This window comes from Papilio machaon, chromosome 5 (genome assembly GCF_912999745.1).
Source record: "Papilio machaon chromosome 5, ilPapMach1.1, whole genome shotgun sequence".
NCBI lineage: Eukaryota > Metazoa > Arthropoda > Insecta > Lepidoptera > Papilionidae > Papilio > Papilio machaon.
Window position 1 is genome coordinate 3,649,374 of NC_059990.1, and position 134,854 is coordinate 3,784,227.

The 134,854-nt window shown below is 33.2% G+C and overlaps 16 protein-coding genes across 21 annotated transcripts; 10 read left to right on the forward strand and 6 right to left on the reverse strand.

The window, feature by feature from the left end:
- Nucleotides 1-24,973: 24,973 nt before the first annotated feature.
- On the forward strand, nt 24,974-30,841 carry LOC106708708 (delta-sarcoglycan). 2 transcript variants are annotated; one of them, XM_014500252.2, is made up of 6 exons: nt 24,974-25,147; nt 28,245-28,536; nt 28,721-28,910; nt 29,226-29,418; nt 30,109-30,232; nt 30,398-30,841. In XM_014500252.2, exons 2-6 carry the CDS (start codon nt 28,291-28,293, stop codon nt 30,584-30,586), a joined length of 942 nt encoding a protein of 313 aa, XP_014355738.2. In that variant the 5' UTR covers nt 24,974-25,147; nt 28,245-28,290; the 3' UTR covers nt 30,587-30,841. The 2 variants fall into 2 exon arrangements, with proteins under 2 accessions (XP_014355738.2, XP_014355737.2); XM_014500251.2 differs by having other exon boundaries at nt 24,974-25,143.
- Nucleotides 30,842-54,641: 23,800 nt separating this feature from the next.
- Nucleotides 54,642-57,313, reverse strand: LOC106708726 (uncharacterized oxidoreductase YrbE-like). Its single transcript, XM_045677976.1, has 7 exons — nt 57,226-57,313; nt 56,699-56,792; nt 56,346-56,597; nt 55,929-56,236; nt 55,457-55,696; nt 55,137-55,292; nt 54,642-54,881 (listed from the first exon to the last, which is right to left on the reverse strand). The coding sequence occupies exons 2-7, from the start codon at nt 56,776-56,778 to the stop codon at nt 54,742-54,744; spliced, it is 1,176 nt and encodes a 391-aa protein (XP_045533932.1). The 5' UTR covers nt 56,779-56,792; nt 57,226-57,313; the 3' UTR covers nt 54,642-54,741.
- A 2,013-nt stretch (nt 57,314-59,326) lies between these two features.
- LOC106708678 (DEAD-box helicase Dbp80) lies at nt 59,327-61,155 on the forward strand. 2 transcript variants are annotated; one of them, XM_014500214.2, is made up of 2 exons: nt 59,327-59,422; nt 59,558-61,155. In XM_014500214.2, the coding sequence occupies exon 2, from the start codon at nt 59,562-59,564 to the stop codon at nt 60,960-60,962; it is 1,401 nt and encodes a 466-aa protein (XP_014355700.1). In that variant the 5' UTR covers nt 59,327-59,422; nt 59,558-59,561; the 3' UTR covers nt 60,963-61,155. The 2 variants fall into 2 exon arrangements, with proteins under 2 accessions (XP_014355700.1, XP_014355701.1); XM_014500215.2 differs by having other exon boundaries at nt 59,341-59,363.
- Nucleotides 61,156-61,501: 346 nt separating this feature from the next.
- On the reverse strand, nt 61,502-63,147 carry LOC106708784 (ER membrane protein complex subunit 10). The gene is made up of 5 exons (XM_014500340.2): nt 63,055-63,147; nt 62,741-62,908; nt 62,395-62,669; nt 62,206-62,302; nt 61,502-61,626 (listed from the first exon to the last, which is right to left on the reverse strand). Exons 1-5 carry the CDS (start codon nt 63,100-63,102, stop codon nt 61,543-61,545), a joined length of 672 nt encoding a protein of 223 aa, XP_014355826.2. The 5' UTR covers nt 63,103-63,147; the 3' UTR covers nt 61,502-61,542.
- A 3,572-nt stretch (nt 63,148-66,719) lies between these two features.
- LOC106708919 (coiled-coil domain-containing protein 22 homolog) lies at nt 66,720-69,806 on the forward strand. The gene is made up of 8 exons (XM_014500521.2): nt 66,720-66,864; nt 67,401-67,572; nt 67,687-67,945; nt 68,160-68,401; nt 68,607-68,831; nt 68,914-69,053; nt 69,286-69,451; nt 69,527-69,806. Exons 1-8 carry the CDS (start codon nt 66,815-66,817, stop codon nt 69,746-69,748), a joined length of 1,476 nt encoding a protein of 491 aa, XP_014356007.2. The 5' UTR covers nt 66,720-66,814; the 3' UTR covers nt 69,749-69,806.
- A 9-nt stretch (nt 69,807-69,815) lies between these two features.
- Nucleotides 69,816-71,830, reverse strand: LOC106708920 (28S ribosomal protein S27, mitochondrial). The gene is made up of 2 exons (XM_014500522.2): nt 70,524-71,830; nt 69,816-70,132 (listed from the first exon to the last, which is right to left on the reverse strand). The coding sequence occupies exons 1-2, from the start codon at nt 71,562-71,564 to the stop codon at nt 69,866-69,868; spliced, it is 1,308 nt and encodes a 435-aa protein (XP_014356008.2). The 5' UTR covers nt 71,565-71,830; the 3' UTR covers nt 69,816-69,865.
- Nucleotides 71,831-73,065: 1,235 nt separating this feature from the next.
- LOC106708741 (RNA polymerase II subunit A C-terminal domain phosphatase SSU72) lies at nt 73,066-73,971 on the forward strand. Its single transcript, XM_014500290.2, has one exon. It carries the CDS (start codon nt 73,278-73,280, stop codon nt 73,860-73,862), a length of 585 nt encoding a protein of 194 aa, XP_014355776.1. The 5' UTR covers nt 73,066-73,277; the 3' UTR covers nt 73,863-73,971.
- A 765-nt stretch (nt 73,972-74,736) lies between these two features.
- Nucleotides 74,737-75,854, forward strand: LOC106708749 (39S ribosomal protein L22, mitochondrial). Its single transcript, XM_014500297.2, has 3 exons — nt 74,737-75,020; nt 75,230-75,443; nt 75,539-75,854. The coding sequence occupies exons 1-3, from the start codon at nt 74,844-74,846 to the stop codon at nt 75,757-75,759; spliced, it is 612 nt and encodes a 203-aa protein (XP_014355783.2). The 5' UTR covers nt 74,737-74,843; the 3' UTR covers nt 75,760-75,854.
- A 7,010-nt stretch (nt 75,855-82,864) lies between these two features.
- On the forward strand, nt 82,865-86,414 carry LOC106708722 (UDP-N-acetylglucosamine transporter). Its single transcript, XM_045677966.1, has 5 exons — nt 82,865-83,095; nt 83,275-83,388; nt 83,653-83,867; nt 84,397-84,669; nt 85,935-86,414. Exons 1-5 carry the CDS (start codon nt 82,933-82,935, stop codon nt 86,292-86,294), a joined length of 1,125 nt encoding a protein of 374 aa, XP_045533922.1. The 5' UTR covers nt 82,865-82,932; the 3' UTR covers nt 86,295-86,414.
- A 1,718-nt stretch (nt 86,415-88,132) lies between these two features.
- Nucleotides 88,133-89,403, reverse strand: LOC106708780 (cytochrome b-c1 complex subunit 8). Its single transcript, XM_014500335.2, has 2 exons — nt 89,199-89,403; nt 88,133-88,242 (listed from the first exon to the last, which is right to left on the reverse strand). The coding sequence occupies exons 1-2, from the start codon at nt 89,350-89,352 to the stop codon at nt 88,148-88,150; spliced, it is 249 nt and encodes an 82-aa protein (XP_014355821.1). The 5' UTR covers nt 89,353-89,403; the 3' UTR covers nt 88,133-88,147.
- A 313-nt stretch (nt 89,404-89,716) lies between these two features.
- On the forward strand, nt 89,717-93,952 carry LOC106708734 (ethanolamine kinase). The gene is made up of 7 exons (XM_014500283.2): nt 89,717-90,001; nt 90,093-90,229; nt 90,336-90,519; nt 90,900-90,988; nt 91,169-91,395; nt 93,442-93,667; nt 93,880-93,952. Exons 1-7 carry the CDS (start codon nt 89,867-89,869, stop codon nt 93,944-93,946), a joined length of 1,065 nt encoding a protein of 354 aa, XP_014355769.2. The 5' UTR covers nt 89,717-89,866; the 3' UTR covers nt 93,947-93,952.
- Nucleotides 93,953-94,474: 522 nt separating this feature from the next.
- Nucleotides 94,475-95,124, reverse strand: LOC106708582 (cytochrome b-c1 complex subunit 8). The gene is made up of 2 exons (XM_014500120.2): nt 94,938-95,124; nt 94,475-94,617 (listed from the first exon to the last, which is right to left on the reverse strand). The coding sequence occupies exons 1-2, from the start codon at nt 95,089-95,091 to the stop codon at nt 94,475-94,477; spliced, it is 297 nt and encodes a 98-aa protein (XP_014355606.1). The 5' UTR covers nt 95,092-95,124.
- Nucleotides 95,125-97,178: 2,054 nt separating this feature from the next.
- On the reverse strand, nt 97,179-106,230 carry LOC106708903 (97 kDa heat shock protein). Of its 3 annotated transcripts, none has more exons than XM_045678154.1 (15): nt 105,912-106,230; nt 105,279-105,519; nt 104,892-105,033; nt 104,478-104,614; nt 104,237-104,391; nt 103,737-103,939; nt 103,227-103,345; nt 102,927-103,073; nt 102,033-102,150; nt 101,534-101,868; nt 100,629-100,742; nt 99,513-99,722; nt 99,261-99,403; nt 98,255-98,423; nt 97,179-97,500 (listed from the first exon to the last, which is right to left on the reverse strand). In XM_045678154.1, exons 1-15 carry the CDS (start codon nt 106,025-106,027, stop codon nt 97,339-97,341), a joined length of 2,511 nt encoding a protein of 836 aa, XP_045534110.1. In that variant the 5' UTR covers nt 106,028-106,230; the 3' UTR covers nt 97,179-97,338. The 3 variants fall into 3 exon arrangements, with proteins under 3 accessions (XP_045534110.1, XP_014355991.2, XP_045534111.1); XM_014500505.2 differs by having other exon boundaries at nt 100,629-100,763; XM_045678155.1 differs by having other exon boundaries at nt 100,629-100,763; nt 101,612-101,868; nt 105,912-106,229.
- A 1,538-nt stretch (nt 106,231-107,768) lies between these two features.
- Nucleotides 107,769-111,343, forward strand: LOC106708702 (probable transaldolase). 2 transcript variants are annotated; one of them, XM_014500239.2, is made up of 8 exons: nt 107,769-107,990; nt 108,155-108,271; nt 108,512-108,635; nt 108,752-108,859; nt 109,946-110,077; nt 110,169-110,294; nt 110,413-110,638; nt 111,070-111,343. In XM_014500239.2, exons 2-8 carry the CDS (start codon nt 108,175-108,177, stop codon nt 111,253-111,255), a joined length of 999 nt encoding a protein of 332 aa, XP_014355725.2. In that variant the 5' UTR covers nt 107,769-107,990; nt 108,155-108,174; the 3' UTR covers nt 111,256-111,343. The 2 variants fall into 2 exon arrangements, with proteins under 2 accessions (XP_014355725.2, XP_014355726.2); XM_014500240.2 differs by lacking the exon at nt 107,769-107,990 and adding an exon at nt 108,004-108,065.
- Nucleotides 111,344-117,348: 6,005 nt separating this feature from the next.
- Nucleotides 117,349-127,885, forward strand: LOC106708699 (sodium- and chloride-dependent glycine transporter 1). Its single transcript, XM_014500237.2, has 12 exons — nt 117,349-117,586; nt 119,761-119,920; nt 122,736-123,023; nt 123,891-124,044; nt 125,046-125,178; nt 125,528-125,662; nt 125,908-126,011; nt 126,281-126,518; nt 126,630-126,758; nt 126,972-127,181; nt 127,354-127,527; nt 127,724-127,885. Exons 1-12 carry the CDS (start codon nt 117,518-117,520, stop codon nt 127,883-127,885), a joined length of 1,956 nt encoding a protein of 651 aa, XP_014355723.2. The 5' UTR covers nt 117,349-117,517.
- On the forward strand, nt 127,852-131,059 carry LOC106708698 (putative GPI-anchored protein pfl2). Its single transcript, XM_014500236.2, has 2 exons — nt 127,852-127,930; nt 128,351-131,059. Exons 1-2 carry the CDS (start codon nt 127,910-127,912, stop codon nt 130,958-130,960), a joined length of 2,631 nt encoding a protein of 876 aa, XP_014355722.2. The 5' UTR covers nt 127,852-127,909; the 3' UTR covers nt 130,961-131,059.
- The last annotated feature ends 3,795 nt before the right edge of the window (nt 131,060-134,854 follow it).

Here is a 134,854-nt window from a genome sequence, read left to right on the forward strand (position 1 = left end):
GGTTGTGATTCGCGGTGTCCCAACTTCGAGCAATAAATTTTAATAGAACGTCGAAGAAATCTCGATGTAAATTATCAAACTTAGCTCACTACTGTATAATTGCTTTTCACTTAAATAAATCTAAGGGGCTTTTAACTATAACATGTCACCTTTCCTGTCCAAACGTAAATAAAACGTACATATTTGTTTAGTATATATTTACAGCACACCACGTGTACGCAGTCTTTTTAAATTTTACAGCGGCGAGCACCGGTGGTGATGGCGTTACGTGTCGATGAATGTGAATAAAGCCTTTGACGCCTTTTGCCGCTTGCATTTCGAGTCAGACACTTCAATTTCAGTTTACACGCAATCACGACCAAGGACTGCATATTTTAAATGAATATTTTATGCTTTCAGTGTTTTTTCTTCCTTTTACAAATATTGTGCTTTTAAAATTCTCGATAGAGTGAAAACTACATAGTCTAGGATAGGACTGTCGATAAAAATATATCTATCTACTTTTCTATTTATCATCTATTTGAAAATGGCTTATATAAACAAGTACTGTATCTTAATTTTTTTACGTAAGCTTACACTACAAGCAACCCTGGTATTTGTGTTAATACTTGATATGATAAAAAGATTTTTTTTTTGATGATATGAACTTTCCCGCGTACATGTAAAATTGGATATTTGAAGGCTTGTAAACATTTTATCTCAATTTTATACTGTTTTATAAGTGGTCTATATAAGATAGATGGATACTACCAAGCAAAACTTAGCACCAGGTAGTCCAAAGTATGGTATACATTTCATTTTACTATTCAAGTCTTAAAAGGAGATGCTTTTATCATGTGACTATAAAGGAGAGTGGCGGCGACGGGCGGCGGGCGGCGGGCGGTGAGCAAGTTCGGCGTTAATTCTTGTTTACTGCGGACCGCTTTTAGTGGCTCGCTTCGGAACGTTCAATGCACGTGACGTGCACCAGATTCAATTCCCACAATATCTAGTATGTCATAAAAACATTACCTCCATTATTTACATGTAGTTGTCATAACCGTAGAATTTCACTGTTCTGTCACTTGTATTAGAACATAATATTAGTCTCTATTTTGTTAAAGATGACGAAAGGGTTGATGTTATGTATTAATACAACTTTTATGGCAATGGAGCTCTATGGGAAGTTTGTCAAAAATATTCACTTTTTTATTCAGACCTTCATTAAATTAAGGCGAACAAAAGCTTTTACAAATTTTACGGATTTGAAACTAACATGTTCTGTATTGTATAGCCGATAGCTTACAAAAGTGAATCTTATTATTGTGAAGTGAAGTATATTAACTTAAAAATACAATAAATCATAGTTTATAATTTCATCAACAGTCCTTTGTAATATTTTTCTCTGGCAACATTTAATTTTACCATGTACATTGAGTTATTTGAAAATTACTTTCCTTTAATCCATTGCTGCGTATCACATTTAATTTGAAAATATTCTTTTGCGATCACCGAGCTGGAAAATAACGGATGTTCTTAGAAGAATAAGTCGGTGTTTTGAAGAGGGTTGAAAAATAATTAATCATTTGTTTTTTATGGATCCAAAGGTTATCAGTTCAATTTGCTATCTAGAAACGAACTTCGCTACTGTAATTAGAATATTTTAAAACTCAAATACAGACTTCATTCTATTGATTTTATTCACGCAACAACATAAATCAGAATTTAAACACAGAAAAGCAAGCCTATTTATTTAGTTGGGTAAGATTTAGATTTATTTACAACTAGACATTCTATAGTAAGAATTTGCAAACGCTTCACTCAACTGACTTTGAATATAACATTAATAGCTACCGCCTAAAACAAGATAATACCTCTAAATAATAGACGCCATGATGCGCATTTATATTGAAGTAAATCTTATTAGGTACGTCTAAATGCCACGATAATATCATATTGTTTCGAAACTCATCATCCACGATTCATCTCTTATGCTCGGAAGGGCTCCATCCTCAGGGACGACCGAGGTTTGTGAATATTCATAGCATTATCACAAACCATCTTGAAAGACTTAAATGTCTACATTATTTCGTAATAATGTACCAAAATTACCATATATTTTACCCTATTCAAAGCAATTTTTTTACTTAATAAGTGATTACTTCTCGATATAAAGATTTCTAAAAACCACCAACATTATTAAAAGTTATGATGTGTTATTATAAATAGCCGAATGAATGAATTGAATTGACATGAATGCTGTTTTATAGCAGACTGACTACCGTGATCTCTAATTATATTTAAATCGTTTTGACTGATGTACAAGATTTCGCATGTTCCTACCACTTACAAATCCACTCACTTCATTATCATGTCTACTACTGAAATGTATAAAGATCTGTATAAAAAAATAGTATTTTTTGTGAGCTCCACTCAAAATATAACCATTGTAGTTCTTAAAAGTCCGTCAGAGTTATTCGTTATAGTATTTTGCGATGTAATTGTGGTGTTGATTTCCCCCGAGACTCGCAATTTTTCCCGATCAGACGGTCTAACATGAAATACACAATGGACGGGTAAACAATAATTATGATTCAATTCGCTTTCGTGTCCTTGTTTAAAATAATATTTCTATTACAATAGTAAATTAATTTTCTTTATCAATAAATATAGACCTTTTATACCAATTGGTTTCATTTGTTTGACTTCTATCGAGATTTGTATATTTGGTATTGATATTTTTTTAATACGTCACTACTTACATTTAAACCACACAATGACTTATGGGTATTATTAATATGATTATCAACATCTGAACGAATTGCAAAGTTCAAACTCATGCCGCCCTAATCAGGGCTTCTGCGGCTTTGACCAGGTCACCAGTTCATCGATATGCTTGCATTAAGTATAAAAATCTATGAAATGTACGACTAAAACATTATTAATCATATAAATTCACTTAATGAAATTGATTCCAATGATGAATAATAAATTATTAGGTAGTAAGTATTTCTTAGAGTCAATGATTGTCCTTGCATACGAGATGTGCGGATGAAGCGAGAGGGGCTGCGGATGTCGTCAGCTGCTCTTATGTTCTCGCCCCGCTAATTACTCTCCATGCAGCTCCTCGCAACTACTCTGCATTTACATACTTACCCACCTACTTAACGATACTGCAATTTGTTCACACTAGTTCATATTATACTGCTAAACAAATTCAACACAGTTTTCAAATTTCCCATAGTCCTACATAATAGTAGATTAATTGGGTATTCTAATCTGAAAAAAATGTATAAAATGTTGTCACAGTTTATTGAATCTTTTTGAATCATGGTGTCTAGATTATGGTGTAAACGACTCTCTTTAGAAGTAAAGCACACAAAAAAACAAAGTAATTACTTCTTTGATTGTCAGTTCCAGAAACTTGACAATTTACCAGAAATTGACGTACCCTTTTAAAACACTAGACTTTCTGGGACTGAAATGGCCTAAAGTGTAGAGTTTTTTATAATACGTCTTTATTTTTTGTGTCATTATTTCACTTTTAGAAAGTCTCCTCCAAACGTGTACATTAGAAATTGATATCACTCCAAACAAGAGCCGTCAATTATGTTCTAAATGTTTACATTAATAATTTTTTCATGTCAAAAGTTTGAAAGTGCTGTTAATTTTACCTAATATCCATAACAACGTTTACGAGCCTGTCACACGATAAAAAGATGATGGATATCCCCCTAACAAAATAAATTATGTACTGTTTGTATTCTAATGCCGACTGGATAGCTCTATTTAGGTCATTTTAAATGTAAACTTTGCCTTTTCAAATGTTTCTGTAATCTAATATATCAATTGGTTCATGCTTGTTTTACTTGTAATATTTAATGTCGACATAAAATAACCTTCTTTTTCTTCTTTTCAATCGCGTTACGTCCACTGCTAGGTATAGGCCTCCCCCAAAAATCGCTACGATAATCGGTCCTGTGCTACTTGCAACCTATTACACCATTTTTTGGCAGAAAGTATGTCCATTTTTTTCTTAGGATTTAAATAGGATGAACTCAATTTTTGTTCAAATTCTGGATAATAATCCTAAGATCACGCCTGGGATAAAAAATTATACATATTATTTTACATAGAAAGAAATTTGCAATGACAATAAAATGATAATAGTCTACCAAAAAAATTATAGATTTTAAAGAATTTTTTGTTGGTTTTCTATCAACACGATCAATCACGCGTACAATGGCCGCGTCCCCTAACACACGTTCTTAAATAATTTGTCAAGAGCCGCCCAAATAGTATTTTACCAGAATAGTGTACTTATCCTATTTTTCACGATACCGGTTGGAGACTATTTTTCAAATACAAGCTATTTATTATAAACTGTAACTGTTAATTTTAAAATTACTTAAAGATAGTAGATAATTTTTTTTATTAAAGAATACTTAGCCAAATCAACTAATTAGGAAATTATAATATGTAATAAATATATATATAATGTGATAGATTGTAATGAAACGATGCACCAAATCTATTATATTACATAATTAATATATATAGAGAGATCAGTAGATAATAAAATTTGCTTTAACGCCCTCTACACAAATATCTATGTCAAGCTTTAACCCAAAATAAAAATTACCTCACAAACCAATGCTCAAAAGGTATGTATTTTTTTTTAAATTGAAATCGGTCTCGATCGGAACGCATAGATCAAACGCGAGCTAGCACGAAACCATTACACTTTGTTGACATCAACGAATGCCCTTTTATATATTCACCCCGAGCACACAAAGATTGAGCCGTGAAATTGAAAATGGTTTCTATGACCAAAAATTTATTCCGTCCACGTTTTCGTTGTATCGTCACTACATGAAGCTATCCTTGTTTCGTGTGCCATCAAAAAATTTTTATAACATTACTGGTACCGCTTCGAGAAAAAAAAATTACGTTCAGATGAAAATGAGGATCATGCATCACATTTGTTCACGCGTGGCGCAACAATATCCCTCCAGCAATAATAAACAGTACGCTTCCCCCTTTTATTATATGCGTCAACCAGATTTTCCTGATTAATTTTACAAAATTAAATAACACTTCTTTTATACGCTTGACATATCTTATTCGATAGCACGTCTTCTTGCTAGATTTTTATTTTTTAAGTAAATGATTTCAAAAATTCAAATATTAATAAAAACCCCAGTAATACTTTCGTTAAAGAAGTTGTTATTAAATGTTTAATTGAATTAAAGTGCAGATCAATAATTATCCTGGCTCAAAACTTCATTGTAAAATTTTTAATAACATTCGTATTTCAATTTAAATCACATTAAAAAGTCTAATCGCAACATAATATCGTTGTTTATAATACATTGAATAAGTTATGAAATGGCCGAAAGCGGCGCGAGGCATTCCTTTAACTATGTGTATGTTTGTGACGGCTTGTTATCTCCGTCAGTAGTTACTCCGGCGGGCTTCAGGTGTCGGGCGTCGAGCTGTTTACCTTGTAAGTATTGGGAAAAGATCGAAGCTAATCCCTACGGGTGAGAGCGGCGCAGCGCTGGATGTGATAGATACTGAAAATTGCATAAAATCCATCAACACAACCTCTTTGTGCACCGACGCTCACATAAACGCATTTTTCCTTTCTTAGCTAATTCAATATCATCGTTTATTTACAGTTTTATTTTATTTATGTTTAACAATTGTAATGCAAAATATTTCAGTAGTGATTGAAGAGTCTTTAGTATGTTGTGGTTACAAAATAATAGCTTCATTATCAGTGAAATACAGTTACGTAATCGTCAGCTTTGCGTATTGTACAATTAACCACATCGAAAAACAGATTATAACTGACAATCATTAACACCTTAGCTGCGGCAAGTAAAATCTTAAACCTTCGTCTGGTGCGGCGGCGGGCCAAAGTGTGCCCCCAATGATTTTTCCGCCAGTGCGTGGCAGGCGTTTCTCGACCCACCAGCATAAGGTTAGATTAAATCGCTATAACTTTGCGAAAACATAATATAGGTGTGTACTTTTTGGACTGTTAGAAAAACCTTGAACCCACCTTCTTTAGAGTTGATTCGCCCCGGGATCTGCCAAACAGGAAATGAGAAATGAACCAGGGAAAGTGGCGGGTCGATATCGACCAGCACCGCACTAGAAAGTATTTTTAGTAGTGATGGAAAGACAAAAATAAGGAGATATCGAAAATAAAATAGAATTGTAGAAAAGAAATGAAAAATAGTTTATTTAATTATTTATTTATGCTTGTCTTTAAAACATTTCGCACAAAGATTTTGTGTGCACATCCTATTTTTTTTTTCTTGAAGGAAAATATCTATTTTTTTCTTGAAGGAAAATATCTATTTTTTTTTCTTGAAGGAAAATATTTCCTCACTGCTGTCACTATCACTTTTATCTGCCTCGCGAATTAGTTTATTTTCCAAAATTTGTATTTTTCTTTTGTTTCCTGCCATCGTGCGTCGTTAATTTTACGAAAAGAAAAAACGCGACGTACTGTTCAGTGAGATGGCTCAACACTAACTAGCGAAGCGGGGCGCTCCGTGCGGTATCGGGTCGCCAACCGCCTGTTGGGACGGCGGGCCGCGATAGACCCCTGCCGCACCGAGTTGATATTTTTCACCGTCAGTGCGTGGTAGGCCGATAAAGGCCTGCCGTGATTTTTTATGAGAAAATCGTTCCGCACCAGTGAGAGGGACATAGTTTTCTTCGTCCGCACCAGCTGAAATTCCGCGGCAGGTCGATCTAGGCCTGATCCGCAGTGAACGTGTTAATCGATTCTTTTGATCTTTTGAATGAAATTTCGTGTCACTTTTAATACTACATTTTATTTCATCAATAATTTAAACTTCATGAGAGAAAAAGTGGAATTCCATTTTTTTTCTATTTTTGAATCTTCAGTTTTAATATAAACTTCTTTATTTCAATAATTTACGAGAGCTTTCGTGAAAAAGAAACTTCGTAGATATTTTATCTGTACGAAAACCGAAGCGTACACATCTAGTAAAAGTCAAAAACGTATTCAGACAAATTGGATAAATACGTGTTTTCGGGCCGCGCTCGTCCGCCGTCGTTGTGTGATGGATGGCCGTTATAATGCAGCATTTCTCTCGCAGCGACCCGTCGCGTCCCTGCGCGAAGCATTCATTTCGCACGATCCTTTATATCTGAATTCTTAATGAAACAAAAATTGCAAATGTCGTACGGTGTTCTCAACCGTTCTCATGAATACTAAAGACGGTATTTTGTGGATCGTTCCGTTTGCGAGATCGAGTCGTACGTCGCATCAGTAACGCTCACGAGTCTGATTTGTCATGCGACTAAAGGAACTCATTACCGCGTACACGATTTACTCCATACGACGCCAGTAAATCATAAGGGCTGATTTAAAAGAATGATACGTGTCGTCAGAAAACAATTGGAGAAACGTGACTGGAGCCCCGATACGCGGCGGGCGATCGCTACGCCGCTACGACGCTACGTAGCTATGCCGCGGACCGCCCAATGCATACTAAGTAATAACACCGGTTTCAATTTTGCTTTACTTCACCCCGTCATACACAACATGTTTTATGAAAAATGCTTTATGCTTTGATTTTGTAATACGATTTATATCTTATAAAAATGAGGATAACTTAAATGAGCTAAAAAGAAAGCATAATAATTATAATTTTATGAGTATGTGTAGAAGCAATAATGTCTAAAATCATGTAGGCTTTTGCTTATTCCATTTGTTCCTTCAAACAGTCACAAAAATGATTAGACTAAAATTAAAACAAAAAGGTAATTTTGTTCTACTTTGTTTAAATTAATTAAAATTAAAATTTGTAGACATTTTATAGCCCTCAAATAAAGTTATGAGATACGTCGTGATTGATATCCATATAAAGCAAGCGAGCAAAATATTAATAATAAACACGACTTCAGTACATTTGGTGGGCGCAGCACCTTTGAAAGTAATTCCATTTAAATAACGTATTACCAAGCAGCGCTAGACTCCGCGTGACGCCTGTTAGCCCGTCTCTCCTCCGGCTGCTTTAATGCTCAATATAAACGTAAGAAAAACCCTTTTATATATTTCATGATGAAATTTAAAAGGCATGAATTTCATTTTTAATTACGTTCTCCGTCCTTACCGAACAACCAAATTCAATTTGTCGTTTCAACGAACAGCGAAATATAAAGTTGAAGTAATATGCTTAAAGCGAACTATTCAATTAAAGTGGCTTCAAACCGTGACGTCCCCGATACTTAGTATTCAAACGTATGCAAATTACAGACGTGCTATGCAATAAATGCCGACACACGGATCACAATTCGACAATTGCCATTTCCGAAGCAATGCCATTATCTGTAGGTGTGTGGCTTGTTGTGCGTATGCAAATTAAGCTGTAGGCTATTTTTGCTTTTAACAAATATAAATTAACTATACATATTCTTAGATATTACTAACTGCACATTGTCTAATGGACGATGTTTTATTTTTGAAAATGTAAAGTGTTAAAACGGAGTATGCAACAAATTCCAAGAAATGTTATATTTAAAATCTATCAAATTTCAAAATGAACTTTTCAAGAATTGAATAATATTTAACATACACCAAGACTTCTCAAACAATAAAATTCCTTTGAATATATTCAATAGTCGGATCTTGTTAAACGACATATTTGGATAAAACAGTGTGAATTGTCTAGGCGTGTTCGGTTGCGATAGAGCGGATCTTGCAAATCGGAAGACCACCCGTACTCGGGCGGGCCTTAAGCCGCCTGTTATGTGGGCCGCTGTGCTGCATCCCTGCACTAGACACACACTTAAAGATCAAGGAATTAATTCACTTACATAAGTGTTTATTCATTAATTACCTATCGGCTATGGTTTAATCAAAAACCACATGAAGTAGTGATAAAGTATATAAATAAGTATTCAAGTAAATCTATTAGGAACATATTGGATGATACGTTAATAATTCCAGCACTAGCAACCTTTTTCTCAATATGAAATGAAGGCTATAGATTTGAATCTGAAAGTTTTGTATTCCCAAAAGATTTGTTCTAAGAAATGAGCTTTCAGTGTCTCCGGTTTCGATCGCAAAGAAAAATGTGTGATTTATAGGCCAGTAGGTCTGTTATTACTTTAAAGCAGGGATCCCCAAATTATTTTGGACAAGTAACCCCTTTTCGAAAACGAACTGTTACCTCAGACCCCCCATGGCCAAATTACCTACTTTTATTATTATTATCAATTATTATTATTATTTTTCATTCTGACTTAGGTCAATAGAAGAAGACAGAGTGAGAATTAGCAATACATTAAGTTCGATATCGACCACTTTGGGAATCCCTGTTTTAAAGGAACACGAACCCAGTAGCTTAAAAGTGATCTAAACACGTAAAGTTAAGGTTGAAAATGTATATGTAGAAAAAAAATCTTAAAATAATAATCTTTATTATATTGTCATAGTAATTTGTAGAATTTAATGTAACACTCAATTTTAAAATGGGTAGTTACGAACTGGAAATGAAAAGAAAAACCAGGTAAACTAAAACAGACACTTTTTTACTTTATTTTCCACTTCCCGTCCGTTTCCACTTCCAAGCAAATATGGGACCCACTCTATCTCCGAGCATGTATATGATTCTCTGTGGATTTACCAACACGTTTCGTGCCAAAAAAAGTCTATCAAAAACGCTGGCTTGGTTGTTTAGTTTACTCCGCAACACCTATGGCTGCTTTAAGATTCATTTAAAAAAGTTTTCATGTTAAGTATCATTTCATGTAAACACCTTTGAATGGGGAAAAGTAAATGAAAAACTGCATACTTCTCGTATAGGAAACTCATAGCACGCTCTGTTGGTATTTATTTACCTTCATAATTTCACTCTCATTAATACAATGAACTCGATGATAAAAAAAAACAATAAAACATACATTTCTAAAATAAACAACAAACCACTTAAAACCCTTAATGCAGACATTAACAACATGATTATTAATTCTGTATTCGAAAACCAAAAAACAAATGTCTGAAAGGAGAAAAAACAATTTAATATTTCCGAAGAACAAACTGAGCCAGAATCAGACGGCCAAATCTTATTACAATGAATGGCATTAAATTGAAATAAGAACTAAGAACTGAAATTGAAACTCTTATAAGAGAGTCTTAGAAACAACTGTATAATCAGCTTTGCCTCGATTAATATCATCGTACCCGACGGCCGTCGTCGCTCGCTCCTCGCCGCTACCTTTTTGGATATTGCGAACACAAAGAACTAAATTGTTTCCTTCATTTGTTCAAGGTCTCTTTTGTTTTGGATGCAGATCTCGCCGCATTATTTCACGTTGTTTTCATTAATATTGCATTTTACGTAATGAAATGAACTTTTGTGCACGATTACCAGTAAATAGAATATTTGTATTTTTATATACTTTACTTTCATAGATGAAAAATTCATGTTTTTTATTTTCTATGTGTCAAATTATAAATACACTAGCTGACGGCCGTGACTCCGGCCGTGCTGAATTAAAAAAACCTTATTTCATAGCCTATGTGTTTTCCAGACTATGTTCTACATCTAGGCTAGATCCGTTGAGTCGTTCAGCAGATACCTTCTAACAAACATCTATCCAAATATTAGTAAGATTTATTTTTATAAATCAGTAATATATTCAAAGATTCTAGAGAAGGCACAATTAATTAAGTCTCTACCTTTAAAATCTATTAATAACGAAATTGTTAATTCAATTCCCCAAAAAGTAAGTACTGTAGCAACGGTCTATACAATTATTACTCAATACTGTAGCGGCGAACATTCGACCCACAAAATTAAATTATACATGATTGATACTTTTTAACTTTATTTAGTGCTGGTGAGCGGCCATTTTATTGACATTTGAGTTGATGGATAGCCGACACGTGTAATACTATTACTAGTACAGAAATGGCAATCATGTCGACATTTGTTCATTATTTAGTACATAAACGAAAAATTCTACTATAAGTATTGTTTTATATGAAAGAAAGGATAATCATCATCTCCTTGGCCTTTTCCCACTCACGTGGGGTCGGCACACAAGGTTTTATAAACCTTAAAGTTTTGGCTTAAGTTTTTACGGCCGGCCGCCTGCCTGTCGTCAACCCTACTTGGGAGGCATTTCTTAAAATTAAATGTAATATAAACTAAATAATTTAAAATTACTTCTAAAAATACACCAAAAAAAATGAATAAATAAACATTAAAAATACAAAATCTTTAAGCTCTTGTCGCTGTAGTTACTGATCCCCGTATACTTCAGTAGTACTGTTATTCTTTACCACCTCTATATTCTTGATAATCGTCTTGCATTGAAAATTAAAGAAAGGATAAAAAAAAATATTAAGGCATTTTAACCGTGATATTAAAACTTTTCGAGGATATCTAAATTCCAATGTTGCAGCAAAAGTATTAGACCGATAGAATACTGTCTAAGGCGAGCCATAAACTTAAATAGGAATAACAGTTGAAAATAGTCGGGCGTGTTCAACGAGTGGTATTCAGCGTTGGTCTTGTGCCAAACTATGCATGCAGGGTAATGTAATTGTTTGCTGCTACGTCTAATGCACTTGTAACGACAGACCTATCGCTTTGGAAAATGCCACACAATATTTAGATAAATTTACACTAACGTACTTTGTATCGTACGCCGACGGGAATTCATTGATCGGGCTTGATTTTCAGAAATAACTTCGAACACAAGCAAATGTTTATCGTTCACGTGGAATTTAGCTATTTCCAAACATATGTATCTATATCTAACCTAGATAACATGCAAAATCTGATTTTAAATTGGGAAAACTAAGTTAATTCTTTTTACTAGTTCCCGTGCTATCAAAACGACTATTTGGTCTAAAATATTGTTTATATAACTTATTAAATCTCAATTTCTTCTAATAAATTAAGTGTAATAAGTAGAAATATGCAATTTACTAATAATACTAATACCATTCACGTTAATAAGCATTTTAAGGTACATTTTTATTTTAAAACTATTTATATGAATAAACTCGAATATGACAATCCATCCAAAAAATGTTAATTAAAACAAAAGAATTGGACAATTACAATAATTCGATCTCTCAGAAGCATAGTTATGCTTCAACAAAAACAAGCAATCGAATAGAAACGACAAACATAACAGAGGGTCCACCTTATCCATAACTCATAAAAATGAACGAGCGATCCAAACAACGACTACAAAGACAAACACGCGCCGACAAACAAGTCTAGCGCCTACATACAAATAAATAGTACTTCGACGTCATATTGAATTTAGTCGGTCCCCTTCTGTGTACTCTGGTAATGCTTTTATACACAGCCTGCCTTTGAAATTTGATTGAAGGCGAACGAATGTGCATTCAGCTATTGCAAGAATTTCACCTCTTTTGTTCATCCGTGTTGTTTATTATTACACGGGCGCATCAAACCCAGCACGTCAAAACGGCGCGCTCGGCAAAGGCAGCGACTGACAAGGCATTTTCATTAGATTCATTACCGTAGTAAAAACTTAATAAACTTCCGACAAAGAATTTCTAATTAGAAAATGTAGCTCTTCACGACATAGCAATATTTCAGGGCCGTGAAGGTATTTCCAATAAAGGAGTGAAGCCAAGTCATAATTCTTCAAAGTTACGTGTAATGAGACGTGGATATTACAACATTCTTATAAGATTGCACGGCATGAATTCATTCAAGACCTGCCACTATTCATTGTTAGTATGAGAACGCTTTATAAAGTTTTAACAACTTGAGAAATACTTACAATTAAAGTACCCATTGAAAGCTTGTACTTTGCAATAAGAGATATTTACTAGACTAATAATTGATTGAATAACATTTAAAAACTTATGTTTCTTTTAAACAAACTGGTCCATAAATTCTGCATGCGGTTAAAAACCACTCTTTATATTGGATTTCTTACCTACGTAGAAATAAAAAAACAGCATATAGACTTTTAATTTAATTCATATTTGAATTATTTTATAGTCATATATAGGTATATTACAATAGTAGAAACAGTTTCGTATTCCATCGATTCAGAAAAATATTCAAAGGGGTTCTGTTTTCGTACTATCTTTTCTCAGTTAAATGAAAGGTGATTTCTTATAAGCGATATATGAAGCAAAGGTATTAAATGGAGAGTTCAAAGTTAGTACGTTATTCAAACGGAAAAAGGAACGGTGTGGCAAATGGTGCATAAATTTATACTTTGAGAATAAATCATAAAAATGTAAGTGTCACGTAGCAAATGTTAAAACGTCCGATAACTTTTATAGAACCTTTAATGAACCGGATAGTTTGAAACTTTAAGATGTACACACATACAAAGCCTTGTTCACTGTTTTACATATAAAACGTACCTAACAAAGAAATAAATTTACTAAATACTTATAGGAACATTTGTTAACAAACTCTTACTATTATTATTTACATCCAAGAATATAATATCTATTTTTGTATAGGTATTTTTCAAACATCGTTATTGTAATAGAGTTTATAAGAAAGAGATCGTTTTCCAGTTATGTTCTAACAAAACAATTTAACAGCGAGGCCATTAAGGTAAGAGGATCAAATTGGTTCTAATAGTCTCTATTTTCAATCTATTGACTGCAATATTGTTCCACTTACCTTGTGAACGTTCAAATTCTAATATAGCATTTTAATTTCGTTGTAACATTTATGCGAAGAAGAGTTGTTATCATTTAAAAATTCAAACCCGTTCAGACTTAAAGCTTTGGTGTTAAGAAATCATGGCTATCTAAAAGAGAATATGAAGCTAATAATTTCAAGTGCATAGCTTAACATTTACATAATACGACGCGTGTAGACAGATCAGCGACCTCAAGCGGCGCCCGACTGCACTATCGCGATCAGAGTCTTTCCGGAAGTGGTCACGTAAAATTTTACGTTTGAGCTCTCGGCATCATAGCACCGACAGCTCAACCAACCTAATCCAATCAAAGGCAATGGCGGAAACGACTGACGATTTCACACTTCGGCCAATACCATACAATCAATACATTTATTATTGCAGTATTCAAAAATCTATTCCAAACTTTGTAACAGATTATATGAGGACAGTTATAAAATTTTTACTACTATAGAAAACTGTTACTAGGATTATAATATAAAGTAAAAGAGCTCTATTTCGCAAAATTTTATTTCGATTTGCTTAATAAAACGTTTATTATACCTAAGAACTAAGTGATACCGGTGTAAATGGTTTCTGCTGCAAAAAGTTATAGCTATAAATTTGCCAGTACGTAATTACATTTTACCTTATAAATCTTCATTTTATTTTTATAATTACACATCTAAATAAGTGGTATTTACATAACACTATAAAAAATTAATATTCCCAAGCTAATGTCACGAACTACTTCGTCTTTTTGTAAAAAAACCTGAGCTGAGGCTGATATAATATTGTGAAACAATAATTATTATGTCTAATAAAAAACAAATCAGATGCTCTAATATATACGTAAGGGTGCAATTTATGCAAAGGTATTGGTAAAATATTTAAATATTCCAGACGAGTTTATCGCAGGCGGCAGTGCGACGCGCCGTCGAGGGCTGGAGCGTTCAGCTCTCGACCTGCGGCCTACACTCTGCTGGCCAGTTATTAGGGACCGTAAATAACAGTAAGTAAGCCTTCTCCTACCTTACTTTATTCAACATCGCCAACGTTTTACTACGACCTCATAAATTTACTAAGAAATGACTAGCTCTATTAGACCTATTTTTGTTTTCAATATTTTTTTTAAATAAATTTAAATCGATCAACGCTTCTGGCACACCTTACTATCGACAGTCAAAATCTATTAAAAACTAAACTTGACTGAACATTTTAACATATTTAGGTTTAAAACTCTACGGTCAGAATTATATTCATATAAGTAATGGTCTCATAAATATTTCAATTTGAAATTTATATAATAATAAATACAACGATAAATATATTTCTTTTTTTTTCTAAGTTAGGTAGATAATACAATAACGAGTGCATGAAAGCAGGCAATAAAACGATTTGTGGCGTATTAATAAAACGATTAAACTAAGCTCTCCATGGTAATCTGGGAGCGTCGCGGCACGCGGCAGATGGCCACAATTCTCAAACTTTGATGACGAACGCCGCCGTCTCCAGAACAGTAACAACCGAAGATTAATACTTTCGTTTCCTACTTACATTTTAAAGCTGACAAGCTCTTACTTCTTCAAAAAAAATTTTGACTAATTAAATAATTTCCAGTTTGTTGTTTGAATTTATGAGCTTTTTTGCCTTTTAACGATTCCAGCTAGTACAAGTTGCAATTATTAAATAGTAACTTGACCGTAAATCCTAACTGGTGTTAAGAATTAGTTGGGTTACTCATTAGTAACGGCCTAATTATTCTGTTCAATGTTAGAATACAGTAGTCGTGAGTTATTGCTTTATACTTACTTTGTTTTTAAAATGTAAAAAGGGGAAACTAAAAGGGGTAACAAAGAAATAGCAGTAATTTGTATGATGACATTTTTAACTTTGTACGCGAAGTTCAAGCTGCCATTAAAGTTTCATTCGAGCGTAGCGTAATGATAGGCACATGTCTAACGAGGGAGACGTCAATCGGTGTCCGTCGTTTGATGAGTCGTCAAAATTACTTCCTATGTTGTTAAGTGCAGGAAATTGTGACTCCTCCATCGACACACCTACCGAACGCCATTTCACCTCTCAATATAACTACCCTTATACTTCTTTTCACTTTCGAAATCATTCGATGAACCGACCAATTTTTTTTCTTCTTATATTCCAATTAAAGCTATGTGTTGGTACTTGCAGCATATTTAATGCAATACATTCAACATTTGATTTTATATTTGTAGCTTGAAAAATACGTACATTATCGGAATTGCAAAATACTTGAAGTAATGTTATTATTTATGTGGAATCTTTTCTATTTATTTTTTTAACTTTTAAAGAATATTAAGCAAAGTAAGCTTTAAAATGTCGTGAAAAGTTAATGTTAAATACATTATATAAATCGAATTTAATATCCCTTAAGCTTAATATGGTTACGAGAATTTACTATTTTAAAACCAAGTCTCATATCGCACAACGGTTACAACATTGTTAAAATCAAAATTTATTGTCCATTTTTAAAAGCACGTGTAAAATTGTCCCGTGAACGGATAAATCCACGCCGAAACGGTAAATGTTGCCCGAGGCAATATCTCGGCAACACCAGCTGTGGAGTAATGGCGCCGACACTTTACGCGATGCGATTACGACCACCTAAACATTCATTACAAGTAATGTCCGTCATTTATCTGTCCTAATCACTGTGCGGGCGTTCGCCTTCTTTTACTTAAAATCCATTATTAAACTATTTAAATTGCACAAACATCAAACAATAAAATATTGACCTAAACCCATTTTCTTTGAATAAACAACTATACCGGTATATAGTTTCATTAGAAGACTAGCAGGTGAACATCGCTAACTGTTTCACGGTTTAATCAAGCCCCAGCGATCAGGTAAGACAAATAGTTAGTTCATCTGCATCTATACGAGTCGGAGCCACCGCAGCCGACAAACGCACCGATATTTTACCTTCCACCCGTGCTCGGCATCGTATAAAATAAATAAGTACCGCCTTTACAACAACGATCTCTGAATTTCGAATTGAATTTAAAGTGTTTGTGGTACAAATTTTGAGAAGGTAATAGAATTTACGCTGAAATCGAATGGGTTATAAAAGGCCGATGCTACAAATGGCCGAGTGCTCAATCGTGTTAATGGGAAGAACCGCAAGTGCAGTCTCCGGGGAGACACTCACTAAATATTTAATGGTTATTCGGATCTGACCCCGATACACTTACAGACAGATTCACGTAAACCGCCTTAAATTATGAGCATAGGTTATTTTGTTTGTTTCGGTTTTTATCTGTATTAGATGATAGCGTGAACTTAATATCAAAGTACATAGAACTAGAGGCAGTTAAATACACTATCATTAAATTTATTAAAAGGCAAATCCCTTAAGTTCCATTAACCGTAATTTAACCTGTACATCGTTCAAAATCACCGAACCTAAGCCGACCGACGACTCTATACCAAAAGAATTTCAGGAAAGTGCGAGTGCAGTAAAACAACTTTTTGAGCCTTATTTTCTCGTTCCGAAATTGCAGTGGTTTAAGCGAGATTTCATTTGTATGGAAGCCGGTATAATCTGGAATAATACCGCAGTAGCGGCACGGGCCTTCAAAGACGCCACTCGTCCGCGCCGCAGTCGCCTCACTCGCACTACTCGCAGCCTGTAATGAGTTTTTTATAAATGCGCTACACATTCACACGCCGCGACTATTTCCACGGGAGTTGACGTAGTGTAAGTATTATTCAAATACTAGTTTCATTCGTAAACATGCCTTTTGCATCCAATGTCTCATTCAGTTTGAGTTCTCAATGGGAATGATAAAAGTTTAAACGTAATTCTCTTTTATCTTCGACAAATACACTCGCACTGCCTGCTAGTGTAGGGACCCAAATCCAACTGAGCCGTCTTGATTACTGCGACCCGTGCGCCATTCCACGATTCAGAATTGGACGGATTATGAGGACTTTAAGGGCGATGACGATTTGAATATGAACACTGAGAGTATTTTTGAATTAAACGAACACTTTTCTCTCGAAAATCTTTTTCTTCAATGTGAAAAAGGTTGATTACGATTTCTTTGTTATGTTGATTTGTTTAATACAGAATAAATTACATGCTTATAACCGTGTACCGACAGATTATTACTTTTTCTTTGTGCAAACAAATGAGTTGTATATGAGTTTATAATTTCGTACTAAATTCTTTTCTCTAATTATTTTATTTACCCGTATCAAAATTTATTTTTGGAACAATACAAAGTCTCATATTAAAAAAATCTAAAGTAAAGTCCAACTCAACACATGTTTCCGACCTAGGCCAGCATCACACACAACACATCTCATTTTTGAATTAAAAATAAATAAAAATATTTTCACATATGCAAAAATTAAGATGCTACGAACTGCAAACGCGTGAGTCTAAGCATTGGAGCTAAGGGCGGAAGGAAAGCGTTGCTAATTACTGACGCCGCCTCGAGCAGCCAGCGCTCGCATCCTGCTCCACGAGGCAGGAGCTCTGCTTACTGCGAATCGCGTATGTTCGTTATGTATGAGTACTTACGCCTTATTCCAACGGATATAGAGATGGCGAGTATTTCAACGAACTGTTGCTGATTATGTTTGGCTTTCCACTAACTTTTTATATGGAATTTAAAGAGTTTGATTGTAATACATAAGTTAAGATGCATCATGGAGAACATAAAAGCAAATTCTAAGTTAGTTTAATTAATAGCGCGTTGCTGAAATTTCAGAAGTACCTAATCAGTTAAAAGTCTACGAAGTCAAGCTCATAGTGCAACGTTTAAAACTTAACGCATAAGCCAGTATCTTTAACTTTGTTTTAAATGAATACACCCTTCGATAATTTTCGCGTAACGAGAATTTCTCTATTTAATAGATTATTTAATAGTAAAGTAATATTTTATAACAGCTAATTGTATTTAAAACGTACATAATGGTATGTTAAATGCCCTATTGTGTATAGTTAAAAAAGCTCTACTTTGAAAATTAATTTTTACTTGATTATTTTTAATAACTTTATCTTTTTCTACTTATTATCAATCTTAGTTTTCCTCTTTCTTACAGCCTTAGTATCTATGGATTTTTTCCCTGGCCGAAGTATAACCTAATAAAGTGCAAACTGCTTTCTCATTAATCTATTCTCGGATGGAAAGTTAATGAATGAGGTAACAAAAAGTTCAATTAGAAAATATAATATTTAAAAATATAAAAGAATCAAGATTGTTAACGAATAAACTTAAGAACGGATCGAACTTTCCACTGATACTTTTGTAAAGTTAAATAAACATAATATGTAGCGATATATAGAATGTGCAACATTAATTCCCGATTTTATTTTCTACACTAATTAAAAATGAAAACTTAATTATGTAGTAAAGATGTTTTCCACGTAACACAGAAGACGAAGTAACAATTTCCAAGTCTTCTAAGTGTTGTTATTACTACGACATTAACTAAAACCAATACTGTTACCTTTTTTAGGTTAAAAGTTTAGGCTCCACTTAGAAATGAAATCATACACACTGTATTTTTTTATCGCTACAAAAGGGTACAAAAGAAGCAGTTAGTTAGAAACTACACAAAGAAAAATATCCATAGATACGGTATGATCTAAATATGTTCATAACTGGGACAATAAACCTAAGGCATTAAAATAGCTCATGTATCTAGAACAAAAGGTTCCAGTATTAAAAATCAATACAAAGGCATATAGGGCACTAAGATGAGAGCTCTAATGATCTTTGTTTATAAAAAGCGCAAAACAAACGTAGCGGAATAGTTTAATGAAAATTATTTGCAATGGATTCATTAGCAAGTAACGAAAGAAAAATATAAGGATTCAGTCATTTGTAGGTTCGGTAAGCAACACATCGTTGAGTAAGCTACAAAGCGCGGCGGCAGCGGGAACTAAGCGGGCGAGGGGTGCACCATTCATAATATTGTAATAACGGCTCCCAGCAGCAGTTATTTCGTGCTTAAACGTTTTACTGCGGTCATTATCTACCCGCTGAAAGGATATGCAAGCGATAAATTGTACAGCGTTACCTACACGTACGTATTATACTTATCTCGAAATCTAACCGCGGCCGACGTCTTTATAGCGGAAATAATTTATTAAAGTGTAATTGATCTGACGATTTATATCGTTCCTCTTCTTTTTGCCGTATTTCGTGCCTTTTCTGGGGGTTTGATAATAATCCTTTTAGGATTATTAGTACCAGCACGACGCTAAGCCGAGCGAAAGATATCTTAAAGTACACATAAAGGGGACGCGCCTTTCCTTCAGCAATAAAGAGACCATTTAATCGAAGCTTATCTGGCCGGAAGCATTCATTAGATGATTGCGCCATTACTAGCGGACTTTGTCGGGACTCCACCCCGCCGGCCAATACAATTCTTCATTCGACTTATTCTTTTCTAGTTTTGATATTTAAACAGATGTATTATTTTACGAAATTAAACCTTAATTGTGAAAAGTACAACATCACGAACGGTATAATTAAACCGAGCCAAATTCAGAGTCAACTTTGGCGTGTTTTCAATGTCTCCTATTTTATATCTAACGATGCAACAAACATCAAATTATGAATTTTTACAACAAAATACCAATCTTATATATAACATAAGGTTAAGTAACATGTACTTAAGTTTTCATGTATTAATCTTGAGATGTTATTTTATTTCACTCGATAACCGGAAACATAATTAAGCAAGGAAAAATAACAAAAGGTGTGAAAAATTCCGCTTGGATCACGTATGAAACAACAATCCTATGTCAATAAGAATTCGCTCGTATTAGGTGAAAATAAATATTATAGTTTTTGACGGATATAATAAAAATATTTACTTCTTCTACTTTACTTATAAAATTCTTACTTATAAATTACACCGGTTTCACTTTACCTCATTTATTTAAGTAAGAATTATATTATTAGAATCTATTCTTAAAAATAATGGTATTTCATACACTATATATATATACCCTTTGAATTGGATTGTTAAGTCATTTGTATGCTGATCGAAGTCATAAAATGATGTTCCATTTGAATTGAAATTGTATTTTACAATATAGTGTAGTATTATTGCAAAATAATTTAGTCTGCTTAATTTTACTTTGCGTTAAAACTGCTGAACTAATTTAAAGTTTTGCAGCGCACTCAAATTTTATGCTTTACAATGTACTATCTTTGTATTAGGTGCTCCCTTTTAACATAAATATTTACCATTATACACAAACAAAAAATTAGATTGTTTATTCAATACACTGTTCATCATACGACATACAAAACATGTACCGAATGTGTCTAGAGAAGACATGTACATGTACATGTAGTACCAAATTTGTACAGAAGGCTATTTCTACGCGAAATGCATTCTATTGTATTTGTAATAGATCTCCGTTATAATACTGTAAACGAAGAAAGAAAAGGAACAAGCAGTGCAAGTGCTGTAAAAAGATGACATATACTTACTACATTTAAAATAATGAGATTAATTTTAGATAGGTTGTCACCCTCTAAATGGAGAAAACAAGTTTGTAGAAAAAAGGAGACATGTCTTCTGAAGTAAAGAAACCGCACCTTTACCAAGGAAGTAAATACATAAACACATTATAACATCAATATTTTATTTAAAAAAGCAGCACAAGATAGGCAGGACAGGGCTATTCAAAAGCACTGCATAGCAGAGAGCGCGAATCGCGCTCGCCGCGCCACGCCGCCGGCAGGTGGTTTAAATTACCGCATTTGTTACACGTTTACACGAAACTGTATCAATATTTCATGCGGATTTACACGACCTATAGCGCCCTTTGCATTTTGCTATACGAAAAAATTCAACCACTCGTGATACAATTAAGCGAACGCTCGCTTTTATCTCTGAAAGTTGAAAATTAGATGTACTTAAGTTTAAACAGAGAATGCATTCAATCAAAATCTATGTTATATTATATTCAGGCTTGGTCCTTTAGTTTAATAAAAGTTGAAATACAATATTTTTTTGATAATGAATGCACTACTCTTATTTTTTAAACACAATGTAAAAACATTAGTAAAGAAATGCGGTAATACTTCCGTAAGTCCCAACGTTCCTCGCTCCGGCCGTCTTTCTCCGACACCGCACTAAGTTGAAGCGCTGAGCACTGTGTTTAAGACACTGAAACTAATATTTCAATGAGTCTGCGGCGCTGAAGCCCGACAATGACAATTCACTCAAACGTAAACGCGAACTATTTCCATAAGAAAGGCATTGCAAAAGTTTTTCAATTTTCAAGTGACGCAGGTATGATGGAGAACTTTGGCTTCGGACGCACCGCCGCGGCGCTCTCTTCACTTTCAAGCAAATAACAATACTGTACCACATTGAAATTCGAGATTTCGATTACCACGTCTTTTATCATTTGAATATTGTCTTTTATTTATATGACAAATATTTGTATATCAGTTCTTAAAAAAATACAAAGCCTCTCATACTTACGGTTTGCAGGGTATAGGTAACTATAGTTATAGCGAAGAATAAAATTAGCACAAGTTGGTAATGATGTTCATTTAATTTTGAACCCTAAAAATTAATTTAATCCACAAACGATTGTTTTTTATTTTACCATTAGGTGAATCCACTTGCTTTGAATTGAAACATCAAACATTTTAAAAACTTTGCAGAGATCACAGTAGATTGGTCGTAATTGATAGGCTAAATGGCAGACTGGGGACGGACGAGGACGCATTATGCAGCCTCACGCCGGGATCGCGGGGATTGTTTCCTAAAACAGAACCAAGAGCCGACGCCGTCTCTATTAAACGCGAATCACGTCTACGTACTTATATCATAATCACTACATCAATAATATACCTATTTTTATCCTTTTTTTGAAGAGTTGACAGTATTTGTATAGCTCATGACCTTTTTTCTCATTTTTTATTATATATTAAAGCCAACAGCTAAACTACCAACACTTTATGAAATGGAAATCAAGACAAAATTGCGAATAATTTGTCAGTTGATTTCTATTATATCAAAACAGTATCGAAAGTTACTTAAATTAAGTTCTAATTTGAAAAATTACAACAATAAAAAAGCTATAAAAGAAATACTTATCATTTGTACCAAATCACAGCGAGCATTTCTTTTTACTATCTCAAAAGAACCGACGTATTGTCCCCGAAGGGTCACATTTATCTACTCGATATAACTTCGATGAAAACATTTGATGTCATCAAATATGACGTCATAGCTTTTTTAGAAATCATTCGAAGCTAAATGATACGAACAATTCCTCTTTTATTGTTCACTATCTGTCGCCCGCGACTCCGTCTGCGCGGAATTGAAAAAAAAAATCTTTATTAGCCTTTGCGATCTTCCAGGCTATGATCTACACCTATGCCAAATTTCATCAAGATCCATACCTTCAAAGAAACATCCATCCATCCATCTAAACATTTACATTTATAATATTAGTAAGATTTAACCGTATATTAAAATATATCAACCCTTTTATATTTAACAGCATTAGTCTGTACTTGCAATTAAAAACAAACAAGAACATTTTAAATTAAAATTTAATTAAGTATTTCTTTATGTCAAGGTTTTTTATTGGCAAAGATAATATTGCATATTTTTATATTAAGCTTAATGTTTTGTCACTATTTAGTCATTTTTCTGTATAATAGTTTTATTGCACAAGTATTTACTATATTGTGTAAAATGAAATTTTCTTAAGGATTATAAAGCTTTTTATTTTTTATAAATAAAAGAAATGTTTTTTTTTTCTTGTCTTCATTAAATAAAACCCGCACTGATATATACTGAGTATATATTATACTTACGTATGTATGAATAACTAAAAACTCTCCTATTATTTAAAGAAACTTCTTGAATCGTGAAGGATCCCGCGTACTTATTTCCTTAAAATAAAACAACAGAAGTTCAGAAACTGAACAGAACAGCAAACTAAGTCGGTAGATTGAAACTTCTTTTGAAATGCACTCTTTAAATATTTTTAATTAAATATATTTTATATATGTATTATCAATTTATTTTTAGCAGTCGATAGCTGCTTAATATAAGGTAGCTATTTCATTTTTTACATGCACCATCTGTTCGATGGCGGCGAGGGTAAATTATGGTTGTCACTCATTTATGCACAGATGCCAAAATATTTTAAGATTATAGAGGTGATATACTTTCTAAAGGTTATATCATTGAGGAATTACTTTGCGAAAATGTCGTACGCATAAATTGTGTTTAGCATTTTTCATGCTATAACTAAACGTAACTTGAAAAAGGATTAATATATATATAGAAAATAACTAGCAATAAATATAATAATAAGATGAACAACTCAACTTTTTTACTTTTATAAGACGTGGCTGAATTAAATGAATAACTTAATTACTAGGTAGAAATTAGTAACAATCGAGATTTGTTTGTAAGTTTTATTTTATAAGGCTGCATAATTTATCGGGCGCGTGACCTAGAGGTCACAGTCGGCCGCCTGTAATATTTGTGTGACCCACACAGTTGTTTGTTTAGACTCTAGGTGCACTCTCTGTATGTCAATTCTATGTTTGTACATTTCTCATTTTAATGCGTCGTTGTTAACTTCATTCATTCATATCATAGGTGTGTTCAATTATTTATTTTATTCAGTTAAAAGTTTGTGTCAATTTTTTTCTGTAAAAATACTTACTAAAAACTATGACCAGTGCAAATTTCTTATGCATACAGTGATTTACAAACGTTTATGAAACGATTTAATTAATTAAAAATAAGCTGACTTTTTTTTTAAATCAATATTAATGCATAAAACAAAATAAGGTTATGATTATGATTGAAAAAAATAGGACATATAGGTTGTATATTTTTAGAAGATCAAACCGTGAATCAGAAAAAACAGAAACTTTTTCCTATATTGAAAAATAAATACTAACACTTCTCTCTACCATCATAGTCATGATAATTAAATGTTGAAACATAATAAAACGTACACGGGAAAGTAGCAGGTCGCAGCGAGCGAGAGAGCGCTTTAGCGAGAGCACCGCGCCGGGCGCCCTAAGCCCGCCGCCGCCCGCTGCCGCCTGCCGCGTGTTGACACGGTCGCATCCAGATTAATTATTAACAAAATTGTATGAAACCGTCAGTTAATGATAACGTTAACTAGAATTCATAATAAAGTGGGAGCAGCTGTATTCAGAGCATATCCCAGTTATGTCCCGCGCGAGACAGGCGCCTGATTAAAAATGCAACTCTTCACAACGAGATGAAATCGGCAGAGGCGTCTCTCGCGCACGCTGCGTTCAGTGTTGTTGTGGCGCTCGAGCGGGCAGGTCTCGCGGAGCGATGACGCGACGGCCGCTCGACAACTTGCGCCGGTAGTGACTTCATCAATCAAAATTAATTTATACTGAATCAGTGCTGAAGCCCCACTGCAGCGGAACAAGTGGGAAAAGTACATGAGTTAGTAAGACTACTTTCTTATATTTATAACTTTACTCATTACTATTTGTAAACAATCTGTAATAAACTATTTTTTTCTTTCTTTTAAGCATTGCGTAAAAGAATTCACTCATTTAGTTAACATCGATGTCCATAAAACAAAAACGTTTTCTCCGAATAACAGGAATGTCTGGAGCGTCAATGTTTTATTTAGGTGGAAAGCGCAGCGATATCCGCTCTGGTTCTATTTTCGCACTATATCGTTTATTATGAGGGTCGGCGCGGCGAGGCGGCGGCGGCGGCGAGGCGACGAGCAGCGAGGCGCGAGGGCGCCACGGGACTCTCGCGGCCACTCCACCGCCTGATATTATATTCTGGAGCACGCCCGCCTTGCCTCTCCTGCCTCGCTTCACGCTAGATATTTCGAGTGTTGCTTCTAGCACCTATGAATTTATCTAGTCTTAGGCTGAGAATTCGCCCGGTGCAGCCGCTTGCATTGTGGAACAGAGCCTTCAAAACACGATACGCCGCGACGCGACACTAGTTTAAAATACGTGACACAAGTAGTGAGTTCGCTTTCGTTCGAATAAAATTTTTACTTTTTCAGTAACAATATGTTTCTTTGAATATTAAACTTTGATTTAAAGTAAGTTTCTCTTAACTTTTTACAGCTTGTTGTTTATATTTTTTTCGTTTACTCTACATTATATGAATTGTAAGTGTTGTGTACTTCTGGTTATATTTTATCTATGATATTTAGCCCTTTATTATGTAGGTATAAGAAGGATATTAAATAGTGGGACAAACAAATGAAAATAATGAATTTATTTTGGGTCACTGCTTGGTAAAAAAAGCTTTATTGGATACATAGCTGTACTCGGGTCTGTCACTTCTTAATTCAAGTTATATTTATGCTCACACTTCACCAACTACATATATATCTATATATCAATATAGATTAATATTGCTCTATTACCTTAATTTTATTCATCCTAAATAAATGAAATAACAACTTTTCGACTTATAGATTTAAATTTAAATATTAAACTACTGCAAGACGATTTTAATAAGAAACATAATCTCAAAGTTTCTTAACCCGTTTAAACCTTCTATTTAGTTTTCAATTACTCTCAAGTCGAGACGAAAGTGCAGAGAGAATATTTTTACAATTCGGTGTCGTTGTAAAATCCATTTTTAAATGAAAATTTGTGCGAAAGCGTTTAAAAATATATAAAGTTAGTAAAGTTACAACAGGCTGTCTATTGTATTGACGTGGAGGGTCCTACAGACAAAAGACCTGTGACGTTGATAGGTCTAGAGGAACATTGTCTACGGAGTCATGTTAACGCCGTCCAAATGACTTTTGATAACTTATCTTACTAATATTGTAAATGCGAATATTTAGATCGATGTATGGATGGATGGATGTATGGATGTTTGTTTGAAGGTATCTACGGAACGGTTCAACGGATCTTGATGAAATTTAGCACAGATGTAGAACATAGCCTGGAACAACACATAGGCTACTAATTACTTTTTTTTAATTCCGCGCGAACGTCTTCGCGGGCGACAGCTAGTATTTAAATAAATTAAATTGTACTATGCAGTTTAAAATCATCTAATTGTCAATCACAAACTTAATATATTTTTAAACTTAACACAAGATTGACCTAAATTAACTTGTAATATAATAACTGACATGTGGTTCCTTACATTAAAGTTATTCAAAAGTTATTTTGAATTTGCATTAAAAATGTGACTATTACTCGTATCTAGGACTGGGTAGAGAAGTGCGACGCGGATTAGAAATAGCATCAAAGTGCAATACGTTGCTCCAGTCACGAGCAATTAATGAAATGGAAACTATTTTCAAAATTTACCTTTGTGTATAACTTGTTGCCTAAAAATAAAATCGATACTAAGTGAATCATCAGATGTTACAAATTACAAGCACGACGACTTAAAAATCTTTTGTATTATTGTACTTTTCTTTATATTATAAATACTGAAGGCATAAGAATATATGTACAAAATATGACACACAGTCTAATACTTAGATGTGTTAAACTTAAAAATTAGAATTCATTGTCCCAGTTTTTTTTTTTATAAAACTATGTCTTTGTTATAAAATAAAAAGAAAATATACCGACGAATTGAGAACCGCCTAATTAACGTTTAGCATGTATTAGCAAGAAAGCGTAATATTATCACAGAATATTATTAACTAGCGGATACCCGCGACTTCGTCATAGCAAAATATAAATATAGTCATTGTTCCAATAAAAGAGCCGGCAAAGTGGGTCCAGACGTTTCAGAGATTATCCGGACAGAGACAAACAGACAGATTGATTGACATACAGAGAGACAAAAGTTTAAAAATCAGTTTTTCGTTATAAGCATTGCAAACTTATATATTATTTTTTATAAATATAAAAAAAAATCCAATATTACACACAGACAATCTTTAAAGTAGTTTGTTTGTAGTCTGTCTGTAGTCTTAGTTAGTTTTTTAAACTTGTTACCATATTCATTACGTGCTAAGCACTTGCTCGCATACTGCTCATAACGAACAACACTACAATGTATTTTTACCGGTTTTCTGAAACTTATTGTAAAAGCTTGCCGCATTAAGTAATATTTCGAATAGTTATTCTGAAAGTTTATTAAATGCTACTTAGTTAATTATAAAATTTGTAAAAGGTTTACTAATGTGATCACATACACAGAAAATTTTAACAATACAGTTGTTATTAATTAATAATTTACATATTAACATATGTAACCATTTGGATTATTTTGATAAACAGCATTAACGGGACATTCTTTCTCAGTTAGACTGTACTCGTAGCTTCCAGCTGAATTCTATCTTCCAATCTTATTATTTACCAATTTCATTTAAGTGTAAATTTTCTTTCAATATTAGTAGGATATAAAGCAATTGAAACATCGCTCGCTAACCTTGTTTCAAATACAAATATCTCTACCAAAATATTCATAACTCAACTAAATTTCAGCAATACTAAGAACGTTCATCAATAAATCTACACGTTCTAATGTTTGTCTAACTTACACTAATGCTCCATTAAGCTGTGACGTCACTTGTTGATAAATCTGTGTTACAGGTTCATAGTGGATCTCAGTAAGCTACTAAGCTAGCAGTTACACGCGATGAGCGAAGAGGACGCGCAAGCGAGGACTGGCGGGATTCATGGCTGGGGCTTTACTCCAACCGGAGACCCGCCCCCCGCATCAGTAGGCACAAATGACCCCCCGAAATCAAAATGTCTCCCAGAAGCAATAACTAAGGGTTGGAAAAGAACTACATTATACGGAATTTTACTTGTATTAATGATAATTATATTTTTAAATATAGCCCTAACTTTATGGATAGTTAGTGCGTTAAGGTTAAGTGTGGTAAGTCACATATTTACGTTATGTTTGAAAAAGTATAAATCTGGACGTTAGTAAATAAAGACATAATATGAGACATAATCGATTAAGTAACATTAGTTATTCCAATTAACTCTTGCAAAATTTTAGTCATAAATTAAATAATTATCTGATTTGGGTAATAAATAGAAAACAAATTTAATTTCAGAAAGGCATTGGTCCTATAAAGATAATAAAAGATGGGATACAATTAGAGGGCCAAGCATGGATAGTAGACAAGTTGGTAACGTCGACAATAACATCGCCAATCGCTCAGCCTATCACTCTGCACTCGTTCCGGAATTTCACCGTCCTCGTCTCAGATCCTAATCATGTTGAATTAGCAAAGATGTTTATAAGTTAGTAAACCAGTTTATGTCAATATCATATTAAGTGTGCAATATGAGAAGTTGCGTTTACATGTACTCGTATCTATAGCGCTAACATTGTATGATTTATTTTACAAATAACGTTTTAAATCGCTTTTAACTACATCTTATGCAGTTTTTACATAGAATCATTAAAGGTTAAAAGAACAGCCGTAGTTTACCTGATAAAACCGTAAAATTGCTGCATGTTGGTGAATGCACAAATCCGATAAAATGTGCAACGTGCTCAAAAATTGCGGAAATCATACATTTTCCACGAATAATTATAAAATATTCAATTCACAGAGAGAGATAGTATAGAATACAGTGGAAGAAAATTTGAAGTGTACGACTCTAAAGGTGGGAAGGTATTTCATGCGTCGCGCGACGAAGTACGTGTATTTGCAGAGGCATTCGCAGTCGATAGCGAAGCAGGCCTCACCGTGAATAGTGCAATCCAAGCACCACTCGTTCGTGCGCCGCCGAGCTCCAAATTGCAGTAAGTCACTCATAAACGGAATGACCTAATCCTTTCCTACAAATATTCACTACACGGTTAAGGTTTTTAAAAAAAAAATTATGGTTAAAGGTACCTAAAGTACCCATTGTTTTTAATATATTTTCTCTTAACATCTTTATTATAGATCAATTTTAACACTGGATATACCCTAACATATTTACATAAAATTACTTTAGTTGCCAAAATAATTCAAACTATTCCTTCATCGAACGTCAGCCTGATGAGAAACGGAAACAATTTCAATTAACAGAACTGTCATTGGAAATAGAAAACAGCAACTATTCTATTCATGTCGTACAAATGTTAACAATAAACTGTAATGAAACCTCCGATACAAAACATATTAGTTTGCGGGACTGCTGACAAAAGTGACACCTCGTTTGCACGAACTTGTGCGCTGGCTGAGATAAAATAGATGTTAATACTACGTGCTCCACAACCCATCTGTTTAGTACGGCGGCGTACGTTTAATAGTTTGTTGTGCTTTATAAATTGCTCACGCTGAGACCCGTTCATATCCGTATGTTCCAACTACATTCTATTATTTAAGCGAGGATAAAGTAGCTGGTAACCATCTAATTTTGAATCATAACAGAGATGAGGGAGACATGCGCGTGCGATCTAAATCAATTTAGTCAGTAAGTATTAGTCATTCTATATTATTTCCAGATTGGAATCGCTTACTAGAAGATTAGATTTACGAGCACCGCAGTCCATATACCTGGAGAGCAGAGCAGGTGGCATTGATATTACTTCGCATAGTGATATTCATCTCGATTCTATCGTTGGTGCTGTAAGTAGCAATAATTTTAATTAAAATATTTTCAACGTTCCTTTTAACTATTTTATCAAAATAGTAAAGGTAATTCGCTATATGATTTGTAAGTAAATAATTCTCTATTGAATTTGAATTTGTACATTTAAGTTCTCCTTTAAGTTCTGATATATCACATTTCAGATACGAATCGATGCTCCAAACATCGTAATAGATAATCTCAAAATAGCAAACACTACTACCAACTCTCAGAAATATAACCGAGCTAACAAAGTGTACCAATTGTGTGCCTGCGCATCCGGGAAGTTATTCCTTGCTGCGCCAGATGCTCTTTGCGGAATACCTGAGAACGATACAGAACTATGTCGATGATAAACATTCGTACATTTAATATATGAAATATAAATATATTTCAACAAGCACCGACAGCCTTGAAGCGTCTATTTGCATGGGAGTTGAGACCTTCTACAACTTCGTCGTCATAAAATGATTATAGTACATTCCGATACAAGAAATCAGCGGAATATTCCAGATATCATTTGTTATGGCAGCACCGACCTTAATTGCTACAAATATTTTTTTTTGTACTTAGAAGTAACCGGATTGCAGTTTTTGCATTTAACATTATATCAACAATATACATGAATTTTCATGGAATAAAATAAAAAACGAGAACGCTAAAAATTTGAATGTTAGAACGAAAAACGAACAAAGCAATATAATATAAATCATATTAAAACACGATTTTACTAAACTAGTTACAATATTATAATATAGAAAATTATTTAATAATAATATTTGTTTATACAATAAAATACATATATTATCACGTTAACATCCTTCAAATTTTGCACAGACGAAATAAAAATTATGACATGTTAAATGGATTTGATTTTGATTTAACATTTTGCACCATTTCTCAATTATCACAACATCGCCCCAAAACTTATTGTATAAATAATTTCATTTTATTAGATAAAACATAAACCCCTTATACACTAGTAATTGAGGACAAACCGCAAACTGTGGAAAAGAGTGGCGCCCGATGACTTCCCGCTTTATGTAGATTATGCCGCAGGTGTCCGTTATGTGGCGCTCTTCGCACCGCATTGTGTTCAAACTCACTTCTAAATTATCCAACGTTCATTTATTCATTAGCCTTCCAAAGACATCTCTGTACCTCTTGTTAATCTTATATTAAACTGGCCATTTGATACTTTCTTTTTATCAACAAATTTACTTATAAGGATGTTGGCCACAAGAATTGTCCCATTCGATCCAATGTCGCATTAAACCAGTGCATTTGTCGGTCCGCATCTTGTGTTCTTAGGTTACGATTTGTTGCATAATTTTTTGTTACATAATAATCACCCATCTGTACGTCATGGTAGCAATATCTTCGCTTGATTGGTACTCAAGTTCGACAAATTTATAACTTTAGTTTCTTCGCATTGAAAGAATTTAAAATGTTACCTAATATGTTATTGTCCGAGTAAATGTTTCATTCAAGACATAAAAAAATGATGGCGAATATCGAAAATAGAAATAAAATTCTTATTTCAGGAACAAATCGGTCATAAGTGGAATACCTTGAACAAGTGTTCAAAAATGTGTCCCTTTTATAGGTACTCCGTAAATGTTTGATAGGACTATCTCGGGAAATCTCTGTCTCCATTCACAAAGGGTCTGTAGTCCAATAAAAAGAAAATCCCGTATATTATTCTACGTTGTTTTCTCGCTTCCTTCGATGAGAACTTTTATTTTTATGTTCGCTTTTTTATCTTAAAGGCGGCAGACATCTATGAGAAAAACCACTCCTTTAAACCTTTTCAATACTACGTTCTATTAACAGTGCATAGATTACAGTCCAGTGATAACAGTGAAATTTTTGGTGATATTTTTTGTCATAGATCCAAGTTAGAACAATTTGTATAAAAACAAAAGTTGATCAAAGTGTGCATTATATAAGCGATGTATGACAAGAAGAGAAGCGACTATTTTCATTTAAAGGTTAAGAAATAAATAATTTTAAATCGACATTAGAATTTGTGATCATATCACAGTTAGGATTCGTAAAGATTTTTCCGAATAATACTTTAGTCAACAACAATAACAAAGCTTAAATTACAAAGAATTTCGGTGAGGCGGACCACACAAAGCCCAAATGGGAGCGCGTAATCAGGAGGGCTGCGATCGCACCATCCCTTCCTTCACCCGCCGAGCACGGTGCCCTCCACAAAGCCCCTAATCAAAACGTAATACTCGCGCATGGATCAGACTTTTTTATTTGTTTCACGTAACACCATCTACTTGAATAAAATGCAACGCTTCAGCGGTAAACAGTTAATATTTTTAAAGAACAATTATTTCAATCACTAGCTGTCGCCCGCGAATTTGTCCGCATCATCGCATTTATAATATTACAGAGATTAGAGACTTCAGTACCCAAGTGATGCACCATTAGTGTTGTAATTTATGCCTACACATTCATCATTATCACCTTAATTGTTATTTTTAGTTACATTACATCATCGCTATCTCCCATGCCTTATCCCACTCACGTAGGGTCGGTGCATAAGGTTTTAACCTTAACGTTTTGGCTTAATTTTTTACGGCCGGCAGGTCGCCTGCCTGTCTCCAACTCTTTTCTTTTCTAAATAATTATACCTAAATAATTCAATATTAGTTCTAAATATACACCAACAATAAACATGAGTATTTAAACAATATAAATGGAACAAAACTTTAAGCTCTTGTAGCAAGGTAGTGATCATCATCATAACTTGAGTAGCACAGTCATTCTTTTCCACCTCCATATTCTTGATGATCGTTGTTGTTGGATTACATCATAAAAGGCTAATATCTCCATGTAGATATCAAAATAAGGTCGCAAAACCACAGTAACTCAACTGGAATACAAAACATATTTTGCAATTGCATTTTAATCGTGGCAAATCTAATGACATTGCCATTGGGTGTTATTATATTTGAATGAATAAACGACAGGGCAGACAAGGTGGCTCAGTGTATCGAGTAATATAAATTTCTAGCGGTTCAGCGATAATTTAGAATTAATTTTCAAAACATTGTGATGTTTTATTACGTTAAGAGAATGTAAAATAATTCGTAAATTTAATTATTTAATATTATCAAACTGTTCAAACGGTATTTTCATACTAATTAAATTCCGACGTCATCGCCAAACGCTTTTAAATTTCATAGAATGAGGCATCCAAAATGCAGCCTTCGGAGTGTCATGTGTCAAACAATATTTGATACTTTAAGCATAAATAAAATATTATATTTATACGACGTGTCGCCCGCGAATACCGTCCGCGCGGAATTAAAAAATACATATATTAAGTAGCCAATGTGTTCAAAATATGTTCTATATTTATGCCAAATTTCATCGACATCCGTTGAGCCGTTTAAATACCATAAAATGGGGTGAATAAACGGAGTGTATAAACACAAAACTAGTTACTAAAATCAGTCAGGTTTTTTCTAGTCTCCTTCATCATTTCTATTCAATCCGCTTTATCGGTAATCATAATAGACATACAACGGGATAAGTGATCAGTACTAACAAATTCTAGCAAATTCTATAGAAAGGATAACAACCAATCTACTACTAGCGTAGTATTTACATAACATGTTTTAATGTTAAAGTAAAAACACATCTGAAATAGTACATCAACCTATATCTTACGAAAAAGGGGAAAAAGGTTGTTGTTCACATTATGTAGATGAGTAGCCAGGTGCTCGTTATGCGACACTGCAGCGGCATTCAATGGAAATAACGCTGAACTGACTCATGTAAGAAATTATATGTAAAGTTTAAGAACATCGCAAAAAATACTTTTAAGCAAATCTCAAAAATTAATATCTCAAATTCATCAAGTCATAATCGAGCGAAAGTCAACATCATTGTCTCAATGATTGCGTTCTTAAATGAGTACATATTTCATGGCGCACAGTTCAAACACGATTGTACGGAAGGAATATCAGAGCAGTAATTAGAGGAGTCCTTTCTTTTTTAAGTGGTGCTGAGCGTAATGACGAAAGGGTCGTCGAGAGTCAGTTCCTTCTTCCGGCACAATATTAACTGCAGTGGCAGTAAGTCATGGCATATTTTTCAGCTTAATTTTTTTTTACAGTTTTGGTGCAAAATACAAGTAACTATTGCCAATAATTTTAAAACTTGGTAATTTTTCAGCTGGTTAAAAGTGAAATATATAAATAAACATTTGACCCTTTCTTTACTCGAACAAATAAATGTTCTGGATTTATATTGATGAGTTATACAAGAAACTAATCAAAGATAATACGATATATTAAGGGTTATGTGTGAAATATAATATAAAATTATTGTTGTGTTCGTTAGCGGTATTATTTACGCTCGAGAGTTAACCGCAATAAAACTTTTGCACTTTTTCACTTGTGCTTGCCAACCACACGTTTCCTATAAATTGAAACTCGCGGTCTCCATTATCTCTACAAACCTGTTTGTTTTCAAACTTTGCACGCCTGTTTTAATCCAACACTTCTGATGAAAAACATTTAAAAACTTTCTCTACCGCTTCATTACCATTTTTCTTTTAATATGTAGCGTTGTGATATGATGTGAGCTGCTTGAATATAAATTTTAGTAAACAGTTGCCAATGAAGTTTAATTATATTTCAAGTCTTTTCCGGCCTTTGAGAAATGATAAAACTTGAGTATTTGATTCTTCTACAATTCTAACGAAGAGTTTCATGTACAGAATTAACGAGTTAATATAATCCTCTTCATTTGCTTCAGAACCAATGGAAAGAAATACATTATTATTTACGAGTTTATCCCAAATACGCCCACTTGTTTTACAATACGACAATTTCAACGTTGTTAACAGACACTTCAGTTTATTTACAATTTTACGAAAACCGTATTTAAAATACGCGTACCTTTTAAAAGTTCAAATTGATTTCGTTTTCATTGAAATTGGATTTTTCAAAGTTCTAATAAACCACGCTTGTGATAAATGGAATTTAAAACAGAAGAATTGCACTGCACGATTAACTTGATACGAGATTCAACAGAACAGCCGTTTCGGAGATAACCCGGAATAAACGAGGCATACAGACAGACAGACAAAAATGTTCAAAATTGGTTTTACGTTATTCTCAATATAACAAAAACATAAACGCATCACTCTACGAGTAACCTGGGTTTGGAATTCAATTAGTTTTAATACAGTAATATTTAAATCACTATGAATTGAAATCTTGATAAGAGATAACTTTAGAAGATTACACAAATTAACACAATATTTATCTGCAGTAATCAATTATTCTATCAAATAAACGAACAAAGTGCCCCTTGATCAGAGTCCCAAAGTAGATCGTGCCTGGAATAAATATTATACCAAGAATCATGTCAAAATTCTTGCTCTTTTTTTGAGATTTTTTTTCATAATACACAAAATTTTAACTATGACATAATGGTAAGAAAAAAAATATTTTCTGCAATCTAAGAAACATACTTTATGAATACTAGGGTCGTCTTCCTTGATAGCAATGTTAGAATTTAATTTACGCAAACTGATCAAAAAATGAAAAATCAAATAAATAATTTTACTCAAAATAAACCATTTGTATTTTATTTAGCTATAAAATGCAGACATTGCAAATGTATTTTTGTGCTTATCATAGATTCGGACACTTTTCTATTTTAGTTGAATGCAGCAGCTACGATTGCTGGATAAAAATAAAATCAGTAAGTACGAAGGTTTGCACATTCAGTGTCTCGTCACCATATAGTGGAAGTTCGGAGAGATCGTTATGTGGCCGCTGCGTCGCATTCGCAAAATTCGCACAAGCAAAAAATGCTCTTAGACCTCCAGAGAACTCATGCATAAGAAAGCGCGTATTTTATATTCCATCGTTTAAAAGTTGAAGGTTCATTGATCCCGATAATTTTATTACTACAACGTACTTCTCAGTCTTATCCTGAAGAAATGGTAACGTTTGTAATATTTGCAACTTTTTATAACTACGACCCCTCTAACACTGTGCACTATACCTTAATTACTGGTACTGAATATTATCGGCGTTTAAACCCTAAAATAATTGCAATAATTCCCGCTTAGGCTTTTTTCCAAAAATACAGTTACAGATGTGTTGTTTGTTGTTCAATAATTTATACTCCTAGCGAATGTCCGTTCGCATGATTAGTTTTTAGATAATGATATTGCATTATCTCACAGCAGGAGACATGATTTAATTTTCAGAACAGAGCCTATAAACCCGTAAGTTTACTGTGTTTAAGGGAAAACTTTTTAGTCCTACTACTACTAATAAGCTTTTCTTCTATTAGTGATATTTTAAGAATACACAAAGACATATAGAACAAGAAAGGAACGAAGAATTTGTCTTGTGCAGCGACGTTTTATCACAATCACACCTGACCGTGATAATCTCACGGCTGAGGCGGAATATAAAAGGTAAACGACGTGTGTGTCATTTTTTCTCGTTACCTTTTTATGAATATTTTTCCGCCTCCTGAGTACTACTACACTTTGTCAGCAGAAAGGACAAATATCATTTATGAAAAATGAACAACCTCGACAAAAATCCGTTACGATTATGTGAAAATTTTTTTCAGCTTGTAGCTTTTTGATTTACATACTTTGTATAACAATAGAATAAAATCTACAAGTGTATCCTTAATCGTTGAATATCTTATCGAATACCACACGTTCTTGGGCATCAACCTAAAGTTCTCGTTTTGGAAATTTGATAATTTTTATATGTTTATGCCTTAAACAGCATTTGTATGACCGAAATATCAAAACTTGTCCAAAAGTAATTGTTATAAACTACTATTAAATGTTAGTTTTATTTATATCAGTTAAAGTCGTATAACAATCTTTAAATGCAAATACATTTTTTATTTCCTTTCAATTAAAACATTTAGTCCTGTACTAACAACATTTCAGTCACAAAGGGCTTAAAATTTTAATTAATGCTCGGGGCTAAATGCAATGAATGAAAGTCGTTTCTTTGACAGTAAACACCCCTAACGTGCTTGTTAAAATTAAGGTCAAACTAAAGCATTTTATTCTGAAGTTTATATCGAGTTCAATCCTATTTAATTAACAATACTCATATCACAGACACAAAAGCACAAACAAATGCAAATATTAAATAAGGGTTAGATTACAGACATTAAAAGGTGTCTTTTCATTTAAAATAATGACATTATTATAATTGAAATAAAAAGAATAGCATATGGGAAGATAGTTAAACAAAATGAAACACAGTAAGGGTGAAAAGAATACTATAATTTTGCTGACCAAAATACAAATTGTTTAAAATCGTCACTACATCATGTTTTGACAAGTTGTCATTGTGGTGTTAATTTCTCCAAATAATCATGGAAAATACGTATAACTTTATTTATACAATAGTATTTACAATATAAAATAACGTTACCGTAAAGTGAAAAGAAGACTTTCCTTAAATTAATTCAAGACACGAATATTTTTGGTCCGCTGATCTCCAAAGTTTTACTCTTAATTTTTTTGAATTAATTAAGGATAACCTTATAAATTAATTACTGTTCATCTTAGGAAATAAACAGACGTAACGTTAATCTAATAAAATCACTCACCGATGTAAAACTTTATTGTTTTTAAATTCCTATTAGTTCACGCTCACGAAAGGATTAATGAAAAGATAGTGACAATAATAGAGAACCCAGTTCTCTAGGCTTGAATATAAAACCAAATACTTTAATAATAAAAAACAAAAAGGCTCGGGAAAAAAAACAATTATTTAGTATAAATAACAGAAATAGCAAACATCGAATTCTTTCAAAAAATCAAAGACATATTAACTTCCCTAATCATTTTATAGTTAATAAACTTTGTATAATAAAACGCCATTTTCCTTTTCTTCCAAATTATCGTGTAGTAATAAGAGTGATCAGTGAAATTCATCTGTTTATGCAAACGCCAGCTAGACTTCTTAGCATAGTAATGTCGCTTTGCTTCAGAGGTCAATGTCAAGCAAACTGCGGTCTCCGGACGATATTATACTCGTCTAATGTATAAATTATATATCTTGTACATTACCCTTTATTTAATATTAACGAAAGTATAACATACCGATAATAAAAAACACTAAAATAAATTTAATTAAAACATCAGGTCAAGGGAACGTTTTAATAAATTTAAATTCGCTGTACAATAATAAATTGAAAGGTTTGAATATCGTAAATGTTATCTTAATGTCATCATTTTCAGTGACAAAACTTAAACTTAAAATAAACTTGTCTAGTAACGTAAAATTACTTTTGTACTGAGTAAAGTTCGAAGAGAAACCGTTGTAAATTAAACGAAAGGCAGCGAGCGTACTAATCGTGGTTGTGGTTTTTGCGTGTTCATGCTAACATTGCCAAGTCTCCTGCTTGATTACATGTTACAAGAACTATAAAACTACCTCTTATTAAAAACAACGTAGTTGAAACAATACTTTACTTTTTGAAAAATTAAAAAAAACCAACAGCAAAATGTTTAATTTTTTTGATAGATTTTATTAACAGTCCATTTGTTTTTACTTTTAGCTAAGTATGTAATTTATTAATAACGAAAAATGTTAATCTTTTATTGGAAAAATGCACACCTTTCATTAAAAATGTCTAAATTTAAAAACATTTAAAGAAATGGACACAAAAATGTATAAAAGCTCGCATTTCAAAGTCAAAGGAGCGATACATATTGTATTCAGCCCGAGGTATTAATTAAAAGTGCAATTCCTTTTCACTAATAAATGATTATTATTATTAATTTTATTAAAACATTTGATCTAATCTTATTCTTTGAAAAAAAAATGTACAAAAAAAACGAGTGATCGCGGTAAGATATTAATCAGTTTTCGAAGTACGAGTAATGTAAAAACCATTTTGTTGTGTGACGAGATATTGCTCTAAAACCTCTCTTCTCTTCTAATTTGTACATATTAATAGGTTCTTTTTTTGTTAGACAAATATTCGAATAACTTATGGCAATACTTAATATAACGGAAAGTAATATAAAGAGTTGTATGCAATAGCATATAATAAAAAGAATACCATCTAAATATCAACTAAACTATTGTTTCGTGGAAAATGGTTTTCCTTTTTGCAAACGTTAAAAGGTTAATCATTCGCATAAAACAGCACAATTATGGATGTTCCCTATTCACGAGCCACTTTGAGTCAAAAATCTCATGTTATTATAGTCGTAAAGTTCGCCCTTTGCTTGAATAATGACATGATAAATTGCGTTCGCGATATTTTTGTGCCTTTTTATAGGATCAGGTCGTTACCAACGGCCATGATGCTTAGGTCAGACGGGACGAGGCATTCTTTGAATTAAAAGCTTATATGCTATATGATTCCTGCCTTATAACTTTCAATGTTTCATATATTAAAGCTTAAACCAAATTGCCGAGAATAAAAATTCTATATCCTACTCTGCATCTATTTTCGCGCTGATTTCAGGAAACGTACATTCAATTAACTCATAAAAATAAACGAGCACATTTCTCCCTATAGAAAACGGGAACAGATCGTGCCTTGAATAAATTTCTTCGTAACCACAATTTTAGAGTCTTTTACCCGCGGTTCAGAATTAAATTAAAAAAACTGATTAGTACCATATATCTTTCAACCTTTTTTATTTTTTATTCTATTTGAAATTAGAATTTTAAGTTTGAACTTACAACTGTTTTGCGTACAAAAAATAAGGACGGAAACAAATGAAAAAAAAGATGTTTCTAAATTTTAAACGACGTGTCACATTGTAAAGGTTATCAAAAAACAGTTTGATAAATTATTACATCTTCCCAAATTATCGCCATTATGTCACTACACTAAGTGTAGTTTGTTGATAACATTGTTAAATTAAGTTTGATAATAAATTAAAATTATTTGGTTTACGCGGATAATTAATACAGCTGTTATGAGCACCTGCACAAAATACCTGAACCTGACTATCATAAATATCGCTTAACAAATTATGACGACAAATCACATCCGCCGTTGTACACTTATTTAATTGTTTGTTTTTTTAATATCAATAAAGAGTAATTTTAACTTTAAAAATAAAAACCTAAAAAACATAAACATTATTTTTAGCTGCAGCATAATAATCTAAAATATTTAATCGATTCTCACAATCCATAATGATTTAAATATAAATAAATGTAATTTTAGTGTGAATTGCAATCTCAAACAGCAATACAATCTGTGAAGGTGAACGTAACACGTTCGCGCGCTGTAAGACGGGCCATGTGAAGTAAGTCCTTATTACAGCCCTCATTGTGCAGCACAATGACGACAATCAGATAGAATTTATTACAACGACGTTCGCATAAAAATTTGAACTCTGGCATTCTATATGATTTTTATGCCTTTACAACCTTGTGCACTTTCATAACATTCTATACTTATAAAAAACAATGTTATAGCTTATTATTATTAGAAAACGCCTTCAAGTACGCATACTTAATCCGTTGTCGGCACCGACTAATTTCTAACTAAGTGAGAACGAACTGGACTACACGAATTAACAGTAGTAGAAGTAGTAGTGGTAGTAGTAGTAGTAGTAGTAACCATTTACTAATTAGTTGATAACAATGTCTCACTACTGTTTAAATAACTTTATGTTTGTTTATCTATAAAAAACCATTTCGATTTGTAACATTTTTTCATAAAAAAAAGTTTCATTAGTTCCTGAAACAAAAATGTAGATATAAATTCTTTATAATTTTTAAAGAAAGTCTATTGGAACATTGGCTTTGCAACATTTACAATGGATAAAAAGTATTTAATGTTGGAACTGGGACAATACAAACGCAGGCTAGGACGGGTACGCCGGGGGCGGCGTGGCGGAGGAATTACTTATTGTGGTTTTTTTTACAGTACAATGTAACGTGCAATTGATTGGAATCCTTACGAACTGACCGCTGTTGCACTTTCTAGCTCAATCAGCTGGTAAATAATAAAAAAAAATCAGGATTAAAGATACATAATGCCTATCCTTTCCATATTTATTTCAAGATAAATACAAAATTTTTCAAACATTTGTGATTCTTCCTAAATTTTGGAATATAGATAAAATTTTAATTGATGTCAGAAAACTTTCTCGCTTGTTAAACAATTTAAACCACAAAAACATCTGTACAATCTTACTATGCGAAACATACTTCTGCAAAAGTATTGATGAGTGGTTCTTTGGTTACTTAAAATATGCACTGAAAAGACTCGGGCAACGATATTGCAAAAATAGGAATTGTATAAAACTTAATTGATAGACTTCGTTTGGTGGAGTTTTGTATATATGCAAAATTAACGTGGTGTCAAATAATTAGTGAATCGAGAATACACGTGTAATACTCTATTAAATATCAAATAACGGACAATAATTTATCATTCGCTGTATTGCAGGCCACATTTTGAATTTGATACGAAATAGCTTTTTTGATTAATAACATAATTGTTCAAATTGACTTTATGTAAAAACAATATTTTTTAAATGATGCATCGGACGATATATTTTTGCTCTTCTCCTTCTAATACAATTCTTAAAACAATGAATTAATTGGCTTAAAACAAAGTAATTTTAACTGCCAAAAGAAACTTCGTTTTTTTTTTGTGTGGCAAAGTAATTACTACTCTATGTAATTTTTAGAATCCACACCATCTGCGCATCATTTGAACAAACGAAATTTAAAAAGTTATTCTGTTAAGTAAGACTAATGGATATATTTGGCCAGAAACAGATGCCGGAAATAAGATCTTGGTGAGTCTACCAAAATCCGTCCATAGTGATATTTAGTCTAAATAAAAAAAAAATTAAATAAGGGTCAGATAATTATATTTGTCTTATTCAACTAATTTCAATAGTAACTAATAACCTACTAGGTAACTAATAATTACTATTGTTAAGCTCTTTCAAAAAATAACTGGTTTATAGATTTTTAATTATAACATTTTGAAATAATCCAGATACAAATTATCGGCTATATATTTTATTAAACGCACTTAATGCTGGCAAACAATTTAAACGTTTAATGTTCTCTTTCTAATCTAATGAATGTTGAATACAAGTTTCAGCTTTTATTCGATTTTCTAAATTAAAATTGTTTAGAGAAATATTCGAACGTTAGGATCAAAATAGCGTTTGTTTGTAGAAATACGGGTACGAGCGTTGTCTGGCCGCATTAAAAGTTGTATACTATACGCCAAAATGCAAAAACTTCTATTGCTCATAATACATTATTTATTCTCACATAAAAATTGTCTTATTACAATTTTTTGGTTACATGTGAAAGAAAAGATGTAATAATTAAAATTTAGTCGACCTATTATATATATTTACATAATAAAATTAATTCAATCAATTTATAATATAAAAGTTAGCTTGACAAAATCGAGAATTAACGAGAAAAACAAGTTTTTAGATATCCTTACAATGCGCTGTTTACTTTGTGTCGCGATGTGACATTTAATCATAATCACGGCGTAGCGGTGTAATCCTGGCTGGATAATAATGGCTCACGGGACACAAATAGATAAAACGACTAACAAATCATTTCTTTGTGACTTATACAAAAATTTCACGGCTATTTCCATTTGAATTTAAAAAAAAAACTGTTGACATTCTCGTATGTAAAGCACGCAAAATGAAGGTGGCATAGAAAAATAAGTCATATTTACTGTTTATCTTTTGCTGATGTAATTTAGATGAAATAACATTATTTGTTGCAAAATATTGTAAGTAATGTTGAAAACAAATGTAGCATAATATCTTTCATAAAAAACGTTAAGTACTTACTTATATTTTATTAGTTAAATGCACTTGCTAATAAATATAAATGTTTTACAAAATTTAGATATAACAGTTGAGCTTTGTTACCGTTAGACTTGTCAGAGGTGGGGCCTGATTGCGACCTTTCTGATTACACCTCGGCTCATACCTTGTGTACAGCTAGCTCCGGAAATCTTTTGTGCTTCGGCTTCGGTTTGAGCCGTATAGTTCATCATAGAGTACGTATCTCTGCTCATAAATATTTAAAATACCAACAAATGATTTCAAATGATGACAAAATAGAACGCTTGGACGTCTTAAAAGCTCCATTTGTTAAAAATGAAAACAGATCTCCGACAAAACTTTTATTATACATCGAATTTATAATAAATAAAACATTTTTAAAAAGTCTAACTATTACTTGGCATCAATACAGTTGAAATAATCAAAAATATTATTTTCACGTTAGAGGCATCTTATAATAAAATTGTGTCATGAAAATAACTTATCACATCCAAGTATCTCAAGAAAGCATTTTCGTTTGTATTTGTATCGTTTTTAGGTTTTCTCGTGGGTCCCGACACACGAAAAAATGATATAGGAATTTTCTGATTGAGCTTCCTTAGATAGCCTTAGATTTAACTGCGAGCTAAATTACTATAATGTTAAGGACCTTTTCAAAATGTCCAAATAAGTAATGAATAAGCTTATTAAAAGTTATTTGTCAATTAAAATCTTCGTTGGCCTTTTAAAATCTCCAAATGAGCTATGAAACACAATCTATTTTCATAGTTAATTTATTTCTTAGTTTGTTGGTTATGCAGAACATTACTTAGACGTTGTAAAACAGGCCCTATGTCAAATTTTAAATTCATTCTAATTCTTAATTTTTGCAAAACCTCAATATATCAGTTGAAATAAGATGTCGAGAGATGTTTGGGTAAAATAAGCCTTTGACACACAGAGACGGGAAATGATTACTCCCTTTCTGAGTATACGTTGGTGGTTTCATTTCTTGTGAATATCGGACTCCGGAAGTCTATTGTTGCAGTATTGTGGCGCATGTTCGTACCAGTATTTGTGGCACTGTACCAGTTAAGCTTGCAACATATTGCAAGACATGTTTAATTCACGTGTCCCATGTTATTTGTACTTATAAATGTGGTTTTGTCTATTTCCAACCCTTAACGACTTATTAAACATCTTTATATTATGGTAAATTTTAATTTAAATGTTATAAAATAATGTCTAAAAACAGTATTAACCAAAAAAACACAATAATCCACCTTTCTACAAACCCTTACAAATTGTCCCCGATGTTTTTAGAAATTAAGCCATAGAATGGTAAAAGATCTCGTTCGAGTAATTTATTCCAGGCACGTACTATGATCATCCAGTAATGACATGAAGATTTTCTTCCTTAATGCTATAAAATACTTTATACTATGATAAATTTTCTTGATTCATATTTAATAAAAAATAAAAAAATTGAGCAACTGAAATTCTTTTTCTAATATAAAATTAGTGAACTTACAATATTTTTCATGGGTACGGTATTGAATCTTTTCTATTATGCAAGGATTACTTAATAAAGAAAATTATTTTGATGTCTTATTAAACAAGGGAAATGCGGGTGTAACCAGCGATTGTGCAATGAGGAAGTAAAATCTCGTTAAACCTGCTGGATAAGCCTATTTTACTTAGATTTAATGGTTTTAATATAAAATGTTCACTAATTATCTTGTATTTTCCTTGAAATAAAATCAAAAGAAATATAATTAACTAACTGTTCATGATCATTATTTTTTGCATGAAGTTAAGTTACTTAATTTTAAAGAAAACGATCACGGCAGACAGAAAGTATAGCAGGTCTTCCTAAAGTATTAAATAAATTAAGTTAAACAAATGAGTAAATCTAATAATAATACGAAGTTATTCTTATTTAACTTCTGTTTTTTTCTCCGTAGCCAGATAACCTTGAAAAGGTATTCTTAGGTTAAGGACCATTAACAATTGCGTTCACCTTCCACCTCAAGTTAGTACGAGAATTAGTTTTAAAATTAAGTCCAATGACACTGTCAAACTAACCTAATAGGAAAAGTAGTTTCTACGATGCTACATAATATTTAATTAGTTGTATCGGATTTACCTTCCGCGGTCTCACGTTGTGAACGTGAAGTACATAAAATAAATACGAATTAAAATCAGCTTGCTCCTTGTGCGTGTACAAATGTAAAGTTAAAAACTGTCCCAGTAACCTGAATAATCTTTGTTTAACAAAATGTCTCGCCTTCTTTTTATATCTTATTAGTATCTTAAAGTTCAATAAGAATATTTATGTTAAAGGATTTGATGAAATTATTTCAACATGCACACATTAGAATACATATCGACAATTAAAAGACTGTTAGTGAGTCTTGTGGATTTACAAACAAGTTAAATTTGAATTTTTATCAACGAAGACATCGTCTTAAATACGAGTATAAGCAATGAATTCTGAGCAAGCAACTCTCTCCAACTGCTGAACTATAACATTGTCAATTAAAAGGAATAAAAAGTGAGATTACGACCTATTTAAGCACTTAGCCAACTTTTCCTTAAAAAAGATGAATAAAACTATGAAGTGGAAATAATGACGAAGTAAAAGTTTAAGTGGAATATTAATTGAACCGTCGGACATTTTGAATTGAAAAATTAAGAAAGGATTTATGAAGAATACTTTACTCTACGCTAATACTGCTTAGTAAATGTAATGCTTTTGTTATATTTTCGCTTAAGATATCTAATAAGAAATATAGCCTATATCCGAGAATAGTCTAGCTTTCTAACAGTGAAAGAATTTTTCAATTCGTTTCTGTAGTTTCGGAGCCTATTAAATACAAACAAAAAAAGTTCCTCTTTATAATATTACTAGCTGTCGCCCGCAACTCCCTACGCGCGGAATAAAAAAAAACTTAATAAGTAGCCTATATTTTCTTGTAGGCTGTATTCTACATCTATACAAAAAATTCATCGAGATTCATTCGACCGTTCTGGAGAAACCTTGTAACAAACATCCATCCATCTAAACATTCGTATTTAAAAAAGTAGTAAGATGGAATCGAAGTATATTAAGAATGCAATAAAAATAATATAATTAAAAGTATGGTTCAATATAAGAAAAATCCGTAAAAGCCACAATAAACATAATTTTACTGTTTCTTACATCAATATAATGAGGTGTCAAATTGGAATACATAACAAAACATATGGTTTTTCTTACATCACATCATTATCACTTACGTAAAATGTTAAGTAAGTTCTTATATATAATTATATTATGTAAATATTATTCCATTTAAGAGATAAAGATTGCTTCAGGCCTATATTTGTATGTTTATCATTTTAAATAAGAGTTCAAGTTCAACTTATCATTAGAATGAATCTCCTCTTGTAAACTTCAAATTACCGTTTGCACTTTGATTCGTGTTTTCCCATTCTCTAAACATATGAAGTTATATAAACTTTTTTAATCACATGAGGACTAAGAAAGAAGTAGTAGTAAGTAAGAAAGAGGACTAAGATTAGACCTCCGGTACTACACTCATCAGACGAAACGCGGAATTCTTCCACTTGACGCCTGTCTTCTGTGTGTTCGTGGTATTGCACCGAGCGAGCCGGCCAATTCGTGCAACAGATGTTGTTGTTGCTGGCGACTACCACTATTAAATCTTAGACTATCGCCTTGAATGATTATAGTTTAAAAAGGAAAAGAGCAGCTCACGCCCATGATACGGCCACGGTGGCCACGTGACGACCACTGCTGGGAATAGACCTCTCCCAAAGATCGCCACGACGATCGATCCTGTGACAATAATTGCATAATAATAATTATAAACAACTAAAGTAGAAAATCTTAATAGAATAAAACTGTATTCAAACAAGTAAAGTGCTAGTAAACTTTTAGTTAAGTTAAATGTTATATTTAGTTTTAAAATAAATTAAACTTTCACATATTCTTATTTGTGGTCCATTTTTTAACGATAAGGACTAGACATTTACTACATCCTGTTTCACCATCTTAATGTACACGCAATAAACGGAAAATAAACCTTCCTACTTCACCACGCAATCTAAACACTTTATGTGACTCGGTTTTTATATTAAAACAGTAGTGTCAGTTTTATTGTAATTTGAATAGAAATAGCAGATATATGTTTATAGAAATATATATTTGTAGAAATATATTTCTTAAATATTGTTTTAAGAGGTAAAATAATATAAATGCATAATATTAAGAAGTTTCTTTTGTTTAAAGCTGCTTGCACTCTCTTCATCCATTCTACATTTATACATTTAAAAATATTGTACATCCAATGGCATTACGATAAATTAAGTTTTTGTAAATTAAAAATAAATAAATATATATGTTATAAAATGTTTTGAGTGCAAGCTTTTTCACCTTTCATTAAAATGAGTTAAAGTTTTCATTTACGATGCTGTTATTTATTTAACAATAATAACTTTTCAATAATAATTTTCATCAAAGCGGTCCAAATTGTTTCAGCTCATTAAAAAAAGTATGAAATTAAAGACGTGTGTACAGGACAACGTCTGTCGGGTCCGCTAGTGTTTATAGAAATATATATTTGTAGAAATATATTTCTTAAATATTGTTTTAAGAGGTAAAATAATATAAATGCATAATATTAAGAAGGTTCTTTTGTTTAAAGCTGCTTGCACTCTCTTCATCCATTCTACATTTATACATTATTGCTGTAGCCCGCAACTCCAACCGCATGGAATTTTAAAAAAATGTAATTAGTAGCCTATGTGTTCTTCCAGACTATATTCTACATCAATACCAAGTTTCATCGAGATCCATGCAGCCGTTCTGGGAATACTTTGTAACAAACATCTATACATCTAAACATTCGTATTGATAATATTAGTAAAATGTTTATTTTTGAATTTGAAAATCAGTTGTAGATAGGAAAAAAAAAAGAGCTACGAAAGAATTATTTCCTTTCTGTGATACAGTTGTGAAAGATTATTTAATGTTTTTTCCTCACCCGGATTGTAAAATATAAAAGTTATTGATAAATATGCTATGAAATCAGCGCGTTCGGCGTAACGTTTTATTTGTTTGCACAATCCTCCGCCTTACATAAAAGGGCTGTGAACATTTATTCGTACGCGTTTTTCGTTACGACTCTACAAACAAGGACAATTGTATCGCAAACATTCAACATTTTTTACTTATGTATGATACAAGCAAGCTATAGAAATTTTTTTGTCGAACCTAACAAAATTCTTGATACTAATGCAAGCAGAAAAAAGAAAAAGACATTGTAACACATCTTACTTCTTTCAACTCTAGAGGGGTAGCTAGAAATTTATAAGTGATCTTTAAATTTGACGAGAAACTTATAGCATAATATTGTAGAAAGAATAGTGGCTAAATTCGAATTTGCAATATTCAACAACTTTGTATTATATCAGTGACACGGTTTTGTTTAGGTCGCTGCAACTCATTCGTTTTGCAAACTAGGTTTTTAACTTTAACAACTTTGCCGCGTACGAGTAACTATATTTGCAAAAGTTTCGCGACAAAACTGTTTTTACTGTTTACCATGAATTAAAAAAAAAAACAAAAGTATAATTGAAAAAAAATTGATTTAAATATAACTTATCTGTTACAAAACTTGAGAGGGATTTTGTGCAATGGAATGGAAAATTGAATCAGCTTTTTTGTTCGGATTACGGCTCGCTCCTATCATGTAGAACACTCATTGAAACTGTTCTTAAGTGTTGTCCTTTTATGTAGATACTCCTATAAATGTTTGATAGGGCCATCTCGGGAAATCTCTGTCTCCGCGCGAGAAGGGTCCGCCGGCAAATAAAACGGAAATCTCAAATATTATTCCGCGACTTTTCCTGGTCCTCCTCGATGTGAACTTTTATTTTTATACTCTAACGTATTCTTATCGGTAGTCAGACACGCTCTCCCAAAAATTTACTGACAAACTGATTCGCACATTCGCACAGAATAACAATTGTTATGTTGTTCTTTTTTTTTATTTAATATGTGTTTTATTGCTCGGAGCAGCTGTTTACTAAGCTTTTGTAGTTCACATCTATTTAAAATTACCTTCAAAATATGTACATACATACAATATACATTTACTGAGGTTTATAAGTAGATCTCATTGATATTTCAAGCCTAGCCAGCAGCCATAGAGCTATTAACTGTTAATCCTTGGTGTAAAGTTCTATATAATCTTTTTTTGATGTAAATTCATAGAGTGCGAATGGGTGCCGACACAGGCCCAGGCACGGCACAGGTACGATGACGCAACGTAACTGCGATAACATTTACACAAGGGAAATTCCAATATCGAACTATTTGCGCTTTTTCCCCAAATGGAATTTCTTTGTGATGTACACACGATAAATATTCTAAGAAAAATGTTAGGTTCAAACTTCCAAAGCAACTTAAGGAAACTAGTCGAATAATACAATTTTTTGAACGATTGCTAGAAAGTTTTTTGTTTCTAAATATTTTTTCTTAATTAATTTGATAAAACATCTTCTATTTTAGGAAAAATGCGCTATTTTAAATGTAAAGCATTTCTAGGTAATGAAAAGTCCTTGTTTGAACACCACTGCAACGTTAATGCAACAACACTGTATGTTTAGGACCACAGAAGACGACAGAAAAACGCTATTGTATTATAAATTAATAAACTTAAAGTTAGTAACAGTGAGGACGTGGCGGCGTTCGTCATAATATTGTAATCTTCCGGCGGGGAGAAAATTTCATTAACGCGTCGCATGTTCAATTACCGAATAGTAGGCACTGCCCGAAAACAACTGACCACGTACTCATATATTGATTGCTTGTTGGTTATAAACTTACTTAAAATAATATCACGATAACAACTTATCGACCATGCTAAGTAAACTTGACTAAAAATTTAAAAAAAAATGCGGCATACGCACCGATGGCGATCTCTTGTGTCAAGTTTGGCCAAGACCCACATTGGGTCTCTGCACCAGCGCAGTAAGTAAGTACCTGAAACAAGACAAATTTATATTTCATATAATTATTTCATATGGTCCGAGCTTACTAAAGTTGGTACGTGGTATATTCATAATAACTCTGTAACAACGATATCAAAAAAAAATATTAATAAAAAAATAAATAATTCAATAACAACACAAAAAATTAGATTTAAGTATATACTTTTTAATTTTTTTTAAAGGATAGAAAAGAACAATACTTTTTAAAACAAAAACAACATCGTGACAAGAGGATTTTCTTATTAACCGCATGATTTGACAAAAACATAATGATTCTGAAGAGTACATCATCAATAACAAATTAGGGGTTTTGCTCCATTAAGAAGAGGATTTTGTAATTTCCATAAAGGAAAAGGAAATCATCATTAAAAGAACGTAAGGATAAAGTTTAATTAGTAAATATCAGAAAAAAAAATATTGAACTCGAATCATGCCTAATTCTGATGGTAAAGAATTTGATGATTGCTTTACATTTACATTATCAGGATACATATCCTGATAAAACTTGTAAAGTAATATTCCAGTAAAAAATAATTAAATTAAAAATATTTCACTTTAAATGACCAAAATATTAGGTCCTTACATATGAAATTGGCGTTTTTCGTACTGGCCACTTTAATCACGAATTTCTCCTCTTTAGTAAGGAATTCCAAATTCAAATTTGTACAGCTATAGACTCATGTATTTGTGGTTCGATGACCGTCATTCATTTGTTTTTTTTCTTCTGTTTTTTTCTGTTTGCGTCACTCATTTTACAAAATGGAAAACTTAAAATATCGCATTATTTACGAGTACGAGTTCCGCCGTGGCACTAGTGCTGCGGAAACGACTCGAAGGGTGAATGATGTGTATGGCGGTCGTGTTGCAAAAGAAAACACAGTTCGTTTTTGGTTCCAACGTTTCCGTTCTGGAAATTTCGATCTGCAGAACAAGCCCCGTGGACGGCCTGAGACTCAAGTTGATAATGAAGAGTTGAAGGCTATTGTGGAAGCGGATCCATCGCAAACCACGTCCGAGTTAGCTGCAGGCTGCGATGTTAGTGATAAAACTGTTTTAATTCACTTGAAGCAAATTGGGAAGATTAAAAAGCTTGAAAGGTGGGTACCTCACGAATTGACTGAAGCAAACCGGCAAACGCGCGTCGACTGTTGCGTTACATTACTAAACCGGCACAATATTGAAGGTATTTTAAACCGAATCATTACCTGTGATGAAAAATGGGTTCTTTACGATAATCGGAAGCGCTCAGCGCAATGGTTGGATCCTGGCCAGCCAGCCAAATCCTGCCCCAAGCGAAAATTAACCCCAAAAAAGTTACTTGTAAGCGTTTGGTGGACTAGTGCCGGTATTGTTCATTACAGTTTTCTCAAATCTGGCCAGACTATTACGGCTGATGTCTATTGTCAGCAATTGCAAACCATGATGGAAAAGCTAGCGGCTAAACAACCTAGGCTGGTCAATCGCTCCACGCCACTGCTGCTTCACGACAACGCTAGACCACCCACTGCGCAACATACGGCTACTAAATTAGAAGAGCTTCAATTGGAAAGTCTAAGACATCCTCCGTACTCCCCGGACCTTGCTCCAACAGATTACCATTTTTTTCGAAATTTGGATAACTTCTTGCAAGGGAAAAAATTCAACTCCGATGGGGCAGTCCAAATCGCCTTCAAAGATTTTATTGATTCCCGTCCGACTGGTTTTTTTTAGTAAAGGGATCAATGAACTACCTATGAGATGGCAAAAGTGCATAGAAAATAATGGTTCATACTTTGATTAATTAAATATATTATATTAAAAAATATTCGACTTTTTGTTCTTCCCATACAAAACGCCAATTTCATATGTAAGGACCTAATATGAGATATTGATATAGTACGATGTCGATAGGTATTGTGTTGCTATTTGGAGGCTCTTCGCGGAGAGTCAATTTCATTACCGCGCTGCATGTTCAATTACCAAATATTCCCCGAATATTGATTGGACTCAGTGATATCGGGGTCGATCTACGCACTGCCTGTATTAGTCGATTAATACATCAACTAAACTAATCAATGTGAACCTAGGAACGTAGTAACTAGGATAAGTATTGTCTACATATCAGGAGACTAATGTTTTTCACAGGTATATTTGTAGATATATTATATACTAGCTGTCGCAGGCAACTTCGTCCGCGCGGGAAAAAATGTAATCAGTAGCCTATGTGTTCTTCCAGACTATGTTCTAACTTCATCAAGATCCATTGAGCCGTTCCGGAGATACCTTCAGACAAACATCCATCCATCAATGCATCTAAACTTTCGCATTTATAATATTAGTAAGATAACACCTGGATCGATTTTGACGTGTTAAGGCTTATTTACATGAGTAAATTAGTAAGGACACAGATATAATAATGTTGTTTGATTAAATACGAAATAGTAAATCGCATTATCGGTATTCGTTACATATCTAACTCAATTAATCCTTGTCCTGTGCGCTCGAGCGAGCCACCTCCGTCAAAGTCGCCGCTGCAGTTAGATAAATAATTCCACTCGTTCTTATACCGCACCGCTGCAGCTAAATTACATTTGCTACAGTCGTCTGCTTCGCTATTCGCTACTCGTAAAACAGACAAACTCTAACTATAAACGGTTTTTTAGAATTCATTGTGTTTCTGTAGTGTAAACAAAAATAAATATAAAAACATGATGAGGTGGAAATTTTAGTTGAATCGCTAAAACCAGTTAAAACATTAAATCAGATTTAACATTAGTATAACTAACTCGATTTGTAGATTTAGCTAACGCAAACCATGATATCTATTTAGACATGTTACAACTAAGCCCTAATAACCACTGCTAAGTACGTTATACATTTTAATTTCTCATTTTTAGTATATTATAGAGCAACAAACAACTTGTATGTATTAAATAATTCATTGAGTAAATGGCGCTTGAAATAATGACTGCCGATAGATCAGTTGTTAAAGCAATAAATAAGTGTAAATGTTTAGTTTGTCTTTTTATTTGGTAATTCAAGCCTTCAATACTTTTTAACAAAATGCTCATACAGTTTGTGATCAAAATGGTTATTTTTTATTTTGGTATTTCTTATCATTCAGCCATTACGATTTACATGATGTCTCAAATATTTGTTGAAGAAATAGCGTGGTATCTTCCTGCAATCGGTAATTTAAGTAGTACACTTATCAAATATTGTATAGAATTCATAATGAATTTTTGATTGAAATGTACATCTTAAAACTTCGTGTACTATTGACAACAACCTTGTCAATGTTAAATTATTTTAAACCAGTTGACGTGTAAACACCTTCTTGTGACATAACTAAAAATACTATAAAACATTGCTATTTTACACGGGTCCATGTTAGGTACCATTGAAAACAAAAAATATAAAATGTATGATTTCGAAAATATTTGTTTTAATAAAACTGTATATAGTTACTCAATAAAAAAAACATAATGATATAACTAACGTTAGGTCAATACTGATAAACTATTCTTATCTGCCTCACTCATATACTATCACAAATTATTTTGTTTATAACTGTTGTTTATTGAATCAATCAGGAACCAAGTGAAACCCAAAACACTACTCGTAATTATGGATGTAGATGGTAGGCTAGGTTATGAGATCGTCAAAAATTAAATAGAAGATGAGAACTTAGATCAATGTCACCAGATCATAAATTCACCATCATCCTTCAAAAAGCTAACGTACCTCTTTCTCAAATGCTGCCAATTGCAGTTCCTCTAGTGTTCTGGACGTTCATGGTTGTCGGTGATCATCCCAGTGTTCCCGCCGCTTATTTGCCCCCTACTAGTTAAAACAAATAAATAAAAAAAACATATGATAGAAGTAATAAAAATATTTTCACCAAACAATTTGTAGGTAGATTAATAATATGCTCATAAAACATTATGTACTAGGTAAGTAAATTGTTGATCCAAAGTATTTTCTAAGAAATTACGTCGAGATTAAAGGCTTCTTGCAGACTCTCGTGTAAGGGAAAATTAAATATGAATACCTTTACCCTTGATATAGAATATTCCACTTCGATACGTTTACTTTGAACTTGGACGAACTTCTGGTGGATACCGCATACTTTTTTCTTCAATATTCCCCGCAATGGGGCTTAATCTTTAGTTTTTATTGAAATTCCTTGAGGAAAATTATTGAAATGAAAATAATCTTGCCATTATATTTAATACTATGTCGGTCGACCGAGAGGGTAATGTCAAAAATATTATTTTACCCTAAAATATTATAGTACCTATGTGTTTAGAAGTTTATACATTTTATTTTAACTATTAATGTGTAAAATAATGAAATTGACGAGCATTCATATACAATCAAATTAATTTGCTGTTGTTGTTTATAAACGCGTCATATATTTTATAAACCACGTGCATTTGTTTTGTTAGTAACTTTTATCCTATAAATTAATCAAATTAGCCGTTTTTAAATAAATAAATGACTACATGTGTACTTATAGGTTGTAGAGAAACATAACGTACATACAATTGTTATTATATCAAATAATTTATTAAAAATAACACATTAATATCATCCATATTCATTGTTTCCGCATTATTTTTATTTCGCTGTTTCCTTGGTTCGGGCATAGACTTAAGAGTAAACGGCGGGAATGTCGTCCTTGCTCCAGTCGATGTCAATGGTCTTGCCGGTGCGCGCGCTCTGCTCCGCCGCGTTCGCAATCTTGCTCACCGCCAGAGTCTGCCAGCTCGTCACCTCAGGCTTGTCGCCGACTGTAAAATTGGTGTTATTATTCTGAGTTTAAGTATACTATTCTACCCTTAATTTTCTTTTCACAGAAATTTATTGCACACTCATATTTCTAAAGATTTTAACATTTCCGCATTATTTGTTTATGTACCCTTCACAATGTAGTGATGAATAACTGAGTACTTAAAGAAAAAAATCTTTTGTATTGATCTTTCCGCTTTTTTTCAGATTTACTTTTTCTGCATACTTTTTAAAGCTAAGCGAAACTCAAAACTCACATTGGACAACATCTAAGAAATGCTCGAGTTCGTATTTGTAGGCGGCCTTGTAGCGGGACGGGAATGAGTAGAAGATGGGGTTAGTCTTGACGCCCTCGTGGCCCAGGTAGCTCTCCAGCGACGGGCAAGGCTTCTCGTTCTCTACCTTCAGCATACCTGAACAAATTATAAAGTAAATCTACAATCTTTTGTCTGAGAATCTATTTGGAAACATTAATCATAATTTATGTAACAAAGCATTTTTGAATTATAGATGCAATTCTTATAACACAAAATTGATTTTAATTTTCATATTTCATTTATACAACTAATAACGTTACCCTTGTTTCCGAAAACTTCTAGCCTCTGGTCGTATCCGTAAGCGCTGTAACGGCTGTTGTCGCCGATGGCGATAGCGCCCGAGGGGAAGGTGAGGAGGAAGGCAATGGTGTCGAAATCGTCGATGGCCTTAATCTCAGGGATGAGCGCGGTGGCGGACGACTGCACGCGGATCGGAAGCTCGCCCAACACCCAGCACGCCATGTCGATGTCGTGCACGAGGCAGTCGTGGTACACACCGCCTGAAATCACATATTGTGACATATCCTCTTCGTTAGCACTTTCACAGTAGAAATAGAGTTTAAACGCCTGCACTATTAATATTCCCTGAATATACACCTACTTATAAATGTAGTTTGTATATACCTATCCGGTCTTGAAGTAAAGAAAAACAGAGGACGTGTTTGAAGATATCAAGCACTGTTTTTACATCTGTTACAATATATATTGTTATCAAAACAGCATATAAATTACCGGATGTCTTCAAGTAGTCAATGGATGGCAGCGGGGAGTCTCTGGCTGTAACTTTGAGGATCTGTACGTGTCCGACGGTTCCCTCCCTGACTCTTTCCTTCAAGCTCCTATAGGCGGGGTCGAAACGACGGTTGAAAGCTGAGAATAAGGTTTTTCCCTTGCTCTTGGCGGCTTGGTAACACTTAAAGGTGTCTTCGCTGGACTCCGCGATGGGTTTCTCGCAGAAGACATCCTTGTTATTGGCAATCGAGTTTACGACTATGTTGTGGTGAGTGAAAGTTGGACTGCAGATGAATACCACGTTAACGCTGCGAAAAGAAATGTAGTTTACTCGAATCTCTGTCTCTGCTTATAATTATAATAATAAATTAGTTTAAATATTCTTTGATTTCCTAAAATCAAAGTAATTTATTTTACCTCTTGTCTTTGTACACCTTTTCGCTATCCTTTGATGTGATAAATGTAACGTCATCACTTAACTTCCAGTACTTCTTAAGTTCATTAAACCTCTCAACACAGTCATCAACGATGTACTTGAGGATGATGCGCGGGTTGTTTATGATGTTAGAAAGATGGATGGAACCTGCTCGGCCGAGGCCGAAGATAGCGCCTACGACGGGTGCCACCGTGGGCCTGCCGTTGTCCTTTGTCATCACATTATTCAAGTATCTGAACAACAAAAACGATTAGAATCTTTAACATTTTTAATAAATTCAACCAACAATTCAATCAAATATTCAACCATTAAAGTATGAAGTACAATCACATACTCCGTGAAAACGTAGTCGACGTCCGGATAGGAGGGAGTGACGTTGTAAGGCGTTGGTCCAGCGAACTTATTAGTAGCCATTCTGAGGTTTTTATCTGAATATAAAATATAACATCTATATATATAAAAGAAAGTTGTGTTAGTTACACCATTTATAACTCAAGAACGGCTGAATCGATTTGACTGAAAATTGGTGTGCAGGTAGCTTTGAACCAGGAATAGGACATAGGATAATTTTTACCCCGTTTTCTATTTTTTTTAATCCGCGCGGACGGAGTCGCGGGTAAAAGCTAGTTATTAATATATATGCGTAGCGTACTCTAAGTGGTCGGACATCCATCCATCCATCTACTTTAGCCTTTATCATTGTCATCCATTGAACTCCATCGAAATACATCGAGATACGACTTTGGTAACATGATGAAAAAGAAAATAAAAATAATATAATATGTAGGTATATTTAGATATGTTAATGACAAAACTTTTAAAAAATCGAAAGAAAACTAAAAAAGTAAAAAAATATCAAACCCGAGCGAAGATGTGTGGCGAAGAACGTTTGGTACCCCAAATGCGAAGTGCAAAAGCGTTTATATAGTTTAAATAGACATGGCGCGGTATATATCTTCACTTCTCACATAACATAAGATAACCTCCCCGTATGATAAATTATCAAATCAATAAACATATACAGTGTACACTCCATTTAATGTCGCTCAAGGGACCGAGTATTTTGCGACGTTGTATCTAGTAACGAAAAATATACTCTTTTATATGTGTCGATGCATAGAGTTTCATCATCATCATCGTCATCTCAGCCACATATCGCCCCGTGCAAGGCGTAGGTCTGCCCCAAACATCGCCACGATGATCGATCCTGCGCCGCCCTCATCCAGATACTCCCGCATCAGACACCAGATCATCGGTACAACTTGCGGGAGGCCTGTACTGCGTCGAACTGTCTGTAGCCGCCATTCTAGAAGATTGCGGCCCAATCGGCCTTATTAAAATTTTACAAAAAAATTACCATGCTATTAAAAATACACGATAACCATTGAAAAATGCCAGGTGTAAAAAATATTGTAATAATAATAATTAAATCCCATTTATCTTTTATATAAAACTAGCTTTTACCCGCGACTCCGTCCGCGCGGAATAATAAAAAAATAATAATAGAAAACGGGGTAAAAATAACCCTATGTCCGTTTCCTGGTTCTAAGCTACCTGCCCACCAATTTTCAGTCAAATCGATTCAGCCGTTCTTGAGTTATAAATGGTGTAACTAACACAACTTTCTTTTATATATATAGATGTTCATGTCACAATGTTAGTTCCGTACTCCTCCGAAACGAAACGACTTTACCGATTTTTACCAAATTTTATATGCGTATTCAGGTCTGAGAATCGGCTACTATCTATTTTTCATACCCCTATTAAGTTTTTTTTTAACTGCGCGCGGACGGATTCGCGGGCGACAACTAGTTTATTTATATATTTCTCACGTAGCTTATCTTATCTTAACCTATTATATAAGTTTTATCCGTTCTGGGTTGTATATTATTTGTAAACTATATACGTACCAACATGATATTTTATGACCTGTATAATAGACGTAGGTTCATTTGAATAAACTAATATTTAAACGAATTTTTTTATATAACATATGCACCTATTGCTAAGAAAAATAGTACAATCCAACCAATTATAACGAAAAAAGTTGTACCTAATCCCATTACGTATCACGCACGAACTAACTTGATTTACAAGTAATCCAATGTTAGTTCACTTTAACGTTAAAACAAAGTGAAAGAAACCAACTTTTTCTTTACAAAAGATGCTTGTCATTATAAATAATCTAGTCTTGAAAACCTTATGGCCTGATATATTCTTATTATTACAGTCTCTAGCAATAAGAATATACGATCGTAAGACATTTCTGAAAGTGAACCACGCAAAATTTGCAAGAGACCATCTAAATTTGCTATCGAACAACGCTTAGTCTAGAGATGCTTAGTCTTATCAATATTTAGTCTAGAGACTGAGAAAGGTAATAGGCTACATTTTAACACGAAAAAGGGGTTGTTAGGGGTTGAAAGTGGGGGTGCAAATTTGTCTGGAATCATCGTCGTTCTTACAGTTAGAAAGCTTGCAAATTATTTTAAAGGCTGCTAATTTGATGTAAATAAATATGAAACTCAATTTTGTAAAAAAATTACATTCAAGGGTGCAATATAACAAAAGGGAAAAGGGGATGAAAGTTTGTATGGAAATATATGATGTTTATTTGAATGTTTTATAAGTGTAAAATGTTGTTGTAATTTCCTATAAGTTTAAATACCTAAATTTGGCGCAGTTCTGGCACATCCCTCTATGTTTTTTTACATCCATAGACCAACGCATAAAACGTCGGTTAAGTAAAATAATAAGCAAAAAAAATGCTACCCGAAGACAGTATTTCACGCGGACGAAGTAGCGGGCACAGCTAGTTTCAATATAAATCTTAAATTGCTGTCTTAAATTCTAAATTTATATTGTTGATTTTGGAGGTTTGACATTAACATAATCTGTACCTAACCACAGTATTACTATCTAATCTATGTAGATTTACATGTTCATTACTCACTCTGTTTTATATACTCTTTGCGGAAAAAGAGATAAAAAGAATTCCGGTACTTTCCACATCGCTATTAATTTTAATTATAATAATTTAAATTATACGTAACCAATAGTGAGTATTTACAGTCTTCCGTAGTGTTCTGATCAATCTAAGTTATAACTTGAAAGTTAACACAATTTCTATGGTGACAAATGTTACTATTTAGAAAGTTCGAAAATTATAATAACTTACAACTTAATTTTGCAGAATAATGGCTAGCCAGTGGGGACAAAAAGCGGATGAATTGGAAATTTCTAATAAAATAGGAGGTTTGGACTTAGTAAAGAAAAATGAGAATCAGAAATCAGACACAGACGATGCACCTGATGCTGCTAATCCAGCTGAAGCTTCGTTGTTGATGAAAATAATCAGGCAAGGATTGGTTGAATCAAAGCTAGATATTGAAGTTCAAAGAAAAGACCCGAATTCTCCATTGTATTCAGTAAAAACATTTGAAGCGCTTCATTTAAAACCAAATTTACTAAAGGGAGTTTATGCAATGGGTTTCAATGCCCCATCGAAGATTCAAGAAACAGCATTGCCAACACTACTGGCCGATCCTCCACAAAACATGATTGCTCAATCCCAGTCAGGAACTGGTAAAACTGCTGCATTTGTACTTGCTATGCTTAGCAGAGTAGACCCTACAAAAAATTATCCGCAAGTGCTTTGTCTTAGTCCAACATATGAATTAGCAATACAAACTGGAGAAGTAGCTGCAAAGATGGCAAAATTTTGTCCTGAGATCAAACTTAAATATGCTGTCAGAGGTGAAGAAGTGCCTAAAGGGACCAAAATCACTGATCACATAATTATCGGGACACCAGGTAAAATGTTAGACTGGGGTGTCAAATTTGGAATGTTTGACTTGAGCAAAATTAAAGTTTTTGTATTAGATGAAGCAGATGTGATGATTGATCGTCAAGGACATCAAGATCAGTGTATCAAAATACATAAATGCCTTCCTCCTACTTGTCAAATGATGTTCTTCTCAGCCACATATGACAGTGCAGTTATGGTCTTTGCTGAAGTAATTGTGCCCAATCCAATTATTATTAGACTTTTAAGAGAAGAAGAATCTTTAGATAATATTAAGCAGTACTATGTTAAATGTAAAAATTCAGATGACAAATACAGAGCTATTTGTAACATTTATGGTGTAATTACCATTGGACAAGCAATCATTTTTTGCCATACAAGAAAAACAGCAGGTTGGCTATCAGAAAAAATGTCTAGAGATGGTCACTCAGTAGCTGTCCTGTCGGGAGAGCTTACAGTTGAACAAAGGATAGCAGTGCTGGATCGCTTCAGAGCTGGCTTAGAAAAAGTTTTGATCACAACTAATGTCTTGTCCCGGGGCATTGATGTAGAACAAGTTACTCTAGTAGTTAACTTTGATATGCCCATGGACTTAAATAAAAAAGCAGATTGTGAAACATATTTGCACAGAATTGGAAGGACAGGTAGATTTGGAAAGGCAGGCATAGCAATTAATTTAATTGATTCATCTCAGGCAATGCAAATTTGTTTAGACATTGAAGCACACTTTGGTAAGAAGATCCATTTGTTAGACATTGAGGATGCCGAAGAAATTGAGAAAATTGGAGCATAAGTTACCTGTCTTACATTTTTATATTTTCAAAAATGTATGTATTGCAAAACATACAAGTGAAGTGCTATAAAATCAAATATTTCAGCAGACTTGATGCACATGAAAGTGATATCCCTGAATGATTAATGCTTGTTCTCTATTTTGATATCAGTATAACTAAAAAAATTATCACAAAAGTGTATTTTTTAAATACATTAAGATGTTCCTATCCTGGTACTACCAACTAATGATGTTCTTATATTCATAAATTTTATTGTCAAACACTCTTTTATAATGAAACACAATAATAACTTAAGAGTAAAGTTAAAAGGTAATCTTTGTTAAGACAAAATATCCCATCACTAGAAATCACTCCATTTTACAAAAAATCTGCAATTTCTACCACTTGGTTGTGTAAAACCACTTTACTACACTCAAGAGTGAAATCTTCCATAACTATCCAATAAAAGAAACAAAAATAAATAGGACTTAATTTAATACATAAAATAATACTACATGACAAATTCATCATAATAATTTTACTAAACACTTATGTAGGAAATAAATAACTATTGTTATGAAAAACATAATATATTGAAATTTAGCGTGCTGGCTGCGCTGGACCCTCAGGATTTGTTGCTCCTGAGATCATCACAAAGATGGCAATGGGGACTATGTACATCCACTGTAAACAAAAACACATGATTGTTAAATAATTATGTTTGAAATGCTAGGAAAAATCATGCCACCTAAAAAATATACAATTTAAGATTAACTTTCCACAAATTCTTATTACATTTTGACCCACAATGAAAACTTACATGTTTAGGATTTTTTGAGATGTAACTATTTTTGTTACATGGTTTTGATGTAACTAGCTATCGCCCGTGACTCCATCCGCAAGAAATTAAAAAAAAACATCTATACCAAATTTCATCTAAATCCATTGAGCCATACTGAAGACAACTAACAAACATCCACCCAAACATTTGCATTTATAATATTTGTAAGACTTGTATTGAGCAATTATTTGTAAATCTAAAAGTTTGATAAATACTTTATTTCTGTACTCTGAATATTATACTAGCTATCTCCTTTGATTCCATCCGTGTATTAAAAAAAACTTAGAAGCCTATGTGTTCCTAACACAATGTCATCTATGCCAAATTTCATTAAGCTGCTTTGGGGATATTTAGTACCATACATCTATCAAACCAAACTTACGCATTTATAACATTAGTAAGATTGTGTGTTTTGTACTCACATATTTAGCTAAAAATGATCTATTGTCTTTCAACTCTCCCTTTTCTCTAGCTTCTCGTTCACGTTCAAGTTTTTGTATGTATGAAGCCGTATCAGGTCTGAAAAAAAAAAGTCATAATGAAAATTTTGCAAGTAGAACACAATAAAATTGTTTAAAGTCAATGGTAGTCATAGATTTAGAAATACATACGTTACAGCTGGCTCCACATGGCGCAAGTAGAAGTTGGACTTAATTTTATATTCATTATTCACACTTTGCGGGAATTGATACTCTGATGAGTTATTAACTTGGAAGCTAACTGCTATGACTGCTCCATTAGGTAGTACCCAAGCATTTATAACATCTGTCAGTCCATTTTCTAGAAAAGCTTTAGCTTTAACTGAAGAAAAAAATTCTGTTTCTTTGGTATCTGCTGCTGTTACTAAAGACCTTATAGTGTAAAAACCATCAAAGTCTGCTAATTCCTGAAAATTTAAACTAAATTTGAAAAGATTATTCTTCATGATTCAGTTATGCCATATTAGAAATCGATTACCTTTAATTCATTTATATGTTGCTGTTGAAACGGTATTTGTTCTATTATAGAAGCTCCAGCTCTTAAACTCTTTAAAGAAATATTTCCCCTGGTGCAGTATTTTTCACCATTACAATTGAGTGAATGTTGAATTTTGATATTTAACCACCCATCGTAGTCTATGCAAGCCTAAAGAACATTAAACTTATAATGACATATAAAAAATTAGCAATATGTATTAGAATTTGTAAAGTACTTCAGTCATAAGCAATACAATAATAAGTATCACTGATAAACATACTTTTTGAATTTAAAAATAAACTATTGTACTTTACCGCAAATTGAAGCAGAAGAGAAAAACCAATTGTTATTAACATTTTCATTTCATATAATTTACGCACAATTTTTATTCTAAAAAACTATTTTATTTATTTTGAATTTCTGCTAGGTTAAAGAATTATTTTATGATTTTCATCACAGAGGAGCACAGAAAGAAAATGATAACCATTGTCAGTGTTGCTATCATCAACGTTAATCTTTAGCCCAAACAGAGACGCATACATTTCAATTATCTTAAGCTGTATTTAATTTATGAAAATTATGATGTCGTTAATTTTACACAGATATTTAGGGGTAAAAACTAAAATATAGATCAAATGCAAAATTATCTTTATATATAAATTATCAAATGCAATATATATATATCTTAATCTTATATACATGGAATGTTTAGTGAAAGTGGAAAGTGGCAACAGAAAATGGTATTATATTATGTTACTACACTTTGATTTTAGCCAAAAGGCCGAAAAGCGATGGGGTATTAATTATGTTAACGTTATAACTGTTATAACAATTACCCATAGGTGGGCACAGTTAATCAAAAAGTTAACTTCGTTAATCGTTAATTCGTTAAATAAAAATTTAACTTCGTTAATCGTTAAAGCGTTTAATTTACGAAAATTTAACGCAAGTTAAAGTTAACAGTTAAAGTTAATTTTTGTTTATATTACGAGTATAAGGCGCAAGCGGGAAATGGCCATATGTATAATCTCCGAATCGTATGGACCGATTTTGTCGAGACTTTCAATAGAGGCTTAGGCTATTTTTTTACTGCCCTTACGAAATCTCGGGAGATCGCTAATCCTATCTATAATTTAGTTATATAATACTAAAAAATAATTTAGACAATAGGAGCGATGTACTAATGCCTGTACCATAATAATGACATAGCATGCACTAATTACACACACTTATATACTACACTGACAAATACGGACAATTGACTTTTTCAGTCAATTTTTTTATCGACAATCCGACGTCACGGAATTAATTAGCTAACTAAATTTAGACAACACTAATTTTCTATTAAACAGTAAGACTTGTGATAATATTCAAAAAAAGAAAACAATCAAAACTGTTGTGCAGTATTTACATTTATCTGTTACTATTTGCACCCGGATATTCATTTGCTCATACTCCAACAACTGAACATTTATTTTTATGTATAATTTGATAATATTTTTTTATTTTATTTTAGCTAAGGACCCACGAACAGACTTATCATTTTTTACGTACTTTTTATTTATTAATATAGATTTATTAATAAAACTTCTAACATCAGAGGAAACTTATTATAACATTGATAAATAAACTATAGGTATATAACCAATTTACTATACAACTGAGATGCCATCGATAACTTCTATCATCTAATGATCTATCGTCCGATCTATTGTTATATGTTAAATCAAGTTAAATTACTCTCAGTGTAAAGAGCATAAGTTACACGACATAACGAAAACAACCGATCGCGGGTGATGTCTTCTCTCTTTCTTATCACCTATAAAATCGTTATAGTTAATTAGTAAGAATATGGTTTTGAATTATTTTCAACGACATTCGATTAGTTTTAAAATAAACTTTCGATATACGTAATAAAATCGATGTCTTTTTGTAAAGGTCACTTGTGGCAACATTTCATATATTAAATTTAGTATAACACAGTTTAACATTATTTCACTAACATAATTATTTTATCTTTTTCCTCATTCCTTCTCGTTTTGTCGTATACTTTTTTTTGTAAACAAACAAATTATCTTCGCTATTGTCTTTGCGCAGCGCACGTGCATCCCCGACCGTTAGAAGGGTTGGGGCCATAAATCCATCGAGTTCGTTATCGCATTCTCTGTGCGGCTGTCCATTTGATCCTTTGTTCATATTTTTGTTGTTTTTAAAATTATTTTTCGTTGACTATGAAGAAGCCCCAAAAAAACAAACGACGGTAATAAACACCTAAATCCCTTTTGTTTTTGAGGAACGTTTATTGCGTGCACATTTCGTCTTTCGAATTTTTAAATTTATTTTTCATTGTTTGTTTCTTATCTACGCAATGACAAAAAAATCCTATTTGTACGCTTTTTCAAATGAACCATAAACTATTTTTTTTATATTTTTTGTTGTCTTTAAACTCCAACATTAAAATAAACATTTTTGTCTGCAACAAAGTTTAGTTGTATTTTAGGTACGACGTTGAAGAGTAATCTCGATTATTTTGTTTGCAATTCAACGCAGAGTTTATCTCTTTTAATAGATTTTGCGTCTCACGTATAACAATTATTGTATTAAGAGTAAAGTGTTTTCGAACCTTATGTTGATTTTATAACAAAGTCTTTTTCTAAAAAAAGTGATTTTAAATAAATGAAAACCAGTTTTATTGTGAATAAAATGTAATAAAGATTTTTAGAGATTATTTGTGTAAATGTGAAATAATTATTAAACTTTGAAGGTGTCTAGCGCCCTTACTTCGCAATATTTGATAGAGGTAAGTTTGTTTAAATCGTCACTATTTTCTAAAAAACATTCTGTGGTACTCTTTTGATCACGTCTATCCCGGCCGCTCGGTGTATTGTATAACATGCATCACACTCTCTCGTTCTCTCTCGTTCTCGTTCACCACTCGACTCGTCGACGGTCGCCGAACATAGCCGAACTGTCGAATGTAGCCTGATGCATAATTTAAATAAAATGACAACACGTCAATAAGTGTCTATTGTAACAATTAACGGACTAAATTAACGGAAGTAGAATTTAACGGAAGTTAACAAGAGCGTTAACACTTTTTGAATTTAACTTAAAAGTTAATCCGTTAAGGAAAATTTTAACTTCGTTAATTAACGATTAACGGATTAACGAGTTAATGCCCACCTTTGCAATTACCAAATGTCATTCTCTCTTTTCACACGTTGACAGTGGGTATGTTCCGATATACACTGCGAGCACTGCACAGTGCTATCACTGTAGAAAAATTCGTTCCGTTATGGACTGCCAGTAGACTGCCGCAGTACCCTAGGGAAATATATGACGTCATAAATCGCCGCCATATTCTACTGTGAGCACTGGCGTTTTCGAGGTAAGGTACTCGCAGTACTTTGATCACGTGATCAGTCAAAACCACCCGAGTGCCTGACATCTTATAAACAAAGCTACAGTTTAATCAGAAAATGTTAAAGTTCTGTAATTAGTTTGGATTAATAAATAAAACAATGGAAGAATTGCAAAAATTAACCTTATTAGACAGTGTTGATAATGAAAAACATATTTTTAATACTTATTTTTATTACATTATAAATTCAATTTATAATTAATATTAATTAAAATATTTTTAATTTGACAGTACTCCAAAACAGTTTTTTTTAATGTACTAGAAAACTTGAATACACTCATTTGAATGTCGCGTCAAAAAATGCGGCTGACAGTATACGAGATTGCGTTCCGTTTTAAATCGTAACCAGTATAACTGGCTATAATGGAACGGCTTCACAGTATACTGAATTGACGTCACACTCTACAGTGGTCGCAGTGCATATCGGAACACACCCAGTAACACTACTGACACCAACTGACACTGACATTAGATAACAGAATAGAAGATTTGAATATACCATCCCAAAGTTATGAAAATAGTTATCTGTAAATAAATGCAATAATTAAAACATAAGCATATATTGTGTATCAAATTAAACTGGTAATGTTAATTCTACTAATTTGGTAAAGTAGTGCATTAGAAGGTTGTTCAATAACTTCGTACTAATCATAATGGAAGAAGTAGATTCAATAATATTGCACTTTCTTCGTCAATTAAAAGTGTAAGTAAAAAAAACAATTTATTTTGACTAAACTAAAAATCTATAATATTGTACTTTTTGATTGAATATTAAGTAGAGATCGACTAGCCACTAGTTAACAAAACTGTACTTGATCATGCCCTCGATTGCTATGTACTCACAAATAAAACTAATGTTTCCAAACTTGGGAATATATAAGATTTATTTAAGTACTTGTGGTTAAAATACTAAACTCAAACATAAATAAGACTAGTATAAAGTTTTTAAAATAATGTAAAATACTACCAGTTAGTCTCAAACATAAATATTTGCTAGCAGTTAACAATCGTGAACATAGTTCACTATTAATAAATATTTGATAACTTGATTTTTGATATTTTATATTTTCAATATACAACATTGTTTAATTTATTTTTCTATTTTGTCTTTTTGGAGATCCCACAGTAAAACTATTAGCATACAGTTTTGTTGGTCACAGTGTCATCCTATGATAAATACCTTTCATAATTGTAATCAATAAAACATAAATATGATTAATTTTTAATTTTATTTTTCAGAAACTTTAATGATGATACCAAAAGCCTAAATGATCTATCAGTTGATTTGATTGTTGAGGCAGCATCTAGATGTATAAGCACAATAAATCCAAATGTAAAAGTACCAAGTAAGTTGCCACCCGGTGTATCACAAAGGATTGAAGTGGCTGCTCAAATTGCCGCTATTTGTAAGGTATCCTTCCTCATATTTGTTCCTTATGACTTCAAAACACTTTGAAATATAGTATAAAGGCTATATTTAAACAACTTTGCGCCTCATAAATTGTCTTCAATTAATTTTTAATAGGACTTGGGATACAAAAATGATGTTGGTTATCAGACATTTTTGTATTACAATGAAGCTGAATTGAGACAAGTTTTCATGTTCCTGATAGAAAAATTACCAAATGAAGATAGACATATGAACACCACACTACCCACAAAAAAGAAAAATGTACTACTGAATGAAATTGCAAACAAAATTGATGAAGAATTGAATACTATGTGGATACCTCCTAGTTGTAAACCCAATTCCCATACAATAGGTGATTTCATATCAACAGAAGGTAAGGTTATGCTATGTTATGCTGCTCTCAGATTGAATAGTTAGCTTATCATAGTGAAAAAAGGTGTAGTCTAAATTTAAAAACTGAAAAATCACCATTGGTATCCTTATTGCCTTTGATTACATAATACATCCCAAAAATTAAGTAGAAGCTGGTATTTCCATAGTAATACAAAGTATATAAATTACATAAACATTCAATACTAAACTTTCAGACAAATTTACAAAACCTAAAGAAATAAGTGATGTAGAAATTATGGAGAAATTACAAAAACTCAATGAAATCACTAAAAAGAGTACAACAGTAATGCAACAAAATACAGATAATATTGTTACTGAAAAGAAAGTTGAGATAAAAAAAAGCCTAAAAGAACTCAAGGAAACTGCTTTTGTATTGAGACAAAAATTGGACACTCTTGAAAGTGAGAGAAATATTATGGATGTTGAATATTCACAGGTAAATTGTTTACTAATGTTGAAAAAACATTTACTCGATTTTTTTATTAGATAAATGTGGGATAGCCCATACTGTAGAACAGTTCCTATTTGAACACATTCATGTTTTTTAATAATTATAATTAACCTTATATGTAAGGAAACTCTTAGAAATTTATTATAATTATTATATTAATTTAAAAAAATACAATAGTTTCTGTTCTTAGGCAACTAAATTCTGTGAAAAAGCCGAAGCTGATTTAAGAAATGTAGAGAATATTTTACGAGATATTGGTATATCAGATATTGAAGATGGAACAATTGAAGACAAGTTGGAAAAAGTGAGAAAAAATATAAATGCTTTGCACAGCAAGAGTGAAAATCTAACCTCAAAAAATTTAGGTTTGAAAGTTGAGATTGATAAAGTAAAAAGTGCAACTACTTTATCTGAGGTAAGTAAACTCCAGAACCTTCAAATGTCACTATGTAAACTAGCATTAATTAAGGATTTTATTAACTTGTGTAAATTTGCAGTCAGAGCGGAGTAAATGTAGAAACATCTTGGTCAATCTAAAAGAGACTGCTAAAGCTTTAAAAGACGAATGTGAAAAGAAAGAAGAATTGAGCAAACAACTTAAAATAAAGTATGAAAAATTAAAAGGAGGTAACAAAAGGTTAAGTAATATAATAATTTATTTGTTAATATTTAAGAATTATTTTTACATGAATCAACTTATTAACAACTGGCAGTCGCCCGGAACTTTCTTAGCGCAGAAATAAAAATGTTTTAAATTATGTCTGCTTTTCGAAGCTTAATGTATTTCAAGATGAGTCTGGTAATTTTTAATCTTACATTTTAATGGGTATTAGTACCTTAGTGCACTAATTATTTGAATTTAATTACAGACATGTTTACACAGAAAGGATTTTAGAAATCATAGGAAATGTAGAAAAGCAAAACCTTGAAATAGGAAACATCCTTCAAGATACTAGAAAAATACAGAAAGAAATCAACACTCTTGAGGGACAACTGGACAGGTGTTTTTCAATTGCTGATGAAACATTATTTAAGGTTGAAAATTATTTTTTAAGCTTAAAATAATATAATTGTAAATACAAATATTTTTTTATTTATAAATTATTACAGGATGCTAAAAAAGATGATCAAGCTAAGAAAGCCTACAAATTACTAGCTCTCTTGCATTCTGAATGCAATTCTATTGTGTCCTTAGTAAATGATACGGGAAATTTAGCCAGGGACATAGTAGACCTGGAGGATAATATAAAGGCTGAGAAGTCTAAAAGAACTGAAGATATATTGGAGAAAATACAACTGGATCTGACAAAACTGCAAAAGGAATCATTGTAATTTATATTGTTATTATTATTCATATTAACACTTATTTATGAAGTTATTAGAAGTAATAATAAATAAGATATATTGACTTAGATTTTAAATTTCTTTTATTGACTTTGACTACTCAACTTATTTACGTTTTGGTAATATTTCAGGTGGAATATAATTCTCATCGCTTATGTCTATGTCACTTTTTTCTGTACTTGTATGAAGCTTTTCTTTACTTTCAATTTCCAGGTCAATTTTCTCTTCATTTTCAAAGAACCATAACTTTTGTTCTTGCACTTCCAATTCCTTCTGTTTCTTTTCAACTTCTACTATTCTTTGAGCTCTGGCTAGTCTCTGTATTTGGTCATTAAGTTTTTCTTCTCTTGTAGATAGCCAAATTTCAAACAGCTAAAATTAAAAAGCTAATTTTAACAACAAATTACACCAATTATTGTGACTTGTAAAATATCTTAACATCGAGTTAATCTAACTAGCAAAACTGATCTGTTAGAACATGTTTTAAGTCATTGCAGATACTTCTTATCCCATATGACAAAACAGTAGATAGAAGATAATTGACTAGTTCAATACCTTAATATATTTTAAAATTTAAGACATCTAATATTTTAAATGCAAATGTTAAGATGGAAGGATGTTTGTTAGAAGGTATCTCCAAAGCGGCTGCATGGATCTTGATGAAATTTTGGCATAGAGGTAGAGCATAATCTGGAAGAACACATAGGATAAAATTAAGTTTTTTTTGAACGGAGTCATGGGCACCTGTTATGTATATACATACCTTTTGTTGTGATGAAATATCATTTTTCTGTGTTTTGTTAATGGCATCTTCAATTAAATTTTTAATAGATTCTTCTAAAGTACCATCAGCTTTTGGACATTCACTTAAAAATGAAATGCATTTTTCCAAAGAGTCTTTTTCTTCACATTTACTGCTTTCTTTCTGCAGCAAATCAATTACTTCGCTGTATATTTTAAATGACTTGAGATTTTTAAAGTTTTCACACAAAGTTAAAAGGGAGTCATACTTTTTGTAATACATCCATCCTATTATTTGTAGATTATTACTGACATTATTTTTATTGTGTCTAGAGATCCAGGCCAAAGTTTTACCGGACAATAACATTAAATCTTTAATATCAAAATGGTCATCATGGTAGTAGTTTCTAAGAAATTTGATTCTTATTTTCTTTTCTTCTATTTTCTTTTTTTCTTCTGCTTTGGGAGGCTCTGGAGGTGAATCCTTATAATTTACTATATATTTATAACATGCATATTGACTTAATGTGCATGTTATTTCATTAGTAAAATCTTCCTGAAGCATAATAAGTGCTGCAACTTCTGCAGCTAATTCATATTTATTTGATGTTATGAGTTTGTCCAATAAAATATTAGCAGCAAAGTCATCAAGAAATACACCATAGTTTAAGGGATCCTTAAGAATGTCAATTAATTCTTGTTCATTCCCAAAATCAATATAACTTCTAACTGTGGCATGATGTGTTGATTGCAGTGTGTTTCCAGTTTCAGCAGACAATCTCAGTTTGTGCAAAAGCTCTTTAAGTTCATCAAGATATGTGGGCTCTTTTATAGAATTCGCAAATATATCTACATCTATTGCACTAATAACACCTTTCGCAGCATAACTTTGACTCAAAGTAGTGTAAAAATCATTCAGATTGACATTATTTAATATAGGGGAAGCCTTTTGGGCATTCCAAGCTGGTTCACATTTATATTCTTTTGATAAAAATGATCGCTTTTGGATCTTTTTTACAAAGATGTACCTATTTAATAAACATTTGTTTCCACGAATCAACATATTGATTTCAACTGCTTAATTGAAAGAAAAAGGTTTTTATTTTGCTGGTTGATAAAATTGATGGTGGTTAATTTAAAAATAACATGTATCAACAAATGGTTACTTGTTGTTATTTAATTAACTTAGTAACATAAATTAAATTGCACAAAAGTAATAATTGAAAACATTCAAACAAATTACTAGAGTTTCAGGTTATGTCTCCCTGTCACTGCCAGATGTCAGATCAGGTTACTCCCAGTTGCATAGAGTATATATGAAAAAGCGAGTTTGCAGAACTAGCTAACGGAAATCTGGAACGTTTTTAAATGATCAAAGTAAAATTAATCACTGAAAAGTAGTCATATGTAAACGGCTCTGAACCGTTCAACCGTTGATCCGCTGTTCAACGGAAAAATTGGCAGCACATCACGGTGTACTATAACTATGTGAGTCGTCGAGCCGCGAGCTGCCTGTGACTAGCAGTTCGCTACTCGAAACCCAACCAATACCTCAATGTAGGTACAAATTGAGTTGAGGTGCACAGATCTGCACCACATATGAGAACCGTGAGCTACAGCTCTTAAATTTTAGTTACGCTATTCAAGTCTATAAGCTATAAAGTTGTAATAATGATTTAAAAGTTTGTTGTAGTAGCATTTAAGAATTGTAGTATAAGAGTGATATTCATATTCATAATTGTTTGAAAGATTATTAATTTTTAACAACTAGTTGTCGCCCGCAACTCCGTCTATGCCAAATTTCATCATCCGTCTAGCCATTCTGGAGATATTTTCAAACAAACATACATACATCTATGCATCCATCCAAACATTGGCATTTATTATATTAATAAGATATGCAAAGAGTATATAAAAGACAATAACCTTACCAATTGAAGGTATCTCCGAAAGGGATCAACGGATCTTGATGAAATTTGTCACGGATAAAGAACATAGTTTTTTGATGTGAAACATCTATAGGCTCACTTGTAAACCGAATTGTTGGCGTGGCGACGCTTGCCGTGGCGACGGGTCGCCACGCTATACTAAGGTATACATATATATATCTTTTATGTGTAGTAGAGTGTACGGTGTGGCGACGGGTTGCCACGCTATACTGAGGTATTGTTTTAATTATTTAAATTACACCCACACGGAAGTGTCCACTAGCACAGTAGCTGTCGCCCGCGGCTCCGTTCGCACGGAATTTTGCTATATTTAATTCCTGTAATAATATTATCTTTTATGCATATTACTTGTACACACACGATATTTCACATTTTTTTTTTAACTCGGCGCGGACTGAGTCGCTGGCAATGGCAACAGCTAATATTTAATATTTCTAATATACAATTTGCCATTATGGTTAACTACCGTACTCAAAAGACGGAGTCGGGGGTGACAACTAGTAAAAGATTACATTAAATGTAACTAAATTTTAGTTTAGGCATAGGGATAAAATAAAATATTTTTCTTTAACATTTTAACCAAAGAGTTTACAAAATTTTAACGTCAGTTTTCACTTGTCACAATTTGTCACGCCGTGGCTCTTTTCCTGTCAAATCAAAAAACCAAAAATCCTCAATCGTAGTAATGTTTATAATGTAACTTTTAAATAAAATGAATATATTTGTACAATGAATAGATTCTCTTGCGTTGACGGTAATGGTTTTATGTTTTTCACACAATTCAAATATTGTAGCCTTATTAAAACAGCGATCCTGATAACTGTTCAATGACGATGACTGATTTGTATATAGCCGTTGTTTGTTCTTCAAATATGAATCGGAGCATGGAAGCTCATGCGTTCTTAGTCAAAAAAGGGTTTAAAGTTAAGTCGTATGGCACTGGCGAGAAAGTAAAATTACCAGGCATATCAGCAGACCGACCTAATTGTTATGAGTTTGGAGTCCCTTACGATGATATATACAACGACTTATTGGAGAAGGATAAAGCATACTACACTCAAAATGGATTACTTCATATGTTGGATCGAAATCGTAGAATCAAACCCTATCCTGAAAAATTTCAAGTTTCAGCAGAGAGATTTGACGTTATTATTACTTGTGAAGAAAGAGTATATGACCAAGTGATAGAATGGTTTGGTTCAAGACGTTCAGTCTATAATCAGCCAGTTCATGTTATTAATTTAGATATACAAGATAACCATGAAGAAGCAACAATAGGTGCTTTCTTGATAAGCGATATGGTCACTAAAATGGCACAAAGTGACGATTTAGACAATGACATAGATGAATTATTACATGACTTTGAGGCTAAGTGCCAAAGGCCCATTTTGAATTGCATTATGTTTTATTGATTGATATTAATTTGCTCATCTTGATGCATCAGAGTTACTTTTGCTTTCATAACATTTGTTTATTTAGTATTAAGATTTGAGGACAAGCCTTATTGACTTATTTAAATGTATTAAAAGCTTGTACATAATTTTTCACATAAGCAAATGCAACTCAGGTTGTAACTAATATTGGTACAATAAATAATATTTAAATTTGTAGATGTGTTCTCTGTTCTTCTACCATGACCTTTTAACCCTGAATTTTCCAATGAAACAATGTTTTATCTGGGATAGCCAAAACGTAATATGGGCCGTGACATGAATAAATGTTTACAAAGCAAGCATAAATCCATAACTTAGAAAAAAAAACAATTGCAGAATTAAATAGTTATCCAAACCAATCCTCTCAGTCTAAAAGTGGTCTGTTTCCATGATGTTCACCTAGAGTGGCCCCTTCTAGCCGTACCTGGCTTGCTTCTAATTCACAGTGGATGACCACCACGTCAGTATGTAGTAAGCAACTAAATTTTATACGTGAACATACTTCAAGAAAATCTGTTTAAAATTTTACAAACCTTCAATTTGACACGACAATACGACTACAACGCAAAAGTTAGTTTTATAGTATCGTAAGTTACATAGAAGACAAACTTATGTCGATAAATTAGTAACACAAAAGAGAGACGATACAGGGAGTAATAGTTCGTCGTCATCGTCATACATTTATATATATATATGTAATGATGTAAAAGAAGAGAGAGAAGTGGGCCAAGACTACTTGAAAATCCCGAATCAGTCAGTCAGTCTACCCACCTTACCTAACGGTCGTGATGTTATTTTTTATCATTTTGAGTTGATTTTTATAATCTGCAAAAAATTTAAGACAGCTGTCAGATAGACAACAAACAAACTGTCAAATTTGGAGCAGAGTAAAGCAAGGCAAGGCTTAAGCATAAAAATATGATTTAACCTCTATTTTGGTTTTGAAATCCAATATTTAAAATGAATACAATTTTGAAACACCTTTGTGGTGTCGGATTAACATCAAATCATGTTTACGGCATTCATACAAGTGCACCGATTGCAGCATGGGCTAAAGCTAAAACTCCACGAAGATTTTTGGAATACAATAGAAAAATATTCCCTCCGCAGGCAATCGGCGAGGATCCCAGACCAGCTGTGAGTCGTAGCCATTAACAATTTAACATAATCAGATTGGAGTTCAAAAAATGATTAATCCATTCATATTCATTTTACGCTCTTTTTTTTAAAGTTATTTTATAAATGATGAGTTACAAGGGATAATTGTGCATTCTTCTTATAAAGAAAGGTTCATTAACCATTACTTTTCCACACAAGTATTTTAACTAATTTTGGTTGTCTTTCAGTTTGTATGTCACCAGAAAACTAATTTTAAATATAGTCCAAAGAAGCTTTGGTATATTGCTAGCTTTGTTCGGGGCATGACTGTTGATGAAGCTATAAAACAGCTTAGTTTTGTCAACAAAAAAGGTGCTGTATTTGTTAAGGAAGCAATACAAGAAGCCCAAGAACTAGCAGTGAAGAATCATAATGTAGAATATAAGAGTAATTTGTGGGTTGGTAAGTATCTATGCCATTTTCTTGTGGAATTCTAATAAGAGAAAAGTGAGAGGTTTTATGGGTATGTTACTTTGCTTTGTCATTACCTGTTTCAGCCGAATCCTTTGCAAATAAGGGCATGATGATAAAGGGTATAAGAAGACATGCTCGAGGCAGAATGGGAGAAGTTCGTTATATGTACAGTCACTACTTTGTTCGTCTTGAAGAAGGCAAACCTCCCAAAGATTATTACAAACGCAATGAATTAACACCCCAGGAACAGCTTGATTCATGGTTGGAGCAAATGAGGAAACGAAAAATTGTTAATTCATACTAGATTACTTTTTAATAATATATTTAGAATATTAACTGTAGTTATTTTATAGTTACTGCTCCTCCTTTGATTTAGCAGGTTCATAAGACAACAATAAATTTTAACATGATTTAAAACTTTTACTTGTCATTATTTAAATGTTATCCACAACTATGTTTTTTGTGTCTGTGTTTGTGCTCCCCTCTCTCCATTAAAGGTTAGCTTGCAAATGGCAAGTTCATAACACTATACATGCCTGTAGCAGTAGTAAAGGTGCACCATTTGCCACCTTGTATACAAAAAAAGATACCTAATTCGCTTCTTTTAAGTTGCTAAATAAAACTCATTCTGTACCAGTATGGTATAACCAGAGCTGGGCATAAACTCGTTAATCCGTTAATCGTTAATTAACGAAGTTAACATTTTGCTTAACGGATTAACTTTTAAGTTAACTTCAAAAAGTGTTAACGCTTTTGTTAACTTCCGTTAAATTCAACTTCCGTTAAAAAAAGTCCGTTTATCGTTAAATTAGAAACTTGGAGACGTGCTGTCATTTTGTTTAAATTACGTGCCACGCCACGCTCGTAAGTTCATCTATGTTGGACGACTGTCAGCGACTCGAATGGTGAACGAACGAGTTGATAATTGATATATGTGAAGTTCGCGTGCAAGTGTGATGCATCAGAGCGTCCGGGAAAGACGTGACCAACAGGACAAAATCAAAATATGGTTCGAAATAGTATATTTCAATACGAGCATATAAAAGCACGAGTATGTAATAGCCCACATTCCGAACGCTCTTCGTCCCTGCAATACCCTCCAATGCCTTTTTTTTCAAACATTTTAGTTAGTTGAGTTTATTGTGTTTTTATTATTCTATTAAATTGCTTCATTTTTTCTCACCTGTATTAAAATAGTTGTTTAGTACACGTGCGGAACTGTCATTACAACTTGTTCCAACTGTCAACCCTCACCTTCGGCTGCGCATCGGTTCGGGTAGACATTTGTCGGAACTCTTTGCAATGACAGGCTTTCCACACTCGTAATGAAATCCTTACTTCCTTACTAATTCCTTACTATTCCTTACTAATATTATAAATGCGAAAGTAACTCTGTCTGTCTGTCTGTCTGTCTGTCTGTCTGTCTGTCTGTCTCGCTTTCACGCCAAAACTACTGAACCGATTTAAATGAAATTTGGTACACAGATAGTCTAGAGCCTGAGGATGGACATAGGCTATATTTTAACGCGAAAAAGGGGTTGTAAGGGGTTGAAAGTGGGGGTGAAAGTTTGTATGGAAGTTCCGCCTACTATTGTTTACTGAACCGATTTAAATGAAATTTGGTACACAGATATTCTAGAGCCTCGGAAAGAACATAGGCTACTTTTTAACGCGAAAACAGGGTTGTAAGGGGTTGAAAGTGGGGGTGGTAATTTGTATGGAAGTATTGTCATTTTAACAGTTAGAAGCTTGAAATTTCTTCCTAAGGCTGCTAATTTGATAGATATAAATATGAAATTAAATTTTTGTAAAAATGTTACCCTCAAGGGTGCTAAATAACTATAGGGGATGAAATTTTGTTTGGCAATATATTCGGTTTTGGTGAATGTTTTGTTTAATATGCTTTGCTGTAACCCTTACCAATATTTAGTCTAGAGGCTGAGGAAAGACGTAGGCTACATTTTAACGCGAAAAAGGGGTTGTAAGGGGTTGAAAGTGGGGGTGAAAGTTTGTATGGAATTATCGTCATTTTTACAGGTAGAAGGTTGAAACTTATTTTCAAGGCTAATTTGATAAAGATAAATATGAAATTAAATTTTTAGAAAAATTTTACCCCCAAGGGTGCTAAATAACAATAGGGGATGAAATTTTGTTTGGCAATATATTCGGTTTTGGTGAATGTTTTGTTTAATATGCTTTGCTGTAACCCTTACCAATATTTAGTCTAGAGGCTGAGGAAAGACGTAGGCTACATTTTAACGCGAAAAAGGGGTTGCAAGGGGTTGAAAGTGGGGGTGAATGTTTGTATGGAATTATCGTCATTTTTACAGGTAGAAGGTTGAAACTTATTTTCAAGGCTAATTTGATAAAGATAAATATGAAATTAAATTTTTGTAAAAATGTTACCCTCAAGGGTGCTAAATAACAATAGGGGATGAAATTTTGTTTGGCAATATGTGAGGTTTTGTTGAATGTTTTCTTTAATATGTTTTGCTATTACCCTTACCAATATTTAGTCTAGAGCCTGAGGAAGGACATAGGGCACATTTTAACGCGAAAAAGGGTTTGCAAGGGGTTGAACGTGGGGGTGTAAGTTTGTATGGAATTATCGTCATTTTTACAGTTGGAAGCTTGAAACTTATTTTTGAGGTTACTAATTCTATATAAATAAATAGGAAATTAAATTTTTGTAAAAATTTTGCCCCCAAGAGTGTTAAATAACAATAGGGGATGAAATTTTGTTAGGCAATATGTAAGGTTTTGGTGAATGTTTTGTTTAATATGTTTTGATGTTACCCTTACCAATATTTAGTCTAGAGCCTGAGGAAGGACAAAGCCTACTTTTTAACGCGAAAAAAGGGTTATAAGAGGCTGAAAGTGAGGGTGGAAATTTGTATGGAAGTATCGTCATTTTTACAGTTAGAAGCTTTAAACTTATTTTTTAGGCTGCTGATTTGATATAAATAAATATGACATTTTAAATTTGTAAAACTTTTACCTTCAAGGTTGCAATGTAACAAAACGGAATAGTGATGAATGTTTGTATGGGAAGATGTTTATGTGAATATTTTGTAAGTTTCATATTTTTTGGCATTTTTTTATAAGTTTAAGTAAAAACCACAACAACAACATAATTCTCGACCCGTAACCCACAGGGGTAGGCAGAGACCCAGGACCTACATTTGGCGCGGTCCGGGCACACCTCTTTCTATGTTCTTCTACATACATCAAAGCATAGCACGTTGGTTAAATAAAATAATTAGCCCAAAAAAAAATGCTACCCAAAATAGTATTTCACGCGGACGAAGTCGTGGGCACAGCTAGTATAGTATAATGCATTCATACTTGTCTCTAATACTAATGTGTTATAGAATGTATAGTCAAATTACTATTTTAAACAAGTGTCGCCACAATAACTGTGAAATTAGTATGTATAATTTTGGTATGGTTAACTGTTAACGATTAACTTTAACTTGCGTTAAATTTTCGAGAATATAACGCTTTAACGATTAACGAAGTTAATTTTTTAATTAACGAATTAACGATTAACGAAGTTAACTTTTCGATTAACTGTGCCCACCTGTGGGTATAACAGTGGTAACACATTTCTCTAAGTGGAATACCTCCTACGTATAAATATACGAGGAACTGGGTATTGATAAAGAGTTGCACGCCAACTTAACAAAGCTCAGGTTTGCCTGGGCAAGAATTGCAATTTTAGGATTTCGCTTCCTATTACTCTTTGTTACTTCTATACCAAAATACGCATACAACCATTTCCAATTGCTTACAAATATCAATAACCGCCTGCAATTGCTTGAAATCACCTACTCACACCTTCATAAAGCCTGTGTAATCGCCGACACTATGCCCGTGCATCTACTTGTAGAGGAGAGAAAACTTTTGTTTAGCAGAAGAAGCGATCCGCGGAGAAAATTACGAGATTTGGCCAGAAGACAGATGATCTTCAAATGGCAGCAAGAGTGGATCCACTCAACAAAGGACCGCTGAATTTACAAACTAATTGGTAAGAAATTGATAAACCACAAGCACGGGGAAGTGAACTTATACCTCATCCAAATGCTGACGGGCCATGGATTCTACCGTACCTACTTACATCGTTTTGGGCACGACGCACTCCTAGATTGCCCACGAGTGCGTCGTACCAGAAGATCCAGAGCATGTGTTTTATGCCTGCCCAGCCTACTCCACGAATAAACTCCGGAATGGTATCGGACCTACTACAGTCGCAAACTTGGTGGATGACATGCTTACAACAGAAGAAGCATGGAATAAAGTTAACGAATACGCCGCCTCAGTACTAAAGAAAGTACGCCGGGCTGAGCAAATACGACGAAGAGCCAATGCAATGGACTGAAGGAGCTAAAAAGCACAAAGAGCTAGAAGGAAAAGCATGACTGCTGAGAACGAACCACCCCTCCGAAGTAATACCTGACGGTAGACCCAATTGGGGTACAAAAAAGTCCATAGAGAGGGTTGTTTTAGTCGGTAACGAGACTCAGGTTATGTGAACACTAATAAGCCCGACACACCGGGCATGTAGCTCTTGACGGTGCCCTAAGGCATTTTTCCATCTTTAAAAAAATGAACCTTCACACACCTGCAGTCAGCAGTAACCACCTACAACTATATAAAATAACCTGTAACCACCTACTTCTATTTGCAATGACCTGGATCCACCTGTAACCAGCAAATAACGTGCAACCATAAGAAATCACCGACATCTAACTGTAACCACCTCCAGATCATTGCAACCACTTGATCACCTAAAACAAACTAAATCGTCAACGACCGAGCTCTTACTGATCGGCTTGACTTTCTGGCCTTGCAGAGGGACGCCAGTTTCCTCTGAATTTTTATCGTATACATCGCGGGAATTGTTTTGAGGAACTGTTTGGAAGGATTCCTGCCGCCGAGTTTCGTCAACGGATGACACGATAGACTGCCAAATATCAACCACACAACTTGGATGAATGGCATTCCTCAATGGTGATTTTCTCGTGGAATTTCCTGCCACGCACAGCCGGGATGTAGACCTCGGCGATATTTCCAAACCAGTACGATTTAGAGTCCTTCAAGAAGTGAGCGTGTCTCTATCTAAAAGGCCGGCAACGCATCTGCAGTTCTTCTGATGTTGCGGATGTCCACAAGCCCTTGTTTGCCCACTTCTCTTCTAAAAAAACAACTATCTGCAATCACTTACAACTGCAATCTACTGAGATAACCTGAATTTTCCTGAAGCCACCACTAATTTATCCAGGAAGCCATCATCTGCAACCATCAGCACTCGTCGGCCAGTTATTCGAGACTGTGTTGTATATCTGTGCGAATTCCAATAAGATGCGTTGAACCGTTGGAGAATTGTGGAAAAAATATGCCAATTCCAAACCCTATATATATCCCTCTGGAACCTTAAATTTTTAGGGCATCTAAAGTATAACATGTGTTATTCGAGATGTTCGAAATTCGTGCCAAATTTTAATAAAAAATGTTAAACCGTTGTGGAGTTATGGACTAAATAGGTATGTATAAGCAAAGCAACCGCATCCCATGGGAACCGTTACTATTTCCGGGATTAAAAGTATCCTATTTGCTCTTCCAGACTATGTGATGCATCTATGCCAAAATTCATCGAGATCCTTTAATACGTTGAGATCCGTCCTCCCGTCTAGACATTCGCATGTATAATATTTGATACCTAGTTATGTTTTTCAGGTATGCACATACCTACACTTAAAATGTATATAGATAAATTATATGGTTATCAAGATAGTATAGATTGTTATCCATAAAACACACACATGCATACAAAGTGGATAATCCAATTAATACTTGATTCCGTGATTATTTGCCATTAGCGCTTTCGCGGTGGGTACACATGGAGGAAAAAATCTAGTTATATAGTATGGTTTAACAAAATATTTTAAATGCAACCATTTAGTGTCATTCGATAATAAGAAATGCAAATTTGTGTGGTGTGCGATAGACAAAGATGTTTGAGTTAGTAAAAGTATATATTTTTCTTGTTATCAAGTAATAAAAGCTTGAATAGATACTATAATAGAACATTCAAACGATTAAAGATTTTTGAAGCTGATCTTTATTTAAGGTAATCTACCTCATTTTATTATCTCATATTCATAACTGTTGACGCTAACGTGGGACTAATCGTTATTAATGTACTGTTTATGTGATGCTGAACATAATTTTTAAAAAATGTTTTACCTTGTGTTTTTTTGAAAAACATAAAACTGTATCAAATTGTGATAATTATCAACTTAAATAGTAAGCAATTACTAAGGACATTTAGGTAATTAGTTGCAAAAATTTTCCTTCCCAATTTTTTTTTTAGTTAACATTGGCGGATTTCGGTAGTAGTAGATAGAAAATTTTTGTTCACTGGTAGCCCTAAACACTTATAGGTCTAGCGTTGCCAGGCGTCCGGATAAATCCGGATATAGGCAGGCTTTTTCATTGCGTGTCCGGCTAAAATAAACAGTGTCCGAGTTGTCCGGCTTTTGTTAGGCTTTTTACATTTCTTTCGAAATTCTCCTTGAACCAAAAACAAACCTTCAGCAAATGTTAGCAACTAAGAGCAAAGAGCCGTAACAATTGCTTAGTATTTAAATTTATATAACTAGGATTACTCAAGACAATACAAGGGAATCTTTATATTTCATTAAAATGATGTCTATGTTATGTTGTGAATAGAGTTGAAAAAAAACACGCTTAGATGGTTTGGACGTTTAAATGATAAATGAAAGCAGCAGCAGAGAAACAAAGGATATTTGGCAGTGTTGATCGGGGTCGGGGCCGTCCTATATGGGCTTATACCGTCCAGATTTGAATTGGTTGCGGACGTGAGCTATGTTGTAATTTTGTTCAGCATTCACATTAATGAGCCGTCGCATGTAATCACCATCATACGCATCGTCCTTAAATTTGCAAATAAAACTATATAAATTTATCACACGTTACATTTTTCTGGAATTTAAAAATATAATAATGGCAATATTTACTGGAGCAGCTACCGCTCCTTCATTGGTTGGTCACAATTGGCAAGCAAACCTGTCAATATGACAGACATTGTTAGTTCACATATTTTCCGTTTGCCATGTCAAATGCGAATAGGAAATTAAGATACGTCACTATACTCGTACTGTTTGAAAGTTCAGTGACCAAAGCAACTTCTATTCGTGTTCTCCCTATATGTATTATATTGTTTCTATACGTTCATCTTTTTGTTCTGGCTACGTGGACAACTTTTAAAATTAATCTTAAACGTACTTTTTTTGCAATGTATATTTAAAACATATATAGTTCTCTAAATGTTATTGTTTTGTATAATGTAGTGTTGGCGCAAGTCTATAAATTATAAACCAAAAATATGAAATTTATTGCTCGGTAAACTGTAGTTTTTATTTGCATTTTGGCATATTTAATAATATTAGTTCCTATGAAGTCAATAGAAAAAGACGGACGGGAATTCGAAGAAATAGGCGATACCCAAGTAGATGAAACAGTGGCCCCAGACACACAACTTAATTCTGAAAATATGGACGGAGACGCGAAAAAAACACAAATTTATTCAAGTAATAACAGATTAAGACATGGTAATGGTAAGTTTGACTAGTTTCATTCCTATTTTCTTTTTAAAAATACAACCTAATGAGTAAGGATGCGACCAAAAGTTTTTTCATATCTATATAAAATATGCGCCAAAATGTGCATACTCTTAGTTATTAATTTTCTGCAGCTTTCTAATGCAGTTTTCATTAAAAAATATGTGCATTTACAGCAGGGTACCTCAAATATGTAAGCTTGGTTGTACTCACCATACAGAATGCAGCGCTCGGTCTCAGCATGAGATATGCACGTACAAGGGATGTAGTCATGTTTTCATCAGCAGCAGGTAAGATTGAAAATACCTATAAAAACAAGCGGCAATAACCAACAAATTTAAATATGTAAACTCAAATGGGGCTAATATTTTTCATGTATAATTTGCATATTTGTTGTTTGATATAATGAAGAGTTTTGTCTCAGTACCACATACTGTAACCTTGTGCAATTATATTCAGTGAAATTAATTCCACTTATTGCCTTTTGTTATCTTCCTAATACTTAATTGTCTCATTTACAAGGATAAAGGTTTAATTCCTTGTTTATTTTGCAGCTGTATTCATGGCAGAGATTGTCAAATTATTAATATGCATTTTACTTGTGATGAAAGAATCAGGAAATGTAAAAAAAGGTTTCCATACAATGTATGCAACTGTTGTATTGAACATTAAAGATACATTGCGAGTTTGTGTGCCATCATTTTTATATGTAGTCCAGAATAATTTGCTCTATGTTTCTGCTTCTAATTTGGACGCCGCTACATATCAGGTGAGTTATATATTTAAAATTATTAACTAAGTTGCAGACCATCGACGCTGGAAAGCATAAACGCTGTAACCCTTGAAATCGCGAATACGTTTTTCACACGTTAATAATTTCAACCATTATCAAATGATAATGATTTTATTATAGGTTAGCACAAACTACACAACATTGCTAAATACCGCATGCTTGTAGGCATATCAGCTCACGGGTTATGATTTTTTGGCTCTCCTGTAAAGTTCATACTTTCGGGGTTACAGCGTTTACGCTTTCCAGCGTCGATATATATTTTTTTTGTTTATAAATCTTCAATTCCTTTGCCCGAATTGAAGATTTTACTTTGACTTTTTATTTTATTCAGGATAGTTTTATTTCAATAAATCACCAATTTTAAAATGTAATATGTTTTTTTCAATTGAAGAATAAATAATTTTAACTATTTTGGAAATCCGTGATTCTTTCAATTTTAATGTATGGCGGGAAAATTGTTTTTCTGTGTTCTTATGATGAGAAGTTATTTATTTTTATTGTTTAGGTTACGTACCAGTTGAAGTTACTTACGACAGCATTCTTTGCTGTGATTGTTTTAAAAAGAAAATTGAAAAGATGGCAGTGGTGCGCTCTCGGCTTACTGGCGGGAGGAGTTGCGCTAGTGCAGCTGTCGTCAGCCGCGAAGGAAACAAAAACAACGGCTAATTTGCAAGATCAATCTAAAGTGATTGGGTTTAGCGCAGCTTTAGCGGCCTGCTTTATATCTGGATTTGCTGGAATTTACTTTGAAAAAGTGCTGAAGGAATCTGACATATCTGTAAGTTTCAGTAATAATACGTAATATAAAAAAATATTATCAATTTCTATGTAGTTTAACAAAAAAAAAAGTTTATACCACTGAGAGAATGGGCGCAAATATCTGTTTACCATTTTAATTTTCGCTATACGTGAAATGTTTTGGGTTTCCGGAGTAATTTTAATATGTGTGTGTTGTTAAGGTTTTATCAATATTACATAAAAGTTCTATTTAATACAATTTCAGTGTCTACATAGGAACATAGTATGATAAAAAAATATGTTTTTGGATATCAGTATACTGATGTCATACATATACATAGATTATCATAAATAAATACATAATACATATAGTTATGGTAAAGTTGGATTATGTTACTTGTATAACATTAAATTTATATTTTATTTATCTGCACATAGAACATGCTAAAACTAATTACAATTCAAGGCTAACGGCAGAACTAATCAGTTGGGTAACGGACATTCTTTTGTTACGAAATTATTACCTAAAATCATTAGAATGCATTTGTATTAATAATTAGTTATGTTATGATAATAGACGAAACATTTCGCATTTTGATTTTATCAATTTTATCAATATCACAATCATGACGCATGCCGTGATTGTATCATTCGTTTGTTTTAGTAAATTAAATCTTGCACATATTATAAACTAGCTTTTACCCGCAACTCCGTCCGCGCGAAATAAAAAAATAGAAAACGGGGTAAAAATTATCCTATGTCCGTTTCCTGGTTCTAAGCTACCTGCCCACCAATTTTCAGTCAAATCGATTAAGCCGTTCTTGAGTTATAAATAGTGTAACTAACACGACTTTCTTTTATATATATAGATAGATGAGAAAGTTCGATGGATGAATGTTTGTCTGAATGTATCTCCGTAACGACTCAACGCATTTTGATGAAATTTGACACTAATGTAGAACATAGTCTGGAAGGATACTTATTAGCTTATTACGTTTTTTTAATTCCGCGCAGACGGAGGCGCTGGCAACAGCTAGTATTTAATATTTGTAATATATAAATCACCATCATGGTTTTCTACCGTATTTAAAGTCATTTAAATGTTGCTTAAACAGTCGCTAAGTGTAGATTTTTTGTACTAAATTTACATTAAGGGACTTCCTTAGTTTCCACGTAACGAATCTTAGGCAATAAGTCTGTCACATAACATTTATTTGGGAGGAATCTGCAATTCTCACTATTTATACCATTAATATTTGTTTAATTATATTTCTATCCAAATTGTAAGTTTTATTTTTATTTCAGGTTTGGATGCGAAATGTGCAGCTAAGTTTATTATCGTTGCCGTTTGCTGCAATCACATATCTCATAAAAGATCCTGCGAAGGATTTATTGAAAGGATTCGATGGTTTCGTTTGGTATTTAGTTGTATTGCAAGCGGCCGGCGGTTTGATTGTGGCCGTTGTGGTCAAATATGCCGATAACATATTGAAGGGTTTCGCAACATCCGTCGCTATTGTCATATCATGTGTTGCCTCGATGTATATATTCGACTTCCATTTGACTGTACAATTCGCTTTAGGCACAGTATTGGTAATAGGCTCCATATTTTTGTATGGATATGTTCCTAAAAAGAAAGAACCTCGTACATCTTTGAGTGTATGACATTATTTTTATACCGAGTTCGTATTATTTTATCGATATATTTGTAAATATAGTATTGCCAGCTAGTACTAAATTGTACTTAATTTCCGTCGGTTTTTTTTTAATTAATTAGATTGACTATGTAACGGTTGCAGCTGCGCTAGTTTCGAGTACAATATTAATAGAAGCAATTGTATAGAGGAAGAGTGAAGAAAATACCTACAAGTATGATTGGAACAGAACATCTTGTAATTCTAGTATATTCAAATCCAACAAAAAGACATCTGCCAATATCATTAAAATATTGGGAGTATTAATGATATTATTTTTACAACGAAGTTTATAAGGTACTGATATATTTTAAAAATATTTGTGTTTTATTTTGATTGTGAATAAAATCGACTTTTTATATATTTTTTTAATAATTAGACTAGAAACATTGCCTTTATTTTTCTATAAGTAATAATTTAAAATAAATGTTTATATACAGTATTGGACACATTTTATTTCTTCTGGTTATTGTATTACTTATGATTGAAGTTGTGGCACGAATTGGCGATTTTTTTTGTTAAATATGTTTTTATTACCTTCATTTTACAATACATAGGTGAACGGAGGTTTTGTGTAAACTATAGTGATGACCATGGCGGTCTCAATTGATGAGACCGTTAGCCTTTCAGATAAAGTAGGTCATGGCTTATTACCTATTTGTTTGGATTATGGTTACCACGTCATTGCAAACCGACATTGAATTTAAAAGCTTTATGTACATCCGTAAATGTCATTGCCGAATCATTTGTACACGTTGTAATATTTTATTTATTCAAATCAAAAATATAAGATTGACAAAATATTAATATACAATCGATTGTCGAAACCCAGTATCAGTAGCTTACTTGGTCTTACGTAAAATGTTTTTTGTGGAATATTCTCCCTACAAGGTATTTGTGTGCCAAAAATATTAAATCCCTAAACCAAAAAATACATGAGTAAAATTTTGAGAAGAATCTTGACTATTTCATCATTGATAGGAAAATAAACTTACAAGCAGACCTTATAAGTAGCTCCATGTATGTTTTTAAGAATTAAGTTTCATTATTGAAAACTTAAATACAAATGAGGGTTAATATTTTTATTTAAAAACGCCTTTTACATTTGTGATAGCAAATTTTCCAAAGAACAAAAGGCAATCTTTTTAATGAAACTGAGTGTTGACTGCTACGACATATAAGTTTTAAGTCAGTAATTATTGGTAAAAGTAGATTCTTACCTTAGGTTCCATTGCTGATACAGCTTTACAAAAATCACATTTGACATTCTGCTCGAAAAATCGACATGACAGTGCGTTTCTGAGTTTTACTGAAAAAGACGCCCGCTCCCATTAACAAAATGCATTCGCTCCGAAGCTTTAAAAACGAATAGAATTGATACATGTCTTATAGGAAGTTATTGTCAGTTCTATACATTTTTTAAGTTCGTTATGGAATCGATTCAGTGCGAATGTACTTTGTCTAGGGGGCAGGCCCCTAGATAAAGTGGACCTCATAGATATGTATACTTCCAAGCATACTCCTAATAGAATATCGCAATTTGAGGCACAACAGTGAAGGCGATGTCCAAAGTGATAAAGATGAATAAACTCGCAAAACAATCGAGCACTTTCCTCTTGAGCCCAGCAATGTGTGTAAAGCAGTTCACTTGGCACAAATAGATTTTACACAAATTCATTAAGTCTATGGAAGGTTAAAAAAACACTAATAACTTAAAAAAATTTAATTATAACAAACATTAAACAAAAACCACATTTTATCTCTATTTATAATTGTTTATTTAATAATACATTCTACAGACAATAATTTAAATGAGCATAAAATTTATTCATCATTTTCATAATCAGCAGGGTTCTTGCGTGTGCGTCTGTGATGTTCCCTGTCAACTCCTTCGTAAACTAGATAGCCTATAATGAAAGCTGTAAAAGCAACAATTAATTATTTTAACTCTTCAAGACTTCAATGATGATCATGTTCTTTTACTGAGATTTTACATTTCCTAATAATAATCATACTAATATTATAAATGTTTAGATGGATGGATCAATGTTTGTTTGAAGGTATCTCTAGAATGTCTCAATGGATCTTGATGAAATTTGTCACAGATGTAGAACATAGTCTGGAAGAACATATAGGCTACTTATAAAGTTTTTTTTTTAAATTCCGTGCGGTCAGAGTCGCGGTCGACAGGTAGTAGCCATATATAATCTATTTTCTTTTTTTAATTTAATTTTTGTTAGTCTTATACAGGAATATTTTTATGAAAAAGAATCTTAAATGTCAATGTCATTACATAATTGTCAATATAATAATATATAATAATTAATATTTATGTTTTGTGGAAAGTATTTTTAAGTGTTTATTACAGCAAAATCTTTGGATTACTTCCTATGTAAGGTAATCATAATCATTAACATATAATTTATCAAAGAAAACTGATGTGTATAAAGCTGTGTAGAGTTGATTATCATTTTCAACCCCGGACATTAAACAGCTACCAACTTATTTAAAATATGTTAAGTTACTCCTTTGACTGAGTAGGTGGAGTATTTTATGCAAATTGTACAGAAGGGTCAAAATTAAGGTGTTTGACAAGTATAGTAATGTTAGTCTACCTTTGAAAATAATAGCCACTGCTTGGAAATTGAATTGAATTGAAAATAATGTTTCTTTGATGTTCTAAAAATTATCTGATGACTACTACTTCTGACAGTTACTTTGTTATGAGCTTACGCAGACTTATCATTCTGTTATTCTTATAGGGGTACATGGAAATATGTATAGTAACTGTTGTGAAGCTTGTTAACTTATACAATTATGTAAGTTTTACAAAAATGTTAACGTTCAATATACTCATATAATTAAAGTAACTTACGTGGAGCAACTCGAAACACATTTTCACGAAATCTGCGGAAAATGTTCGGCAATCCGTTGGATATAGCACCAGCATAAGCGCGCTGTTCATGTGGTGATAATTTGTATGAAATCAATCCTCTGATTTTAGCTAATTCACCGAAATGCTTTCCCATTTTTACTTAATTTAGGATAACTTCGAACCAAGTTTTCTCCTATGTATTATATAAGGACTATAAGGAAAGGTGAAGTCAAAGACTATAAAAATTAAAAATATGGAGTCCAGGAGTAAGCTAGGTAGAATATTATAAAAGGTAGAATTAATTGGTAGCTTATTGCGGTTATGTGATGGACTTAAAAAAACAACAGAATGATTTTCTGAATCAAAAAAACTTAAGGGTTTTTGAATATTTCTGTTTATTAGTTTGGTATCAAAGCTTTTTTTTTTTTTAGTTTTTAAACTTTTTCCTGATTCTACCAACGTCTGTCAATGATTTGTCATATGTCAGTCAAAAGACAGCTGTCATCTGTCAAAAAATTGCGATTAATAAATTGACATGTAGACGTGATAAAGAATTATTTAAAGAAGAGATGTTTTATAAGGTATCTCAGTTTTCTTCAATAGTGTATGATAACAGTCGTGTTTAAAATAAATGTAAGGTAGAGTTAGGTGGTTGTAATCATATAAAGATGTCGTTGGCTTGTTTAGCAGCAGGGGATACATTTATACCAGTAGAGATAGAAGAGGGCGATATCCATACTGGAATTTTTAAAGTTCTTGAAAAAATTAGACCGGATTGGCCCTCGGAGAGAATTACATTTAAGGTACAAAATAATATTCAATTGGTAAAATGTGAAACCATGTGTGTGTGTGGTGAATTCTACTAATTTTCATTCATAATATATTGTTTCGCAGCTTTTCACTGATGGTATTACAAATAAACTTGTGGCGTGTAACTTGAGCAAGAATATTAGTGAAAGTGATGATATTGTGCTCGTTCGAATTTATGGAAATAAAACGGACTTACTTATAGACAGAACTGCTGAAATAAGGTATGTTAAAATGTTATAATAATATAATTTAATAATTTATTAATATACATTTATTTTATTTTACATAAGCATTTTGATTTTCTTTTAAAAGATGTGCTTATTTCAGAAATATCACTACACTTAATGTACTTGGTTTGGCACCAAAAATATATGGTGTGTTTAAGAATGGTCTTGCCTATGAATACTTTCCTGGGGTAACTCTCAATACTGACACAGTGGTTGATTCAAAAATTTCTACAATGGTGGCACAACAGATGGCAAAAATGCATAAAGTGGAACTTGGAAAAGAAGTAAGAACATCAACAGTATTAAACTAACTGTGACAATTTTTCTTCTACTGCTTTTTACTATTAACATCTGTTAAAATCACTACCCATATTTATAAAACACCCATCTAGTGAGATCTCATAAGAGATCTGATTTTTTTTGATTGGATGGGTTGAAATGTTAAAAATATATGAAATAAGAAATTTTGTAAGCTCCCTTTGTGACAAAGTTGGTTGACCTTTAATAGTATTATTACCAAAGAGTTGGTTACAGCAAGATTAGATTTTTCAACATCCAACTTTGATAACATTAATCCTATTCATGATACTTCTATACATTAAAGGATTACAATTTTATGGAGGTGATTATATTTGCTAATTATTTTTTTTCTTTTTTGTGGTAGATTACAAAAGAACCTATGATATGGGATAAAATTGAACAATTCCTCTGTTTAATACCTGAAACATTTACAAAAGAAGAGAAACAAATAAGGTAATGGGATAAAAAACATGACATTTGCAAATTATGATTTAAAATATGAATCATTGAATGGATAAAATGTATTTATTTTTAATTTTTTTGTTACATTATCCATGTTAATTTAATTTAATTTTTTTTATGAATTTGGTAATTTCAAAAGTATTAATATAGACATTTTATCCACTGTTGTAGATTTGCAAATAGTTTTGGATCAGTAACAAGACTAAGGATAGAGTTTGAACGGCTTAAATCACAATTAATCAAAACTGAGAGCCCACTCGTGTTTGCTCACAATGATTTGCTTCTAGGAAACGTGATCTACAATGAGTCCAAAGGGACGGTCTCATTCATTGACTATGAATATGCTGCCTATAACTACCAGGCTTATGATATAGCAAATCACTTCAATGAATATGTGGGTGAGTACATAACTTGTAACATTTAATACATAACAATCTATCTATATATATAAAAGAAAGTTGTGTTAGTTAAACCATTTATAACTCAAGAACGGCTGAATCGATTTGACTGAAAATTGGTGGGCAGGTAGCTTAGAACCAGGAAACGGACATAGGATAATTTTTACCCCGTTTTCAATTTTTTTTTTATTCCGCGCGGACGGAGTCGCGGGTAAAAGCTAGTTATTTTATAAATATCTCTCTGTCAATTCATTATGTAGTACATACATTTTAAGTCAACCAGTTTTAATTGGGCTTATGAAGATAACAAGCTACTAGAGTATCTAAAGTTCAACAACTTGTGATATCTATAGTATACATAATGTATTATGATAACATACATCTTAGTTTAGTAATAAACACACATATAATAGGAAATAGAAAATGTAAATAACAATTATATCTACATCTTATTTTATAGTTGATGTACAAACATATCTTAAGCACTTAACTTTGATAACTAACTTGATATTTTCTAATACAAGCCTGTGGTTTGTTTAAATATCTGCAAAGAGATAGTAAGAAGGATTTGCACATGCTAACATTGTGTATGATGATTCTGTGTATAGTTAATTTTGACTATTGCATACATATGAGAACTCTTATAATTAGAATAATATTGTTAAGGTTTTTATCTTAATTTTTAATACAGTCAAACCCGGGAAAGCAGGAGTCCAAGAGACAGCAATATTTTTCTTGTTCCTGAGTTTGTTGTTTGTGGTGGTTGTCCGTTGGGACTGAACAATGCTTATAGAGGTTTTTTGTTTAACCTGGTTCGACTGTATTTGTAAAGATCAGTTTTGATACGTCATGTGAGCAGTCATGAGTTTATCTAATTTATTCTGATGGCTATACTTATTAAATTTCCGGTTGTTAATTATAACTTTTCAAATCAAAATAGTATCATTCCCTGTATGTGGCTGGCTTCAATTGGTGTATTGTACATCAATAAAATGTATGTTCTCTTAATGTAAAGTTCTACTGAGACACATTTTCGATTACATATTGTAATGTCTCTCATCATCATAAAAAAACAGAGATAATAATAATAACTTTGCACAGGTTTGACTGTGAAAACTTATACCCGGTTTATATTATTACATTATTTCAGTCCAATCGATCGAAATCGCTGTTGGATTACAACTGTAAAAATGTAAACGCACATTGGAACCTACACAGTTTTCGGTTGTAATTCAGCGTTATGGTTACTTTTAAACGGCATATTAGTAGCTCATAATATTTAATAATAGGCGTAAACAGAGACTGTAATTTTTACCGCAATTAGGTGTTTGTTGTACATACTTTGTATAAACTAAAAAAGATTTTTAGTAATGAACTAAGTCTAAAATTCGTTATGTATTGTTAGTGATATAGATACATGATATAGGAAAAATTTCATATCGTGTACATGACAACTTTAGTCCAAGTAAATTGTAACAGCGACATTAAATTGATAAGAAAAAAGGTAAATACTTTATAATAGTCCACTTCACATCTGTTACATAAGTGCTACGCGCACAACAAAATGTTAGATTGTTATGCACGTTTATTCGTTAGTCAGATCTTAGTGGCTTGGTGAATTTCATGATCTAATAATAAAATTAACTAAAAAAAAATATACAGGAAAAGAGGTGTGCAACGGAAGACTAACGTAATCTGCGTTGTTCCGTCGTGTACGTCTTTTCCGGATTTTTTACTTCTGACGATGTGTTAAATTTCATGTTTTTTGGTTGAGACGAATGTCCCTATTACCAGACTTCTACGAACTCGATTTACTTCGGTAATGAATATTTATTTCACATAATACATACGAATTACTAGATAAATTAAATAGCATTCTTGTTCATGTTAAAAATGCCCAAATATAAACGTACGATGACCTTCTTTATCTTTTACCGTTAACCCTCAATAACTTTTATCTTTCAGTAATACATTCTTGTATTAAACCTAATTAAATAATAGTCGAAGATATATATAAAAATAAATAAATAAACAACGTTTTTACAGGTTTGTCTATAGATGACATAGATTACAAGCGATATCCAGACAAAGAGTTCCAAATGTTTTGGATTCGTACATACTTGTGTGAATATTGCGGTGAGAAGCCCACTGAGGAGGAGGTGGAGAAAGTGTACAAGGAGGTGCAGCGACTGTCGCTCGCCTCGCACTACATGTGGGGCATCTGGTCGCTTGTACAATATGAACTCTCAGATATTGACTTTGATTTTGGAAGGTAATAATTTTATATAATTTAGTTTTGTATGGATAGTTTAGTTACTTTTTTATCATGTCCGTTATACACGTTAGCGGAAGCTTGCGGAAGGCGAGGTGCGCGCTAAAGTACGTCAGTTTTTTGTGAATAAAAGAATGGGAAATAATTTGGAGAAGTTATGAACACGTCCGTCTGTAATGTTTTATATATATTTTTTTAAATTATGTTAACAGGTATGCAGAAATACGGCTGAACAGATACTTTGAGCAAAAGGATAAAATTTTAAGAGAATTTATATAAAAAACAATTATTTAGTTCTATGATATATACGATTGTATATACGAATCTTGAGTATATTTTTAAGTTATTGTACATGATATTATAATATATTCCATATAAATAAGGAATTGTTTACCCATGAAAATCAATAATAAATGAAAATTAGTACAAATACAGCTGTTTTAATTCTTTATATACCTTTTTAATTTGTCAGTTAAATGAAATTCTCATCTTTTGTTAAGGAAAACTTCAAGAACATTCACCTCGACCTCGTGTTAAAATCCGAATATTGCGTTCAATGCACGTGAAATAAGCATTCGCTTAAAATTATTCTTCTCGTTTATTGTTATTCTGTGTATGAGCCAAGACTAAGTCACATGCGGTGATTTGTATTTAAAAAATGTACCACGTGTATGACTCTTGAGTTCAGTTTTAATTGTATATCGTAAGGTTTATTTACAATTTATGGACTACCCAGGTGAAAGAATGAAAAATGTTTTTTTTATATCTAATAAATTATATCATGGATAACATTTTTGTAGCGAATTGTTAGCATTTAGTAACAGGTGGCGGAGGCGGCGGCGGCGGCGGGTTGGGGTTCACCTCGTCGATGTAATCTTTTGGATTTTTGCGTTTCGACCGCCGATGTAAATCGTCTACGTAGAAATATATGAATGTGCCCAAAGCAAACGCTGAAAAATAATTACTTCTATTATTAACTTATAATTAACTACCTGTCGCCAGCGACTCCGTCCGTGCAGGATTAAAAAAGACGTAATAAGTACTACGTGTTCTTCCAGACTATTATCTACATCTATGCCAAATTTCATCGAGATCCGTTGAGCCGTTCTGGAGATATCTTCAAATAAACATCCATCCATCTAAACATTCGCATTTATAACATTAGTAAGATTGTCTACTTACAAGTATATTATTCAAAAGACGAGACAGAACAATTAAAACATAACAAAAAACAGATGCATCATTCAGAATCTGCATTAAGTTCACTTACGTGGCATCCAAAATGGTAAGGTCATCAAAGTCCTCGGGACAAAGTTGGGTAGTCCTTTAGTTAATGCTCCAGCGTACGCTCTTTGTTCATAAGGTGATAGTCGAAAATAAAGTATTCCTCTTATAAAAGCCAAATTTCCAAATTGCTTACCCATATTTTCAAAAAATATCTATTATTCTATTTGTAACAACGATTGACACTTTATAACTATTTATATGTCAAATTTGAACATAACATAACAAAGTTATAAACAACCAGCATCGTAAATTAAAATTTTCAAAAAATTCACAAACTCTTTTCAAATTTATAAAGAGGTTAATAAACAAATAAAACTCCTTTTATTTTTGTTAAATCATTCATTTACTAAGCTTTTATAACATTAAAAATGCACAATTAACATTTGTATGGGTGAACCATTTCTTTTTAAATGTACAAGTAGGCCAAAGGAACTTAAGAGCATTACATAAAGTAAAAAAAAAATGGAATAATACCGCTCATTGGAACTTCATACATTGTGGGAGATATTTTAACTAAGTGATTTTAAGCACATTACTTATTAATTTGTTATATGTGTAGCATAAATTAAGGGTTAATTTTCACTCGGGTTAAGTTAACGGGAGTTAATAAACCCTACATTGAATCTATAAATCTAAAATCTCTAAAATGTTCAATTCACAAGTAAAAGCTAGTAACGAAAAATTCTATGGATACTGATTTATTTTTTGCTATCGTGAAAATTCAAAACCTATTAATTATGTCATATTAAGATAAAGAAAGGCCCTTCAAATATTTTAAAATTTAATTGCTTTTGGACACAAAAGTTAAAAGTGAAACATTTATATTACATTTTAGAAAATCTCATAATTATTTTTATCCAAGGCTTTTAATTATTACCTAGAATAATGAGATTAATATAGCAACAATAACAAGAGATGATAAACGAATAATTTAAAATCACGTAAAAAACAATGTATTTTTAAAAAAGGGGCCAATCTATGCATTTTAATCTTAAATCATTTACAAATGTAGGAATGAAAATTAAATGTTCTATGAGCTACATATTGTATTAAAAAAAACCAGAAAACACAGAAAATCCAATCGTGTATTGCAGTGTACGAGACATTGAATATGCCATAACTATATTTTATATAATAAGCATAGTAAATAATTTCGTTACATTTCATTACATCACATCTAACTACGAGCGCAGATACCCTTCGTTATAACATTTATAAGAACTTAACTTATTCCCCGATAAGCATACTTCGAAGGATACGTCGCATTGCATCGATAAACGTTCAATAATTCACTATAATAATAATAAAAAAAAATGAATTAACTAAAAAAAACGTACCGGACCGTACGGTTCACGATATACATAATACAGTACATAATGTAAATATATTAAATAATAACCAAAAAGAAACAGTTCTAATACAACACAGAGCGATTTATAATTTTAGTACATCACGTGGTTGAAAACCGCACTCGTGACGTCACAACTCGTGACGTCACAACCGTGACGTCACAACTCGTGACGTCACAACTCGTGACATCACAACTCGGCAATTACACGTGACATTTGACAAACCAGTTGTCCGCTTATAATAAATATTCGTTAATTTTACCAATCAAATACTTGCTGTTGACGGACACCTTCGATGTTGACAACGGAACTAAGACAAGTTAATCTTTCATCAAATAATTAGCAATAGCTAAACATACTCCATTTCTGTTATACTCATTATCATATACATTCCTCTCTCTCGCACCGCATAAGCTGATAATCCTTATGTTAACTTCATTGATGAAGTATTATTTTAAATTATTAGTTGTTTTATGTTCGTAAACATCGTACATCCGCCATACAATGTTCTGAGACAGTGCAATTGATACATAAGACTAAATAATAAGCTAAATGCATGTAACAAGCAATTTTAAGTACGTCAATCGTTCCTTAATGTTATTACTGAGACGAATTTTTGTCTACAAATGTGAGTATATTGAAAATGTTTTGTAATTTTGGTAAATCGACATTTTTTATCACAAAAAGTTCTTGTTTTAATGATAATTAACTCGTTGAATTAAAATTTACCATCTTTTCGCTACTTGTTAAAGTATGGAAAGTGTCCCTAGTAGTTAAGAATCACAAAACTAATACAATTGGTACAAGTTACGGATAAGTGTTAAATAAATAATAATATTAGACATATCGAGACACAAAAAAAAACTCAAGTTGGCCCACTTGGCAAATTAATAAAAATTAATAGTTTCATCGTCAATATGATAAAACGAGCTATTTATATAGTTTTAAAAACATAAATGTGAATTATTTAGTCTTATGTTTAGGTGTGTATGTAATGTGAGTGTACGTATGGGGTGGTGGGGGGGAGGGGGATGTCTACTCGACATCCATCTGCTCGTGTGATTGTGGTGGTGCTTGAGGCGGGGCCTGCTGCTGGCCATCGGGCTGGGCGTCACCTGGCGCAGCGCTCGCCGGTGGCGGAGTCTTCTCTTTAGGCTTCGGCTTGTTCAAGATCGGGTTGACGATGCTCTCGAATGACTGCAAATGTTTCACGATATAAATTTATAGAAAACAGGCTCCAATTACTTTAACAGAAATTTTCATATTAGCCTACGTCCAGCAGTGGCTTCATGTAAGCCAGATATAATCAATCTTATTTCTTTTATCGCCCCTACCTTTGAAAATCAATTTTTTTCAGCGCCCTCCATTTTTTATACACTCCTAATTTCTGGTGCAATGGTAATTAATGTAAAATAGCTCTAATTTTTTCACTTTCATCGATCGTATTCCTTTATCAGAAACAGCTTTATCAGAAACTTGTTACAACTTGATTGCGTACGTTGTGTGGGCTATCCTATGAAATCTAAAGTATGTTAAGAAATGTTAAGTATTTTAAGTTTTTATTTTTTTTATTTATTTATTTATTTCGTGTAACATTGGGTAACACATATTGGAACATTAATTTTTTCACATACATACAACATACATTAATTTTAGGAAAAATATTACACCCACATAAATACTAAGAGACTAATAATGAAGATAGTCTGTCACCGGTCTTGTGGACGTGTTTTTATAACATCATACAGGGTAGAAATATAAACTAATTATTCGTTATTGTGTAGTAGGTGGATTTTAATTTTAGTGAAATTTAAAATACTATATAAAGTAAATTAAAAATTATACATCGCTTCCCTAACCCACATCAACGCCCCCCATTTTTTCTGGGCTCGTTATCTCCCATATTAAGAAACACTGATGTAAAGTGTGAGGTCGTGTAAGAGTATGTCACCTGTCGCTCCTGGCGGATCTGGTGCGTGGTGTGAGGAGGTGCCTGGTGGCGAGGAGTGTGTGCCAGCGCCTGCCGCGCGCTCTCCACCCAGCTCAGCGCGTTCTTGCTCGCCTCCATCACCTTCTGGATGTCAGCCTCGCTCAAGTGCGCATACTTCGCGTCACCGGCCCTAAAAAAATATAATCATTCAAAACATTAAAGTTTTATCAAATGCATACCAGAAACGTGTGGTTAAAAGTTTTTTATACACAGAAATGTAGAATGTAGTTGATAATTTTATGTGGTTTTTCATTAGTTTTTAATAAACTATGACTTGTGTACATAACTAGAACTGATTTACCATTTATAAAATTGAATTGTTTTAAACTAAAATTACGTAAGTCAATATTATACTTTTTTCTAAATTGCTCGGTAATCAAACCTTCACATTTGAACTGTAAGATACTTAACCATTCCACAAATGTAAGGCGGTGTGAATATTTAATTCATTAGCTTCATGACATGACATATGGCATGTGATATCGATCAAATATCATTGACCTACATAACTCAACCTACAAACCTAACGTTACTATGGAGATAACACAAGTACACACATCGACATACTACACACAGCCAACTGATTATGTAATTTATCTTACTAATATATGTAATTTACGAACTAGATTAAATTTCACAAAAATTTAGTAAACGTACTTTTTAAAGCGAAATATTTAACAAAACTTCTTTAAATTATAAAACATTGTTATGTAACATATGCTACTAGCAATATACTTATTTGTACGCAAAATCAAAAGTAATTTCTCTTTTAATCATGGAATGCTTCTTTCCGAAGCTTTACTTTCAATGAATTCAAACGGGCTATGGCCATTCTCATAATTGATCCTAACTTTGAAGTAACAAAAAAAAATAAAAGCTTAGTTTCTACTACTATCTACATGCAACCAAGAGTTCCGGGAAGCCCTAATGACAAGAATTTGTGGATATGTTTGTTTGATTGACTTACTTGAACTGATCGACAGCCTTATTGGTGAGCTGTATGGAGAGGGCGAAGTCGTCGAGGGCGCCGGGGCGAAGCTCGAACTCCAGTCGCCGCTGTTTAATGGGCTCACCCTCCGTTCGCAGCTCAGATAACTTGTCGCTGTACACCTATATAACAAACAAGCTAATTAATTTAAAAAAAAAAACTTAAATTAATTCATAAACTATATTGAGTTAATTTAAATGAAGACTACTGATGGGGAATAAGGATACCGACCTGTCTGTTCTGATCCTCGCCTTCATCATAGAGCCACTGTTCGAGGGCGTCAAGGTGAGCGACAAGACGATGGCGCTGCTCCTCCGCCACGAAGTCGTGCAGAGTTTCGCCAGCGCCCAGCTTGCCGCGCAGCTCGTACACGTACTCCTCCAGCGCATTGCGAGCATCCGCGCGCTCCTTCTCCTGACGATCCTGCGCCTGCATCTTACCCTACACAATAAACATGCAAATATTGTTAATGTTCCATCCATTCAGCCTCGTAACGCCCACTGCTGGGCATAGGCCTCCCCCAAAGATCGCCACAATGATCGGTCCTGTGCAACCCTCATCCAGGATACTCCCGCAACCTTGACCAGATCATCGGTACAACTTGCGGGAGGTCTGCCCATGTTAATGTTAAAACATCATTATTTTTAAACTACTACTGAGGAACTTGGGATAAAAATATCGCTATTACAGACTCTGGACAAAAAATTGTTTGAGACGATTTTTCTTTCATCGTAAAACAAAAACTATTTGCTAGTAGAATGAATAATTCTTCCAATTTGAATAGCATTACAGTTGAATCTTGTTAATTCAAACCTGAATTTAATTTAAGTTATAACAAGTTCCCTACAAAATCTCTTTACATTACGAATTAAATCAATACATTTTTATACACTTGGTAACTCGAACGAAAAAATAATTTCTATATAACAAAACGACGCCTTAATTCACACTTACAGACGCTTAACACTCGACAATTCAAAGTTGCAGAGAGAAAGTGGCGGAAAGATTGTTAATACATTTTGCGACAAGTTCAAACTTGTATCAACATACACAAGCCTTTGTTTTTGTTGATTAGTTTGACTATTTGATGCATACTTCTCAGGAATGGGTTTGTTAATAAATATTAATTGATCAACACTTAATAATTCGAAGTTTTATTTATTTTCTCTAACAAATTTCGAACCATTTGATATTTCAAAAACTCGATAATTCGTATTATTTTAAGAGTCCCTCGAATTTCCAATTAACGAGAGTCGACTGTATTTTGAATAAGAGCATTACATCTTTCCAATACATTGAATTGAATAAAATGGCGTAATTTTTTTAAAAGTTATGATAAATCATTACCTCTTGTTCCATGTACGCGTTGACGTCCTGCTGCGAGAAGCCGTGCGTGCGAGCGTCAATGGGCAGCTCGATAGTCTTCACCAGCACCTTCTTAGACTTGTCTTTAGACTTATCCTTTTTATCATCATTACCTTCCTGTAAGCATACGCACAAGTTCATAACTCTTACATTTATCATATCCCCACCACCGTCACAGCTTGGAACTTACAATTAAATCACAATACTTTTTTTTAACAAAATAAACTAATTTAGCTATAGATTTCCAAGCAATGCGATGACCCATTTGCACCTAAATAACACAACAAGCAGAAAAACCAATTTGCATCATAAAAATTTATTACTATTAGAGGAAGTAGGAAAAACAATATCAGGGGTATAACAAAACATGCGTGGACACAGAGTAACTCCGCTGTAAACTTCAAACAAAAATAAGTATCTTCAAAAGGAATTAAAAGCCTTATGAGAACACTGTGCAAATGGGGCCTCAAGAGAGGGTGGGGAAAGAGAAACAAAGGTGATGTTTGTTGCCTTCTACTAACACACATGAATATACTATTATGAATTTATTTTGAATAAAATAAATCAAAACATAATGAAACGGTTGAAATCACTAAACAACCTAAAAGTAATCAATTCATGCAAATATATGATTTAAATTATCTGAATGTGTAAACAAATTCAATTTTTATAATGGAATGTACTGAAAAGAAAACCTAGAATGTGTTCATTAAACATTGTTCAACAATATAAACAAATATTTAACTTTAATGATAAATTGTGTATGAAGATGTATGTATGTGTATATGTATTGGGCGGCGAGACGGAGGGGAGGATGGATTGGGGGGGGGATGTCGGGTCGGCAACAAACATCACGAACACTGGACAAACGCTCTACCAGCACATACCCCGCTGAACCACTGGCCTACTCTCTGTGTCCACGATTGTTTTTCCTGCGGCTCGCCCTTCATGTTATCTTCTCTCACCTCTTGGTTGTCGGGGCCGTTTTGCTGTTGCTCTTGTGACGCTCCGTTAGTGTCCATTGGTGCTTCCTGATCTCTGTTCTCCTTCTCGTTAACGTTCTCCATGTCTACGTTATCCGTCTGAGAGGAGTCCGGCTTCTTCTCGACAAGCGAGGCGGACGCGACGGTCACAATGCCGTGGATGTTCACGCGCACTTTCAGTTTCACTTTCTGCGACTCGCCCTCAGCGGTCGGTTGAACATCTCGAATATTCCATTGCCCTACATTAAATAATTATTTACTAGACTGGACAGACACCATCATCAAAATAGACAAACTCCAATGATTATAGCCTTACTTTGCACCGATCATGTCATAGACCTATACAAATAATACACTAGACTAATTTAAAATACAAAGTAAATGTTATTATAAATAAACTTACCAATGAAATTATCCGGATAGGGAACTTGATCAGAATAATAGGCGCTGACTGAGAATGGTTCCTTCCTGTAGAAAGTCAACATCTTTGAAAATGGAGCGGCATGGAAAGCTGGGAACACCTGAAATTAAATAACACACATTGCACATCAAAGTAGTATTAGTTACAAAATGAAAATCTTGATCTGTAAAACATTTTATACTTCCAGATGAACAAGTTATCAGTACATTGAGGAGCAGAAGGTTAGCGTGGTTTGGTCATGTTATGCGGAGGGATGATATTCATATAAACAGTGTAGATCCCGTAGTAGTATTTTACAGTGGTAGATCCCGCAACAAAAATATTTGTTGGGTGCACGAATGGGCCGGGTCGACCGGTGAAATACCACGACCACACAGAAGACAGGCGTGAAATGGAAGCTATTCCGCGTTTCGTCTGATGAATGTGGTACCAGAGGCCTAATTTTAGTCCTTTATCCCTTCCCACCCTTTTCTTATTAGAGAATGATGGGAAGGGAGAGTGGATTTGGCGGAAGAGGGGACGCATAGGAAGGAGAAATATCCTCTTTCTGTGCGTCCCCTTCTCCGTTGATTAATGGTAGGCAATGCATCTGCATTTGCGGATGTCTATGGGCAATGGTCGCCTCGCTGTTGCGGCAAATCCAGGTAGCTGTTTGCTCGTTTTCCTCCTTTTGATATAAAAAAAAAGTAATGAGATTGAATGTAGATGGCTATAAAGGTAGAGGAAGACCAAAGAAAGTATGGATAGATTGTGTGAAAGAGGATATGCGTAAGAAGTTGGTAAATTCAAATATGACAGTTAATAGAGATGTATGGAGGAGTAGTACGTCCTGTGCCGATCCTCCATAGGCACAAGGGCAGGTTGATGATGAGTTACCTCCATATCACCGTCCTCGCCTCTGGCTGCGTCCCAGGCAAGACGTACAGCGTAGGGCTGGACATCAGACACGCTGAACTCTCGCACACGTACTGCAGGGCTCAGCATGGCGCACTGCAGAGCCGCGCCACGAGCCACAGACTCGTCCTGCAGACAACATATAACAATACAGGCCAACTTGCCATCTCAAAATATTCAACAGTGTTTTTGCGTTTTTCCAGTGGTAATCCAGCACTGGATCGCTGGACTTGAAGAATCTAAACTGGGTATTATGTTACTTATGAATAGTATTTATGTTACCTGATTAAGAGTAGTTGAGGCGTTTTTTCCAAACACTTGCTCAATTAAACTCTTGACAGCGGGAATCCTAGTCGACCCTCCAACAACCTCTACTGCATTGATATCTTCTGGTCTCAGTTCTACAAAGTATTAAGAAATAAGGTACATTAATAAAATCCGATAAAATAATTTTTAAATAAAACTCAAAATTTACCTTTTTGCATTCACAAAAAATACAGACAAAATGAGACCCACTTCGATTTTCAAGTCAGTTAAAAATTCAGTGGCAAAATGTACATAAAACATTTAACATTATTACATAATACATATATTTCAAAATATACATTAATTGTATTGTTATTTTGGTGTGTAACTAACATTTAATAAGCTAGATTTCAACAACATAATAGCTGTTTAAACAATTAAGCTACAGTATTGAAATGGCCTTGAGATATGCTGGTAAATTTTTTTTGTACAATTTGATTAACTTGAAAATAATTCTTATTATATAGAAAAATGATGAATACATACTAGCATTATGTAAAATAGCCCTCAGAGTCCTTTCTACTCTTGTGAAAGTCTCACTGCAAAGTTGTTCCATAGTGGACCGTTGCATTTCTCCTGATACATCACGCTCCTCCATGAAACATTCAATATTGAGTGGCAAGCGAGTGCTATTGGCTGACATCTGTTTCTTAATTTTCTCAACTTCTTGCAATAGACGTAGGAAAGCCCTGAAAATACATACTTTGAGAACTGTGCAAATTATATACATTTCAAAAACTATATACACATAATATTGATAATCGAAATGCTGAAAATTCTGATTAGAAGTTAACAACTTTCTAAATAACTTAATTCAAATGGTTCTCAAGGGAAATTATAAGCATACAAATAAAATTTAATCTGTGGTTTGGTATGACGTCATCAAATTCCTGACCACAAAGGAAATACACAATTACATGTTATATTTTTATCATGTAAAAAATAAATTAAAATCCATCTACAAGAATATTAAAGGGATAGCAAACCTTTGATTTTTTTTAGGATCGAGTTTAAACCGTGTCAAAAAGTCTTGACAGAAATATTCTGCTAAAGCCATGTCTATGTCTCGTCCACCACAATAGGGATCCGTAGCAGTGGCCAGTACTCGAAGTTTGCCTTTGTTGAATGCACATGCTGCCACCTACAGTTAATAAATAAAAACAATTAAAATTGTGGCAAAATTATAAAATTGATGGTTTTAAGCAAATATATTTAAATAGTACAAACCTGAAGTGAGCTATATCCAAAATCAACAAAAACAACATTTCGTGGCTTCTCTTCTGGAGCTGGTAGGTCTTGTTTGTAAATACCATATGTTAGAGCAGTTGCAGTTGTTTCGTTCATTAGACGTAACACATTTAAACCTAAAATTTAATCATATTGTCTTAAAATTTTAATTAAAAAAAATCGAAAAATATTTTTAAACATTTCCCTAACTTAATTATTAAATAAGGATGTTAGATGAAAACATATGCATAAAATATTGTAAGTACAGTGTAACATCCAGAATAACTATTATGATAAATAAAATTCTTGGCAACTAAGGTGTTGAAAATTAAAGTCCAGAATAAATCAACATATGTAATTTTTGCCTGATAAATGATAAATTTTGTCAATAAAGGTTATATTTTATTTGTTTACCAGCTATTCCAGCAGCATCTAATAAAGCCATTCTTTCAGCATTGGTATAATAGCTTGGTACCGAAATGACACAGTCGTTGATCTGTGTCTGTAAGGCAGTTGCTGCTATGTCCTTCAACTTTGTAAATAGCATTGCTGTAATCTGAAATAGTTTTTGATTTTGGTTATGTAAGAAAAATAACACTTATATATAAAATATGCACATTTTGGTAAGTGGTTCTGTATTTTGTATCCTTACAAGTGCTCTTAGCAACCTAGAATTGTCAAGGTCTCACATGTCAATTGGACATAACCTAATATGAACTAAGTTTAACCAAATGCATGTTCATGATTTTCTGTACTTATTAACGATAAATGATTGCTTTTTTTATACAGTAACATTCATACCTGTTCTGGACTGAAAACATTGTCTTCCCCTAGATAATTAACTCTAATGCCAATCCCACCATCTCCCCTTTGCTCAACTTTGAATGGGAAATGTTTTAACTCTTTTTGTACATGGGGGTCTGAGAATTTTCGACCCAAGAGTCTCTTGAAACCGAAAACTGTGTTCTTCATATTTGTCACCATTTGGTTTTTTGCGGCTACTCCTAATATCCGATTTTTCGGTGAGAAGGCGACACATGATCTGAAATTGGTTTGAATCGATTTGTATAACAGAATACCTTTATTTTAAAGTATAAGCTTACCGTTAAAGTAGATTTTGTTCGTAAGTTAAATTATTCCATCATAAAAAAGCTTAGTCATTGTAATGTATTCATTTGAATTTTCACTACGATAATTGACAGATAACTTAAGGGTTTGATTAATTTATAAAATTAGATTGAATATGCTTTAATATATTAAAAGAACTTCTTATTTAATTATAATAATGTCAAGTATTATTTCCAGAACTGACAACTAACTAAAAGAAATGTTATGTCAGAAAAATAACCAAAAATATGAAAATGTGATGTATAACTCTTAAACCATAAGATTACTATTTAAGGTAAAAAAAGGTTCGGAAAAAATATTACTCACGGTGTACCCCGGAGACTGTAATCGTTGGCTATTGTCTCAATGCCACCTGCTTTTGCTACCGCAATATAACAGGATTCGTTGCCGAAATCAATACCTATTACGGACATTGCAGCCATTATTTAACACAAATTGCAATTGTAAGGAGGGATTTTTTGTTTCTCACTAATAATCAGTTCACACAAACACGTTGCCTTCAGATGACAATCAGTCAATCAATCGCAAAAAGAACGCCGGTTAAATCGCAAGCAAGACTGTTTAACAGACAATGTATAACAAACCAATACCACTACAGACACTTATTCAATTCAATGTTCAATGTATTTCATCTACCCGTTACGCGAATTTTCTAGAAGCACAGATAAAAAAGTACTTAAATTATTTAGAAACACAAAAACTTGATAATTTATTTAGAAAGGATGCAATATAAATAAGATTCTAAAGTTATATTAACTTCTGAAATTATGTATTATTTGCCTAAATGTCTGGATTATAGGTCTCCCAGGAAAATAAAACGCCTCGACATGTTACGGAAAATCAGAACTAATTTCTTGTAATGGCAACAACAATTTCATTTTAAAAAGTTACAGCCAATAGGGCCAATAGGACTATTACCCAGGCCAGAAAAAAAATAATTAAAAAAAAAATAAAAAGTTTGTTGCCATGGCATTGGTATTTGTTAAGGTTGATTGTCGTCGATTTTTCAAAGTATTTTATTGAAATTGGTATTTGTTGATCTATTGTATAAGCTGCAAATTATTTGTAACTGCGTAGAATAAAATCATATATGCACTGAATGTAAAATAAGTCTAAAATATGGATTTTATTTTTAAATGACATTTTTGTTAGACGTTTTGACGTAGAATGTTGCAATATAAAAAGAGATTGTGGCTCCCTCGTGACAGGGATGCTATATTTTTGGTCAGGCTATACCTAGTGCGCGACAACCTTATCACTCGGCCTAGCACGAATATTTGTGACAATCGCCGACAATTATATTTTTGTCAATTATATCAAAATTAGTATGATATTTTTGGTGTGCCTATACGCACAAATTTTATTGATTTACAAGATACGATGGCAATTGTCACAAATATTCGTGCTAGGCGTTATCGCGATTAGTTGTTTCAGAGAATATGTAAAACTTCTCTATAAATGGATAGGTCCTTGCTTGGAAGTTACAGCTTTTAATTTGTTCTCACTTAAACCCGCCCGCACCACCGCTACCACCGTCGAAACAGTGATCGCCAAAATTGCCAAAAACAAATAGGAATAAAATAAAACAGCTTGTAGCCTGTTTATGTATGTATAGAGGTAGATGGAAGAACCTATATAGTGTGTCTGTTCAAATAGTACCAGTTTGATAAATCACTAGAAATGGGTTGAATAAAATCGGTTATGAATCATTACATCTAGAGATACCTTCAAACGTTCGTTCGTGCAACGTGTGTTGTTGTTGCTGGCGTATACCACTGTTTAAGATAAGATATGTTTTAGTACGAATCACATCATTAACTTTAACCGATGTTTTAAGTAGCTCAGTCACTTTGAAGCTAAAATAGATGTCAAATGTATTCTTTTAAATTGGCCCGCCTATAGTCATGAGCAATGACATGGAAGGAAGTTTTTATTTCAAAACAATTTTAAAACAACTCCGAGGGGATTCTCCACTGCAAAAGGGTTCTAAAGGCCCTTTATCCGCCTCTCTTTGTACTCCGGATTCTGTGTCCATCAATTATAAAACTACGAAGGCGGCTGTTACCAATACTATTTTATACAAATTAATATATGGCAATAAATTGGAAGACTCATGACTTGACATTGACACTTTGATTCCAAGACTCGAGGAATCGATTGTAATTAAAATCGATTCGAAAATATATCGCGGCTTCACTTCATTTGAAAAACTTTTTTTAAATCAAACAAAATAAGTGGTTTAATTTGAACACCAGTTTCTGGAGAAAACAGAACGGAAATAATCCATTGAAAGAAGATTGCGTTATAAATACCAAGTACCAAGTTAGGTTAAAGAGAGATTAGACAATAATACTTTCCGGTAAAGGTTATCATTAAGGCACATTGGTAAGGAATAAGTATTACTTGTTGACTTGTACTGTTGCATGACAACGCGTTCTTACTTTACGGGGTCACCTTCAAGTGAGCGCTCGCCTTCACGTACAGACTGTTTGCAAAAACGATTATTTAATTTGCATGGTCTAATTAATCCTGTTCTTCCAATATTACAGGTACATATAAACCAGTCAGTATGACGAGTGAACCATTAGCGAAACGTACCAAAATGAGTGCTCTCGACCAGTTAAAACAATTTTCCACGGTTGTAGCTGATACTGGAGATTTTGAAGGTTAGAATTATAGTTATATTCTTGAAATATGAGATTTGTAATAAATGTTTTCACTTGGTTGGGACGAACCGAAAAAGTAATTTCCCCAACTTGTAACCTTGAACTTGGACCATCCAAACATTTAAATAAATAACTTTGTTGCTTTGCTGGTGTCTTATATGTAAAAATTTTAATAACATTTGTTTGCATTTTTTAAACTTTTTATGTAAAATAAGAACTATTACAATTTATTATGTGCAGCAATGAAAGCATATAAGCCAACTGATGCAACTACAAACCCAAGTCTGATTCTGTCTGCTGCTGGAATGGAACAATATCAGCATTTGCTGGACAAGGCTATTAAGTATGGAAAAGAATGTGGAGGGTGAGCTTTTTACTGTTTTATTTTAGTTTATCTAATATAAAATTATACTAATTTTAACTTCTGATGTTTTTTTTCTTATTTTTATTATAAGAGATATGTCATTTTGACTTTTTCAGAACTATTGAGGAGCAACTTAGCGAAATTTTGGATATGTTAAGTGTTTTATTTGGTTGTGAAATTTTAAAAATAATTCCGGGACGTGTATCTGTGGAAGTGGACGCCAGGTAATTATAATACTTGTAAATAGATTTATGATGTAAAAATAATAATAATTAAAAATTTAAATCATAATTATTTGATCATGCTTCTTATAATGTTAAAACAGTGAAGAATTTCTGAAAATATGTTGAAATACAGTTAACATCTTTAGTAAATTTTGTTATCAAAACCACACTCCAATTGAAAATATGGCTATACATATTATGTAACATGTTTAAAAAAGTTATCAAATTTAAGTAAGAAAAGTATACAAAATATTTCATATGTTTAATTTAATCAAAGTCAATCTAAGAAATATAATAGTTTTCAATCAATCACTTACAATGTAAGAGCCTATTTCAATTTAACATTTAGCTGCCAGTCTATTATTTGTATATAGTGTTAATTTCCACTGGCACTACATACTATACAAAATATTAATTCTTAATATTTTGTATTAATTATTAATAACAGCTTCATGGAAATAGGTACTATTAATGCATTTAAGTAAAAATCAAATTATTCTTAAAATGCTTTACAATTAATATTCTTTAGCCTTGATTGTTAGATACATTGTATGACTTCGGTTATTTCTTGTACTATGGTGATAACACATGATGTAAATTTCCTTACTTATTGTTTACTCTGTAATTTTCCTCACTTGCAAAATATTAGTCATTGTTATTAGTTTACTGTTACTATGAGACTGAGGAAATGTTTTTATGTTGACTATTCTTTTTCATACATACCACAAGGCTAAACATAACCATGCAAATATAAGAATAAGAATCGATTTTGAATTTTTTTTGCTATGTTGAAAAAGCATTGAAACAAAAAAAGTATAATTTTTATTTGTTTTGTTTTTAAATTATTCAAACTTTCGTGAGACATTATCACTAACTTATATAGAAACGGCTAAAACACTCACGTCTATATTTCCGGTGTCGTCACCGACTAGTTTCGAGCCCTTCGGGGGCCCTTCATCAGGGTGAGTGGGACTGGTATTATTTCGCGGACGCGGCCCGTCGCTCACTGCAAGCAGTGACGACACCGGATATATAGACGTGAGTGTTTTAGCCGTTTCTATATAAGTTGTTTTGTTTTAATTACAGGTTGTCATTTGATAAAGATGCAAGTATGTCAAAGGCGATTAAATTGATTGGTATGTTTGCTGAGCAAGGCATCAAGAAGGAGAGGATTTTAATAAAGTTAGCGTCAACATGGGAAGGTATCCAAGCTGCTAAGTAGGTATTATTATGTAATAAAGACATTTATTCACACAAGTATTGATTAAATTTGACTAACTAAAATTAACGTGTTTACATATTGTTACAGAGAACTTGAAAAGAAACATGGAATTCATTGTAATCTTACTCTACTATTCTCAATGTATCAAGCCATAGCATGCGCTGAGGCAAATGTTACTTTAATATCACCATTTGTTGGACGCATTTTGGATTGGTAAGCTAATGTTGCTGCCTGTTTAGTACATTTGATTTGGCACATTGGACAGAAAAAACCACTTGTTCCCGACGTGCCAACTCAAAAGCCTTGTACTATTTGTATCTCCTTTCAATAGGTATGTGGAACATACAAAGAATACATATGAAGCTAAAGACGACCCTGGCGTGTTGTCGGTGACTCGCGTCTACAATTACTACAAGAAGTTCGGATACAACACTCAAGTAATGGGTGCGTCATTCCGCAACACCGGTGAGATCCGGGAGCTGGCCGGCTGCGATCTGCTCACTATCAGCCCGAAGCTCCTGCAAGAGTTGGCTAATAGTGAACAGCCTTTGAAAAGAGTAAGAATCATTTGCTTATTAATATGTTTCATAATTCAAACCATCTGACAGCAGTTAACATCTCTAGAAATAACTGTTTTCATCTCAATCAACTTACTGATTTACAATCCCACTGTAGTGAGCTCTTGGATTTATTTAGTAATGTTCTATAGTTGAATTTATTAACACTAGTTGTTAAACACTTGCATAATAAAAAGTAATTTTTGAATGTTGGTGTCTTTTGTAGAATCAGACCGTTAAAGTTTCTAATAGTTAAAATTTAACTGCCACAGTCATAGTGGTCTCATTTAGTTAAGATTTGTTGACCTATTGACAACCCTTGAGTGCTTTAGTTTACCAAATATTTATATTTTACTCCAATAACCTCCAATAACTGATAATTTTGAGTTAATATGAAAAACCTTTGAATCCATTTATTTTGTAATTTCTAGGTACTGGACCCTAAGGTTGCTGCTAAAAGCGATATAGAGAAAATATCTCTGTCAGAAGCTCAGTTCCGTTGGCACTTGAATGAAGATCAAATGGCCACAGACAAACTTTCTGATGGCATTCGGAAATTTGCCGCTGATACCAGAAAGTTGGAATCACTCGTTAAGACTTTGCTTGCCAAGAAGTAATATACTAAAATATGGGCATTATAAATGGGTGGATGTTCTAGATTTTGTTATATTTTTATATATTATGCAATTTTGAGAGGTGGAATATCTAGGAATTTGTTATTTATAATAATAGCATGTTTGGGTCCAAGCTATATATAAAAATAATATGTTTTTTCAAATAAATATTTGATGAAACTGTAAGATAAAATGTTTATGATCACTTTTTTACATATATTAATATGAAGTTTGTTGTCATCTTAAAAGTTTATTTGAGTTTATTAATTGGAAATAATTATTACTCTAATATTTAGCAAAACTAAGATCAGTGAGGTTTAGTTCTTTATGAATTTTGATAAATTTGTTTATGACTTGTTTTGAAATCTTGTTTCTTTGTCAATCGTTTTATCAAAGTAATATATTGTGTATAAGGAAGTGCATATGGATTATGAATATATTTTTTTATAATTTCTTTATATTTTTTGCTGCATAATTCTTACGCATTTTTCAGTTTTTTACATTTTATATACTTAATAGGATTAATACTAAGGATACAGTTACTTAAATATATATGTTACATATTGTATCATATTTTATGCCTTCGATTTTGATACATTCCTATTTGAATTTATACATTGTATACAACTTTTTTTTGGATCATTTGTAACTTGTTGCATTTATGATATATTAAAGTACATTTGAAGGTCATCTTCGTTTTATTATTTTATTCCTAATACAAATTGGCTATAATAACTGCACGTTTAAATTGTATTACTCCAAAAATACAGTTAGAGACTGTTTAGTTAAACAAGTGTTTTAACCCTTTGACCGCCGTTAACTGATATGGACGTGAACGTAGTGGTGACGTCGGGTAAAAGTACTTTGTGATTTGTTTCTAAGTTTTTTATTGTTAAGCCCTGCAATTTGCATTATATCTATGTTCATAAACAGCTAAGTTGTGACTACCAGTGTGATGGTATTCATTGCTCATAGTCGGAGTCGCTCGAAGCCTGAATCGCGTTGCTAGGTCGACTAGTGAAACAGGCGTCTTGTTCTCGGTCTGTCGTCTTCTTTTAATCAATTTTCTTTACTACTCAAACTATTAATCGAACTGTAAACCACCGATTTAGGGTAACTCACCCCCTGGGATTCAAACTGATTTGTATACGATACTAGCAGTGTAAGGTATCGGTGAGCGGGCGCCGGGTGCACTAGGCCGTCCCTCGACGCCGCGCGCCGCTCAATCGATACGCTGCTCCAGTTTCAGCGACCTTTCTGCCTGCGCCCTAATATCCGTCCTGATTTTAATTTCACTGACATGAAAATCGTATTCAACGCAACTAATATATGTATTTACGTAACAAAATTTTAAGATGTGAGAAGTTGACGTCGGTTTTTTATTTATTATTAAAAAAATCATCACACCCCCAATAAAAGGGTTTTTTTGAAAACAAAACACTAGTTTTTGTTTTCAAAAAAAAAAACAGCGTATTTTTGTCTAACGAACGTTATCGAAATATCATCCTATTAACTTAATGGACAAGGTAATAGGTCATCTGTACCCTTCTACAAGAGCCGTTCTAAGTAGTTTTATCTCTAGACTCTTGAAACGTTCAACAAGGGAGCCAAGTGGCTTTATAGGCTCTTCATATTCCAACTGTACTAAAATGGCACTGTATGCTAAATAGAAGTGATGGCTCAGTGGCTGAGAGTAAAATTAAAAATATAACGGTATAGGGTTCTATTTCAGGCTATTTTGTATACAAAATAATTTAATGCTTTCGGAAAATAGATTAAAAAACGAATATGAAAATTTTTCTTAGCATGATTTTGTAGGTGAATCTAAATTGTGGACAGTGAGTGAATCTGTACGGGTAGTCTTTACTATCAGCTAGAGATATGTATTGATGCTTAATTGTTTCAGAATTAATAAAAATACAACAAAAATCAACAAAATCACTACATATAAAAACAAAAGTGATTATCAACTACGTTGCAAAACTTTCAGGACTTGTAATGATTGATCAATAAGGTTGTTGTTATAACTGATTTGCTAAACATATCATCATCAACATCAACCTGCCCTTATCCCTATGTAGGGTCGGCACAGTATGTACTACTCCTCCATACATCTCTATCAGCCGTCATATCTGAATTTACCCCCTTCTTACGCATATCCTCTTTCACACAATCCATCCATACTTTCTTTGGTCTTCCTCTACCTTTATAGCCATCCACATTCAATCTCATTACTTTTTTGTTTATATGATTATCATCCCTCCGCATAACATGTCCAAACCACGCTAACCTTCTGCTCCTCAATTTCTCGATAACTGGCGCTACTTTCAAACTTCCTCTGATATGCACATTCTTAACTTTATCTTTTCTTGTCACACCACACATCCATCTTAGCATACGCATCTCAGCTACATGCAATCTTCTTTCATCCGAAATCTTGGTGGCCCAACATTCAGATCCGTACAATAAGACAGGTCTTACGATTGACTTGTAGATCTGTCCCTTAAGCTTGGGTGGCATTCTTGGATCACAAGTCACACCGGTGACCTGTCGCCATTTCATCCAACCTGCATTTATTCGGCTTTTCACATCCCGGTCAACACCACCATCGTATTGGACGAGTGAACCGAGGTACTTAAAATCGGAGCAGGTTGGTAGGTCAACACCATTTAAAGCGATTGGAGAAAAGCTGGTCGGACCACCAAAATCGCAGAACAGATGTTCAGTTTTGGTTCTGCTGATTTTAAGACCAGCTCTCTCCAATTTATCTCGCCATTTTTCCAACCTGCTCTGCACCTCGCATTCATCCTCCCCAACAAGTACGATGTCATCAGCATAAAGCATACACCAGGGTGCTTCCTCCTGTATGTCTGATGTTAGCGCATCCATTACCAGGAGGAAGAGATACGGACTTAAAGCCGAACCCTGGTGTAGGCCTACCGAGACACCAAACCTGTCACTATCGCCAACAGCGGACTGGATGTGTGTATTGGCTCGACAATACATAGCACGAATAAGCTGCAGGTATTTCCCAGGCACTCCTTTCACTTTCAAAGCCCACCACAAAACCTTCCTCGGAACCCTATCATATGCTTTTTCGAGGTCTACAAACACCATGTGCAGGTTTTTATGCACACGCCTATATTTCTCGCAAAGTTGGCGAATAGCAAAAATGGCATCCGTAGTCCCCCGTCCTGGTATAAACCCAAATTGGTTCCGAGTTACCTCACTCTCCTCTCTTATTCTTCCGTCCACCACTCTCTCCCAAGCTTTCATACTGTGTGACATGAGCTTTATTCCTCTATAGTTGTTACAGATTTGTACATCACCCTTGTTTTTAAAAATTGGCACCAGCGAACTCCTACACCACTCATCTGGAATCACCTCTTCCTGTAACAACTTGTTGAAGAATAGAGTCAGCCACACCAATCCGTCCGCCTTTAGGAGCTTCCATACTTCCACTGGTATTCCATCCGGCCCAACTGCTTTTCCGTTCTTCATACCTTGCACAGCTTTCTTTACTTCATCCACGCTAATCTCTTTCACCATACCAATATTAACCGGCACTTTTTCCAACACTCCACTCCAAATATTCTCTTCGTTCATCAATTTTTCAAAATAATCCTTCCAACGCTGTTTAATATCATTATCATCCGTCAATACATTTCCTTCATCGTCTTTAATACACTTGATGTGGTTTACATCTCTTGCATTCCTTTCTCTCTCTCTTGCTATACGGAACAGGCGTTTTTGTCCCGGCGGGCTGTTCAGGGATTCATATAATTTATCTTGTGCCTGTGCCTTAGCAGTTGCGATGGCTTTCTTAGTAAATCGCTTACACTCCTTATATAACTGCCTTTTATTCTCTTTCAAATCCTTATCATTATCATCCACACCCTGCCACTCTTTAAATGCTCTCTTCTTTTCACTCAAAGCCTCACGCACATTTGCACTCCACCACCAAGTTTCTCTATCAATTTTCCCTTTACCTTTTGTCTCTCCCAGTATACTTTTTGCCACATTCCTAACACAACTGGCCATTTCATTCCAAATATCATTTACTGTCATCCCACTCATATCATTCATTTCTATCATTTTATCCACTACTTGCTTACAAAAATCTTTTGCACATTCATGCCTTTCTAGCATACTCCATTTTATTTTACTGGGGGTTTTAGGTTTGTGCTTGGTTGATTTTATTTTAATTTTGAATTCCGCTATTAAAAGTCGGTGCTGACTTGTTAAATTTTCTCCCGGTATAATTTTGCAGTTTTTGACACTGTTCAATTTGTCCCTTCTGGTAAGGATATAATCTAATTGGGTTGCTTTACCGCCACTTTTATAGGTTATCAAATGTTGATCTTTCTTTTGAAAAAATGTATTTGTAATTGCCAAATCATATGCAATAGCTGCATCTAGTAAATACTCTCCCTCATTGTTTCTTATCCCAAACCCCCAGCCTCCGTGCACTCTCTCATACCCTGTATTCGTTCTCCCAACATGTCCATTAAAATCACCTCCTACATACAATTCTTCATCTCCTGGAATATCCATTAAAATGGAATCAAAATCTTCCCAGAATTTTTCCTTAATACATTCATCGCATCCAGACTGAGGCGCGTAAACACTCATTACATTCATAATCAGATCCCCTATCATTATTTTAATTACAATCAATCTATCATTCAGTCTCTTAACATGCGTCACACAATTTTTCAGTTCGCTATCCAACACAATGCCCACTCCATTCCTCTTACCGTCACTTCCACAATAGTAAAATTTATATCCATCACCAATTTCTCGAGCTTTCGATCCCTTCCACTTCGTTTCTTGTAAACAAGCTACATTTATTCTTCTCCTGTTACAAACTTCTGCTAACTCTCTTCCTCTACCTGTCATTGTACCAACATTCCAACTCGCAATTCGTAGTCTTTCAATCCTGTAGCACATACTGTAATAATGTTTTGGCTTTAAATGTTTTCACTGGCCGGCCGCCTGCCTGACGCCAAACCCTCCTAGGGACTACTTATATACAATTTATTAACAACTATTTTATTAAAATACTTATTAAAATAAATATTACAATAAATTATAAAACATAAATCATAAAAGAAAAAGAAAACAAACACAAAGGCACAAACTTAAAGTTAAAGTCAAAATAGATTAAAAATTATTGCTAGAAATAAAAACAACCAAATAACAAAAACAAACAGTCCAAAGGAGATCTCCCTTCACATGAACAACTTTTATACCATATACTTCAGTGGTACTGGTATTCTTTACCACCTCTATATTTTGATAATCTGTCTTGCATTGGTTTTTCAAAATTATATCCATTGTCCATGATTCATTGGTATTCACTGAGAGATATTTTGATATCTGACGCCACACTTATCCTGTTGACGCTGAATATAAGTTTAAGGCCCTTCAATTTCAAATGACCAATCGTTGGCTGGGTTGTAGGCAGTAGTGTTTGTAGCACCAAAAGGCAATAAAAAGAGATATTAATCTGTATTATTTGTGGCCGTTTCCGGTAATTTACACTTTAAATACATTTAAAAATGATTTTTGTAATTTTAAATAATTATAAAATTTTGGTTTTATTTGACATCTCTGTCATGTTGACACATCATCATCATTGATTTGCTAAACATATGTTTGATATAAAATATTTTGAAAATGATTAGTTTAAGAGACGCATAAAGTACTTGCAATGTGAATTAGAATCCGACGAAATGGCAAATGTTTACGTAACCGCTCGCGTCATAGCCGCCCCGAGCTGTACAATAAAGTATGGATAGGTGTAGTGAAGTTGGGCAGGATCAGGACATTTCCATGTGATTTTCGCCTGGAGATGCCGGGAGCGCGGGGGCGCGCGAGGCATTCGGGGTGGGGAGCGCGGTGGAGGCTTGATATTGACCTAGATGTTCATTCAAAGTTCGGTCGATGCGAAACTTGACATCTGCGCGGTGCTGCGTTTTGTATTTTTTCAATTTAATGTCTATACAAGGCGATCGTATGATTAGTATTTGTTTATATATTAATATTAAATAAATAAGATTTTTAAGAGTGTTATTTGTGTAGGGCGTATTTTATTCGTGTGATGTGTGCGTGAACGACAGGTCGTGCGGCGTGAGCTCGCGGAGCGGGATGTAGAAGCGGTGCTGAGTGCTTTCAGTACGATCGGCGCTTCAGTGATCTCTCATAAAATGTTTCGGCACCACCAGCGTATTGCTTAATTTCGATTTGTGTTTTAAAATCGAAAATGGAGAGATCAGATCACATTCCCGCAGTCGCCAAAGACATTCCTGCCATGGATTTTCAATATCCAGATGTGAGTATCATGTGTTACGTACATAAAATGATAAGAAAATTATTCGCAATATATTAAAATAAATTATAACATAATTATTACTTAATTAAATAGTAATGATAACTTTATTTAAATTAATACATAAATAATTGCGTTTGGATTATTTATTTTACATTTAAGCAGGTACTTATTTATATTATTAGAACTGATTTTTTTGTGAAATCCATTTAAATTTATAAAATATTAGAGCTTAGAGAATCATGGCTAAGCTTAATTAAGCCTAATCGATGTTTTATTAAATTTTGATCAGAAAAGTAATGAAGGCAGCAATTGCATTATAAATATTATCTCTTTCACATGTAATATATGTAGCTAAATATTCATTTATTCTTAAACACAGTTTTAACAGTTTTCCTCACAGAGATAACAATATTTTTAAAACATTCAGGTTCGTTAAGCAGAGTTTAGAGCAGGTACTAATCGGGCGATGAATATCCTTTTTAATTTATATTATGAAAATAAAATAAAAGAATGTGTACAACTTATTTGGTTAAATATACATTTTATACCTTGTCTGAGAGGATAAAGGTTGTTCTGTTATTTTATTCGGAAAACTTTTTACTTGGAGAGTGTCGGATCCTTCGGGAGTTGGAAAGTGTGATGGATTAGTAGGTGCCAGAATATAGATGTATATTGTTTAATACATATTTGTTGGTCCTTTTTAGGATAGTAAAAGAGATAAGAAAATTCATACATATTATCGTTTTAAGGCGTAGAAGGTGGAAACTGATATCGCTTTTAGCTTAAAATATATCAGAAACACATAAACAATGGTAAAAGTATGTCAGAATCATAAAAATAATGGTCGAACGCTTATCGTGGTTAGAGTAATTTATGCCGTCCAATCCTGACCTACCGCAATAGCAGTTTCGCCTAGAGGTTTGAATTATTCATTTTTAACATAGGATTTTACAAACAGCATAGTCTAGTTGAAGATGGTGCTTACTCGTTCAAATCTATAGTTTGAACGGTTTTGTTGGTGAGTCGTTTGAATGGAGTCAGAGTTGAAGTTAGTCAGAATGTTAAGCAATCGTGCGGTTTACACAAAAAAAAATCGTTTATTTTAACAGTACGATTGCTGTTTTTACACTACCAGTAAATACGAAAAAAACTAAAACGCTTAAACTTCGTTTGAACAAAAAATATGCTTTTGCGTAATCATGGAAACTGACAGAAAAACTGAATTAATATAAAATTCACTTTATACATTTAATAGTTCATGAAGCATTTTATATACCTATTAAAGCAAAATATATTAATTAATCTTGCTATCAGATCGTATCTATCGTGCGTTTAAATTAAAACCTTTTATAAAATTATAACACTAGCATGACCACCATATGCAACAGTCCGATGGTATAAAAGTAGTCCTTTTAATTATATTGCACTTTTGCTGTTTTGGTTCTCGTTTGAATGAAATAACGATTCTTCTATTTTAATAATGTCATTCTTAATCATGGTCATCATCAATCAATACATAGTATAAAACAAAGTCGCTTTCGCTGTATGTCCGTATGTATGCTTAGATCTTTAAAACTACGCAACGGATTTTGACGCGGTTTTTTTTAATAGATAGAGTGATTCTTAAGGAAGGTTTGTATGTATAATAAATGCGTAATATAGTAGAGAAACACTGATAAATTTAAAGTTTTCTAATGTGATGTCGTAAATAAGCACGTTTTTTTGCGCTTATATTGCAAACGCTGGCTGAACCCTACGAGATAGACCAAAATAATGTACTACAGTATTGTTCACCTTAAAAAGTTCAACAAAAAAGTCCGCGATGGTATATGTCTATCTCTTAGGGATAACCCAGCATAACCATTTTTATTCTTTTACGAAGTGATTTTAAACAATACAGCATTAATCCTTATCCATTTAAGTACCTTAAATAAATTGTGCATTTATTCTGTAGTAGGTATATTTTGCATTGCACCCGTGCGAAGCCGGGGCGGGTCGCTAGTGAACAATAAAATTCGTTGTCATATTATGTTAAAAGTTAACTGTAATTCTTGACATGATTTGTGACAGTTAAAGTAGCAAAGTTTAATTTCGAAAAATCAAACTAGTACTAGCCAGAAATGTGTGCGAAGATTTTTTAAATATCTTTATTTATTTGAATGCTTTTAATACAGAGCAGGGAAAAGGCAGCAAAGGAACGCAGTGGCGGGGAGAGCGAGCCGGAGCGCGGCAACTGGACAGGTCGCTTCGACTTCCTACTGTCGCTGTTGGGCTACAGCGTTGGCTTGGGCAACGTGTGGCGCTTCCCTTACCTCTGCTATAACAATGGAGGAGGTACTGTTACATATAAAGCAAGAAACAAAAAATGCGTCACTTTCTGTTTCATCTTTTTGCTTCCCTTCTTTTTAAGTGACCCCTAGTTTATATTTTCTATACGGCCTATAACCTCGCATGATCCCCCAATGTACTATGCCAACTTTTATTACGTTACGATTGACATCATACCCACCAAGAAGATGTTTTATTTTTTTATCTTTGTTTTCCTCGATCGCGACGACTGTTGACTTTTTCAGCTGTTGAAGTTTTCACTAGAAGTTAACTGAAATTGTTGATTTGTTCTAATAAGGATTTTTTAAGAAGTAGGTACTTATAAATTTCTTATCGATTAAAAATAAAAAGTAAAGGAAATTATTAATATTTTTTCCACAGTACACTCACATAAAAATATCCGAAGTTAGTAACATTATGCATGTTTTAATATGCAGTGAAGCGGAGTCCGGTTTGTTTCAAATGCTCTCGAGAATCATATTATATAAGGGGAGGAGGCGCCGCTCGTAGCTTTTTATGCAGATTTTGAAAAGAACATCGCATAAAATGTTAACTAAGCATTTTCTTAATAACGCCAAAACCATGCTCATACATAGTAAAATTCAATGGAAATAATAAATTATAACAATCCGATCAAATTATTTTTACGTTCAGAAGGTTGTAATCACAGACTTATTAAAAACTGACAAGTTTGTCAATATAAACATAAAAAAATTGAAACATTGTCACTCAGTGACATGGTAAGTATCATTTCTCATTTCCAGGCAATTCCAAATTGTAACATGTCTTAATAACTTGATTTTTGATTTCAATCCGATATATATTTGGAGTCTTTTTATGAAGTAAACATAGTAGAGTAGTAGAGGCTTAAGTTTTGTGACGTCATAGTTCTGCTCTTTGTCAAACTTATTGGTATCCTCGTAGAGGCCGTGAAGCCGTCCGTTTGCTGTAACAAACAATTGCTACGCACTTCCGTGAGTTTGAAGGATGTTTGCGAAGTATGAATCCAATATGGTTATTAGATCAAATACAACTTTCGTATTTGCATATAACCTTGAAATGTCTTTTTATACTCAATAAAGGTTGTAGAGCATTTAGTACATTTTATCACGGTAGTGGTAATTGTACCCTTTGCATGATGTATTAACGATATGTTAATTAATATAATAAGTCTAGCGAGGGACGCAAATAGGATACTTCTCAAGTAGATTAAACATTCATAGGTATATATTTAATATATAAGTGAATCTTAGGGCGTAGTTTCATTAATCTATATCTCGGTCGTTATATAGCATGCGAGGCTATACGTGCTAACGTCTAATGAAAATGATCGGTCGATGTAAAGCAAGCGTTGCGTTGTGCGGGAACTCAGTTGGCGAGTATAATACGCGGTAAGGACTATGGCCCAACGCATGCCGGCGCTAACGACCAATGAAAAAGATTCTCGCATGCGAGTGCTATAGCATGCGTGAACTGGAATGCCCCGCACCAAGCATGCGGGCTCTAACGACTAATTAAACTGCGTCCTTACTAGTATATATGTTATGCTGTGTGTAGGTACGACCAGCAGTTATTAGGTGAGAGTATGTTAAGCAACCCCTGCTTTGGTAACACTTTTTGGCAACATTAACGTAAATTCAGTTTTATAATTTTGCCCTCTATACGGCGTGCCGTGGCTGCGCGTAAAAGCGTCGGCAGTTTGCCAAACGCGTTTCAAAATATGAAACTTAAAAACACACAATGTTGTCTTTCTACTTTTTAAAACTAGACAATTTTTTGTAGGTATATACAATTCTTAATTCGAACTTATTGAGATGAACTTTGTTTTGTTCAATTATAAATATTTATACCATGCTAGACCGTGGATACTTTTTATTCGTAGCTACGCAGGAAAAGTCAGTCAAGATATTTAAGATCTTTCTTAGAAGTCTAAGAACGCAGCTTTATTTTCTGTGTTCTCCTCTTAAATTCGTTCGTTCGTAAATCCGTTATCTTTTTAAATTAAGGTGATTACATTTTATTGATATCTCCTTTAATGATATAAACTATCCCTTCCTTTCAATAGTTAAAACAATAATTTCTTCAAAAAAATGATATGGAACAGTATAGAACACAAAATAGTAATTTCACCCTTACAACGAAAATACTGAATTTTGTTGTACGATATATTGAACGTTGTTGTGAATCGAAAATTATAACTTTGCGAACTGCGGCCATTCAGTGCTTTTCCTGTTTCAACTTAACTGTTTTTGTTCAGCTTGCTTTTGTTCATATTTCACAAATAAGCGGGACTGCTTCCTAAGAAATGCTTTATGTAAAAACTGCGCCGAGCGGTATTTCCGCCCTGAGTAGACGAATGGTGTTATTTCACTCTTTCTTCATACAGAAGCTGAAAAATATAGCTAAATATTAAAGTAAGCGTTGAATAAACATCTTTATATAAGCGTTTTAGAATGTCTCTACACCCTCTTGTCTGGAAGATATCGCAAGTATCAAGGCCGTCTGCTCTGTGGGCGATGTATTATACTGGCGGGAACAATTATTTTATTTTTAATATATTTGCTCCTCTTGCGACCTTTGTATGTTCTTTTGACTTTGATCTTTGTTATTTTTTTTATATTCAAGAGAGGTATTTTTAGATCTGAAAGAAATATAGTAAAGTGTCCACAGAGGTGGTATCAAAGCACGTTATGCTTATTTTATTTGAATCTAAATTTGTAATGGCAATACAAACAATAATGAAAATATTATATATTTTTCGGTGATACTTTGGAACGTTTCTCCGAAAAACATTTTTCATACATATAGTAATTGATTCCAGGTGCGTTCCTGATTCCATTCACGGTGATGCTGATCATAGCTGGTTTACCACTGATGTTTATGGAACTGTCATTCGGGCAGTATGCAGCGCTTGGCCCCGTCGCCGTCTACAATAGATTCTGTCCTCTCTTCCGCGGCCTCGGTTACGGCATGGTCATAGTCTCCAGTATAGTCATGCTCTACTATAACTTGATCATCGCTTGGACTATATATTATATGGCTGTGTCGTTTGTAAGCATTTTTTATCAGCTGCCCTGGCAAAACTGTGACGCCGAATGGAGCACAAAGTGTAAGTGTTATTCATGTTGTTAAGTTTGTAGTAATTAAATTGATGTTAATATTTTGAGAATGCAAATTAAGTTGCATTATTTCATTATAATTTAATATTTAATAAAAATAAAACTTATGTTTTGGTTTGGAAATACAAAATAGTGGCGAAAAATATTAGAGTTTTCTAGCAGTTTCATCTCTTTTCCGCTATGTTACTTTCTCGTTGGAATGTAAAATTTTCTTTTTTAAAAATATGCTGGAGTATTTAGATAGCAATTTCTACTGGCATATTCGCTCAGTTTAACGTGGGAATCTGGACTCTGTGAAAAGATTTTGAAGTATTAAAAACCATAATACATAATTTAGCTTTATAAAAGGTGATTTCGGCTATGCTTTATCACCTTATTTTTTTCTTGAATAAAATAATTGGTGTGACTTTCAATTATTTGCATTCACTAACCTGAGATTCCAGGATGCCTTTGTCTAAATTTAAAAAGCGATGTACGATAAATTGGCAATTATACTATTCGTATCAAACAAGATTGTTAATATTGAAAAATACTTCATCATCAACAGCTCACTATACGTCCCCACTGACGGTCTTGGAGCCTAAGTTAGGAGTGACTACGGCGTAGTCAACCACGTTGGCCCAGAGCGCTTTGGTTGACTGAATTTTTTCGCAGATATGTGCAGGTTTCATTACGATGTTTTCTTTCACTGTAAAAACGATGGATACATGTACATATGTAAATCAAAAATCACATTGGTATATAGCGAGATTCGAACCTGGGACTTTCAGCACTAGACTTGCAGTCAAGTGCTTAAACCTTGAGCCGCCGATGCTCTCAGTTTATATCAAACATGTTTACATCTATCATTATTTTAGATTGCTATTCGTACGAAGAAGCGGATGAATGTGAGGCAATGAATGGAACGTATTACTTAAGACAATGTCTCAATCAAAGCTATGCCGCTCTACAAGACACAGCCGCACTTGCCGATGTCGCACTCAGGAAGCCTCCCGCAGAAGAATATTTCACGTAAGTGTTATAGTTATAGAGGTTGATAAAAAGCTCTTAATTACATTAAATTTTATATGTGATATGGAAAAACATTCTAAGATATGATAGAAATATGAATAGTTTTTTTGTTTTTTAATTATACACGTTGAATAATGAAGTAACGATTGCTACATCTGCTTATCTTACAAACTGGAACGGATATGCGACCTTATGTAATAAAAATTATAAATCAATATTCTAAAAGCGTCCAGGTCATGACGTATATACAATATTCCGACGAATTATACGCATTTGATTTGGTTTAATTAATTTCAATAATTTTACGTCCTCATTACTACGTGTTCCAATTTAAGGTAAAAATAATTTGCCAGGGTTTTCTTTGATTTAATTCCTTTTAAGGGCATATTTCACTGCAGTGCACCAATCTTATTTTAATAATCTTTAAGTATTTCAAAGATTAGGTACACGGTAAGAGAGATTATTTTCACAAAGTTTACTAGTTCAACACACGAATTTAATAACCTTTTGATATTAAATTTAGTGTACGATGATCAAAACTTATTGATATTTAAAAATGGCTCCACGTTTCTAAGTTAATAATATCTATGAAATAATATAAAGTATTGTTCGAAGCGAATATTTGTTCACTAAAAGCTTTCAACTAGACCATAACATTAACAGAAGTGTAATCACCTAATTGCATTGCAGAGTTTTGCGACACGAGAGCGCTGTATTTTCGAGGTCGTATTCTATAGCGAAAAGTTTCTGTATCACGTATTTTTTAATTATATATATCGTCATTTGTTTTGTTGAATATTTTATTATAGTGATTGTACTATACAACTTTGTTATTTCGGTTGAAAAAGGGTTGAATAATACTGGCCGACGGTAAATATGCAGACAAGCGTGCAGCGTATTTTTTAACATGTTTTTCAGTCAATGTTTGAACATTACTGAAATTATAAAAATAATAATTCTCTTTTGGGGCGCTAACAGCATTGTTAAATTTATGCTTTCAGTAACAAAGTTTTAGGATTATCTTCGGGAATTGAGGAAACAGGCCAAGTTCGCTGGAGCATGGCTTTGTGTCTCTTCGCTGCTTGGCTAATCGTATTTCTCTGTCTTTTCAAGGGAGTCCAATCATCAGGGAAGGTATGTTGAAAATAAAATATTCGCGACAATACATTTTAGTGTCTTTATTTATTGAATAGTATAAATAAATTAATGCCACTCCACTCTAACATTTTCATTTTTAATTTTTAAATGGTGTTATATTTATCCATTGTTTAAAAATTCATTCGATTAATTGCTGTGGCAAGTTGATTACTTAGCGAACTGCGAGTCATTCATTTGTATATATAAATAAAATCGATATTACATTTTATTTACAATAGACTGCCCATCGGAGTCTGCGGAATCTATTTTATAGCAACCGAAATATATTTCCTCAATGAAAATAAAAATAGTTCTATTAGTTCAAATTTATTATTTTGGCTTACAGGTCGTTTATTTTACTGCTCTGTTTCCGTACGTGGTGCTCGTGATTCTGTTTTTCCGTGGCGTGACCTTACCGGGAGCATCTACTGGTATTCTGTTTTATTTGACACCAGATTTTAGCCAATTGGCTAATGCACAGGTAATTTAAAAAAAAAATACTATCTAGAACTACAACACTTTTAGATCACCATAAAGTACTGAATGCTGAAAAAAAAATAGTAGCTTATAATTTTACTCAGAAGCAAAAATCTAGTATTTATCTTTTAAAAGTTTCCTCTAATTTACAAAATAAATTTAAATATTAGAGTAGAAATATTATACAACACTACAAAATTTAAAATAGTAATATTTATAATTTTTGAGGTTTTAAGTTATTTTTTTTAGGTCTGGGGAGATGCGGCGGTTCAAATATTCTTCGCCTTGAGCCCGGCCTGGGGAGGATTGATTACACTGTCATCTTATAACAAGTTTTCCAACAACTGTTATATGTAAGAACGTGCTATTGAAGGAAAATAATTACTTTTTGTTCGTAACAAACAAATACAAAATACTTTTTTTTTCTTTCTTGGCAATTTTCCAAACACTCGCAGTTGATTACGATATATCTAATGTTGGTTGTGAATTGTGATGCCATCGTACCCACTTCTTTATCGATGGCCTGTTCACTCTTCTTTGTAAAGTTCTCTTCAAAAATTTTTTTTAAATGTGTAAGCGTAGTATACATTTTAACATATGTTTTAATATACTTGTCTTTCAGAGACTCTTTGATCGTGGCGGTATCTAACATAGCGACGTCGTTCTTCGCGGGTCTGGTCATTTTCTCGGTGATCGGTTTCTTGGCGCACGAACTGAACGTCGGAGTGGACCGCGTGGTTGATCAGGGCGCTGGACTTGCCTTTATAGTCTACCCGGAGGTGGTCACCAGGTTGCCTGTGTCGCCACTTTGGTCTATTCTCTTCTTTGTGATGCTACTGACCCTAGGTCTGGATTCTCAGGTATGGAAATCCATGACAGTTAAAGAAGTCTCACAGATTTGCGATTTAATTAAAGATAGAAATTACTCGAAGGTATCCATTAAAACTGTCGTTTAATTATCGTCGTTTCAGTTCGCGCTAATGGAGACGGTGACAACAGCAATACTTGATCGTTTCCCGAACTTCCGACAGAGGAAGGGATGGGTAGTGATGATTGTTGCTATATTTGGCTACTTTGGAGGTCTTATTTTCACCACCAATGTAAGTAATCCATTTTTATTTAACGCACAGTCTTTGTTAAGATTGAGTCGTCCGTGTGGTTAAAGAAACGAATTAGCATGTTTGTTAAGTCCCTTAACCAACAGGGATGTGCAACAAGATGGCAAAGATGTGTGAATATCTTACTGGTTTATTATTATGTTGATATGCATCTTAAGCTTCGTGCACAAGTAATGCTTTAGCTATTGTTTCCAGAGCGGAATGTACTGGCTGCAGCTGATGGACAAGTACGCGGCGAACTGGTCGGTGCTGATCATTGCTATCGGAGAGTGCATCCTCATAGCGTGGATCTACGGCGCGGAGAAGTTCTGCCGTGATATCCAGAGCATGATCGGCCGTCAGTCCAAGCTCTGGGTCATCTTCTGGAGCGCTATGTGGCGTATCATAACACCCGCTGCACTAGTGGTAAGCAGATTTATTATTAAGAATTATTAATTTTAAGATTTTTTCTATCAATGCATTAAGCCCTTTTATTATAAAATGTCACTCACTCTCCCTCACATCTTATTAAATTCGTGCAAGATATTTAGTTAGAATTAAATAAATAATTTACGAATCCTCGCATCGCATATTTCAGTTTATATTGGTGTTTAACTGGATCGAATACAAGCCAGCGTCTTACGGACAATACGTTTACCCGATGTGGGCGGACGCCGTTGGTTGGACGATCGGAGTGCTGCCTGTGGTCGTGGTGGTGCTCATGGCTGTTGACCAGATCTGCAGTGGACCCGATGATCTCACAATAATGGAGGTATATTAAATATGTTAAATATTTTTAATAATCATTTAAAAGTTCTTAACGTATGTGATCTACCATAACTTAAAACAAAGTCAACCTTAAATCGCTGTGGCATATTTTCAAGAAAACAGGTAATTTAGTTGGAGCTCATAACACAATCGTGAACTTGTCAACATCCTATTAATACTGATGTATTGTTGATGTACAGAAAGCTCGCGTGCTGTCGCGTCCGACAGAGGAATGGGGCCCGGCGGGCACGGGGTACGTGCTGAGCGCGCCGGCGACGTGCGCCATGCGCGCCGAACCCGAGTTGTCGCCGCCCGTGCTCATGCTGCACGGCCGGCCCGTGCTACGCGAGCGCGGAGCATGACCCTACGCACACCCGCTTATTGCAATGCGGAGGATCGACAATTCTGTAAGTAATTTCGAACTAGTTTATCTGGGTGCTCGCCGGGGCGAGCACGAACAAAATACTCTTTTCTCGAAGCGCTTCAAGGCACTTTGACACCATTTCAACTTAGTTGTAGATAAAGTTAGAAGGTTTAAATTAATGAGATATAAACGAAGTACTTGAAAATAAATTATATATTTTAAATAGATGAATATAGTAACATTTAATTGTCAAGACTTTACATTAGATACTAACAAAAACGATTAGCGTCTGTTTACATGACGTCTGACAAATTTTTGTAGAGGCTGATTAGCAAGAGTCGGTAGTTGTTTTATATTTTACATTTTTTATTGAATCAGTTCTCTAAAATAATTTATTAGTTTCTGATCAGTAATATACTTGGATTTAAAAATTACAATGTGTTATTTGAACTTTACTTTTCAGTCATCTCAAGATGGTGTAGAAACTACATCTATAACAAGTTCAGTTGAGAACGAAGTGAGAAAACAATCATCTAAAGCAAAACGCAATTCGATAAAAAGGAAAATGCCCAATTTCAATGACGATTCAGATGACACAGTTAATGAACCGCTCTTGCAGCCAGAAAACGATATCAGGGAATTTAATCAAAGTGCCAAATTTGTTAGTTCAAAACCTAAGACTGATTCAACAAACGAAAGATCTGATAATGCAAACATTGGAACTAAAATACAAAAGACTTCCCCGGAGAATTCTTCGGAAAATAATACTTTTAAAAGTATTACGACAGATGTTGCAAGTGCCAGCACATCCGTAACAGCACCTATTCGTAACTATATGAATACAAATATATTTGGTGTCATCGACACTACCGCCTCCAACTCTACAAAAAGTACATTAATTGTAGAAATCGATAATACTAAGTCTTCTGCTTACAGCCCAAGTCCCTTAATTTTTACAACGGCTAAAATACATACAGACAATAAAACAAAGGACTTGGAACCTCTTCAAGTAACGCCGGTTCCAATTTTATCTACTATAGAAGGTAATGTAATTAAATCTATTCCAAGTACATTTCATAGCAGCGAAAAACATAACGACGGAGTAAAATCTAAAAGTGAAAATCAGAAAAAATGCAATTATGAAAATGAACAAAGTATCATTAAAAATGCATCTCATATAAAAGAACATTCAGAAACCATCGGTTCAAATATAAAATCAACGGTCGTTTCTACAAATGAAGCAAAACCAGCACCAGGACAGAGTACTAAACAAACTTCACTTGATATGACTCTGATATCACAGGCTGATTCTAAAATCCCTATTGGAACCTCCAAAGTTGATGTAATAATTTCAACAAGCACTAACATATTACTAGATGAAAAAACTCAGACTACGGCTGTAGATACAACAAAGAAAAATGTGTCAGAAAAATCTTTGGTAGAACATTCCAAATTTGAAATACAACAAAAACCTCGTAAAACAAATAACGAGAAACAAAGTTTTTTGATAGACGAGAGTCAAAAACAGACTTCTAATGGTGTTACTCCTCAAAAACATTCTTTAAATGCAAACAAAGCATCAATTTTGACATCAAGCAATAGTGAAAATAAGTCGAATAAAGAAAAAGCTACAAAGTCTGTAAGTAGTTTACCTATAAACAAGCAGTTGCAACGACAAAAGAAAACAGTTGAAGATATTTCTATCTCAGATGCCAAAAATCAAAATATTGTTTGTGATCCTAAAGTAAATATATCTCAAGACTCCACAAGCTTACCTGAAAACAAAATAAAGGGTAGTATAATTAACCCGACTATGCCAAAAACCTCTTTAGAATTGCCAACTAAATGTAGTAGTAGTAGTATGTCCGATTATTCTGCAGTATCCGATAAACCTACTTTCGTAAGTTCTGTGCTAAAAGGAGAAGTAAACATTTCGGACAAAACTGGCCCCGCAACTTCAGTACTATCAGGAAAAGGAAAAAATGTAGATAAAAAGAGTTCATTAATTTCCGAGCCAACAGAGAAAAAAAACATTCCAGATAAAACTGGTTCTTTAATTTCTGTGCCAAAAGGAAAGACTGTATCTTCAGATAAACCTGTATTTTTAACTTCTATAACACCAGTTACAGCTAATTCAAATGACAGATCTAAAAATATAAGTAAAACTAGCCCCTTAACGTCTGTGCCTTCAGGAAAAGCCAATAATATTGATAAATCCGGTTCTATGAATTCTGGGCCAACCGGAAAGACAAATACTGCGGATAAACATGTTTCAGCATCTTCTGTGCCTATAGTGAAACCGAATACAATAGAAAAACCTAGTTCTTCAACTTCAGTGCCATTGAGCAAAGAGAATATTGAAAACAAACCGGATTCTTCAAGCTCTGTATCAGCAGTGAGCACAAATAATAATATCAAACCGGGACCTGTAGCATCTGTGTCGTCAGTTAAGGTAAATACCGCGGGGAGTTCAACATCTTTAACTTCGGCGTCAAAGGGAGCGGCAAATAGTACGACTAAGCCTGGTTCTGTAAATTCTGTATTAAGTGAAAAGGTAAATACTATAGAAAAGTTTGCTTCTGTAAAATCTACACCAAAAGAACAGACTAATACTGTTATATCTAGTTCTAAAAATACGGCGTTGGTAACTAAAAGCAGTAGGAAAGACCCAGTAACCACAACTTCTGGGTCGAATATTTCTAAACCAATTACTGCGAAGTCGTCCGGAAAAGAATTAGTTGCCGAACTTAAAAAAGTTTCCGAAAAACCGAAAACTAAGATTTCACCGACGTTAAAATCAGAATCCACAATTGCACCATCTGATAGTAAATCTAACAAGAGCATTCCTTTTACGGCTTCAACTAATGTCTTGACAAATGTCGCTACTTCGGTGGGGAATAAAAAATTAGGCATTGAAACACATGCGACTAGTTCAAGTTCTGTTACGTCATCAATAAAGGGAAGTGTAGTCAGTAGTTTGCCTTCGTCCTCAACTTCTGCTAAGAACATAATCGGGACGAACAAAAACATTGAGCCGATGTTTAGCGAAAATAATAAGGACAGTAGAGCTTAACAATTAGACTTTATAATTAGATAATAGGTATCTCGTGATTTGTACTAAAAAAAATTATTAAGTTTATTAAAATTAGTGGACAATATTCCTTGAGAATTTTTACGCGTCGCGAAATGTTCTATTTCAATTAGTTGTATGTGCAAAAATTTCTTCTTAAAAATAAGCAATGATTATCCCTGAATAATATTTGTAGAAATTTAAAATAGATATAAATAGCACGTAGGAAAAAACAATTATCAGCAATTAACATTTATGTTAAAAAAAAATAACATTCTGAATAGTTGTTTAAGAATGGCATGATAATAGTAATATGAAAAATGGTTTGCTCAGTGAAATGTGTGTATGGAATTGATTGAGAAATATTTAATGATATATGTTTTATCATTATGTTTTTTAAATCCCCGCATTATTAATTTGCTATTAAATCTCAGTAAATTTGAATATAAAACAAATGTGCATAGACTCTCGTTTTAGCAAAAGTCAGCGAATCAGAACACTAAATAATTATTTTAATCCTTTAAAAGAGGTTAGTGGTGCTAAGAAACACAACAATATTTTTCATAGACAATATTATATTTTGAATTTTTCGATACCATTTAGAGATGAAGTGTACCATCTCACAAGTCAATTGACAATTTATATAAATATTGTTTAGTTTTAATTAATTATAATACAAAATCTCTACCTATTCTATTTTAACTACTGACGTCGAGAGAATATTACACTCAGGGTAGTAAGAAATAGTACGAGATTTATTTAATTTTTATATTTATATGATAGATTTAAGTAGCAAGTTATTTTAAGATTTTCAGGATAATCTTCCTCTACTTATACTTTACTCATTAATAATTGAATAAAGTTTTATAAATATTTCATTCCTATAAAAATACCCTGTGTTAAACACAATATCAATTGTTAATATTCAAATACTCCATCTGAAGTCGAGTGTAAGACGACAATTACTAACTATTCTATTTTAATTAGTTTTTTGCTTAAATATTTAAAGCAAGCAGTGTTTTTATGTTTGCAAATTTGTATTTCTTATGTGATTCTAATTTCAAGAATTTTTAAATTGAACAGTGGTTGATGATAAAATAATTATTATATTTTCAGTACGCTTATCTTACAATTTTTAATTCCTTATTAATCCGATTCTAGTTATGTTAAAGAGTTTTACTAAGTTAAACTCTACAAAATTTATTTATTTCATCTCGCTACGATATACTTGTACATTAAATATATATTTTTCTATTAACCAGACCCAATTAGACCTAATCTTAGTGTAGGGCAAAGCTCAAGTTTTTTAGATGTAATTTTGTGTACGTCCATTCTATTAATCCGTCTATTTTTTGCAAAAAATTACTTTGAAACATTGGGTAACAGTTCTTTTTAAAGCATCTAATAGTCAATTTCGCTCCAACTTCTTCCTATGAAATTATTGAAGGCAACAATGCCAAATATATAAATGAAGACATTTTATATACCTGTTACTTTAAGTATTTGTTTCCTATCATTAATTATAATTAAGTGTAATAATTATATTCATAATTCATTTCCTTATAGTTCACAAAAAGAACTGAATGTCTAAAATAAAAAATGGTTGTTTTAATTCTATATATCGTAAAATTTTAACTTTTGAATATCGTTAATTTTGTCCGTAAAATATTGTTTCTTTTTGGATTACTTTTACAACACCTTATATGAATGTACTTATCTACATATATTTTCGTCTGTTAAAGCTAGAATGTGACTTTTTAAATTAAGTGAAATTTAGTCCTAACATAATTAATTCTAACAAATCAATTTTCTGACAAATTCTGATGCCAATATATGCGATTTTAACTAATATTAATTGTATTGTTTTTATATAACTAGTTTGAATTATATGAAAAGTAATGGATGTAAAAATATCAATTTTATCTTAGTAATTCGAAAATATGCTCAACCTTTGTTATTTCTAGATTTTATGGACGACCGAAATGCGATATAATATACACAAAAGTATAATAAAATATAACATAGTGTTATAACAAATAGATACATGTTGAACAAAAATATCCGTCATTGTCTTACGATCCTAAATATTTTTTTGTTTATACAAAATGAATAAATATCATAATATATATCTACATGTTAGACAACTAATATATGTGACATTTTAATATTCTGAATAGGTAGAGATGAACATTTCAGAGTTTTCTTACAAGTATACTAATAACTATTTTATTTCAATGGGTATATGTAATGTTTGAATAGATCAGACTTATTACTTCAGATTCTATGATTCATAAATCTGTATGTTTCGCATATCTGTAATTTAAATTGATGATAAAATTATGTCTTTAGTCGTTCTGGATTTCAGAAGTAATTGATAATAATTATAGATGAAATGACTAGTCGTATTGGATAGTAAGTTTTCAGTAGTGAATCTAACTTTAAGAAAGTTCATTGATCTATACATGTACTATCTCAATTTGAACCTTTGTATATGATTGTAGGTACGTAGTACCATATCTACTGTTGTATCAGACTTAGCTATTAGAATTGTCGTTTAGATATTTTACTCAATTTCTAGATTATTAGAGGATAAGTGAAATATGATATCCAATTATGTTTTGTTATTTTAGATGAATTTATTTTGATAACTAACAAGATTTATCCAGTAATGTTATACCCCATGTTTACAAAAGTAGATCTCGATTGTTTTAACCTAGTTATATGACAATTTATTTAATGAACCGATCGTGTCCGAGCACAATGTTTGCTGTACAATATGTGACACAGTGACATTTGAAGGGATGAACACTAGGAGTGTGGATTGATCAACAGAGGGCGTTGACGACTCCTTGAGAAAAAATACGTATGTTTCAATACAAGCCTAAATAGTTATTGTTGTTAAAATTGATGTATTTTAGAGGATTATTGATTAAATCGATGTTACATAGATGTTTATTGTAAATATAGAATGTAATAGAGGTGAGAGCAAGAATGAAATGTTTTGAATGTTATTAGAAGGCTGTATTTTTGGGTGATATTTTAGAAATGGAAGACATCATATCTTTGGTAACATTATTTAAAGACATAATGGATGTCGGGCAAGAATGGTAATGAAATTGGAAAGATGTGATCAATTGTAAGGATTTTAGTTTTAGTGTTGTTGTGCTATTAATAAAATATGTTCAGATGTGGTTATTGATTGTTTTATTTAATTTTCCCGATCATCGTATAACTTTCTTAATGTTCATTGATTAATATGGAAGAACGGTGCGGCATACTTCTAATAGATTTCTTTGATATTAGCCGTCGCAAGCGACTTGGTTAGTGGAGATTTTAAAAAAGTAGCCTAAGTTACTTCCGCGTATATCAGCTACCTTTTAGTAGAAATCCCGTCCAAATGGGTACACCCGATTCGGAGTACCCGGAGGAATAAACGCTGAGACAAAATAAAAAAGTGGGTTTTCATTAAATTTAACGTAAAAACATATGTACGAAATATGAAATTTTACGATAAGACACTCCAATTTAGTTAATATGTACATTGAACCTTAACCTTATCATTTCATTTAGAGAGCGTTGTCGCCTGATTTTAATTAACACTCGATGCTGAAAGTTAGAAATGTCCAACATTAGTCGCAAAAAAGCCGATAGTTTTTGCAATAAAACATATTTGTTATCAACGTGTAAATAAAGGTTGGTAATATAATATATTTCTTCTCTTCTGCATGTCTGCTGAAATTTTTTAATAATTAGTTGTGGCGGTATTACAAAGCTAATGTTACGCAATCAAATGAGGCGTATAGGGCTTATTAGTTATTTATTTATTTATAAGAAACGAAATGTAAAATAGAAAACTTGTTGTGTTAACAAGATGTCGTTTATTAAGTTAACGTAATC

Bases quoted from the DNA above. Each gene is read 5' to 3' on its own strand.
- LOC106708726 (XM_045677976.1), bottom strand. From the start codon at position 56,778: ATGGCTACTAATAAGTTCGCTGGACCAACGCCTTACAACGTCACTCCC. The intron at 55,293-55,456 runs GTAACGTTATTA...TAATTTGTTCAG, and splicing joins AGAAGTTTTCGGAAACAAGG to GTATGCTGAAGGTAGAGAAC. The intron at 54,882-55,136 runs GTGAGTTTTGAG...CCAATTTTACAG, and splicing joins TTTCTTAGATGTTGTCCAAT to TCGGCGACAAGCCTGAGGTG.
- LOC106708698 (XM_014500236.2), top strand. From the start codon at position 127,910: ATGCGGAGGATCGACAATTCT. The intron at 127,931-128,350 runs GTAAGTAATTTC...TTTACTTTTCAG, and splicing joins TGCGGAGGATCGACAATTCT to TCATCTCAAGATGGTGTAGA.
- LOC106708780 (XM_014500335.2), bottom strand. From the start codon at position 89,352: ATGGGAAAGCATTTCGGTGAATTAGCTAAAATCAGAGGATTGATTTCA. The intron at 88,243-89,198 runs GTAAGTTACTTT...TTGCTTTTACAG, and splicing joins TGTGTTTCGAGTTGCTCCAC to CTTTCATTATAGGCTATCTA.
- LOC106708749 (XM_014500297.2), top strand. From the start codon at position 74,844: ATGAATACAATTTTGAAACACCTTTGTGGTGTCGGATTAACATCAAAT. The intron at 75,021-75,229 runs GTGAGTCGTAGC...GTTGTCTTTCAG, and splicing joins GCGAGGATCCCAGACCAGCT to TTTGTATGTCACCAGAAAAC. The intron at 75,444-75,538 runs GTAAGTATCTAT...TACCTGTTTCAG, and splicing joins TAAGAGTAATTTGTGGGTTG to CCGAATCCTTTGCAAATAAG.
- LOC106708903 (XM_014500505.2), bottom strand. From the start codon at position 106,027: ATGGCTGCAATGTCCGTAATAGGTATTGATTTCGGCAACGAATCCTGT. The intron at 105,034-105,278 runs GTATGAATGTTA...AAACTATTTCAG, and splicing joins ATGTTTTCAGTCCAGAACAG to ATTACAGCAATGCTATTTAC. The intron at 100,764-101,533 runs GTATGTGCTGGT...GTATGCTTACAG, and splicing joins TAGGCCAGTGGTTCAGCGGG to GAAGGTAATGATGATAAAAA.
- LOC106708699 (XM_014500237.2), top strand. From the start codon at position 117,518: ATGGAGAGATCAGATCACATTCCCGCAGTCGCCAAAGACATTCCTGCC. The intron at 124,045-125,045 runs GTAAGTGTTATA...TTATGCTTTCAG, and splicing joins CCCGCAGAAGAATATTTCAC to TAACAAAGTTTTAGGATTAT. The intron at 126,012-126,280 runs GTAAGAACGTGC...CTTGTCTTTCAG, and splicing joins TTTTCCAACAACTGTTATAT to AGACTCTTTGATCGTGGCGG.
- LOC106708920 (XM_014500522.2), bottom strand. From the start codon at position 71,564: ATGTTGATTCGTGGAAACAAATGTTTATTAAATAGGTACATCTTTGTA. The intron at 70,133-70,523 runs GTATGTATATAC...TTTTAATTTTAG, and splicing joins ATATTTCATCACAACAAAAG to CTGTTTGAAATTTGGCTATC.
- LOC106708784 (XM_014500340.2), bottom strand. From the start codon at position 63,102: ATGAAAATGTTAATAACAATTGGTTTTTCTCTTCTGCTTCAATTTGCG. The intron at 62,909-63,054 runs GTAAAGTACAAT...AATGTTCTTTAG, and splicing joins CTCTTCTGCTTCAATTTGCG to GCTTGCATAGACTACGATGG. The intron at 62,670-62,740 runs GTAATCGATTTC...TTAAATTTTCAG, and splicing joins AACATATAAATGAATTAAAG to GAATTAGCAGACTTTGATGG.
- LOC106708678 (XM_014500214.2), top strand. From the start codon at position 59,562: ATGGCTAGCCAGTGGGGACAAAAAGCGGATGAATTGGAAATTTCTAAT.
- LOC106708734 (XM_014500283.2), top strand. From the start codon at position 89,867: ATGTCGTTGGCTTGTTTAGCAGCAGGGGATACATTTATACCAGTAGAG. The intron at 90,002-90,092 runs GTACAAAATAAT...ATTGTTTCGCAG, and splicing joins CGGAGAGAATTACATTTAAG to CTTTTCACTGATGGTATTAC. The intron at 93,668-93,879 runs GTAATAATTTTA...TTATGTTAACAG, and splicing joins ATTGACTTTGATTTTGGAAG to GTATGCAGAAATACGGCTGA.
- LOC106708708 (XM_014500252.2), top strand. From the start codon at position 28,291: ATGAGCGAAGAGGACGCGCAAGCGAGGACTGGCGGGATTCATGGCTGG. The intron at 28,537-28,720 runs GTAAGTCACATA...ATTTAATTTCAG, and splicing joins GTGCGTTAAGGTTAAGTGTG to AAAGGCATTGGTCCTATAAA. The intron at 30,233-30,397 runs GTAAGTAGCAAT...ATCACATTTCAG, and splicing joins TCGATTCTATCGTTGGTGCT to ATACGAATCGATGCTCCAAA.
- LOC106708582 (XM_014500120.2), bottom strand. From the start codon at position 95,091: ATGGGTAAGCAATTTGGAAATTTGGCTTTTATAAGAGGAATACTTTAT. The intron at 94,618-94,937 runs GTAAGTGAACTT...ATTATTTTTCAG, and splicing joins CTTACCATTTTGGATGCCAC to CGTTTGCTTTGGGCACATTC.
- LOC106708722 (XM_045677966.1), top strand. From the start codon at position 82,933: ATGAAGTCAATAGAAAAAGACGGACGGGAATTCGAAGAAATAGGCGAT. The intron at 83,868-84,396 runs GTGAGTTATATA...TTTATTGTTTAG, and splicing joins TGGACGCCGCTACATATCAG to GTTACGTACCAGTTGAAGTT. The intron at 84,670-85,934 runs GTAAGTTTCAGT...TTTTTATTTCAG, and splicing joins TGAAGGAATCTGACATATCT to GTTTGGATGCGAAATGTGCA.
- LOC106708741 (XM_014500290.2), top strand. From the start codon at position 73,278: ATGACGATGACTGATTTGTATATAGCCGTTGTTTGTTCTTCAAATATG.
- LOC106708919 (XM_014500521.2), top strand. From the start codon at position 66,815: ATGGAAGAAGTAGATTCAATAATATTGCACTTTCTTCGTCAATTAAAA. The intron at 67,573-67,686 runs GTATCCTTCCTC...AATTTTTAATAG, and splicing joins AAATTGCCGCTATTTGTAAG to GACTTGGGATACAAAAATGA. The intron at 69,054-69,285 runs GTTAAGTAATAT...ATTTAATTACAG, and splicing joins TTAAAAGGAGGTAACAAAAG to ACATGTTTACACAGAAAGGA.
- LOC106708702 (XM_014500240.2), top strand. From the start codon at position 108,029: ATGACAACGCGTTCTTACTTTACGGGGTCACCTTCAA. The intron at 108,066-108,154 runs GTGAGCGCTCGC...CCAATATTACAG, and splicing joins CTTTACGGGGTCACCTTCAA to GTACATATAAACCAGTCAGT. The intron at 110,078-110,168 runs GTAGGTATTATT...ATATTGTTACAG, and splicing joins GAAGGTATCCAAGCTGCTAA to AGAACTTGAAAAGAAACATG.